The sequence below is a fragment of the Malus sylvestris genome, chromosome 1 (genome assembly GCF_916048215.2).
Source record: "Malus sylvestris chromosome 1, drMalSylv7.2, whole genome shotgun sequence".
In the NCBI taxonomy this organism is placed as follows: domain Eukaryota; kingdom Viridiplantae; phylum Streptophyta; class Magnoliopsida; order Rosales; family Rosaceae; genus Malus; species Malus sylvestris.
The window spans coordinates 1,138,699-1,282,877 of NC_062260.1; the positions used below are offsets into that span (position 1 = coordinate 1,138,699).

Consider the following 144,179-nt stretch of genomic DNA (forward strand, 5'->3'; position numbering starts at 1 on the left):
GCAAATAAAAATGTATAATACGCTACTAGTTCCATAAGAATGAGTACTCAAAAGATCAAAAGCTTGTTGGGTGTCAAAAAGTCATAGTTTTTGGACTATTTCGACATTCATGTGGTCAAGCAAGCGTGCATTTGATACTATTTGGAACTTAGCAAATAAACACATATAATACGCCACTATGATCATAAGAATGAGTACTCAAAAGAGAAAAATCTTATTGGGTGTCAAAAGTACTTGGTGTTTCCTTATGGAGTGTATTTGGACTATTTTCGGCATTCATGTGATCAAACAAGCATGCGTTTGTCACCCTTTGGAACTTAAGCAAATAAACGCATATAATATACTACTAGGATTAATCTAGGAATGTTACACCATGATTGCCTTCTTTTGTTTTTGTAATGTCTTATGAATGTAAATTCTTCATTCTGAGTATTTTTTTTTTCATTCAATGACAATGTATCAAAACATATCATCATTTCGTCATAGCACCTCCAAAAAATTTATCCCACATCCTACACTTTTGCATTAGCATTATTTTCATTCAATCATTTACCAAACATATGTAAAAGATCTTTACAGGTGCGTAGCCCTTGTGATTAAAATAAAAGGCCTTTGGCATGCGCGAGTGTTATTATTATGTAAGGTAGTGAAGTTAGGTGGTGATCCTGTTGTTGTTTGTAGCTGGTGTAGCCTTTGTTCTAATCTTTGTTGCTTTGGAATGTTTAGCTTTTCTTCTCAGGATCTCTACATTTATAGAGCTACGATTTTATTGGATTTACTGATAGGAGCATATTTATGCGACTTAATTGGCTTGTTCTCATGCATTTACATTGTGTTTCCTTAGTTATTTTAGTGTTTAAAGTCACTTTTGTGTGTTTTCAGATTCCAAAGCCGAAGTGTGCAAAATGATGTAATTTGGAGCCTTTTGGAGCAAAAGGAATGGATGAATTGAAGACTTGAAGAAATTAGGATTCCTAATCAACGAAGGATTCCTAATTGAATATGGATTTCTAATCACATGAGGATTCCTAGAAGAACAAGGATTCCTACTCCAAGAAGGATTCCTACTTGAAATAGGAAAGTTAAGCCAAGGTTTCCTACTTTGGTTTGACCTTTCCTAAATGTTCCTAAGTTTTATCAACTTTGAAGGCATCCTAAGCATTCTAGGACATCAAATACACATCCCTTGCACATTGTGAACCCTTGCCGCACCCCCTTGGTATTTCCTCTTCCTTGCCGTGAAAGGGAGAGGATTGTTTCCTGATTCCTTGCATTCAAACACTTTCCTAATCTATTTTTAACCCTTGCCGCATATACCTTGCCTTTTCCTTTAATTTTCTGATTTTGTTTCCCATTTCTAGAAGCCTTAGACTTAATTTCTGATTACCTAAATAACCTAGGGTTTTAATTCCTGAAATCCTTTAAATAAAACTCTCTTTTGCAGCCACAAAGACATCCATCTACTATCCATTCACGCCAGAAACTAGCCTCCACTCTCAACCGCACCATTCTACCACCATTCACCCTAATTTCTGCCCAGAAACATACCTAGCCGACCCCTACATTCATCCAACCCATAAACCTATCATTCTACATCATCCATAACTCCCAAAAACTCACCCCCAACCCTTGTGCCGCAGCAAAGGAGAGGAAGAAGAAATACTTGAAGGTTCTAGCTGTTCAACATCGAATCATTGGAATATTTAGGTGTTCTCTTTCTTATATTTACAATGTATAAATCTGTTTTCCTTTGTTTTGTGAACATGAGGAACTAAGCCTTTTTGGCTAGGGGGTTATTCGATACCATGATTATGCTTGCAAGATGAATTGATTACGTCTAATTGTTAATTCATGAATTGTGAATCCAATTTGCTTAACCGTTTGATTGATGACTTATTTTTGTGTGTTAATTAAGGTGGCCAACTTAGTTTTCATGCAGGAATTTGAAGCTAAAACATAAGGAAGGTTCACCTAATAGTTACAACCTTATGTTTGCAAGTAGTGGAGGTCGCTTATAAACGATCGTGTTAAGTGAATTCTTGGCAAACGTTTCATGCTTTTCATAGTAACAATTGCCTCGTCAATGCTTATAGTTTTCATGAAGCTTAATGATCTTTGATTGTACCTTTATTGTACTTTTCACGTAAGGGACTTTTAGAGAATGTTTTGAGTTGTTGCATGTTCACTAACTTTAGGAAAACTTGAAGGTTAAAAAAGTGCTATCACAGTTAACCTAGGGCGTTGAGATTCATAGTTTATTGAAAAAAGCAATTGGAAATCAAAGTTGAATGCAAGTATATCATGTGTGGAGAACAACCCTCTAGTTAGTCTATCACCCATCAATTTACTTAATTCTATCTAAAAATCTGTTTACATTGTTCTTGCTTTGTTTTATTTATTTTCGTCCAAAATCAACCCATCTTATTTCTTTGAGTCATATTAACTAGAAATTGTCTTAGAATATGTTTTTAGGTGTTTTAGGTCATTAGAAAACCAAAATTCGTCCAAGTTGTGTTAGAGTCCCAAAACTGCCCAGAAAGTGGTTTTTACAGCAATTTTGAGTGTTTGTTTGCTGTTTTGAGTCTTTTGGTTTGTTTTAGTGTTTTAGAGTTTAGTTTTGCATTCTTTGAGTCTAGTTTAGTATTTTAAACTTTGTTTTACAGATTTGAGTCAGTTTAGAGTGTTTTAGCAATCCCTCCTAATCCCCGGTTTAAGAACGATCCCTACTTATCCATACTACAATTGTCAACAAGAGGGTTAATTTGTGTGTTTAGTTATTTTACGCATCATTTACATAATCCTTGAATGATGTCCTCCTCGTTTATAAATTCTTCATTCTGAGTTTTTATTTTTTATTTTTTTTAATTCAATGACAATGTATCATAACATATCATCATTTCGTCATAGCACCTCCAAAATTTTTATCCTACGTCCTACACTTTTGCTTTAGCATTATTTTCGTTCAATCATTTACCAAACATATGTAAAAGATCTTTACGTGTGCGTAGCCCTTGTGATTAAAATAAAAAGGCCTTTGGCATGCGCGAGTGTTATTATTATTGTAAGGTAGTAAAGTTGGGTGGTGATCATTTTGTTGTTTGTAGTTAGTGTAGCCTTTGTTCTAATCTTTGTTGCTTTGGAACGTTTAGCTTTACTTCTTTAGGATCTCTACATTTATGGAGCTACGATTTTATTTGATTTACATAATCCTTGAATGATGTCTTCCTCTTTTATGGTCTTGTGCTTTTCTCTTTGGCATTTGTCGGATGCTTCTCCGATAACGAAGCTGATGAACTCGGAGATTCTTGGACGCTTCGTTTGCATCTTGTGAGATTTTTTCGTTGCCCGGAATCACATTTTTCATAATGTGACCGACATTGGCGATAGGAGCGTATTTATGCAACTTAGTTAGCTTGTTTTCTTGCATTTATGTTGTTAGTTCATAGTTATTTTAGTATTTTAAGCTATTTTCGTGTGTTTGTAGGTCCAAAGAGCTAAAGTAGCAAGAAAGTGCATTTTGGAGCATTTTGGAGCAATTTTGGGCTTGGAATGGATAGACATGCATGGAGCAAGGTGGATGGACGAAATTGAAGGCCAAAGAGGCTAGGATTATGCTGAAGTTATGAAGAAATTAATTCAAGAAAAGGAAGTAAAGGATGAAAGAAGAAAGAAGGAATGTTAGCCAAGTTACCTTATTTTGTCCTAAACTTTCCTAATCCTAATGCACCTATGTTCCAGTTGCAAATGGGTGTCCTAAATACTTTAGGACACTTAATTACATGTTTCTAGAAGACCTAATCCCTGCCACAAAGGGTGCCGCACCTTTCTTCCCTTTCCTTTTTCCCTTGCCGTGCAAGGGATCCTCCTTTCCTCTTTTCCTACCCTTGCCACATATCTTACCCTTTTTCCTTGTGGACTTAGAGTTAAAATCCTTCTAAAATAATTAAAACTTTCTTTTCTCTTTCCCTTTAATTCTGCGGCACCCTAGCTTTATTTCCCTAGGATTTTGACATACTTGGCTATTTTTATTTAAGTTCCTTGTCGCAGCCTTCCTTCAACCATTCGCTACCATTCATACTTTCAGCCATTCTCCCATACAATTCATCACTCAAACCTTCACCCATACCTTGTGTTGCAGCAAAGAAGAAGATGGAGGACCCTTGGACGTGCTTGCCATTCAAGTTGGATTACTGGAACGTTTTTAGGTGTTTCAATCTTTTGTTTTCAATGTCTAAGTTTATGTATCTTTTTTTTTTTTTTTTGATCAATAATTATGTATCTTTGTTTTGCGAACATAAGGAGCTAAACTCGTTTTAGCTAGGGGGAAATTCAAAGCCATGAACATGTTTGCAATATGAGTTGATTACTTCCAATTGTGATTCTACAAATCATGAATGCAATTTACTTAACTATTTGATTCAAAACTTATTCTTGTTTGTGGATTAAGGATGTATACTTAGTTTGCATGCATGAATTTGATGCTAGGGAGTTTCACCTAATCGTTATGAACTTATATTCATAACTAGTGGAGGTTTGCTAGTCACAATCGTGTTAAGTGAATTCTTGGCAGGAGTATCATGCTCATCATAGTTGCAAATGTTTTGTCAATGCTTATGATTTTTACAAAGCTTAATGATCTTTGATTGTATCTTTATTATGCTGTTCATGTAGGGAACTTTTGAAGAATAATTTGGGTTGCCGATGCATTATCCATCCAATTCAATGACTTAAGGAAAATCTGAGGGTTAATTAGTGTTGTTCACGGTTAATCTGGGGCATTGAGGTTCATGGTTTATTGGAAAAGCAATTGGAAATCGATTTGTATGCAAGTGTGTCATGTGTGGAGAAGAACCCTCTAGCTAGCTTATCACCCATCCATTTACCCTAATTTCGTGCCAAAATCTGTTTAAGTCTTTCGTTTACTTGTTTTACTTCAAATTCGTCCAAAACCCAATCCCCTTTACTTTGTTAAGTCAAATTAGTTAAAATCTGTCCAAACTTGTGTTCTTAAGTATTTTGAGTCAAGTAAAAGCCAAATTTCGTCCAAATAACTCCCTAGAGTCTGTTTTAAGTCTATTTGATTGTTTTGTGCTGTTTTGAGTCTTTTTAGTTTGTTTTGAGTTCTTTGAGTCTAGTTAAGTGTTTTCAAGCCTAGTTTTATATTTTTGAGTCAGTTTTAAGTAGATTAGCAATCCCTCCTAATCCCTGATGCGAAATATATAAGCACACAAATTAAACCCTCTTTTTATCAATTGTAGCAAAGTATGTAAATAGGGATCGTTCTAGGCCGGGGATTAGGAGGGATTGCCAAATCACTTGAAACTGACTCAAAACGTAAAAACAAAGTTTAAAACACTAAACTAGACTCAAAGAATGCAAAACTAAACTATAAAACACCAAAACAAACCAAAAGACTCAAAACAGCAAATAAACACTCAAAACTGCCTTAAAAACACTTTCTAGGCAATTTTGAACACCTAACACTAAATTGGACGAAATTGGGTTATGACTTGACTCAAGACACCTAAAAACACAAACTAAATTGATTTCTAACTAATCTAACACTTCAAAATAAATGGGGATTGAGTTTTGACGAAAATTGAAAACAAGAACAAACTTTGTAAATTGATCAGATTCCAAAACGAATTTGATAAAAGTGAATGGATGGAAAGCTAGCTAAGGGGTTCTTCTCCACACATGTCACACTTGCATACAAAACGATTTCCAATTGCTTCTCAATAAACCATGAATTCCCAACGCCCCAAATTAACCGTGAATTGCACTAATTAACCCTCAGATTTTCCTAAAGTTATCGAATTGGATGAATTGCATACGACAACCCAAAGCATTCCTCACAAGTTCCCTGCATGAATTGCATAACAAAGATACAAGCAAAGATCATTAAGTTCTATGAAAATCATAAGCATTGGCGAGGCACTCGTTACTATGAATTGCACAAAACTTTTGCCAAGAATTTACTTGACACGATTGTGATCAACAACCTTTACTACTTTTGAATATAAGTTCATAACGATTAGGTGAAATTCCCTTATATCCTAGCATCAAACTTATGCATGAAAATTAAGCGTGCACTCTCAACCAACACATACAAATCAGTTTTAATTCATGTAGATAAGTAAATTGAATTCACAACTTATGAAACGCAATTGAAAGTAATCAAATCATATAGCAAGCATAAACATGGTTTCGAATCCAGGGGGGGTTTAGTTCCTCATACGTACAAAAGAAAGAGTATAGAATTTAAACATTGAAATCAAAAGAAAGAAAACACCTAAACGCTCCAACGATCCTAACTTGAATGGCATGCACATCCAAGGCTTCTCCTCCTTCCTCTTTGCTGCGGCACAAGGTTTTGGGGATAGGTTTGGATGGTATTTGTATGGAGGAATGGATGGGAAATGGTATGGTGGTGTTTAGGATGGATGGGGGGTGTGGCAAAAGAGAGAAAGATGGCTGAAAATGTGTTTGTGACGTAGTGTATGAATATGTAGATGGGTTTGGCTAAAAGAATGGATGGAGAATGGGTGGTGTGGCTGATTGTGTTTTTGATGTAGTGTCCTCTGTAGTGTTCTTCCCTTCACTCCCTATTTATAGAAGCTCCAAAGCAAAGAATCACTCAAGTGGCTTCAATAAACAATACAAACAAAGACCAAAATGATGCAAAAACAGCTAGTTCACATGCTCTTTTATCATTGTGTCTTGCCTTTAACAAAAGGCAATCATTCCTCTTTTGCTAATTCAACTCCTTTGTAGCTGTCCATGTGCCTTCATTCTTCAATTTCTGATGCATTTGCCTTGTATTCCATCCCTTTTCCACATGTACTAGCTGTTAGACAACTTTCACACACATGTTTTGCATCATTTCATCTTGCAAACATCAACTTTCGGCCACTTTACACCTCTACTGCTATGCATCATTTCAGCTTGCAATTATGTTTGTAGTTGCTGAAAATGTGAATACATCTTGTAAAGCAATCCAACAAATGGCATCTTTCACTTCTTTTCTTTTCAAATTGTTCCTTAAGTGTATGTATCTGCACACTTCCACACTTCAACTTCATTATTCAGATTTTTGCATGTGTTGAAACCCTTTTTAAAACACCAAAAACGTCCATCCCACTTGCTCCATATGCATGCAATCCATTTTGGCCCAAAATTGCTCCAAATTGCACCAAAATGCACTTTCTTTCCAACTTTGTTATTAGGACCTACAAACACACGAAAATAGCTTAAAACACTCTTATAAGCAATAACTAACTAAGTAAATGCAAGAAAACATGTTAACTAAGTTGCATAAATATGCTCCTATCAAATTCCCCCACACTTAGCTTTTGCTAGTCCTCGAGCAAAACGAAACAAACAAACAAAACAAAGTAAACAAAACACATTCTAATCCTTCCAACATTTGCCTCAAGGATTTCCAATGCACATGACATGTTAAAAATCATTATTCCCACATATTTTAGTTATCTTCACACTTGAGCACATACTTAATCATAGTCACCATTTACTAGTTCTCATTTAACCAATTAAAATGATGTTTTGAATGTAGTAACATGCCTTAGAGAATTTGCTCAATTCCTTACAAGATACTCTCTATTTTCACACATTTTCTGACTACACAGTACACTAGTTATATGTGAGAAGATTGATGTAAACATGAAAACGAACACTCACATATATGTGTTACAAAGAAAGCAATTTCTGGAGTTATTAAGCATGTTTAGATATGATCTCATGAATGGAATGCTACTACTTAGATGTGAGAACCAGTGACACCATATGCTCAAACCAAATTCAAACTCCACAAATTGAAACACATAACACTCAAGATAGAAGTCAAGGGTTGTAACGAGGCTTGGGGTAATGGTTAACGAAGGAAAGATAAGGATAACAAACGTTCCTAAGGCAATAGCAAGCAAAGTAATGAAATCGAAACTTAGAATTCACTTTAGAATGCAGAAATCAACTTTTAACACAAAGGGAAGATTTGAGCAAAACTTAGGGCCGAATTCAATGTTTTGGACCCTTTCTTCTACAAACAACACTTCAGAACTCTTTTTCATACATTTTCACAACTTTTTTTTTTCCGACCCGTGCCTTATTAAGGACTTTGGCACACACACACACACAAGAATTACTTCCCCCACACTTGTTTTCTGCAATACATTAATCAAAAGGAATTCAATTTGAGTCATGTTTTACTATGCTTCAAGAACAAGGGTATGGATGGTCCTAATCTAGGCTAGGTGAGGATAGTGTGGGTTAACAAAGAACATAGGCTGAACAAGGCTCAACGGGGTTAAACTTAAACATATAATGAATGGGATAGGCTTTTTGGCTCTCGGCTCATTGATAGGAGCATATTTATGCGACTTACTTGGCTTGTTCTCGTGCATTTACGTTGTGTTTCCTTAGTTATTTTAGTGTTTAAAGTCACTTTTGTGTGTTTTCAGATTCCAAAGCCGAAGTGTGCAAAATGATGTAATTTGGAGCCTTTTGGAGCAAAAGGAATGGATGAATTGAAGACTTGAAGAAATTAGGATTCCTAATCGACGAAGGATTCCTAATCAATGAAGGATTCCTAATTGAAGATGGATTCCTAATCACATGAGGATTCCTAGAAGAACAAGGATTCCTACTCCAACAAGGATTCCTACTTGAAGTAGGAAAGTTAAGCCAAGGTTTCCTATTTTGGTTTGACCTTTCCTAATTCTAAAAGTACTCATGTTCCAGCCACTTTGAGGACTACACGTGCATTTGAGGACACAAAACAAAGGCCCTAGAACTCTTAGGGACCTTTGCCGCATCTTTCCCAATCCTCCATCCCCTTGCCGTGCAAGGGATCCACTTCCCCTTCAGTTTTAGGACATCAAACCTTTCCCTAAACCTTTCCCACATCACAGCCGCAATCCCTTGACCTTTCCTCTTCCTTGCCGTGCAAGGGAGAGTGATTCTTCCCTATTTTCTAAATTAAAACACTTTCCTTTTGTGTTTCATACCCTAGCCTACACCTTTTAGCTAATTTCCCTTAAGTTTATGATTTTGTTTCCTAATTCTAGAAGCCTTAGACTTAATTTCTGTTTGCCTAATTAACCTAGGGTTTTAATTTCCTAAATCCCTTTAAATAAACATCTTTGTGCAGCCACAAACATTCCCATTCATCCAGAAAATAACCATTCACGCCAGAAACCAATCTCCATCTTCAACCGCACCATTCTACCACCATTCACCCAATTTTCTACCACAAATCATCCCTAGCCGCACCACCCATCAACCCTAAACACTTCCATACGTCCCCCATCCATTCTACATCATTCAATAACCCAAAAACCTAGCCATAGTCCATGTGCCGCAGCAAAGGAGAGGAAGAAGAAGTACTTGAAGATTCTAGGCGTTCAACATCGAATCGTTGGAATATTTAGGTGTTCTCTTTCTTATATTTACAATGTATGAATCTGTTTTCCTTTGTTTTGTGAACATGAGGAACTAAGCCTTTTGGCTAGGGGGTTATTCAATACCATGATTATGCTTGCAAGATGAATTGATTACGTCTAATTGTTATTTCATGAATTGTGAATGCAATTTGCTTAACCGTTTGATTGATGACTTATTTTTGTGTGTTAATTAAGGTGGCCAACTTAGTTTTCATACAGGAATTTGAAGCTAAAACATAGGGAAGTTTCACCTAATAGTTACAACTTTATGTTTGCAAGTAGTGGAGGTCGTGTTGGAAATATGCCCTGAAAGTCAATCTTTGGAAGAAATCTTTCAGGACAAATGAATGGATGTATGGATGAATCTTATACATCAAATGGCAAAGACACGAATTAGGACTATCTCAATAAACGATATATGTCCTAAATAGTGTATCCATGGACAATGGATCGATTGAAGAAGCAATCTAATGATGTTAGACTACAGAGACCTTCTTCACATAACCAGATGTCCAAAAGGTTCCTGGTCATTGGATTGTCGGAGGGATACTGACAATGCGTAGACTGGTACATACTGTGTCCGCTTCAATTGGAAGGATGGAAAGTCTCATCCCATTCGTGTTGTGACACTAAGACAAGTATGTAGGTGCTCATTAAGGGAATGAGTTCACTGAACACAATCGAACGAGAGTACTTGCATGGAGGTCTACTCACATGTCAAGCAAGTAACTCTAATGGTTGGAATAATGTAAGTAGTCCTTTGACCTGAGGCATCGTCGTTGTCTTGTGCTTAAGTACTCAATCTTTGATTATGTCAAACGTCACTCTATCAGAATGTCAACGGCATAGTTGGGGTTAAGCCACTTAGTCATGAAGGCAAGTGTATGCGCAACAAGGAATCTTTAATCCTCGATAAGAGAGGAAGAATACTCTAAGATATGATTCGGGAATCTTCGGCCGAAGTATCGAGCGTAATAAAGGAAAGCGTTCCTATACGACTCAATTGAATCATATAAGAAGGAATAATCACATTAGGGGTTTGACATAATATATCCATACCCTAGTAATGTGATTGAGAGTATTGTGTTAGAAAAGGATTGAATTACATTGTAATTCCAACTGACTAGGTTCTTCGAATAAACTTCTACATTAGCTTGGGTAGCTATGACATATGGTTAGATGTCACTCATAGCTTGTGAGTTCTTCTAGATGATTAAATATAGTCGTCAAAGAAGAAAGGTGAATTAAAATGAAGTTTTAATTCACTAAGTGATTGAATTAAATATAAGCAATTGGATTGATGCCAATCACCTCACTGCCTTGCTAATTAGAACCTAAAAGATTGTTCACCAAAACAATATTGTGTGTAACTAATGGATGATGGAAACAATTAATTGGATTAATTATGTGTTGTGATTAATTTAGAAAAGTCTAAAGAAATCATAAAAGCGATAAAGATCGTTTTGGGCTTGAAGAAACGTTCGGGTTTAATTGGGCCCATTGGGCCTAAACCCATTGGGCTTTAATTCAAGCATTGGACGACTTGAAATAAATGAAAGCCCAAAGCCCAAACAACACAAAGAGGGCCGGCCATATTATGTGGGGAAGGAGAGATATTTATTCAAGTGTTGACTAGGTTTTCTTTTGTCTATATAAGGAACTTTATAGAGATAAAGTTCATAAGGGTTTTTGTGAGTTTTGAACAACAAAAGAGGCAAAAGAAAATAGCTCTCTTGAACCACAAAGGCCGGCCACCATAGGGGGTTTTTACTAACATATCTTACACCCCTTTGGTCATTCCTTCATCCTTCTCACTACACTAGTGGGTGAGGATCTTTAGAGGTTTCCTACTTTGGAAACTTGAAGAGAACCTAGGAGCACTCATTCTAACAAAGTGGAGGAGGCAAGGAGGGAAGCTAGGCTCAAGGATTTCAAGGAGCAAAGGACTTGGAGGTGGTCCATCCTTGGTCTCAAGTCTAGATCAAGAGGTATAAGACTAACCTTCACTTTGTTCTTGATTCTTTAAATTGTTTTGATGCATTATATATAAACCTATGAACCTTGAAGGGGATTTGCATGACTATAGCTTTGATAATATGTTATAAATGCTTCCGCTGCTTTCGTATATTAAATTTGATTTGAATATGCATGATAGTCATTTAGAAATCCCATACTAGAATCTCATAGTTTTCCCTTCAAGTGGTATCAGAGCCAAAGGTTTATGTATAATGTGTCCTTTTGGATTTTATGCATATGGGTATTAATGTTATGTATGACATATTATTGTTTCATTCAAAGCATGTTTATCTTTTGCTTTTCAATAGTTGAAAAATGTTAGTCAAAAGTTGAAAAAGATATGTATGCAAAAGTGTTTTGTATGCATGAATGAAAAATGAGTTTAAGACTAGTATGACATATTATTTCTTCATTTAAAAGTATGTTTATCTTTTGTTTTTCAATGGTTGAAAAATATAAATCAAGAGTTGAAAAAGATGTCCATGTAAAAGATGTTTTGTATGCATGAATGAAGAATAAGTCATGAACAAAATTTGGGGTTTTTTTTGTTCTTTGTGGTTGGCACGGTTTTGGGGGTGGTTTTGGGTTGTGTTTGTGTTTTATTGTAAACCACTCACACATCCTTTTAAAGCTAGGAAAAAGAGTTCTTGTCACTTTTGTTTTTGGGTTTGAAAAATCACCAAGAATGTACAAATCTTGAAATTATGTTCATGGTTTTGTTCTTGGTGTTCATAGTTTGGTTTTGGGTGAAAATGTTTTAGTTGGTTTTCATGCATGGTTTCATGGTTTTGGGTGATGTTCTTACCATCCATAACCATATTAAAACCTTTTAAAACCCTAGACTTGTCTAGGATATTTCCATCACTTTTTCATTAAAACCATTTAATGCTAAAACCAAGTGACAAGCAAATTTGGATTTTTCTTCTTTGCATTGAATTAAAGCTTGATGGGTGAGACTTCCCATCCCCCTTAATGTGGCCGGCCACCCTAGTGGATTTATCCACTTGGGGGGTCTTTTGTAATCTTTGAAAAGTTGATATTTTATACTTTTGAGTATTTACGTTTTTACCCCTAACTTTTCATATTTACATTTAGGCCCCTACTAACTAGAAAGTTAAAATATTTGATTTTAATTTTGTTAGTTGTTTAAACTCATAACATTATTATGCCCATATGCACTAAATCTAAATGTTTATGTTGCATTCCTTTATGATTATTTAAATGTGTTTAAGTAGTTATGAAATGGATGACTTTGGACTTATGCCTTAAACGATAATTGAGCTATATGATAAGGCGCTAAAATCAAATTGTTTGAACCTTGGGAATGCGTTTTAATTACTGTTTAATTGGACTTTGTCACGTTTGACGTTAATCTTTCTCTCCCCTTTTAGTATATGTAATTTATAGGAATTTGTACAAATCGGTTTGTAATTCTTATTACTTCTTAATCTCTATTCGTTAGTGGATTCCCTCTAGTGCTAGACTAGAGTTTCTTTAACTATTGGTAAAGGAGACATAACGAAAAGAGGGTTTTTGTCACAGCCCGTCCCAAAGTTTTACACTCGTGATTGTAAATTGACGGAATTGCCCTTAAACGTGATTAAGATATGTGAATTATATATTGGTGAAATATATGTTCCTAAGTTATTTGGAGATGGAATTTTGTGATTTGGGGTTAGGTAGGACCACACACCTCAAATCCCTCCCTATTTCCCGTACCCTGTCTCTCTCTATCCTCCCTCACAATCTCTCATTCTCTGTCTCTCTCCCTCTCCTTCGAACTCACACGGACCACCACAAAACCACCCTAAACTTCTACCAACGACGGAGTTAAGACCACCATCGAACTCCTGGAACCTCCACGATCACGTAGACACCATTTTCAGGTAAGGAATCCTTCGTTTTCGCGTTGAAAACTCGAGGTCCGAGTTTGGCACTATTCATGAACTTTTTGTTGGTTGATTTTTAGGACAATCCAAGCTCATAGTGAGCTTAGTGAGGTCCCAAGGAAGCTCGGAGTGCTTCGTTGGAAGTTTTTGGTCGAAAGAACACGGAGATCGACAAGTTCAAAGTTTGGCCGGAGCTTTCGAGGCTTTTTCCAGCGAATCCCCGGCGAGTTAGGAGTCGAGGTAGGTATCCATCTCTTCATCTCGTCAAGTACTACAACTTTCCTTTTTGTTTCACTCAATTTCGTTGAGTATTGAAGATGTTATACTCATTTGAATCTTACCCAGTTTCCGGCGACCTCCGAGGATTTCGAGGAAGTTTCCTGCCAAACCACGGCGAACTAGGTGTTGTGCAAGGTACCATTCTCTTTGTCTCTTCAAGGGCTACAACTTTCGTTTTTGAATCACTTGATTTCGTTGAGAAATGACAAAGTTATGGCAATTTGAAAAACTGCCCAGAAAACGGCCGCCGGAAAAACCAGTCCGGCGACCCAAGGAAGAAGAAGGTGCGCGTGGGGGCGCGTGGACCCGTGCCTTCCTTGGCGCGTGGGGGCGCGTGCTAGAGTAAAAAATTATTTTAAAAATATGTCGACGTCCGTGACGTCGAGTAGATCACTGTGGTATATTCATATACCCAAATTGAGCACCGTATGAGAAAGTTATTAAGGATTGTTGGTTAGGTGTTCGAATAACGTTTTATAGTTTTCGCATTAGGTGAAAATGTGAATTGACGATCCGACCGTTGGATCGTTACCAAACTTTGATACGTTGTAATACGTAATATTTGAGGATTATAGGAACTTACAGATTGGGAATCCGATTTGCGGATCTTCCGAAATTGGAGTTGTAAGTCCATAATATAGAATGTTAACCGTCACCTAGTTTTGTTAATTGACGGAGATCCGACCGTTGGATGGTAATGAAATTTTAGGAGGTTATCCTAGAGATATATTGTGGACCTCTGGAAGTTATGGATTTAAAATCTGAGTGGTGGATCTTCCGGATCGAACTACGTAGTGACGTATTTTATATAAGTTATATATTCTATCGATATGAATTCTAAGGTTGGAATTGATTATTGTTTTAGGCGCCGATCGTCATGACGCCTTGGTGTATTGTGCTAGGGAGTTGTAGGGCGAACTCCAGGTGAGTGGGCAGTTTTGTTTTCCGTATATATATACACTTGACGTTTTCCCAGAAATTGAAATTTAATAAAAGTATGCTTTAAATGCAATGTATAAAATGATATGAAAAGTATATTGAAATGTGAATTGAGATGCCATGCATAAAAGTATATGAAAAGTATATAGAAATGTGAATCGAATTGCCATGCATGAAATGATATGAAAAGTATGAATTGAGATATAATGCATATGAATGAATGGTGCGGCGGACGCACAGGTGAGTATCAGGTGAGTATTTAATTACTGTTATGATGATGTTGATGTATATTGAGCTCAAATCCTGCACCATGGTTCAGTGCTTATAGTATTCACCGCATCGCACGCTCGCCTTGGATCCAAGTAGATGCTGGTCGCACAGTCCACGCGGAGTGGGTGCGACGGGCCAGTCGAAGAGTGTTAGTGAGATTTCGACTGGTGGGTGACCTTAGATTATGTGCACAGATGATTGATGAGAGAAGCACTAGAGCGTAATATTAACCATTAAGTCGTACAGACTACATTAGGTGGTTCCGACTTATGTGCAGAAGGCCGGACAGGTCACAGAGGTGACTCCGGCAGAGTGAGAGTGATAGATTTTGAGCTCTAGGTTCAACCGTACAGGGCTATTAGAGGGCCTCCGGTTGATTTCTTTCTTGCACCTGATATGATTATTGTTGATGCATTCATACTTAACTGTTGAATTTAGACATGGCATGGCATAACTGATATGAAAAATGTTGAAAAAGTGAATTGAAGTTTTGAGATTATATATGTATATTTATATTTTACATTTCTGGGAAAGTATACAAGTTTTACGGAGAGGGGTTACAATGTTTTGAGAAAAGTTGGATTTGAAAAGATTTGTTTTACTGACCCACTCAATTTTGGTTTTGCGCCCCTCCAGGTTAAAGAATAGCTGAGGTGTGGTGGCTACGAGGAATTCAGTGGGGTTCTGACAGAATGGACCAAATTAGGACGCACCTTCGGGTGTATTAACTTTGAAGTTGTATAATTAAAGCTTCCGTACTGTACAAATGGTTACGTCACTCTCACGTGACGGCCAGCATGCCCTCCTTCGGGATGGGGTGTGTCAGTTTTGACATGAGATTAAAGACTAAAAGGGTCCAATGCCCAAATTAGCAATGAATGATTGTCTTTCATTTCTAATGGCTCAATGAAAATGGTTTTAATTGGATTGATAAGCACGTAATTAAATTGACACAACCTCCCCGAGTTTATATTCAACAATGATGGCTCGTTGTTGCAATAACCTAATAAGTCCATAGTCATCCAAGAGCCTAAGATAACTATAAAGTCCAATTTCAAAGGAATGCAAAAACCTTAGTAGTAGTAGTTACTTCCAATATTTGAAAAATTCGTTTTTCATATTGATTTGTTTTCTTCAAAACAAATAGTGGGAGTATCATACGCTACTAGACCTATAATGAATCTAATTAGTAGTTATATATATCTCCAATATTTTGAAAAATGTTTTGATATTGATTTGTTTTATGAAAACGAATAGTGGGGATATCATATGCTACTAATTTCATTAACTTTGGACAAATAGTTGTAATAGGACATTATTTATTTGATTGTGATTAAATAAATAAAATTGATGAGACCTTAAAATCCCTCAACCAAACAAATATTAAGTTGAAAGCGTAAGAGTGCTTAGAACACTTTTTCGTGGCCTTCCACCGTGGTAGGCTCTAAGCGTTTATGACTTGTACACTGATAGGAGCATATTTATGCGCCTTAGTTAGCTAGTTCTTATGCATTTCCATGTTGTTTTCTTAGTTAACGTAATCTTTTAAGCTAGTTTTATGTGTTTTCAGGTTTTAAGGCCAAAGGATGCAAGAAGATGCATTTTGGAGCTTTTTGGAGCAAAATTGGGCTTGGAATGATTATCACATAATTGGAGCCAAGGTTTGGACGAATTTGAAGACTTGAAGATGATGATTCCTACTTGAACAAGGTTTCCTAGTTGAAGTAGGAAAGTGCTTACATGAAGGAGGATTCCTAATCGACGAAGGATTCCTAATCAACGAAGGATTCCTAATTGAAGATGGATTCCTAATCACATGAGGATTCCTAGAAGAACAAGGATTCCTACTCCAACAAGGATTCCTACTTGAAGTAGGAAAGTTCAGCCAAGGTTTCCTACTTTGGTTTGATTTTTCCTAATTGTCCCTAAAAGTTCCAGCAATTATGAAGACTTTCTAAGCATTCTAGGACACAAAACAAAAGCCTAGAACCCTTTTGAACCCTTGCCGCACCCCCCCTTTGCATTTCCTCTTCCTTATTTCCTATTTTTATGCTTTAGAACACCTTCCTTTTGTGTTTTAAACCCTAGCCGAATTTCCCTTGCCCTTTCCTTTAATTTTCTGATTTATTTCCTAATTTCTGATTTCCTAATCAACCTAGGGTTTTAATTTCTGTTTTCCATTAAATAAACCTCCTTGTTGCAGCCACAAAACATTCCACACACATCCATACAACTCCATTCACGCCCAAAACCTGTCCTCACCCTTGCCGTGCCCATTCTTCACCCAAATCCATATTTTCTGAACCCAAACCCCCCTAGCCATGCCATACACCCATCCTAGACATTTTTCCACTATTCTACCTCATCCAAAACCATCCCAAACCATCTCCATACCTGGTGCCGCAACAAGAAGGAAGAAGGAGTGCTCTTGAATGTGCTTGCTAGTCTATTGCAGATTGCTGGAACTTTTAGGTGTAATCTTTCTTATGTTTTCAATGTTTCAATTCAATAAACTTTGTGTTGTGAGTATGAGGAACCAAACCCCTTAGTTGGGGGGGTGATTCGAAACCATGTACATGCTTGCAATATGATTTGATTACATTCAATTGTTATTTCATAAGTTGTGGATTTAATTCGTTCATCTACTTGATTGATAACTTATTTGTGTATGTTGATTGAGAGTGCACGCTTAGTTTTCATGCATGAATATGATGCTATATTATGAGGGAGTTTCACCTAATAGTTACAATCTTATAATCACAAGTAGTGAAGGTCGCTTGAAAACGATCGCGTTGAATGAATTCTTGGCACTAGTTTCATGCTCATCATAGTAACGAATGCCTCGTCAACACTTATAGTTCTCATTGTGCTTCATGATTCTTGATTGTATCTTTATTGTGCTCATCACGTAAGGAACCTTTGAGGAATGCTTTGAATTGTTGTATGCGTTTTCCCATCCAATTCATTAACTTAAGGAGAACTTGAAGGTTAATTTAAGCGTATCTAATTAACTTGGGGTGTTGAGTTTCATAATTTATTGGAAGAACAACTGAAAATCATTTTGTTTGCAAGTGTGACATGTGTGGAGAAGAGCCTCCTAACTAGCCTTTTATCCATCATTTTCATCCAAAAACGTTTTACAATCTGTTTTGTTTTAAAGTTTCTGTTTTGTTTTCAATTTTCGTCCAAAACAAATCCCCCTTTATTTTGAAGTCTTAGATTAGTTAGAAGGTGTTTTGATTTGTGTTTCTAAGTGTTTTGATTCAAGTTTTCACCCAAATTCGTCCAAGTTCTTGTTAGGTTTTCAAAACTGCCCAGAAAGTGGTTTTTAGGCAGTTTTGAGTCATTAGGTTGCTGTTTTGAGTTTTAGGTTTGTTTAAGTGTTTTAACCTTTAGTTTTGCATTCTTTGAGCCTAGTTTAGTGTTTTAAACTTTGTTTTTGAGTTTTTAAGTCAGTTTCCAAGTGTTTAGCAATCCCTCCTAATCCCCGGTCCAGAACGATCCCTACTTACATACTTTACTACAATTGTCAAAAGAGGGTTTAATTTGTGTGTTAGTTTATAACGCATCAAATTTTTGGCGCCGTTGCCGGGGATTAGCAATTTTGCTAATCCCTTGGATTGTTTTTGTTTCTTTTATTTTACTTTGCTTCAGATTTTGTTAAGTTTCTGACCTATTTTGTTTCTTGTTTCTTAGGTACTAGTTTATGACTAGAAGTTCTCAAAAGGTTCGTGAGAACATCTTGGACTTTGACGACGACTTTGAGAGGAATTTGAGAAGAGCTAGAAATCAACAAGAGCCCATTCCCGAACCTAACCTTGAAGAAGAAGTCCTAGAAGAGGAGGAGGAGCCCACGACACAAGTGGGTGAAGAGGATCAAGGCATGGCGGTGGACAACTGTACACTCAAAGAGCTCTCGGCCTCGGGATTGGATAATGCCGCACCCTTGTGCATCCAGTACCCCACGGCTGCCCAAGGTAAGACGGAAGAATTTGAATTAAAGTCAAGTTTGCTTCATCATATTCCTAAATACCATGGCTTGTCCATGGAAGATCCTAACAAACATTTGAAAGAATTTGAAGTAGTTTGTTCTAGTATGACTCCTGTTAACGTTGACGGAAGTATTTTGAAGATGAAGGCTTTTCCATTCTCTTTGATGGATAAAGCCAAGGATTGGTTATACGAGTTAGCTCCCGGCACTGTCACTTCTTGGGACAGTATGAAGAGAGCGTTCTTGGAGAAGTTCTTTCCAACTTCTCGCATCATCCTCCTACGCAAAAAGATAAGCGGAATTCAGCAAGAAGAAGGTGAGACTTTTCCTACATATTATGAACGATTTAAATCACTTGTTGCTTCTTGTCCACAGCATCAGATGAAGGAGGAGTTGCTTTTGCAATACTTCTACGAGGGTCTCCTACCTCTAAAACGTCAAATGATTGATGCTTCGGCGGGGGGAGCATTGGTGGACAAAACACCCATGGCTGCCAAGATCTTGATCTCTAATCGAGCATTGAACGCTCAACAATTTGAGGGAGTAGGCCAAAAGGGCCCCCACGGCACCAAGTACATGAGGTAAGTACAACTTCCAATCTTCATTCACAATTGGCTAATCTTACTTCTCTTGTGTCTCAGATAGCCGAGGGCATGAAGATGCAAGGACCAATTGTATGTGGCGTATGTTCCATCCAAGGACATGTCTTTGAAAAGTGTCCACAGTTGATTGAAAATGGTGGATGGGAAAGCGCCCATGCAATTGGGTTTCAAGGTCAAAACCAACCAAGGAACGATCCATATTCAAACACATATAATCCCGGTTGGAGAGACCACCCAAATTTCAAGTGGAGGGAGCCCCAACAACCTCAAAACCAAGGAGGCTTTAGGCAACAACCCCCAGGGTTCTTTCCCAAAACCTACGGCCCACCCCAAAATCAAGCCCAATCCGGCCCAAGTGCCTCAGGTCCGTCTCTTGACAATGATGCACTTCTTAAGATACTAACTAAGTTGTCTAATGGGCAGGAAGATCAAGCTAAGGCTATGCAAAACCAAGACAAAAGGGTGGATCAACTTGAGAAACAAATTGGGCAGATTGCAGAGTTTGTTGGGTAGTTTAGAGAACAAGGAAAGCTTCCTAGTTCAACCATTGCGAATCCAAAATAAGGCTTTGAAACCGCAAATGCAATCATGCTAAGGAATGGAAAAGAAGTTGGGGCAGGCCCTACACCACCAAAATCAGGTCCCAAAGAGGATGAAACGTTGAAATCTGAAGAGGAGACACCAAGTCCACTCACGGAAAAGGTAGCACCACCTTTGCCGCAAGCACCCATGGCCCCTAAGCCATCCAATCCGTCCACCCTAGGTAAGATGAGTCCAAGTTTGGTTAATTCTAACATTATTCCACCCAATGTGCCCTTTCCTAGCAGATTTTTGCAATTCAAGAATGAAGAGGAGGAAAAAGATGTTCTAGAAACATTTAGGAAGGTTCAAGTTAACATACCTCTCTTGGATGCAATCAAGCAAATCCCGAAGTACGCCAAGTGTTTGAAGAAGCTTTGTACAACAAAGAAACGTTTTTGGGAGAAAGAAGTGGTACAGGTAAGTGAGAATGTGTCTGCCATGATACAACGTAAACTACCTCCTAAATGCAAAGATCCAGGTAGTTTCACCATTCCTTGTGTCATTGGTAATACTAGCTTCAAATCTGCCATGTTAGACTTAGGTGCATCCATAAATGTTATGCCATATTCAATTTATGCATCTATGAACCTAGGCAAGTTAAAAAATGATGGTGTAATCATACAATTGGCCGATAGATCTAATGCTTATCCAAAGGGAGTTGTGGAAGATGTTTTGGTGCAGGTTAATCATTTGATCTTTCCGGCGGATTTTTATGTTCTTGAGATGGATGAATCGGATCATGCTCCTTCATTGCCCAATCTCCTTGGACGGCCTTTCATGAAAACGGCTCAAACCAAGATTGATGTAGCCAAAGGAGAAGTAACTATGGCATTTGGTGGTGATATGATTTGTTTTAAAATTTCTGAATCCATTGAGACTCCTAACGTTGTTCGTTCTTGTTGTGTTATTGATACAATAGAAAAGATATGGACGGATCATTCAGCCCCTAACACAAAGGTTGCTTCAAGAACCATGCAAGATAAGGGAATTGGAGTGGAGCATGAGGACCCTAGGGCCACTGCCCTTAAGATACCCAATGTGGCCGAGAATACCATGAGGAAAAAAGTTCATGTTGTTGCCACTTCATCACAATACCAAGGTAAGGCACCTAGTCCAAATCCAATTCCCATTAAAATTAAGAGGTGGTTCCCTTCTTTGGTACAGGTACCCAATCAAATCCCCGATGGTGGGCGCATGAACATGAACCTTAGGCAACACAACGCACCCATCAACAAACATCACTATCCATTTCCGTTCAAGGATGTAATGTACAAGAACTTTGTGGGGCAGGTTGTGGAGGAGATCCCACTCTATGCCGTGGGCTCCAATGGGGCATGATTGTGTTCTTCGTCCGGCTTCACAACGTTAAAGAAAGCGCTACTTGGGAGGCAACCCATGCAACTCAATAAAGGAAGACCAAGGAATCACTCCAATTCCATATTTGCGTTCCTAAACTCTTCACTTTGTTGTTTATTTCGAATCTACCCAGTTTTGTTATTTACTTGCTGTTTGTGTGTTTCTTTTTGTTTAGTGTGGTTTTATGCTTGAAACATTGAGGACAATGTTTGATTTAAGTGTGGGGGGGGTAACTAAGTGTTTTAGATGCAAAATTCGTGGGATTTTATCACCCTTAACTTGGAGACTTGTTCCTTGCTGTTTTTAAGTGTTTTTGAGCAGTTTTGGAGTGTTTTAGTGTGTTTTGATGCAAAAATCCGAAAATCACATAAAAATTTGAAAAATGTGTTTTAAAAACCCAAAAAGAGTTGTTTTAGAGTTGTTTTTGTGTGTTTGTTTGTGTCTTAGGGTACCTTCCAACACAATGATGAGGATTCGGTTTGTAATTACATGGCTGTTAAAGAGAGTGATTAACATGGATGAAAGTTTGATTTACTCTTTGTTTATGCTTGGTTGTGGTTATAACTTATGAATTCACATGCAATCATAAAAGAAAAAAAATCAGTTTTTGTAACATGCTTGAAGGAAGGAACTCAAACTAACGCTACAACCTTGTGAGACTTGAGCCTAAACGTTTATTTGGAGAGTTAAAATCTGTGCATTATTGTTTTCTAAGTCGTTGCATGATCTCATTATTCCTTGCTTGGTTACTACTTAGAAGGCGTTTCACCATTTAGTTCCAAATGCTAGAACTCATGCCCATTTCATTCAAAGCATGTTATTGATTTGCATAACACATATTCAAGATGAAGTTGTGTAGTGACCACCACCTTAGCCAAATGCCGTGTGCCCTATGTCATTATGTTTTGTAGGTTTTTAACCCCGTTGAGCCTTGTTAGCCTTCATTATTTGTTAACCCATGTTTTCCTCACCTAGCCTAGTTTAGGACCATCCATACCTTTGTTCTTAAAGCATAGTAAAGCATGATTCAAATTGAATTCCTTTTGATCTATGTTAGCAGAAAACAAGTGTGGGGGAAGTGTTTTTCATGAGGAATTGTGTGCCATAGGCACGGCAAAGAAAAGAAAAGAAAAAAAAATTTCGTGGAAAAAAGAAAAAATTGAAGAAAAAAGTATGAAAAGTATGAAAAAAGAGTTGAAAAGTTGAGAAAAAGTGTTCCAAAGTATTGTTTGTTGAAGTGAGGGTTCAAAACAATGAATTCGGCCCTAAGGAGTTGTTTAAAGTCTCCCCCTTGTGTGTTAAAGTTAATTTCTGCAATCTAAGTGAACTCTAAGTCTCAATTTCATTGCTTTGCTTACTATTGCTTGAAGAATGTTTGTTTTCCCTATCCTTTCCTTGTTAACCAACACCCCAAGCCCCATTACAACCCTTAACTTCTATCTTGAGTGTTATGTGTTTCAATTTGTGGAGTTTGAATTTGGTATGAGCATATGGTGTCACTAGTTCTCGCATCTAAGTAGTAGCATTCCATTCATGAGATCATATCTAAACATGCTTCTTAACTCTAGAAATTGTGTTCTTTGTGAAACATATATGTGAGCATTCGTTTTCATATCTACATCAATCTTCTCACATATGACTAGTGTAGGGTGTGGAGTTAGAAAATCTGAGTGAAAATAGAGTGTATATCTTGTAAGGAATTGAGGGAATTCTCTAAGGCATGTTACTACATTCAAAGCATTGTTTTAATTGATTACTTGTGAACTAGTAAGTAGTGGCTTTAATTAAGTATGTGCTTGTGTAAAGATGACTCAAATTTGTGGGGATAACAATCTTTAACATGTCATGTGCATTGGAAATCCCTGAGGCAAACGTTGGAAGGTTTAGGTTTTGTTTTGGTTAGTTTGTTTCGTTTTGTTTCCTTTCTTTTGTTTGTTTTGCTCGAGGACTAGCAAAAGCTAAGTGTGGGGGAATTTGATAGGAGCATATTTATGCGCCTTAGTTAGCTAGTTCTAATGCATTTCCATGGTGTTTTCTTAGTTAACGTAGTCATTTAAGCTAGTTTTATGTGTTTTCAGGTTTTAAGGCCAAAGGATGCAAGAAGATGCATTTTGGAGCTTTTTGGAGCAAAATTGGGCTTGGAATGATTATCACATAATTGGAGCCAAGGTTTGGACGAATTTGAAGACTTGAAGATGATGATTCCTACTTGAACAAGGTTTCCTAGTTGAAGTAGGAAAGTGCTTACATGAAGGAGGATTCCTAATCGACGAAGGATTCCTAATCAACGAAGGATTCCTAATTGAAGATGGATTCCTAATCACATGAGGATTCCTAGAAGAATAAGGATTCCTACTCCAACAAGGATTCCTACTTGAAGTAGGAAAGTTAAACCAAGGTTTCCTACTTTGGTTTGATTTTTCCTAATTGTCCCTAAAAGTTCCAGCAATTATGAAGACTTTCTAAGCATTCTAGGACACAAAACAAAAGCCTAGAACCCTTTTGAACCCTTGCCGCACCCCCCCTTTGCATTTCCTCTTCCTTATTTCCTGTTTTTATGCTTTAAAACACTTTCCTTTTGTGTTTTAAACCCTAGCGGAATTTCCCTTGCCCTTTCCTTTAATTTTCTGATTTATTTCCTAATTCTAGAATCCTTAGACTTAATTTCTGATTTCCTAATCAACCTAGGGTTTTAATTTCTGTTTTCCTTTAAATAAACCTCCTTGTTGCAGCCACAAAACATTCCACACACATCCATACAACTCCATTCACGCCCAACACCTGTCCTCACCCCTTGCCGTGCCCATTCTTCACCCAAATCCATATTTTCTGAACCCAAACCCCCCTAGCCGTGCCATACACCCATCCTAGACATTTTTCCACCATTCTACCTCATCCAAAACCATCCCAAACCATCTCCATACCTGGTGCCGCAGCAAGAAGGAAGAAGGAGTGCTCTTGAATGTGCTTGCTAGTCTATTGCAGATTGCTGGAACTTTTAGGTGTAATCTTTCTTATGTTTTCAATGTTTCAATTCAATAAACTTTGTGTTGTGAGTATGAGGAACTAAACCCCCTTAGTTGGGGGGTGATTCGAAACCATGTACATGCTTGCAATATGATTTGATTACATTCAATTGTTATTTCATAAGTTGTGGATTCAATTCGTTCATCTACTTGATTGATAACTTATTTGTGTATGTTGATTGAGAGTGCACGCTTAGTTTTCATGCATGAATATGATGCTAGATTATGAGGGAGTTTCACCTAATAGTTACAATCTTATAATCACAAGTAGTGAAGGTCGCTTGAAAACGATCGCGTTGAATGAATTCTTGGCACTTGTTTCATGCTCATCATAGTAACGAATGCCTCGTCAACACTTATAGTTCTCATTGTGCTTCATGATTCTTGATTGTATCTTTATTGTGCTCATCACGTAAGGAACCTTTGAGGAATGCTTTGAATTGTTGTATGCGATTTCCCATCCAATTCATTAACTTAAGGAGAACTTGAAGGTTAATTTAAGCGTATCTAATTAACTTGGGGTGTTGAGTTTCAAAATTTATTGGAAGAACAACTGAAAATCATTTTGTTTGCAAGTGTGACATGTGTGGAGAAGAGCCTCCTAACTAGCCTTTTATCCATCCTTTTCATCCAAAAACGTTTTACAATCTGTTTTGTTTTAAAGTTTCTGTTTTGTTTTCAATTTTCGTCCAAAACAAATCCCCCTTTATTTTGAAGTCTTAGATTAGTTAGAAGGTGTTTTGATTTTTGTTTCTAAGTGTTTTGATTCAAGTTTTCACCCAAATTCGTCCAAGTTCTTGTTAGGTTTTCAAAACTGCCCAGAAAGTGGTTTTTAGGCAGTTTTGAGTCATTAGGTTGCTGTTTTGAGTTTTAGGTTTGTTTAAGTGTTTTAACCTTTAGTTTTGCATTCTTGAGTCTAGTTTAGTGTTTTAAACTTTGTTTTTGAGTTTTTAAGTCAGTTTCCAAGTGTTTAGCAATCTCTCCTAATCCCCGGTCCAGAACGATCCCTACTTACATACTTTACTACAATTGTCAAAAGAGGGTTTAATTTGTGTGTTAGTTTATAACGCATCATACACCGCCTTCACCCTATCATGGGGAAGTGACAAAGTGCATGCTTATATTCAGGAGGAGTTTATTTAAAACATTTGATGAGGTTAAGGTAGGCAACGAGTATGGCCAACATCGTATCATCGTGAGGTCATGCTTGAACCCCTAGCTAAACCGGCATGGTGGGAAAGAACTTAACTAAGAAACATAATGCCAACATCGTATCATCGTGAGGTATTATTTTCTAGAGGCCAAAAAGATGGGTAATCACAAGAGGTTGTTGTGAATGGGTAATTGTACCCTCTCATTATTATTGTTGCTAGCCAAACATCGTATCATCGTGAGGTGGGCTTGGTAATAGTGAGCCTCCCATAACCCGCTAGGAGCTTTCTTTGAAATCTCCCGGATTCCATTGTGGGGGATATGGAATTTGCCAAAAATGGTGGGTGGTGTCATTCGGTTTAAAGACCCGAATCGTTTGACTTAAACAACAATCAATCTAATTATTTTATTTGTTTATGTATATAGATATGGTTGGAAGCACACTCGCGAAAATACTCGACAAACATTGCCTAGAGGGGCACAATTTCCCATCATGGTATCGTAATGTCAAGATTCTCCTAACATTGGAGAAGATTGTTTACGTACTAGACAAGGCTCCACCTCACATACCTCTAAGCCATGAGGCTACTGAGGATGAACGTGCTAAGTATGACAAGCACGTTGAGGATGATATACAAGCCAAGTGTTATCTGTTGGCTTCCATGAATGAGGAGCTACAGAGACAGCACGAGGGTATGGATAGTGCATTTTCCATAATACTCCATCTTACGGAGTTATATGGCGAAGAGACGCGCAACCGTCACTTTAGCACTGTCTGTGAGCTTGTAAAGACCAAGATGGTCAAGGGGGCTCCAGTACACCAACATGTACTGAAGATGATAGGATTCATTGAACAATTGGAGAACCTTGGTACTCCACTTGAAGGGGAATTGGCCCAGGACTTCGTATTGGCTTCTCTTTCTGATTCATTTGCGCAGTTCGTAATGAACTACAATATGAATAAGATGGATAGTTCTCTCTCTGAGTTACTAAATATGTTAGTGACTGCCGAGAAGACTATGAAGAAAGAGAACGTTGTAGGGACTACTGCAGTAGCCTACAATAAGCCATCCTCTTCCAAGGCCAAGTCGCAAGGCAAAGGCAAAGGGAAGGAGAAGAAGTCCCCCACTCCTAAGCCGAAAGGAGGAGTGAGGAAAAAGAAGGCAAAGGAGCCCAAAGGGACTTGCCACCACTGTGGAAAGGAGGGGCATTGGAGGAGGAATTGCAGGTTATACCTTGCAAGTCTTAAGGACAAGCCACAAGGTATGGTTTATGTTCTTATCTTCAATTCTAAATATTTATATTTGATATAAAGAGATAATCACTTGTATAATTGTATATAGGTGGAGAAGCCAAGTAGAAGATGAACAAGCAAGGAAAACGTGGTGAAGGGTTCGGCCACTATATTTTTTGCTTACTACTTAGGAAGTTTGTTAGGCATTAAAGATTGTCTTTAAACTTTCTTATTTTGTTAAGAACTTATTATGTGGCTTCATATGATGGAAAACCACTGATAGTGCCTAAATGTATAAAGGTATTTATATTAGTCTCTAAATGTATAGAGCTAATACTTTTTGTATTAAACATTATGAATGTTTGAACTATCATATTAATGTAATGTGAAGTATGCCTTTTTAATATACTATTTCCTTAAAGTAGTGTTATGAATTGAAAAATTGTCTTGTTGTATCCTAGATGAGATACAAGAGTTATATCACTTAATTGTAATGTGATAAACCAAACTATAGATTTATCAATTATGGATAGATCTCACATGTAGGACATAAAAGGATACAATGAATCTTTAGATTTGGTTCCATTTGTCTACTTATGAGTTCTATATGAATTGACAAAAGTCTAGAGAATCCTTTCTTGAAGAAAAGGAAGATCACATTACAATGATATAAGTAATAAGAAAAACGTTTCTTATATGGTTATCACTTGAAACACAATGATCAAGATCACTCTTGATTCAATTAGTAGTTTTGAACAATTAATTGGGCATTCTTAAAATTGTTTTAAAATGTCAATTGTGTTAGTGACCAAACCAAGAAAGAAGTGTCTAAATCTATAAAAGGTTTAAAGACTTTAGTCACTTAAATAACAAGACATTAAAACTTAGTGAAGATTGAAACAAATAAGCTTGAAATGTTTTAAAGCTACTACACAATGTCTTCTACCAATATAATCCACTTTTATACATTTTAAATGTATGAAATGATTTCTCATTAAAGTCATGAGAAATAGTGGGAGGTGTGAAAATGGATATAAACTTGAATGTGATTAGTTTATAGTTGTCTAAAGAATAATAGTACTTGACTATTATTAAGAGTTTGTAATTTTAATTGTTAAAAGGACTCAAGCTCTTTAAGCGTTAAAATTTTATGTTGTGTAACATTTTAAAGAATAGTCTTTGAATGTTGGTTTCGTCAACCTAGCATAAAATGGTTATATGTTAGGAGTTGTCCATAATTCTCTTTTATGAGAACAAGCTAAATAACAAAGCATATGGACAAGTTGATGAAACAAAAGGGAATAAGTTTCAAAATGAGTCACAACATATGGTTTAACAACAAGACAATCCAAATTCAACATCTCATGTAACTATATTGCTCTATGTAGTTTTGATAAAGAATTATATCAACCACCTAGAAGGAATGATTGAGTTTCTATAACCTTAGTAGGAGCCATGCTTCCACTAAGGAATTGGATAATTCTTATATGACTACATTAAAGGTCCTAGTTTGACTGAAACTTGTAGTATGGTGTATGACATCGTATAATTAAATGAATAGACTTGATAAAACAAGTCACATATTCAAAAGGAATTACTTTAGAAGGAATTCTTTTGTATGTGATTCGTTTAAATAACTTGTGTTAGCTAGGGTTGTTGATGGTCTCAAAATTGATTGAGACATCATCAATAAGCTAATGGATCTCAATGATTCTCAATGGATCCAAGACAAGTTAGGAGCAATATGCATTCAAATCAAGAAAAAGTAAGTGTTTAATTTTTGAATGAATGCTAAGTTACAACAAGGCTAGTGGGAGTGATGTTATAATTTGAGCAACATGATGTGAATAAAGTCTATTTGATAGACTTGATTAAACATAGATGTTACTCGAGAAATGACAAAACATGACATGGTCAATTTTGAAGTAAAAACTTGAAATTGGACTTGTTGATATAGCAAGGCTGTCTCAATAATGTTATATGGGAATTAAATCTCAAATGTTGTAGATTTAAGAAAGCATTTTCCTATGTGATAGGAAATCACTTTTATAACCCTTATAATGAATGTGTCATAAAATCACAAAAGGGACACATGTATAGACTTGTGAAGTAGATATCCAAAAGTGAAGAACCACATGTGCTGTCACTTTAAGATATTACTATATCCCAGAATCAGAACCAAAGCAACTGATAAAGTATTATTGCCTTTAAGAAAGAAACATCAGAGTGGGACTCTGGAAGCGTGCATTCACTTAGGTTGTTAACCAAAGTGAAAATAATCCATTTTAAACAAATGGAACTTCATATTGGATGAAGTTCTAATCATATGAATGAATTGTTAGTATTGTACTACAATGGTCTCGAGATTGGAGCAAAGTTTGAATAAAGTATACAAACGAAATATATGTCGATATATAGTTTTAGAAACTGCTTCAAAAAGTGTTTTGAATGAAAGGGGTTCTTTTAGAACCCATGATTGAATCCAAACCATAAGGTCGTTAGTAGAGTACTACGACGTAATGGGGCGATAGCTCAAGCCATGGAATCAAGGTCTCATCAAAGTATTCTAACACATTACAGAGACATCATCAAATGTCTTGGAAACATTAGATAAGTAAATCCCTCTTGAATAATAAAAGGGATTAATACATAACCAAGTTAACCTACGAGCATAAACTCTCTCAACAAGATGTATAAGATACACTAGTGATTGACTTTAGTGCAAGTGGGAGATTGTTGGAAATATGCCCTGAAAGTCAATCTTTGCAAGAAATCTTTCAGGACAAATGAATGGATGTATGGATGAATCTTATACATCAAATGGCAAAGACACGAATTAGGACTATCTCAATAAACGATATATGTCCTAAATAGTGTATCCATGGACAATGGATCGATTGAAGAAGTAATCTAATGATGTTAGACTACAGAGACCTTCTTCACATAACCAGATGTCCAAAAGGTTCCTGGTCATTGGATTGTCGGAGGGATACTGACAATGCGTAGACTGGTACATACTGTGTCCGCTTCAATTGGAAGGATGGAAAGTATCATCCCATTCGTGTTGTGACACTAAGACAAGTATGTAGGTGCTCATTAAGGGAATGAGTTCACTGAACACAATCGAACGAGAGTACTTGCATGGAGGTCTACTCACATGTCAAGCAAGTAACTCTAATGGTTGGAATAATGTAAGTAGTCCTTTGACCTGAGGCATCGTCGTTGTCTTGTGGTTAAGTACTCAATCTTTGATTATGTCAAACGTCACTCTATCAGAATGTCAACGACATAGTTGGGGTTAAGCCACTTAGTCATGAAGGCAAGTGTATGCGCAACAAGGAATCTCTAATCCTCGATAAGAGAGGAAGAATACTCTAAGATATGATTCGGGAATCTTCGGCCGAAGTATCGAGCGTAATAAAGGAAAGCGTTCCTATACGACTCAATTGAATCATATAAGAAGGAATAATCACATTAGGGGTTTGACATAATATATCCATACCCTAGTAATGTGATTGAGAGTATTGTGTTAGAGAAGGATTGAATTACATTGTAATTCCAACTGACCAGGTTCTCCGAATAAACTTCTACATTAGCTTGGGTAGCTATGACATATGGTTAGATGTCACTCATAGCTTGTGAGTTCTTCTAGATGATTAAATGTAGTCGTCAAAGAAGAAAGGTGAATTAAAATGAAGTTTTAATTCACTAAGTGATTGAATTAAATATAAGCAATTGGATTGATGCCAATCACCTCACTGCCTTGCTAATTAGAACCTAAAAGATTGTTCACCAAAACACTATTGTGATGAGTAACTAATGGATGATGGAAATAATTAATTGGATTAATTATGTGTTGTGATTAATTTAGAAAAGTCTAAAGAAATCATAAAAGCGATAAAGATCGTTTTGGGCTTGAAGAAACGTTCGGGTTTAATTGGGCCCATTAGGCCTAAACCCATTGGGCTTTTATTCAAGCATTGGATGACTTGAAATAAATGAAAGCCCAAAGCCCAAACAACACAAAGAGGGCCGGCCATATTATGTGGGGAAGGAGAGATATTTATTCAAGTGTTGACTAGGTTTTCTTTTGTCTATATAAGGAACTTTATAGAGATAAAGTTCATAAGGGTTTTTGTGAGTTTTGAACAACAAAAGAGGCAAAAGAAAATAGCTCTCTTGAACCACTAAGGCCGGCCACCATAGGGGGTTTTTACTAACATATCTTACACCCCTTTGGTTATTCCTTCATCCTTCTCACTACACTAGTGGGTGAGGATCTTTAGAGGTTTCCTACTTTGGAAACTTGAAGAGAACCTAGGAGCACTCATTCTAACAAAGTGGAGGAGGCAAGGAGGGAAGCTAGGCTCAAGGATTTCAAGGAGCAAAGGACTTGGAGGTGGTCCATCCTTGGTCTCAAGTCTAGATCAAGAGGTATAAGACTAACCTTCACTTTGTTCTTGATTCTTTAAATTGTTTTGATGCATTATATATAAACCTATGAACCTTGAAGGGGATTTGCATGACTATAGCTTTGATAATATGTTATAAATGCTTCCGCTGCTTTTGTATATTAAATTTGATTTGAATATGCATGATAGTCATTTAGAAATCCCATGTTAGAATCTCATAGTTTTCCCTTCAGGTCGCTTATAAACGATCGTGTTAAGTAAATTCTTGGCAAACGTTTCATGCTTTTCATAGTAACAATTGCCTCGTCAATGCTTATAGTTTTCATGAAGCTTAATGATCTTTGATTGTATCTTTATTGTGCTTTTCACGTAAGGAACTTTTAGAGAATGTTTTGAGTTGTTGCATGTGCATTCCCATCCAATTCAATAACGTAAGGAAGACTTGAAGGTTAAAAAAGTGCTATCACAGTTAACCTAGGGCATTGAGATTCATAGTTTATTGAAAGAAGCAATTGGAAATCAATTTGAATGCAAGTGTTTCATGTGTGGAGAAGATCCCCCTAGTTACCCCATATCTCATCAAATCACCTAATTTTGTCTAAGAATCTGTTTTCATTGTTCTTGTCTTAATTTAATTAATTTCGTCCAAAATCAACCCCACCTTATTTCTTTGAGTCATATTAACTAGAACTTGTCTTAGAATTTGTTTTTAGGTATTTTAGGTCATTAGAAAACCAAAATTCGTCCAAGTTGTGTTAGAGTCCCAAAACTGACCAGAAAGTGGTTTTTAGGCAGTTCTGAGTGTTTGGTTGCTGTTTTGAGTCTTTTGGTTTGTTTAAGTGTTTTAGAGTTTAGTTTTTCATTCTTTGAGTCTAGTTTAGTATTTTAAACTTCGTTTTACAGATTTGAGTCAGTTTAGAGTGTTTTAGCAATCCCTCCTAATCCCCGGTTTAAGAACGATCCCTACTTATCCATACTACAATTGTCAACAAGAGGGTTAATTTGTGTGTTTAGTTATTTTACGCATCACTCATTAAACAACTTCATCTTGAATATGTGTTATGCAAATCAATAACATGCTTTGAATGAAATAGGCATGAGTTCTAGCATTTGGAACTAAATGATGAAACACCTTCTAAGTAGCAACCAAGCAAAGAATAATGAGATCATGCAACGACTTTAGAAAACAATGATGCACAGTTTATTAACTCTCCAAATAAACGTTTAGGCTCAAGTCTCACAAGGTTGTAGCGTACATTTGAGTTCCTTCTTTCAAGCATGTTACAAAACTGATTTTTACTTTATGATTGCATGTGAATTCGTAAATTATAACCACAACCAAGCATACACCAAAGAGTAAATCAAATGTTCATCCATGTTTATAACTCTCTTTAACAGTCATGTAATTAAAAACCAAATCCTCATCATTGTGTTGGAAGGTACCCTAAGACACATACAAAAACAACTCTTTTTGGTTTTTTTCAAAACAATTTTTCAAATTTTTATGAGATTTTCGGATTTTTATATCAAAACACACTAAAATACTCCAAAATAGCTTAAAAACACTTAAAACAGCAAGGAACAACACTAGAAGTAATGGGTGATAAACTCATACGAATTTCATGCAAAATAACTTGGTTACCCCCTCCTCCACACTTAAATCAAACATTGTCCTCAATGTTTTAAGCATAAACTCACACAAAAACAAGCAAACAAACAATTAACGAATAAACATGACAAATATGGCAAAGTAAAAACCAGACAGAGTAGAGTTTAAGAACGCAAATCTGGTTTTGGAGATAGATGATCTTGTTGACTTTCCACAACTTTGATCTCGAACTGGTTTGGAATTCTGAGCGAGAAATATGAGAGTTCCTTGGTTTCAAATCAGACTCCTTCTGCTGGGATGATTTGATTATGCAGTCTGCATTCTTCTCTGCTTGTTTCTTCTACACGGCGGGCATGCACAAGGTAAAGGTGTTGATCTGTTTCTTTCTTCAATCTTTCCAAGTGCCCACCTCTTGCTTTCTTTCTCCTTGTCCCTAGCTGAGGATGAATTGGTAAATTGTCTCCACATGCTTCGAGGTATCATTTTCACTTTCCTTATCTATTCCCCAGGCAAATGTGGTAGACGAAGAGGAAGCATAAGATGATGAAGATGAGTACTCAAGAGCAAGGCTAGGTAAGCAATCAGGAAGGGGTTCCAGGCAGTCGGTTCTAGATCGGAAGATTGATACCAAGTGCTGGCTAATTACTCACTTTCTCCTTGTCCTAAAACAACGACAAGGAGAAGGACAGGGAGAAGGATGATATGAGATACTCTTGCTTTCAACCTTCATGATATGAAATACTTTTTCTTTGGATGGGTTGTTTGCAGAGGTACCCCAAGGAATAAGGAACACTGAGTGACTCGAGAGGGTTTGTTGGAAAGGCATTCTCGGAGATGACAGAAGGTTATGTATGTCTACCTTGCCATGGAGGGTGAAGGTCGACATTTATAGGAATAATAACCGGTACTGTTCTTTCACTCTTGTCGACAACCGTTGGATGATTAAACAGTAAACTTCACGTGCTTTCTACTTCACCAGAAATCGTCGACAGATTGCCCATGATTTCCGTAAAGCTGAGTGTGCATGTGACAGGCGCTGACACGTCTAGGAAAGCAAGTGCCTCATCGATATCTGGAATCGGCGTTTCGACAAACTGCCCGTGATTTCCGCAAAGCTGACTTTGCATGTGATAGATGTTGACACGTCTGGAAAAGCAGATGGTTGGAATCGGCGCTTCGACAAACTGCCCATGATTTCCGCAAAGCTTACTCTGCATGTGACAGATGCTGACACGTCTGGAAAAGTAGATGCCTCTCGATATCTGGAATTGACTCTTCGATCTCTGAAATCCCGTCGAGTGCAGAGGTTGCATGTGACAAGTGCGGACAAATCTGGAAAAGAAGATGGTTGGAATCGACGCTTCGACAAACTGCCCGTGATTTTCGCAAAGCTTACTCTGGATGTGACAGATGCTGACATGTCTGGAAAAGCAGATGCCTCTCCGATATCTAGAATTGCCTCTTCGATCTCTGAAATCCGGTCGAGTGCAGAGGTTGCATGTGACAAGTGTGAACAAATCTAGAAAAGAAGATTGGTCGTGGTTTCTAAGCAAGCCCAGCTTTTGAGAAAGCTAGCGCCTGTTTGATTTTTGAGTTGGCCTCTTCGATTTCTGAGCTCACCTCTTCGATCTCTATAATCCCATCACATGCTGATTTTTATAGAGGTACACAGGACGTTCAAAGCACACTTGAATTTCTGCCTATAGAAAACTCCTTTCTTGCACTTCTACGATATTGACTTATCCGACCTCTTCTTTCTTTAACACCTCTGAAAATGTCTGGCCCTTCCGACCGTCGTTTTGACTTGAACCTTGGTGAAGAGGCAGTTGATGTGCAAAATAACTTAACACACAAATTAAACCCTCTTGTTGATAATTGTAGTATATGTATAAGTAGGGATCGTTCTGGACCGGGGATTAGGAGGGCTTGCTAAAACCTCTAAACTGACTTAGATAGATAAAACTAAGCTTTAAAACACTTAACTAGACTCAAAAGACTCAAAACAAACTCAAGAGACTCAAAACAAGCTAAAAACACTCAAAACTACCTAAAAACACAAACTGGGCAGTTTTTGAACTCTAACACTAATTTGGACGAAATTGAGTTTTAATTTGAACCAAAACACTTAAAAATACAAACTAAAGTACTTTCTAACTAATAAGACTCAATAAAGTCAAGGGGGTTTTGATTTTGGACGAAATTAAACTTGCAAAACAGATTGTAAATTGAAAACAAATTCTAGACGAATTTGGATCAAACTATGGATGATGGGCTAGCTAGAGGGTTCTTCTCCACACATGACACACTTGCATACAAACCAATTTTCAGTTGTTCGTTCAATAAATCATGAAACTCAACACCCCAGGTTAATTAGGTCCGCTTAAATTAACCTTCAAGTTCTCCTTAAGTTATTGAATTGGATGGGAAATCGCATACAACAACTCAACACATTCTTCAAAAGTCCTTTACGTGAAAAGCACAATAAAGATACAATCCAAGATCATTAAGCAACATGAGAACTATAAGTATTGACGGGGCACTCGTTACTATGATGAGCATGAAACTTATGCCAAGAATTCATTTAACGCGATCGTTTATAAGCGACCTCCACTACTTGTGAATATAAGTTTGTAACTATTAGGTGAAACTCCCTTATATTCTAGCATCATATTCATGCATGAAAACTAAGCGTGCACTCTTAACAAACATACACGAATACGTTATCAATCAAGCAGTTAAACGAATTGAATTCACAACTTATGAAATCACAACCAAAAGTAATCAATTCATATTGCAAGCATGAACATGGTTTCGAATTACCCCCTAACTAAGAAGGGCTTAGTTCCTCATAAACGCAAAACAAAGATACATAAATTTAGACATTGAAAACAAAGAATGAAAACACCTAGAAACGCTCCAACAATCCAACGTCTTGAATGGCAAGCACGTCCAAGGGTCTCCTTCTTTCTTCTTTGCTGCGACACAAGGGTGTTTGGTGATGATTTGTGGTGAATTATGGTGGTGGATGGATGTAGGTAGGTTATGGTGAAGGGTGGAGTGCTTAGAATGGTCAGCAAGGACCTTTATTTATAGGGGAAGGAAGGGCTACGAATTTGAAGTGGTTTTAGGGAAGGATTTATATAGGAAAAGGAATGTGATTTTGGGTCAAAAAATAGGCAAGAAAGGTGCAGGAATTAAAGAGAAAAGGAAAGGGAAATTCGGCAGAAATTGTACTGCAAATTTAGGAATGTGTTTTGGGTCAGAAAATAGGCAAGAAAGGATGTAAGGTGCGGCATAGGGTTTTAGGGAAAAGGAAATATGTTTTAGGACATAAAATAGGAAGGAGAATCTCTCCCTTGTGCAGCAAGGGATGGAAGAAAACAGGAATGTGTTTAATTGCAAGAACTAGGAAAACAAGAAAGGGAAACAAGGAAGGTAAAGTAGGAAAAATAGGAAGGTGGGTGCGGCAAAGATTAGGGATAGGTCTAGGTCTTCTAAAAGCATTTATTTAGTGTCCTAAAATATTTAGGAAGCCTCCTTGCAGCTGGAACATAGGTGAATTAGGATTAGGAAAGTTTAGAGCCAAAGATGGAAACCATCAAGAATGGAAACCTCTAAGAATAGAAACTTCCAACTTTAGAACTTTGGTTTCCAATTTTGAACTCTTCATTCTTTATTTGTCTTGAATCCAATTCTTCACATCTTCATTCAATCCTACGCTCATTTGATCTTCAATTTCGTCCATCTTCTTAGCTCCAAGCATGTGCAATCCATTTGATGTCCAAAACTGCTCCAAAAGGCTCCAAAATGCATCTTTTTGCATACTTTGTCCTTAAAACCTGAAATTGCACAAAAATGACTTTAAACACTAAAATAACTAATGAAAACAACATAAATGCACAAGAACAAGCTAACTAAGTTGCATAAATATGCTCCTATCAGCAGTCCCGCCTTCTCCAAACAACATATGGCGCCCATCCTTCATATCCCCTACTGGTCCTCTTACCGTTGGGGATTCGATGATGAAGAATGACATGACTGTTGCGGTGGTGGCCCAGAACCTTGTCACTCTTAAAGAAAACAGACTGCTTTCCAGACGGTCTGATGAGTTGGCTGTTAAGGAGTCTCTGGCTCTTAGTGTGCAGTGTGCCTATGTCCAACATGGCCCAACACCTATTTGCTCGAACCCATCAAGTTGAATTGTTGGCGGCTGAAGTGATGAGTCTCAAACAGGAGATTAGAGGACTCAAGCATGAGAATAAACAATTGCACAAGCTCGCACACAACTATGCCATAAACATGAAGAGGAAAATTGACCAGATGCAGGAATCTGATGGTCAGATTTTACTTGATCATCGGAGGTTTGTGGGTTTGTTCCAACAGCATTTGCCTTCGACTTCTGGGGCTGTACCACATAGTGAAGCTCCAAATGATCAACCTCTGATACCTCCTCCTTTTGTGGCCCCGCCGACTACTGAGACTTCTCCTAAGCAGCCTTTGTGAAGGCTCCCTCTTGTATTTATCTGCTTAATGTTCCTTTCTTTTTTTATGAATGTAAAAAGGCCTTGCATAACTGTCAATGTTTCAAAAATAAACCCACATAAAAAACAATTAAACAAGCAACAAATAAAAATGATAATCAAGGCAAAATAAAACTGCAGAAAATGGAAGGTTTTTAGAAACGCAAAACTGATTGTGGAGCGATTCAAAAATCTTCCTCATTTGAATACATGGGTTGCCTCCCAAGAAGCGCTTGCTTTAACGTCTTCCAGCTGGATGATACCTCCATTTAAGCTTGAACAAGGCCCATGGCATGGAGGGGTACATTCTCCACGACTTGCTCCTCAAAGGCCTCATAATAGGGCTTCAAACGATGCCCATTTACCTTGAATTCTTGTTGCGTCTTCAAACTTTGTATTTGGACTGCACCATGAGAAAAAACATTAGTAACCACAAAAGGACCAATCCATTTGGAACGCAACTTACCAGGAAACAAGCGAATGAGGGAATTAAAGAGTAACACTTTTTGCCCAATGGAGAATGATTTGCCTCGAATCATCTTGTCATGGAGAGCCTTCATCTTCTCCTTGTAAATTCGGGCGTTTTCATAAGCCTCATGCCGAATCTCTTCAAGTTCATTTAATTGGAGCTTTCTATGAATTCCCGCGGCATCAAGGTCCATGTTGAATGTTTTGACGGCCCAATGCGCCTTGTGCTCCAATTCTACGGGAAGATGGCATGGTTTGCCATAGATGAGCCGAAATGGGGACATGCCAAGGGATGTTTTGTATGCCTTGCGATATGCCCACAATGCATCCTCCAAACGCGAGCTCCAATCCTTCCTTGTTGGCCCAATGGTTTTCTCTAGAATCTGTTTGATCTCCCTATTAGACACCTCGGCTTGCCCATTGGTTTGAGGATGATAAGGTGTTGAAACCTTATGGTTGACATTGTACTTCCTTAACAACGCCTCAATGGTCCGAATGCAAAAGTGAGACCCTCCATCACTAATGATTACTCGTGGCATGCCAAACCTTGCAAATATGTTGGCTCTAATGAAATCTACAACCACTTTAGAATCGTTAGTCCGGGTGGCTTTTGCTTCCACCCACTTTGACACATAATCAACTGCAAGCAAAATATACATGAAACCATTCGAGGAAGGAAAGGGACCCATAAAATCAATACCCCAAACGTAAAAAATTTCAACATTGAGGATGGAAACCTGCGGCATTTGATCCCTTGCACTTATATTTCTTGTTCTTTGGCATTTATCACATGTTAAGCAAAAAGTTCTAGCATCCTTAAAGATACTAAGCCAATAGAACCCACATTGTAACACCTTAAGTGTTGTTCTTTGTGTGCCAAAGTGACCACCACATGCATATATGTGACAAAAACTTAAAATTGAATGAAATTCAGAATCATGCACACATCGACGTACAATCTGATCCAGGCAAAATTTCCACAAATATGGATCATCCCACACATAAAACCGTGCATCATGCCTAAGTTTATCACGTTGGTGCCTAGTGAAAGTGCTTGGAATTCATTTTGACACCAAAAAGTTCACCAAATTGGCATACCAAGGCTCACTAACCTTTATGGACAGCAATTGTTCATCGGGGAATGTCTCGACAATGGGTAGGGACTCCTCATTATGCACCATTCGACTTAGGTGGTCAGCCACCACATTTTCACTTCCCTTCTTGTCACGAATCTCTATGTTGAACTCTTGTAGTAGCAACATCCAACGAATTAGTCGAGGCTTGGCCTCCTTTTTGGTGAGCAAATACTTCAACGCTCTCAAGCATTTGGTCAATGAACGGTAATGGGAAGTGATCCTTCCTTGTGGTGGCGTTTAGCTTCCTATAGTCGATGCACACCCTCCAACCGGTTTGAATGCGTTGAGGAACAAGTTCATTCTTGGCATTAGCTACCACTATCACTCTGGATTTCTTTGGTACGCATTGAACAGGCGAAACCCACCTACTATCCGAGATTGGATAGACAACTCCACAATCTAGAAGCTTTATGATCTCCTTTTTCACAACTTCCATCATAGGAGGGTTGAGACGGCGCTGAGCCTTTCGAGATGTTTTAGACCCCTCCTCCAAAAGTATGTGATGCATGCACGTAGTAGGGCTAATTCCCTTGATGTCGGCCAATGTCCATCCAATTTCCGTTTTGTACTCCTTTAGCACCCTCACTAATTTACTCTCCTCTTGTGCCGTGAGTGAGGATGAAATGATGACGGGCAATGTCTCATCCTCTCCCAAGAAAACATACCTCAAGTGACTAGGCAATGGCTTAAGTTCAAGTGTGGGTGGCTGCACAACTGAGGGAAGCATTTTATTAGCCGAAACCGAACTTAAAATAGGGTCCAAAAACTTACCAGTTTGCGATGGCAATGACTCAAGGGCAGCCACCATCTCAATGATATCTTCACTAGGGGGCATGGCAATGGAATCCTCATGCATGCCGTGGGTTTCCTTGGTGGCTGTTTCAATGTTTTTCATGTTGTCAAAATAGTCCTTCAAATTGTCAAAATAGTCCTACGCCAAAGAGTCAATTATATCAATAGCAAAACATGAATGATTTTCACTAGGAAACTTCATAGAATCAGAAAGATTGAAATTAATCACTTCCCCATCAAATTCCATCGTTAAAGTGCCATTAAGCACGTCAATCTTTGTTCGGGCCGTTTTCATGAATGGCCTTCCAAGGAAGATGGGTAATGAAGGGGTATGGTCCGATTCATCCATCTCAAGTACGTAGAAATCCACCGGAAAGATCAAATGATTAACCTGCACTAAAACATCCTCCAAAACTCCCTTTGGATAGGCATTAGATCTATCGGCCAATTGTATGATTACACCATCATTTTTTAACTCTCCTAGGTTCATAGATGCATAAATTGAATATGGCATGACATTTATAGATGCACCTAAGTCTAACATGGCAGATTCAAACCTAGTATTACCAATGACACAAGGAATCGTAAAACTACCCGGATCTTTGCATTTAGGGGGCAGTTTGCGTTGCAAGATGGCTGACACGTTCTCGCCTACTTTCACAACTTCCTTGGTCGACATTCTCTTCCTCGTGGTGCAAAGTTCCTTCAAGAACTTGGCATACCTCGGGACTTGCTTGATTGCATCCAAAAAGGGTATGTTGACTTGAACTTTCCTAAATGTTTCTAGAATGTCCTTTTCAGCTTCTTCTTTCTTTGTTTGCTTGAACCTATTTGGAAAAGGAACATTCGAAGGAAAAACATTAGTAGGAACTGGATTTGACACGTTCTTACCTCTATTGGACAGATTGGATGACTTAGGATCACATAGGGCTTGAGGCAAAGGTGTTTCCACCTTTGCCGTGGGTGGATGACTTAGGATCACATAGGGCTTGCGGCAAAGGTGTTTCCACCTTTGCCATGGGTGGTTTTTGTTCTTCCTCTTCAATAATCAACTCCTCCACCTCGTTAGAACTTGATTTGGAGTGTTGGGGTTCAGATCCTACGTGCTTCCCACTTCGCAAAGTTATAGCTTTTGCAGATTCGAATCCACCTTTTGGATTGACCACGGTTGAGCTAGGCAACTTGCCTTGCTCTCGAAACTGCCCCATAAACTCGGCAATTTGCCCCACTTGCTTCTCCAACTCGTCCATCTTCTTGTCCCTAGTTTGCATGCCCTGCGCCATAGAAGTTAGTAAATTAAAAATCTGATCATTATCAATAGAAGAACCTGATTTTTGAACGGGTTGTGCTTGGGGTTGAGTTGGTGCAAACGGCTTTTGATAGAAACCCAGGGGTTGTTGCCTAAATGTGCTTTTTTGTTGGCCTTGTTGGGGTTCTCGCCATTTGAAATTTGGATGATCACGCCAACCGGGATTGTAAGTATTAGAAAAGGGGTCATTCCTCGGTTGGTATTGGTTGCCAAATCCCACGGCATTGAGGGTCTCCCAACCTCCATTCTCTATCAATTGTGGGCACTTGTCCGTAAGGTGTCCTTGCATGGAGCATACGCCACAAGCTGCCATGTTTTGCACTTTTGGACCTTCCACCACCTGAGAAAGCAAAGTAGTAAGGTTAGCCATTTGATTTTAAAGTTCGGTTATGGCACTTACCTCATTCACTTGGTGTTGCCGTGGGTTGCTCCTTTGTCCAACACCTTCGTATTGTTGGGCATTCAACGCTCAATTGGAGATTAATGCCTTGGCTGCCGTGGGGGTCTTGTCCACCAAGGCTCCTCCCATCGAGGCATCTAGCATTTGACGTTCGATTGGTAGTAGCCCCTCGTAGAAGTATTGTAGAAGAAGTTCATTTTTCATCTGATGCTGTGGACATGAAGCAACAAGAGATTTAAAACATTCATAGTAAGTAGGAAAAGATTCACCTTCATCTTGTTGAATTCCACTTATCCTTTTTCGTAGGACGATTACTCGAGAAGTTGGGAAAAACCTCTCCAAGAAAGCCGGTTTCATGCTCTCCCAAGATGTGACCGTTTCGGGAGCTAATTCAAACAACCAATCTTTCGCCTTTTCCATGAGAGAAAAGGGAAAAGCCTTCATCTTCAATATGCTCCCGTCAACATTGATTGGAGTCATGCTTGAACACACCACCTCGAACTCTTTCAAGTGTTTCTTAGGATCCTCCATGGACAACCCATGGTACTTCGAAATGTGGTGTAGCAAACTTGACTTCAACTCGATGGACAACCCATGGTACTTCGAAATGTGGTGTAGCAAACTTGACTTCAACTCGAATTCCTCGGTCTTTCCTTGGGCAGCCGCGGGATATTGAATACATAGAGGTGCAGCATTGTCTAATCCCGAAGCTGAAAGCTCCTTGATTGTACGATTGTCTTGTGCCATGGCTTCTTCTACTTCACCCACTCTTGCCGTGGGTTCCTCTTCTTCAAACTCAACTTCGGCTTCTGAATTTGAATTTGATTCACTAGGTTTTGGATTCTTCCTTTTTCGTCTCAATTCTCGCTCAAAATCGTCGTCAAAGTCCAAGATGTGTTCACGAATCGAATGAGAACTCCGAGTCATAAACTAGTACCTAAAAACAAGAAAACAAAACAAGGTCAGAATCTGGAATTCATTAAAACAAACTGAAATAAAACAATCCAAGGGATTAGCAATGTTGCTAATCCCCGGCAATGGCGCCAAAAATTTGATGCGAAATATATAAACACACAAATTAAACCCTCTTTTTATCAATTGTAGCAAAGTACGTAAGTAGGGATCGTTCTAGGCCGGGGATTAGGAGGGATTGCCAAATCACTTGAAACTGACTCAAAACGTAAAAACAAAGTTTAAAACACTAAACTAGACTCAAAGAATGCAAAACTAAACTATAAAACACCAAAACAAACCAAAAGACTCAAAACAGCAAATAAACACTCAAAACTGCCTTAAAAACACTTTCTGGGCAGTTTTGAACACCTAACACTAAATTGGACGAAATTGGGTTATGACTTGACTCAAGACACTTAAAAACACAAACTAAATTGATTTCTAACTAATCTAACACTTCAAAATAAATGGGGATTGAGTTTTGACGAAAATTGAAAACAAGAACAAACTTTGTAAATTGAACAGATTCTAAAACGAATTTGATAAAAGTGAATGGATGGAAAGCTAGCTAAGGGGTTCTTCTCCACACATGTCACACTTGCATACAAAACGATTTCCAATTGCTTCTCAATAAACCATGAATTCCCAACGCCCCAAATTAACCGTGAATTGCACTAATTAACCCTCAGATTTTCATAAAGTTATCGAATTGGATGAATTGCATACGACAACTGATAGGAGCATATTTATGCGACTTAGTTAGCTTGTTTTCTTGCACTTTTATAATTAGTTTGTGGTTATTATAGTGTTTTAAGCAATGTTCGTGTGTTTGTAGGTCCAAATGACAAAGTATGCAAAAAGGTGCAATTTGGAGCCTTTTGGAGCAGTTTTGAGCATAAAATGGATATCACATGGTTGGAGTCAAATGGATGGACGAAATTGAAGATCAAAGGAGGCAAGAAATGAAGAAATGAACATGAAGAACAAAGAGTTAAGAATTGGAAACCAAAGTTTCTAAAGTTGGAAGTTGCTATTCTTGGAGGTTTCCATTCTTGAAAGTTTCTATTCTTGGATTGGAAGTTTCCTAATCCTCTCTCACCTATGTTCTAAGCCCAAGCCGTGCCTTTTCTAAGCCAATTACATGTGGATTCTGATTTGGCTAGCCTTATTCCTTGTGGATTTGGGTTACACAAATCCTTTTCATAAACAAAGTGGGCCAAAACCCTTTCCTTGGTGGATTAAACCCTTTTGCCGCAAACCCTAGGGCTTAAGCCTTTTATTTCTGCTAAGTTAAACCCTAATTTATCTCCCCTAGGGTTTGTGCCGCACCTAATGTTCTAGAAGCCTAAAAATCTACATAAAACCCTAGTTATTTTCTCCTTTGGATGGGCCAAGCCTTTTATCTCCAAAACCCTAACCCTTTCCCATCAGATTTTGTGAAAACCCTAGCCTATAAATACAAGTTTTCAGCCATAAATTCGTCACCACCCTTCACACCATTCAAAAACACCTTTCCGCAACCCTAATCACCATTCTACATCACAAAACACCATCCTGCATCCATATACATCTCTGCCGCACCTTTTAGAGAAGAAGGAGAGCCTTGTCGTGCATTCCATTGATGAAGGAGGACCTTGTGCGCAAGCCATCTGCATCCTTGGGAGTTTTCATAGTTCTTTCTTCCCTCGTTTCAGTTTCGATGTTTATTTCAATTTGCTTTTCAATTGCTATGAACATGTGGAACTAAATCCTTTTTAGTTAGAGGCGAATTTGAAGCCATGATCATATGTTTTATATGACTTGATTTCTTCCAATTATGATTTCATAAATCGTGAATGTGGTTTACTTATCTATTTGATTGATAACTTGTTTATGTATGTGGGTTGAGGGTCGACACTTAATTTGCATGCCTAAACTTGATGCTAGAGTATAAGGGAATTTCACCTAATCGTTATTAACTTATATTCATAAGTAGTAAAAGTCGCTAGTCACAATTGCGTTAAGTAAATTCTAGGCAAGAGTAACATGCGTATCCCATAGTTATGAATGCCTCGTCAATGCTTATGATTTCCATTGAACTTAATGATCTTTGATATGTGTCTCTATCATGCGTATTCCATAGTTAGGGTCCTTGATAAGAATAATTTGATTGTAATGCGTATTCCATTCAATTCAATGAATCTAGGGAAATCTGAGAATTAATTGGTGCAATCTAGTTAATTTGGGGCATTGTCATTCATGGTTTGTTGAAAGAGTAATTGGAGATCGAGTTGTATGCATATGTTTCATGTGTGGATAAGGAACCCTCTAACTAGTTTCTCATCATTCTATTTCATCACAATCTGTTTTGCTTTAAGTTTGTTTTCAAAGTTTAAGTTTTAAAGTTTTAAGTTCGTCAAAATCAATCCCCCATTTATTTTAAAGTGTTAGATTAGTTAGAAATCAATTTAGTTTGTGTGTTTAAGTGTCTTGAGTCAAGTTTTAGTCCAATTTCGTCCAAATTAGTGTTAGGTACTCAAAACTCCCCAGAAAGTGGTTTTAAGGCAGTTTTGAGTCTTTTAGTTGCTGTTTTGAGTTTTTGGTTGGTTTAAGTGTTTTAAACTCTTGTTTTGCATTAACTGAGTCTAGTTTAGTGTTCTACATTATGTTTTTATGTTCTTGAGTCAGTTTCACATTGATTAGCATCCCTAGTTAATCCCCAGTTTAGAACGATCCCTATTTGCTCATATACTACAATTGTCATCCATAGGGTTTAATTTGTGTGTCAAGTCAATTTTCACATCAACAACCCAAAGCATTCCTCACAAGTTCCCTGCATGAATTGCATAACAAAGATACAAGCAAAGATCATTAAGTTCTATGAAAATCATAAGCATTGGTGAGGCACTCGTTACTATGAATTGCACGAAACTTCTGCCAAGAATTTACTTAACACGATTGTGATCAACAACCTTTACTACTTTTGAATATAAGTTCATAATGATTAGGTGAAATTCCCTTATATCCTAGCATCAAACTTATGCATGAAAAGTAAGCGTGCACTCTCAACCAACACACACAAATCAGTTTTAATTCATATAGTTAAGTAAATTGAATTCACAACTTATGAAACGCAATTGAAAGTAATCCAATCATATAGCAAGCATAAACATGGTTTCGAATCCCCCCCTAGCCAAGGGGGGGTTTAGTTCCTCATACGTACAAAAGAAAGAGTATAGAATTTAAACATTGAAATCAAAAGAAAGAAAACACCTAAACGCTCCAACGATCCTAACTTGAATGGCATGCACGTCCAAGGCTTCTCCTCCTTCCTCTTTGCTGCGGCACAAGGTTTTGGGGACAGGTTTGGATGGTATTTGTATGGAGGAATGGATGGGAAATGGTATGGTGGTGTTTAGGATGGATGGGGGGTGTGGCAAAAGAGAGAAAGATGGCTGAAAATGTGTTTGTGACGTAGTGTATGAATGTGTAGATGGGTTTGGCTAAAAGAATGGATGGAGAATGGGTGGTGTGGCTGATTGTGTTTTTGATGTAGTGTCCTCTGTAGTGTTCTTCCCTTCACTCCCTATTTATAGAAGCTCCAAAGCAAAGAATCATTCAAGTGGCTTCAATAAACAATACAAACAAAGACCAAAATGATGCAAAAATAGCTAGTTTACATGCTCTTTTATCATTGTGTCTTGCCTTTAACAAAAGGCAATCATTCCTCTTTTGCTAATTCAACTCCTTTGTAGCTGTCCATGTGTCTTCATTCTTCAATTTCTGATGCATTTGCCTTGTATTCCATCCCTTTTCCCCATGTACTAGCTGTTAGACAACTTTCACATACATGTTTTGCATCATTTCATCTTGCAAACATCAACTTTCGGCCACTTTACACCTCTACACACATGCTATGCATCATTTCAGCTTGCAATTATGTTTGTAGTTGCTGAAAATGTGAATACATCTTGTAAAGCAATCCAACAAATGACATTTTCCACTTCTTTTCCTTTCAAATTGTTCCTTAAGTGTATGTATCTGCACACTTCCACACTTCAACTTCATTATTTAGATTTTTGCATGTGTTGAAACCCTTTTTAAAACACCAAAAAACGTCCATCCCACTTGCTCCATATGCATGCAATCCATTTTGGCCCAAAATTGCTCCAAATTGCACCAAAATGCACTTTCTTTCCAACTTTGTTATTAGGACCTACAAACACACGAAAATAGCTTAAAACACTCTTATAAGCAATAACTAACTAAGTAAATGCAAGAAAACATGTTAACTAAGTCGCATAAATATACTCCTATCAATCCCTGGCCTAGAACGATCCCTACTTACATCTTTACTAGAATTGTCAATAAGAGGGTTTAATTTGAGTGCTGTTTTATTTCACATCATGTGCCTCTATTACGTGGCACAATCTCATTCTCTTGGTCACTTAGTGATTAAAGATTCATAATCATCTGACTTTGAATTTAATTAAATTTGATATCAAAGATCGAGATCAAAACCTTAAAAAAGCACATCTATTTAACCTCCACTCTTGATATCAAATCCAAAAATAAGTGACTATTCAATTTTTGATGTTCAGGTGACAGAAGAACATTTATATTATGTGGCATGCCTCATCGCTACAAGGTCTTACCTCTAATTTTATTCAACGTTGTAAAATGACTCACGTCAACTCGACTACCATCTAGTTTTGGCTTGGAAATAAGACTTTAATTCAATTACAATGTATATCAAACTTACAATACTAGCTTCTAACATGCTGGCACACTCTGACCTGAAATGTCCATAAGACTCCGAATCAAGCTATGTTGGCCGACACCTAGAAGGTGACGAAGCCATAAAGTGTGATGGTGTGGAAAATTGTGAATAATTTTAAACCTAAGAATGCCTAAATACCAGAGTGCACTGGTGAGCGGGAATGGACCCACTTCACAAGTGATGTTAGAGCATAAGCAAGTACAGAAAAAAAAAATTGATATAAGAATCGTACCCTCGAAATAGTCTCCGATACTAAGAATCACCGCGAGTCTTTGGTGATAATAAAACTCAACTAATAATACCTGGAGGGTGAAAACAAGACAAGGGTGAGTGGCCATGTAAGTAAAATACTAATAGAAAACATATAACACATGTAATCCCTCGTTACAACACCTGTATAATTTCCAGAGAAATCATAATGCAACACAACACAGCATCTCATCAATAATATCAAATAATCATACGATTAATAACTCATAATAGTACGCAAGTCATAGTCACCTCTAGTGACCTATACGACATAATCATATGTCATCACATATCTCATCAATCATGGCTAGCATATAAGTCAGAGTCACCTCTAGTGACCTATACGACATAATCATATCTCATCAATCATGACTAGCATATAAGTCGGAGTCACCTCTAGTGACCTATACGACATATTCATATCTCATCACATATCTCATCAATCATGGCTAACATATAAGTCAGACTCACCTGTAGTGACCCATACAACATATTCATATCTCATCAATCATGGCTAGCATATAAGTCGGAGTCACCTCTAGTGACCTATACGACATAATCATATCTCATCACATATCTCATCAATCATGGCTAGCATATAAGTCGGAGTCACCTCTAGTGACTTATACGACATAATCATATCTCATCAATCATGGCTAGCATATAAGTCGGAGTCACCTCTAGTGACATATACGACATATTCATATCTCATCACATATCTCATCAATCATGGCTAGCATATAAGTCGAAGTCACCTCTAGTGACCTATACGACATATTCATATCTCATCACATATCTCATCAATCATCTAATACCATATACTTGCTCGAATTTATTTAAACTTACCTGAACTTACCTGAATGTCCTACGTTCACCTTCGCACTTCAGAGCGCTCACAGCAACACAATTATATATAATACATCATATACCAATTCATATACGAATTATAAACTTATATGCATGGCATTCAAGGCATAATCTCATTTAAATATATTTCTGGGAAAATACCAAGTATATAAATATATACTGAAAACCAAAAGCCCACACACATTGCTCAATTCCTTAAACAAGGCTATGGTCTCGATTATTTAATCTTATTTCTTATATGGATGCCTCTAACGTCTCGTTAGACTGCCTAAGTACCCTAAACAGGGATCAAGTCATTCGTAGTTCGCAAAGATCATTTATAGTGATACGCATATGGATAGATCACGATGAAATCTAACTCAACCATTTCATAGTATTTTATAACATATAAATATATATGTCATGGCATAAATTTCTTAGTTTTATTTAAAAACATTATTGAATTATCAATCATGAAACATATGATGAGCAAGAAAGAATCCACTCACTTGGAGTCCGTGCTACAACTTCCTAGCACAACCATCGGGGAGTCTCAAGTGATCGACGCCTGCGGCCAATTATTAACCATATCTCAGAATCCTCATCAATAGAATACGTAATTCACATAAAACACATCCTCAAGGACATTCTAAAATAGTTTGAGACACATTGACCATAAGTCAATCGTTGATCAAAGATCGACGGTAGGGTCTATAACCCTATATAACTCGATCTGGAAGATCCGCATATTATATTTTCAATCCGCAACTTCCTAAGATACACATTATGCTTTTAGAATAACATACTAAAATTTCATTGCGATCCAACGGTCGGATCTCCGCCAATTGCCAAAACCAAGTGGCGGTTAACATTTATTTTATAAACTTACACATCCAATTCGGGAAGATCCGTATGTTGGATTAATGATCTGTAAGTTTCTATAGTCCTCAAATATTATGCACTATAATGTATTAAATTTTGGTGACGATCCAATGGTCGGATTGTCGATTACTATTCTAATCAAATGGTGGACTTAATGGGACTTTCCCTGAAATCTGCAGATTTTGCAGATTTCCTGAACGATCTTTGGAACTCCATATTTCACTTGTTTTTCAACCAAATTCAACCTATAATATACCAAATCGAAGCTAGAGAAATTTAGAACAAAATTATACCATCTTGGAGTCCAAATGATGGCCGGAGGTTGTCGGAAAATGGTTTGAAAGACGGCTGTCCGCGAGAAAACTGGTAACTCGCCGGAATTTCTGGGCAACCTTTCAATGTCCATTACTTTGTCAATACTCAACGAAAACAAGTGATTCAAAAACGAAAATCATATTTCTTGACGAGACGAAGAAATTGGTACCTTACAAGATGGCTATCTCGCCGTGCTTTGGCCGAAAAATGCCTCGAAAGTGGCGGATGTCGCCGGAAACTGGGCAAACTTTAAATCGTTATAACTTTCTCATTTCTCCACCAAATCACACGATCCAAACATGAAAATTCATCTACACAACATGAGGAATCGATTTATACCTGTGACCAAGGCCAAATAGGCCGGGAAGAGCTCCAATTTCACTCAAACCCGCCGGAACCCTAAGATGGGTGTTCTTCGATTCGACTTCCTCAATGTTCAAACGACCCTACAACTGATTGGGTCTTGTTCTTAGGTTCAGGGGGAGTTGATTAAGGGTGGTTGTGGGTGAAACTCGCCGGAATTTGCTCGTGTGGGTGTGCGGGTGTACAGACGGGAGGGGAGGTTTGTTTCCTCCTTTTCTTTTCCTCTTCTTAATTGGTTGCTTTTTCCCTCCCTTTAAAAATCTGATTGGCCCTCTTTTTAATAAACTAACTTAACATTTAACTCATATGTGGGAATTAAATAATTCCCACAATCTATAGTTCACAACTTCAAACGTCCGTATCTATACCGTTATAATTCGGATTTGCAAACGGTTTTTCACTATGCGTTCGTACTAACGAATATTACACAATTACGCTAAAAGAATAAGTCATAAGTTCCTCTAGACGATGGTCAACAGAATTCAAAATCCTCGCCTTTAGAGCATATTTGTAATTTCACATTTTAAAATTTATAAATTAATAAAATTTAGGACGGGTTGTCATACATGCTCTCGTATTTTATAGTAAAACAAAAAAGGAAAGTCGAATTTTGGGCCTCCAACTTTTGTTTCCAAAAAACAAATTGTGAGCCAATAATAGTAAAAATGATCCGAATAATGCCGAGTACCAAGTCTAGCAAAAGCATTTCACAACAATAGAATCGAAATCCTCAAATATTATATATGGTGAATTGCCGATTTAGTCCCTGTATTATCTCAATGAAAATTAGGTATTTGAATTATTTTTCGGTAAAATAAGTCATTAAATTCATCAGAAATTGCTAATTTCATTTTAGAGGATATTGCCATCATTTTCTTACCTATAAGCCCTTAATAGTGCATATAGGTCACACATTTAACGTTTAATTTATCTTTCAAAGTTAATTCCATACACTATTTCTTCAAAGAAAATAAGTCCTTAAACTATGAAAGGCTACCAATATACTCTCTAAAGTGTATCACATGTAAGTCACGTGATTTGAATTGACGAAAAATTAAATAGAATAACTTCAAATCTAATATTAGGTATGTAATTGGCAGATTTTATTAGTTTGATTATTTATGAAATTACAGCATTAGTTTGACGCCCTAAGTGTACATAGTAGCATTAGTCATGAAAACTTTACCTTTTTCTACATCCTTATAATTTTTCCGAAAAAAAATTATATAATTTAAAAACCTAATTTTCACTTAGATAAATCGACATTTCACCCTATTCTATAAACCAATAGTTTAGTTTTACATGCAATTGTAACAATGTGCTCATTTTTCTTCCATCAATAACCTGTAAGGTAATGTTACAGTGAAATTCCAAACACCGACCTCTAGACAACGAAAACAAAATATTGTAACAAAAGAATTACAGAGACACTACAAGCCCCAACTAAAATGATACAAAAGGCTAATATAACATAAAGTACAGTTACCATGAATTTCGATAGCAACCAAAACAAAAAAAGAATGTGCAACTATTATATTCTCAGCAATGCCAGCAGCCACTTCCGGCCACCACGCTTAAGCGATAGCATACTGGAGTGTCTCCGACTCTTTGGGCCGCCAGATGGACTTCTTCACACAGAGCAATCCCTCCTTGTCCTTTGAATAGGTCATGCGAACCTCCCACTGCATCGACCTCACCATGTTCTCCAGCTCATTAATAGTCCCAACCTCGTCTCGCACGATAAGGGTTCCCTCAGGTCGAAGAATTCGATCAACCTCCGCAACTACAGCCACTAAATTGCACCTGCCATTCACAAGCCATTCCAAAGTCAGACGGTGTAAAAAATTGGTGTATCATATAATGAATGCTTTGCAGTGGAGAAAACAAGAAATGGAATAGTGTGCACCTCTTTTTAAGCTTGGAAAACAGATGGTCGGAATGGATAAGATCATAAGACCTTGGATACGTGCTAAATGATTCGCACCAATCATGATACATACCATATAAACCACGCTCGTAAATTATGGGTAGTGTATCTGGAGAGTCTACTGTGACCACATTCATGACCCAAATTTTCAAATCTTTCACAGCGGCAGCAAATCTGCAAGCACAACCAGAAGTCAGAAATAGAGCAATAAGCTACCTCACAGATAAAAAAAAATTATGAAGGAACCACCTCTAAGACAACAAATCTTTGGCAATGTCAAGAACAATAACAAAGATAAACGACAAAGCACAATTATAATGAAGATGGTCGATTTTTCCATGCATCAAAAGAATCCATCAAAACACACTATTCAAGATAACCAAGGAACGATTTTTCTTACCCTCCGTACACAGCTCTCATGTCCATAACATTCCGAACAGATGTCCAGTTAATCCCCATTCCATTCAGGTATGACTTTGTCACCACATGTTTCCAGTGCTCATTGTCTGCAGTGAAATCCTCAGGAGCAGGTTTTCCATAAACACCAACTTGGGAACTTAACAACCAGTAAGGTGGCTTGTCCAACCTCAACGGCCATTGTTCAGGCCATTCAGACCCACGTTCTGTTGCATCTACAGGCACTTTGTGCATGCATGCTTGTAATGGCACATTCCTGTACACAAAATTAAGATTAGGGTAGCTATAGAGCTTAGATTATAGTTATCTCAGGGTTCGCATCAGACAAATTTTGGCAAGAGTAACACCATTGCCAATTGTGAGGAGGTTTAGTTTTGCTTTTCCAAAGCATCATAATTTTTTTTTTCCATGTGGTTTTAGAACTACAGTCTACAGAGAATATCCATTTTCCTCCAAGTTCAGCAATCTCATTAAGCCAGAAACAGAACCTAGTAATTCAACCATGAATGCTTAGGCAACTATATCAAAAGTCTGGATAAAAATGTGTTTCCCTGAAAACATTAAATTAAAGATGAAGGAAAAGGATCGGCTGAATATAATGTGTACCAGGCAGCATTTGGCTCATCAGACGTAGCGCAGATAGGAGGCTCATTCTGTGATCTTTTCTCATAACACTCATTCGAAGTAGGCTTTTTGTATATAGCAATACCAACTCCATTTATTGTATCCTTACTAATTGACACCAGTTCCCAGCATATTGCTTTTGTTAGTTCCTTCATGGCTGCAGACGATTCCCACAAATTTTAGACTTGTTAGTAAGTAGTAAACAACCAACTCCAATTCAAAAGTTCCAAATATACAAGGTTAAAACTTATGTACCTTTCCATATTTCAACATCTTCAGCCAGCTTCTGATATATTGGAGTAGCAGACCACACAAAGAAACCACCAGGTCTCAACACACGATTCAGCTCCAATAGAAGCTTACCACCTGCACCATGTTTATTGGTGAAAGTCCAAATGAAAAGAAATAACCAAATAAGTCTCCTATGTCAGAAAAAACTGACTCAAACATCTAGGGCTTCTTTGATGTGTCAGTTCAGAAACAGCGTTCTATCATACAAATCCTGAAAAGCAGTGCAAAATTTTCAGCACAATTTGAAAACTGCTCAAGGAAATAAACAATCTTGAAAACGAAATGCATCATAAATTAAAAATCTGTTTCCAGTTATCAACTTAGAAGTTACAAAATAGAAAACTGAAAATTATTGTTTTCAAGTTATTAACCTAAACCCTAAACTAGGTGTGACAGTTATCGAAAACTCAGCCAAACAACCCCGGATTTCACACATTGGAAACTGCATTTTTAAACAACAATCTAAGCTTGATCTCATGTCACACTGTAAATCAATTCACAAGAACTACCTTCTATATGCCAAGGAACCCCGCAGCGGGCACAGTGAACAACATCAAAAACTTTGCCTGGGAAGGGAAGTCTCTTTGTGCCCATCACAGCAGATATGGCTGGAATTCCTCTTTCAAGTGCAAACTGAACTTGAGCTTCATGCTCATCTTTTGGGGCCAATGACATTGCAAGGACATCTCTGTCAAAGAGAAAGCCTCCAAAGCTTGCAACTCCACATCCAACATCTAATACAACACGTGAGCGTTTTCCCCAGGCAATATCAGGAACAGACTACAACAGAAGAGAACCAAGGTTAGCATAATTTTGATGAGCAGTAACACGAAAGATATATCTTATCTAGTTGTTTTCTACTGATAAATCACATCCAAAACTCTTGAAATTCATAGGTTGCCAAGACATGTCACTCTAGAGATGAAATTCCTGCTCTTAAAAACATATTCCTTAGGACTCTGCATATCCAACCAGAGCGTCAATTAAACTGTAACAAGAATCACAGAAATGCATATACTACATCATAAATGCATAGGCACTAATACAATATAGACGTAGCAAAGACTGGCATATTCTCCAAAGCATGAGCTGATTAAAAATATTAGGGAGGGGGAGAAGACAAGGATTGAATGCACACATTGAGACATCTGAAGAAATGTACGTACATATTTACAGAGAGAATAAACCAGCATGTAAAGTCATACAAGTGGAATGTATTTGAAAAATAACAAATGCATAAAAGTTTCACCTCTTGTATGAAATCTATATAATGAAGAGCACCACGCTTGAATTGTGTTCCACCGCCCGGAAAAGTAAGGTATTCACCAGTAACCTTGACCCAATTCTGATGCCCCTTAACTTGAGCAAGCTTGGCATGGGGAACATTGTAGTACCATATCTACAAAAATGCACCTTATCAACAAAGGAAAGAGGACAATTGTGGAAAAAAATGTATACATTGATTCAGTTATATACCTTTTCCCTGCTTGTTGGCCACTCAATTGAGCGTCTATATCCTTCTGGGAGAGGAAGAAGGCAGGTGGGAGCCTCTTCTGGACAGTGCCTCTCCCGGTGCTCGTAATGCTTGGTACTTCGAAGACTATTGATGGCTTGCAAATTGTCAAGGCAGGGGATGAAATCAGGCCCAGCAGTGGAATTGCAGACTTTCCAGTTGTAACTGGCCTTCTGATTAGAAGTACGCTGAGCCTCCTTCTCATTCTTTGACTCTGCCAATTGAGTTGACCACGAACCATTTTGAGTTGTAGTCTCGTTCAACAGCTCTGACTGAGCAATAGAAGGGAATACCTCATTTGAACTCTCGTTTTTGGCCTGCTCATTTTCCTTTTTCCCCCCATCTGCCTCCTTGGTATCAGTTACCTCCAGTTTCTCCTCTATCTGACCATTCACCTTTTCTGTATCGTTTATTTCTTCAGAGCTGCCTAATTTTTTATCACTGTCATCATCCGACTTCTTATCATTATCACTGGAATCAGATTTCTTCTTGCTCTCACCACCATCGCTCTTTTTTCCTGCATCTTCAGAATTCAATTCTCCATTTTCCGCCTTAGAGTCACCATCTTCAGTTTTCTCCTCACTCTTGTCTTCAGTCTTCTCCACAATCTTGTCAGTCTTGTCCTCAATCTTGTCTTCAGTCTTGTCCTCAATCTTGTCTTCAGTCTTGTCCTCAATCTTGTCTTCAGTCTTCTCCTCAGGCGTCTCCTGAGTCTTTTCCACAAATCTCTCCGCAGTAGAGTCTTCAGACTTCTCTTCTACCTTATCTTCGCCCTGAGCAGCACCATCACTGTCTCCTTTGGTTGCATCGTCAGGTAAGTCACCCGGGTTATCTTCAAATTGCCTGTCATTGGTGTCACTCACTTGTTCCTTGACACCAACGTCATTGCTGTCCTGCTCGTTGAGGTCACTCTTATTCTCCTGGGGCACATCAACATTTTGAACGGGAACTACAGAGGAGGAGGTCATCATCCAAACAGCGGCCAAGCACAAGGCCACAAACACCACAATGGTGACGGTGGAGCAGTAGCCATTGGAGGAGGGCCTCCTACTATCTACTCTAGTATATTTACCTAAGGCCATGTTTGACCCAGCACCTGAAAATTGAAACAAGATGAAAAGCGAATTACTAGGAGGAAACGAAGTAATGATGGTAGCCCAGATCTGTAGCAATTAACATATCCGGCAATGTGTCTCTAGATCCCTAGCAAGTACCAGGAAAGGAAAAGGATATAAAGCAATGAAGGTCTGAAAAATGGAAAATACGGGAAACAGATTACTAAAAACAGCAGCAGGAATCCCAATTGACGCAACAAAAATAACCTAATCTTGGTTAAGAATAACAAACAAACTAACACGGACGGAACTGTAAATTCAAATAAATTGGAGAGCAGATCAAATCTTTTGGAAGGGAGGTAAGTAAGTACCTTGTTTGTTTGATTGTGTGTTTGGGAAGATCTGATATGTGGTGCTGTTGAGGGTTATTCCTCCATTATCCGACCTTCAATAATCTCCAATCAGCAATCTCCAATGAGAAAACGAAAGAAAAGAAAAGAAAAAGAAAAGCGTAAGGATTTGGCAGAGGATGGAGGACGCGGAAGAGATTTAATAGCAAACAACTCCACTCCACGAGAGAGAGAGAAAGAATGAGAGAGGAGAGAGGACTCCCTTTCTAAATTCGAAAAATTCCTGGCCCAATTATTTTTATTTTTATTTTTATTTTATGAATTACAGTGGGAAGTTGACAGACCCGATCCTAAAATCAAAACGTGTTGGCCGTCACGTAGGCGTGACATAACTAAAGGTGCGATGACACACCCTAACCCGAAGACTAGGACGTGCTGGCCGTCACGTGAGCGTGACGTAACCATAACGCAAGCGGAAACGATTTAATAATAAAATACGAGTCAACGAAAACCACTAATTGCAGTTATTTACAACCTAGCATTCTATGTGCATAAGAGTGTACTAAACACACATAAACAGAGCATAAGCGTCTAGGTGCAGTCAAGTAGGACCATAACTAATTTACAACACCCTCGGGTGAAATCCTACATTTATTTAGTCTGTCAGAACGTCGAAATAGTCCTCGTAGGCCACCAACGCCTCAACTATCTACTAGAACCTGGAGGGGCGAAAAACAGAAAACGTGAGTGGGCGAAAATAAAGCTTTTCCAAATCATTTCATAAATCCACATTTATAACCCCTTTTTGAAAACCTGTATACTTTCCCAGAAAAATAGTATATAGCATATATATCTCAACCACCTTGATCATCAATCTTATAACAGATTCAATAAAGAATGTACCATGCCAAATTCAGCAGTTTAGTATGAATGCATTGACATAATATAAATCAGGTAAAAGAAAGTAATCAATCGGAGGCCCTCTAATGGCCCTGAACGATTGAACCTAGAGCTCAAAATCTATCACTCTCACTCTGCCGGAGTCACCTCTGTGACCTGTCCGACCTTCTGCACATAAGTCGGAACCACCTAATGTAGTCTGTACGACTTAATGGTTAATATTACGCTCTAGTGCTTTTCTCATCAATCATCTGTACACATAAATCTAAAGTCACCCACCAGTCGAAATCTCACTAACACTCTACGACTGGCCCGTCGCACCCACTCCGCGTGGACTGTGCGACCAGCATCTACTTGGATCCAAGGCGAGCGTGCGATGCGGTGAATACTATAAGCACTAAACCATGGTGCAGGATTTGAGCTCAATATATATCATTATCATCATAACAGAAATTAAATACCCACCTGATACTCACCTGTGCGTCCACAGCACCATCTTACATATATGCATCATACGACAGTTCATAATATTCATAACATTCTATGCATGGCAATCAAATCATATTTCATTTCATCTCAATATACTTTTCATTAATTTTTGATTTCTGGGGAAATCGAGTATATAGGTATATATATAAAAACAATGCCCACTCACTGGTATGTCGCCGGGTCGTAACCCCCTTGACGCCCCTGGATGTGCTCGTCCTCGTTATAAGTCCCACCTAGAAGTGAAATAACTAAAAACGTCATTTAACGCACAATTAACGCACCTAAACCAAACTAGGTAATTAATTCTTCATATGATGTTCAAATTGGGTATATGAATATACCACCGTGACCTACACAACCTCAGGATCACCCCCATATTTTTAAAATAATTTTTGGAGGTCTCACGCGCCCCCACGCGCCTGACGTGGCACGGACCTACGCACCCCCACGCGCCGCCACGTGCGTTGCACACTGACGGCTACAGTGAACGGCGTTAGGAATATTCCGAGAATATTCCGTTAAAAACCCAACGGTACCGTTAACGGCGTTAGGAATATTCCGTTAGAACTAACGGAATATTCCTGTTTCTTCTCCGATGGACCCTCGCCGGACTCCGGTCACCGGAAAACTGGGAAAATTTTCTATTTAACTATTCTCACTCGTTTTTCGTCCAATTTCTTCGCATACCAAAATGAAGCATTTAACACCTACTATCACGTTGGAAGGTTTTTAAGGTCTAAAAACAACAAGATCTTACCTTTCCAAATTTCACAAAATTCGGCCAACCTCGAAACCAGTGATCCCGACATCCATTTTGTTCAAACGAGGCACTCCGAGCCTCCTCGTGACCTCCTTAAGCTCACTGTGAGCTTGTTTTAGCCTAAAACGTAGTCATTTAGAAGGTCATGAATAGTGCCATTTCACGGGATCTTTAGAAACTAGGGTTTTTGAAATGGAACTCACCTGAATTTGGTATCCCCGAGCTCGTGAAGTCCTCAGGATCACGATGGTGGTCTTAAATGGAACGTTGGTACAAGATTGTGGTGGTTCTTGGTGGTTGTCGTGAGTTCGAGAGTAAGAGAGAGAGTGAGAGAGAGTTTTCTGAGAAGAATAAGAGAGAAGGAAAGGTTACGGGTTTTAGGGAATATTTTGAGGGTAGGAGGCCCTACCTAAGTCCAAACACAATTTAACACATACAAATATAAATCTAACCCTAGTTTAGGATCTTAGAGTAAAACAAATGTCATACATTTACACACCTTAATCCCGTTTAAGGTCACATTGGTCATTTCACGTCCTCGGAATTAAAATTCCGGGACGGGCTGTGACAATCTCCCCTTCTTATAGAATTTCGTCCCCGAAATTCCAGTCATCAACCAGAACATCAAAACTCATAGAATAGCCTCGGATACATATCCCGCATCCGTTCTTCTGTCTCCCATGTAGCTTCTTCCGCTGTATGGTTTCTCCACAATACTTTTACCAAGCTCACGGTCTTATTCCTTAGAGTCTTATCTTTCCAATCCAGTATAGTCACTGGTTCCTCATCATACGTCAAATCCGGATTAATTTCCAAAGGTTGAGGAGGAATCACATGTGAAGGATCTGAAACATAATGCCGAAGCATCGAGACATGGAACACATTATGTACTTTAGACAACTCTGGAGGTAGCTCCAACCTGTAAGCAACTTCACCAATCCTCTCAGTGATCTCATAAGGTCCAATGTACCTGGGACTGAGCTTTCCTTTCTTCCCAAATCGAACCACACCTCTCCAAGGTGATAATTTCAGAAATACATAGTCGCCCACATTATACATTCTATCCGTGGTATGTCGATCCGCTAGGCTCTTTTGCCTATCCTGGGACACTTTCAGGTTAAACTTAATTACCTGAATATTCTGAGTAGTCTCATCCACAATCTCTGGGCCCTCGAGTATTCTTTCACCAACCTCTGACCAACATAATGGCGTACGACAAGCTTTACCATAAAGTGCTTCAAATGGAGACATTCCAATACTCGAATGAAAACTATTATTGTAGGCAAACTCCATCAAATCCAAGTGATCATGCCAAGAATCGCCAAATTGCATCACAGAGGATCTCAACATATCCTCGAGTGTCTGAATAGTTCTCTCTGACTGACCATCTGTCTGTGGATGATAAGCTGTACTGTAAAGCAATCTAGTACCCAAGGCTTCTTGAAAAGCTGTCCAAAACTTAGAAGTAAATCTTGGATCTCGATCAGAAATAATATTCACTGGAACACCATGATACTTTACAACCTTCGATATGAATAACTGAGCCAACTTATTTAAAGAGTACTTCTCCCTTACTGGAATAAAATGTGCTGATTTGGTAAATCGATCTATAACCACCCAAATGCCATCAAAACCATTTTGTGTACGAGGCAGCTTATACACAAAATCCATTGTTATATTCTCCCATTTCCACTGGGGAACAGGGAGTGGTTGCAATCTCCCAAACGGCTTCTTTCTTTCAGCCTTAACCTGCTGGCAGACAATACATCTACTTACATACTCCGCAATCTCCCTCTTCATACCCGGCCAATAGTAAAATGGTCGAATGGTATGATACATTTTAGTTCCTCCTGGGTGCATAGCATAAGCCGAACAATGTGCTTCATCCAAGATTTCTTTCTTCAGTTCCTCATTATTAGGCACATACATCCTGTTCTCTTGCATAAACATACCATCTGATCCTCGGATCCTGAGATCTTTCTTCTTCCCTTCCTTTCTTAAACTGATCAATTCTTGAATTTCTTCATCCAACGATTGAGCTGCAAGCACCCGATCAATTAAAATTGGCTTGACTTGAAAATTGGCAAGAAAAGCTTCACTTTGCTCTTCCAATTCTAACTCTACTCCAGTAGATCTCAACTCTGCCAGAAGAGGAACACGACTGGCATACAAAGCATTAAGTCGCCCTTGAGGTTTCCTACTCAGAGCATCAGCTACTACATTTGCACGACCCGGATGGTACTCAATCGTGCAATCATAATCACTTAACAATTCCAACCATCTTCTCTGACGAAGATTAAGATCATGCTGAGTGAAAAGGTACTGAAGGCTTTTATGATCTGTAAAGATCTTACATTTCTCGCCATAGAGATAGTGTCTCCAGATCTTCAAAGCAAACACAATAGCTGCCAACTCAAGATCGTGAGTCGGATAGTTTCTTTCATGAGTCTTCAACTGCCGAGAAGCATAGGCAATCACTCTACTATGCTGCATCAAAACACAACCCAAACCATTCAAAGAAGCATCACTGTAGATTTCGAAGTTACCATCATCATCAGGAAGTACTAACACAGGTGCATGAGTAAGGCAATACTTCAACTGCTGGAAACTTTGCTCACAACTTTCATCCCATTCAAACTTAACATCCTTCCTGGTTAACTTCGTTAATGGCAAGGCAATCATAGAAAAGTCTTGAACAAACCGTCGATAATAACCTGCCAAGCCAAGAAAACTCCGCACCTCAGTGACTGTTCGAGGTTGTTCCCAACTTTCCACTGCTACTATCTTTTGAGGATCCACTTGAATTCCCTGAACTGATACTACATGTCCCAAAAATGCCACTTGATCCAGCCAAAATTGACATTTACTAAACTTGGCATATAACCGGTGTTCCCTCAATTTCCTTAACACCAAGTTAAGATGTCGAATATGGTCTGATTTCGACTTAGAATATACCAGGATATCATCAATAAAAACAATAACAAACCTGTCTAAATATTCCTGGAAAACTTCATTCATCAATCTCATGAAAGCTGCAGGAGCGTTTGTCAATCCAAATGGCATAACCAAAAATTCATAATGCCCATAACGAGTCCTGAAAGCCGTTTTATGAACATCCTCATCTTTAATCTTTAATTGATAATACCCAGACCTCAAATCGATCTTAGAAAACACACAGGCACCTTTGAGCTGATCAAACAAATCATCTATACGAGGCAAGGGATAACGGTTTTTAATTGTTGCCCGATTCAATTGCCTGTAATCAATACACAATCTCAAAGTTCCATCTTTCTTTCTTACAAACAACACTGGAGCTCCCCAAGGTGAAGAACTAGGCTGAATGAAACCTTTATCAATTAACTCTTGCAATTGAATTTTCAATTCTCTTAATTCCGCTGGTGCCATTCTATAAGGAGTCAAAGAGATAGGGTTCGTACCTGGAAGCAATTCAATCGAAAACTCCACATCTCTATCTGGAGGCAATCCAGGCAAATCATCTGGAAATACATCAGGATAGTGTCTGACTACTCTGACTTCCTCCACACTACCGGAATCAACATCATTCAACACCACATGTGCTAAGTATCCCTGACAACCCTTGGATAACAATTTCTTCACCCTTATGGCTGAAATAACACCATGCCTCACCCCACTTCTTTCACCCACAAAAGTAATCTCAGGTAGTCCAGGACGAAGAAAAGTAACTGATTTCCCGTAACAATCTATATAGGCGCGATTATAATGCAACCAATCCGCCCCTAAAATCACATCAAAATCCACGATGTCTAACGGGATGAGATTAGCAGGCATAATGACATTATCTACCATCACTGGACACCCAGGGTAAAAACTATCAACATAACATTTATCCCCTCTAGGCATAGCAAACTCTAAATCAAACCCTAGAGGTGAAGGATGAGGTTGTGTCATTTGAGCAAATGTATGAGAAATCACAGAGTGTGTAGCACCACAATCAATCAAAACTCTAGCAAAATGACCAAGAACATTCAACGTACCCATAATCAAGTCTGGATGGTTCTGAGCATCTTGCAGCGATATGTGGTTAACACGTCCCTGAGCTGGCTGTCGTCCTCCACGACCTCTGCCACTCTGGTTACCTCGTCCCTGATGAGTACGTCCTTGACCTGCCTGGGCAGGCGGCCTAAACGACCCTGCACTACTAGCAGCAACTCCGCTCTGTTGGGGCTGACCCCCCTGATACCACTGAGATCCGCTAGCTGGCATAGACGGATATGAAGTATAACCTCCCTGATCCTGAGAATATCCACTCTGAAAATAAGGATCCTTGGAATAGTGATACTGTCCCGGAGCATAAGAAGCAGCATCACCCTGATAGTGATAAGCACCACCACGACCACCCTGGCCATAACTGCCTGAATTAAAGTTCTGTTGAGTCGGTGCTGATGTTGGCATAACAGGCTGCTGGGGCCTCTGTTGATTCTGGGGACAATACATAGCTCTATGTCCTGTCTGACCACATGTAAAGCATGCACCACTGAGTCTCCTACATTCCCCATGATGTCGGAAATTACAACGGCGACATAACGGAGGACCCGAACTACCAGCACCACCAAAGCCTCTCTGACCAGAAAATCTAGGTCCATTACCAAACCTACCACCTCCTCTCCTCGGACCTGTGGCACTAAATCCACCACTGGAAGAACTCGAACTCATTCCACTTTTCTTGAAATTCTGCGTCTGACGAGGTCCTGGAATGGAAATACCCTTACCTTTATCATTTTTCTTCTGACCATTACCCTTATCCTCTTCATCCTCACTGTCCGGAAGATTATCAGAGTCTTCCATCTGGACCAGAATCTCAAAATACTCATGATAATCGGCACAGGGAAGTGCATTGGCAAACGTTCTGTACTTCTTCTTAGATCCTAACTTGAAACGACGAAGCATTTCTGCTTGATTACCCGCTAAATCAGAATCATAACGGGATAAATCAGTAAACTTCCTGTAGTACTCATGTGCAGACATATTTCTCTGCTTCAGCCTGGTGAATTCCTGTTTCTTGCGATCTATATATTCCGGAGGAACAAATCTCTTCATAAAATTTTCCTTAAATACCTCCCATTCGGCTGCCCTTTCAGGTGCCATGTGCCTCGACTGATTTATCCACCACGCCGCTGGCTCACGGCCCAAAAACCAGGTGGTGGTCTCCACCCATCTATTAGCTGGCAGGTTTCCCTGACTTTGCATCACTTGAAAGGTCTGCTCAATCCGATCCAACCACTTTTCTGCCCCCTCATAACCTTCATTTCCCTCAAAGGTTTCCAATTTCAGATTATACATCATCTCTACGAGCGTTCTCTGAGGAGGACGGATATTAGCCTGAAAAGCCCGAGCCATTGCTTCCCCTAACTGGTCTATATCGGGGAAATTAGGCTCAGCAGCACGGCGAGGATCTCTACGAGGCGGCATAATTCTGACAGAAAACATCAAAAATCAATCGCAGAACTCATTAGTTATACAGGACTGCAACCTATGCTCTGATACCAAACTGACACACCCTAACCCGAAGACTAGGACGTGCTGGCCGTCACGTGAGCGTGACGTAACCATAACGCAAGCGGAAACGATTTAATAATAAAATACGAGTCAACGAAAACCACTAATTGCAGTTATTTACAACCTAGCATTCTATGTGCATAAGAGTGTACTAAACACACATAAACAGAGCATAAGCGTCTAGGTGCAGTCAAGTAGGACCATAACTAATTTACAACACCCTCGGGTGAAATCCTACATTTATTTAGTCTGTCAGAACGTCGAAATAGTCCTCGTAGGCCACCAACGCCTCAACTATCTACTAGAACCTGGAGGGGCGAAAAACAGAAAACGTGAGTGGGCGAAAATAAAGCTTTTCCAAATCATTTCATAAATCCACATTTATAACCCCTTTTTGAAAACCTGTATACTTTCCCAGAAAAATAGTATATAGCATATATATCTCAACCACCTTGATCATCAATCTTATAACAGATTCAATAAAGAATGTACCATGCCAAATTCAGCAGTTTAGTATGAATGCATTGACATAATATAAATCAGGTAAAAGAAAGTAATCAATCGGAGGCCCTCTAATGGCCCTGAACGATTGAACCTAGAGCTCAAAATCTATCACTCTCACTCTGCCGGAGTCACCTCTGTGACCTGTCCGACCTTCTGCACATAAGTCGGAACCACCTAATGTAGTCTGTACGACTTAATGGTTAATATTACGCTCTAGTGCTTTTCTCATCAATCATCTGTACACATAAATCTAAAGTCACCCACCAGTCAAAATCTCACTAACACTCTACGATTGGCCCGTCGCACCCACTCCGTGTGGACTGTGCGACCAGCATCTACTTGGATCCAAGGCGAGCGTGCGATGCGGTGAATACTATAAGCACTAAACCATGGTGCAGGATTTGAGCTCAATATATATCATTATCATCCTAACAGAAATTAAATACCCACCTGATACTCACCTGTGCGTCCACAGCACCATCTTACATATATGCATCATACGACAGTTCATAATATTCATAACATTCTATGCATGGCAATCAAATCATATTTCATTTCATCTCAATATACTTTTCATTAATTTTTGATTTCTGGGGAAATCGAGTATATAGGTATATATATAAAAACAATGCCCACTCACTGGTATGTCGCCGGGTCGTAACCCCCTTGACGACCCTGGATGTGCTCGTCCTCGTTATAAGTCCCACCTAGAAGTGAAATAACTAAAAACGTCATTTAACGCACAATTAACGCACCTAAACCAAACTAGGTAATTAATTCTTCATACGATGTTCAAATTGGGTATATGAATATACCACCGTGACCTACACAACCTCAGGATCACCCCCATATTTTTAAAATAATTTTTGGAGGTCTCACGCGCCCCCACGCGCCTGACGTGGCACGGACCTACGCGCCCCCACGCGCGGCCACGTGCGTTGCACACTGACGCCTACAGTGAACGGCGTTAGGAATATTCTGAGAATATTCCGTTAAAAACCCAACGGTACCGTTAACGACGTTAGGAATATTCCGTTAGAACTAACGGAATATTCCTGTTTCTTCTCCGATGGACCCTCGCCGGACTCCGGTCACCGGAAAATTGGGAAAAATTTCTATTTAACTATTCTCACTCGTTTTTCGTCCAATTTCTTTGCATTTTATACCAAAATGAAGCATTTAACACCTACTATCACGTTGGAAGGTTTTTAAGGTCTAAAAACAACAAGATCTTACCTTTCCAAATTTCACAAAATTCGGCCAACCTCGAAACCAGTGATCCCGACATCCATTTTGTTCAAACGAGGCACTCCGAGCCTCCTCGTGACCTCCTTAAGCTCACTGTGAGCTTGTTTTAGCCTAAAACGTAGTCATTTAGAAGGTCATGAATAGTGCCATTTCACGGGATCTTTAGAAACTAGGGTTTTTGAAATGGAACTCACCTGAATTTGGTATCCCCGAGCTCGTGAAGTCCTCAGGATCACGATGGTGGTCTTAAATGGAACGTTGGTACAAGATTGTGGTGGTTCTTGGTGGTTGCCGTGAGTTCGAGAGTAAGAGAGAGAGTGAGAGAGAGTTTTCTGAGAAGAATAAGAGAGAAGGAAAGGTTACGGGTTTTAGGGAATGTTTTGAGGGTAGGAGGCCCTACCTAAGTCCAAACACAATTTAACACATACAAATATAAATCTAACCCTAGTTTAGGATCTTAGAGTAAAACAAATGTCATACATTTACACACCTTAATCCCGTTTAAGGTCACATTGGTCATTTCACGTCCTCGGAATTAAAATTCCGGGACGGGCTGTGACATGCGACGCGGAAGCAAAAAGGTAAAAGAAATACGAAGGAATAAAAACCAACTACTAGCAATAATATCCAACTAACATGCTAGAGTGAGTTTAAGTGTGAAACACACATAATCAGAACATAAGTACTAGGTGCAGTCAAGTAGGACCATTACTAAATTACAACACCTGAAGGTGAGTCCTACATGTAAGTAGTCTATCAGAACGCCATGGGAATCCTCGTGAGCCACCAACACTGCTAACTAGAACTTGGAGGGGCGTAAAACAAGATTGAGTGGGTGATGTGAAAAATATAAGCACACAAATTAAACCCTCTTTTTATCAATTGTAGTATGGAATGTAAGTAGGGATCGTTCTAGGCCGGGGATTAGGAGAGATTGCTAAATCACTTAAAACTGACTCAAAAACATAAAAACAAAGTTTAAAACACTAAACTAGACTCAAAGAATGCAAAACTAAACTCTAAAACATCAAAATAAACCAAAAGACTCAAAACAGCAAATAAACACTCCAAACTACCTTAAAAATACTTACTGGGCAGTTTTGAGCACCTAACACTAATTTGGACGAAATTAGACTATAACTTGACTCAAGACACTTAAAAACACAAACTAAATTGATTTCTAACTAATCTAACACTTTAAAATAAACGGGGAATTGATTTTGACGAAAATTAAGACAAAACAGAAACTAAGCAAACCAAACAGATTGTAAAACGAAATTAATAAAACTGAATGGATGGAAAGCTAGCTAAGGGGTTCTTCTCCACACATGTTATACTTGCATACAAAACGATTTTCAATTGCTTTTCAATAACCCACGAACACTCAATACTCCAAGTTAATTAGGTCCGCTTAAATTAACTCTCAGATTTCCCTTGTGTCATTGAATTGAATGGAAATAGCGCATCACAACCAAATTATTCTTCAAAGGTTCTTTACATGAAAGCGCATGATAAAGATACAATCCAAGATCATTACGTTCAATGGAAATCATAAGTATTGACGAGGCACTCGTAACTATGAAAGCGCATGAAACTTATGCCAAGAATTTACTTAACACAATTGTGATCAACAACCTTTACTACTTGTGAATATAAGTTCATAACGATTAGGTGAAATTCCCTTATATCCTAGCATCAAACTTATGCATGAAAATTAAGCGTGCACTCTCAACCAACATACACAAATCAGTTTTAATTCTTGTAGATAAGCAAACTGAATTCACAACTTATGAAACGCAATTAGAAGTAATCAAATCATATAGCAAGCATAAACATGGTTTCGAATCCCCCTTAGCCAAGTGGTGCGAAAATTAACTTAACACACAAACTAAACCCTCTTTTTATCAAATGTAGTAAAGTATGTAAGTAGGGATCGTTCTGAACCGGGGATTAGGAGGGATTGCTAAACACTTGAAAACTGACTTAGAAACGTAAAAACAAAGTTTAAAACACTAAACTAGACTCAAAGAATGCAAAACTAAAATTTAAAACACTAAAACAATGCAAAAGACTCAAAACAGCAACCAAAAGACTCAAAACTGCCTTAAAAACACTTTCTAGGCAGTTTAGAGCACAAACACAAATTTGGACGAAATTGGGTTACAACTTGAATCAAAACACTTAAAAACACAAACTAAATGGATTTCTAACTAATCTAACACTTTAAAATAAAGGGGGATTTGGTTTTGACGACATTGAAAACAAGACAAAACTTTGTAATTAAAACAAATTGTAGAACGGATTTGAATGAAACTTATGGATGGAAGGCTAACTAGGAGGTTCTTCTCCACGCATGTCACACTTGCATACAAAACGATCTCCAATTGCTTTTTGATAAACTATGAATACTCAACGCCCCAGATTAACCGTGAATTGCACTAATTAAACCTCAGTTTTTTTTCACAAGTTATTGAGTTGGATGATTGCATACGACAACCCAAAACATTCCCTACAAGTTCCCTACATGAATTGCATAATAGAGATACAAGCAAGAATCATTAAGTTCTATGAAAAACATAAGCATTGACGAGGCACTCGTTACTATGAATTGCATGAAACTTATGCCAAGAATTTACTTAACGCGATTGTGACTAGCAACCTTCACTACTTGCAAATATAAGTTCATAACAATTAGGTGAAACTCCCTTATATTCTAGCATCAAATTCATGCATGAATATTAAGCGTGCACTCTCAACCAACATACACAAATCAGTTTTTATACGAACGGATAAGTAAATTGAATTCATAGGTTATGAAACGCAATTAGAAGTAATCAAATCATATTGCAAGCATAAACATGGTTTCGAATTCCCCCCTAGCTAAGGGGGGTTTAGTTTCTCATACTCACAAAGCAAAGATAAACAAATTTAGACATTGAAAACAAAAGAAAGAAAACACCTAGACGCTCCAATGATCCATTTTGAACAACAAGCACGCCTATGGACTGTCCTCCTTCCTCTTTGCTGCGGCACAAGACTTGGGGACAGGTTTTGGGTGATATTTTTATGGAGGAATGGATGTGAGATGGTATGGTAGTATTTAAGATAGGTGGAGGGTGCGGCAAAGGTAAGGAATTATGGATGTATGGTGATTTGGGAGTGTAGAATGGTGTGGAATGTGGCTGGACGAATTTCTGAGATGAAAGGGGGTATTTTTCATGTCTCTAGTGTTCTTCCCTTCACTCCCTATTTATAGAAGTTCCCAAGCAAAGAATCACTCAAGTGGCTTCAATAAACAATACAAACAAAGACCAAAATGATGCAAAAACAGCTAGTTTACATGCTCTTTTATCATTGTGTCTTGCCTTTAACGAAAGGCAATCATTCCTCTCTTGCTAATTCAACTCCTTTGTAGCTGTCCATGTGCCTTCATTCTTCAATTTCTGATGCATTTGCCTTGTATTCCATCCCTTTTCCACATGTACTAGCTGTTAGACAACTTTCACACACATGTTTTGCATCATTTCATCTTGCAAACATCAACTTTTGGCCACTTTACACCTCTACACACATGCTATGCATCATTTCAGCTTGCAATTATGTTTGTAGTTGCTGAAAATGTGAATACAACTTGTAAAGCAATCCAACAAATGGCATCTTTCACTTCTTTTCCTTTCAAATTGTTCCTTAAGTGTATGTATCTGCACACTTCCATACTTCAACTTCATTATTCATATTTTTGCATGTGTTGAAACCCTTTTTAAAACACCAAAAACGTCTATCCCACTTGCTCCATATGCATGCAATCCATTTTGGCCCAAAATTGCTCCAAATTGCACCAAAATGCACTTTCTTTCCAACTTTGCTATTAGGACCTATAAACACACGAAAATAGCTTAAAACACTTTTATAAGCAATAACTAACTAAGTAAATGCAAGAAAACATGTTAACTAAGTTGCATAAATATGCTCCTATTGTTGGAAGTATGCCCACAAAGCCACTCATTTGATGTAATAGCTTTTTGGAATACTTATTGTGTTAAACTTTTATATGTTTAATGGAGGGCAAATCTTATTGTTAATCACTATTTATTGTATCATGTGTTTAAGCAATAAGGGAATCCAAGGAATGTATTTGTTCTAAGAGATAAGTGATCTAATGAGTTAGATTATCGAGACCTTTCTCTTAGATTCATTCCTAAAACGTTCCTAACCATAGGATTGCTAATTGGGCATTGACAATCCGCTAAGGCTAGTATGTGTTATGTTGACTCAATCGTGAGTATAACTAGTCTCAAGTCATTTGGTGTTGGACACTAAGACAAACACATAGGTGCTCGAAAGAGTACTCGAGTTCACTAAACTACGATCAAAAGAGAGTTCGAACATACATGTCATGTATGAACTCTAAGGTTGCAATATGCAAATTAGTCCTTTGACCTGAGGCATCATAGATGTCTAATGGTTAGGTCCTTGATCTTTGATCATGTCAACGGCATTCCGTTGGAGTGTCCACAGCATTGTTGGGGTCAAGCTATCTAGTCATGTAGGCATATGAATGCACAACAAGGGATCTCTAACCTTCCATGGTGGAGGGAGAATACTCTGAGATATGATTCTAAAGTCTTTGGCCAAAGCAAATGAATATGACTTAGGAAGTTTGTTCCAAATCATATTCAAGGGAATCATATAGGAAAGTATCACATTGGATAGTAGACATGAAACAAACTATCACTTAAACAATGTGATTAAGAGTATTGTATTAGAGAAGGACCGTATTGCATTGTAGTTGTAAATGGATAGGTTCTCCAACCAATTCTGCTTAGCTTGGGTAACCATGATATGCTGCTAGGCGTCACTCATGGTTTGTGGAAGCCCTAATGGTTAGCAAACACTAATCAACAAAAAAGGGAGAATTGAAATGTGGTTTCAATTCACAATCGATCGTTAAGAGTAACATCGCCCACTGCCTCGCTAATTGGAACCTAATGGATCGTACACCGAGTAAGGATGTATGTGAAGAAATTATATGAAATGGATAAGCAATTAAATGGTTTAATTGAAGAATGGTCAAGATTAAGTAATTAGTTAATTAATTATACGAAAGGTTCGTATTGGGCTTATATGTTGGTTTTGGGTTACTGGGCCCAAAAGCGTTTTGGTCCAAAAGGCCCATTATGTTTAAGTTGTGTGACAACTAAAACAAAATGGGCAAATTAGCCCAATAACAAAGAATGGACGGCCATTTAGGGTGAATGGGCAAGTTTGCTTAATTGCAAGTTTGCCACTCATCAAAGAAATGAAGTATAAAAGGAATTTTATAGCTTTATTTTCATTAAGGGGTTTTCTAGTTGAAATTGGGTGAAACATTTTCTCCATTTTCTTCCAAGAGGCCGGCTACTAAAGGAAGGGACATCTAGCAATCTCTTCTTCCTTAAGTCATCCATATCATCTTCACAAGATACATCCTTGGTGTAGAGACTTAGAGACATCAAGCTTTTGGTGTTTGGGAGAACAAATCCTTGTTTCCTCAAATCTTCAAAGGAGCACTAATGGGAGGAAAACACAAGGTGGATTCAAGGAGCTTGGAGGTGACTTGAAGGCCCTCCACTTGGGTGAATCCCTTGTGTAAACAAGGATGAGCTTCAAGGGTAAAGAAACTCTAAACCTTTACTTCTCTTTAATGTTGTTAAAGAGTTTATTTTGGTTCACCATATACTAGGCTTTGAAAGTCATGGGTTTTATGAATTGTTTTTTGATGCATGCCTACTTTAAAGTGTTAATAGCTTGCATGTGTATTCAAATGTTCATACTTGTTCTTAGCTAGGACAAAATTTTTCCTTCACCTATCACCAAGGGGGGGGTTTAGTTCCTCATACGCACAAAACAAAGAGTATAGAAATTAAACATTGAAATCAAAGGAAAGGAAACACCTAAAACTTCCAGCAACTCAAACTTGAATGGCATGAACGTTCCAAGGCTTCTCCTCCTCCTCCTTGCTGCGGCAAAGGGTCTAGGGACAGATTTAGGGACTTAGGTATATGGATGAATGGGTATGGAATAAGGTAGTAGTGTTTAGGGTGGATGGTTATATGGATTAAAACAATGTTTTTGATGTAGTAACATGCCTTAGAGAATTTACTCAATTCCTTACAAAGTATGCACTCAATTTTTACTCAGATTTTCTAACTACACACCCTATACTAGTCATATGTAAGAAGATTGATGTAGATATGAAAACGAACACTCACATATATGTATCACAAAGAACGCAATTTCTGGAGTTAATAAGCATGTTTAGATATGATCTCATGAATGGAATGTTACTACTTAGATGCGAGAACCAGTGACACCATATGCTCATACCAAATTCAAACTCCACAAATTGAAACACATAACACTCAAGATAGAAGTCAAGGGTTGTAATGGGGCTTGGGGTAATGGTTAACAAAGGAAAGATAGGGATAACAAACGTTCCTAAGGCAATAGCAAGCAAAGTAATGAAATCGAAACTTAGAATTCACTTTAGATTGCAGAAATCAACTTTTAGACATAAGGGAAAGATTTAAACAACTCTTAGGGTCAAATTCAACTTTTTTCTTTTTTTCTTTTTTTTCTTTGCACGAATTTTTCTTTTCTTTTCTTTCCACCCGTGCCTATGGCGCACTACTTACATGAGAAACACTTCCCCCACACTTGTTTTCTGCCAAACATTACTCAAAAGGAATTCAATTTGAATCATGCTTTACTATGCTTTAAGAACAAGGGTATGGATGGTCCTAATCTAGGCTAGGTGGAGATGATGTGATTAACAAAGAAAAACAGGCTAAACAAGGCTCAACGGGGTTTACCCTTGAACATATAATGAAGTAGTATAATGGCAATTTGGCTAAGGTGGTGGTCACTACACAACTTCTTCTTGAATATGTGTTATGCAAATCAATAGCATGTTTTGAATGAAATGGGCATGAGTTCTAGCATTTGGAACTAAATGATGAAACGCCTTCTAAGTAGTAACCAAGCAAAGAATAATGAGATCATGCAACGACTTAGAAAACAATAATGCACAGATTATCAACTCTCCAAATAACGTTTAGGCTCAAGTCTCACAAGGTTGTAGCGTTTGTTTGAGTTCCTTCCTTCAAGCATGTTACAAAAACTAATTTTTCCTTTATGATTGCATGTGAATTCATAAATTATAACCACAACCAAGCATACACCAAAGAGTAAATCAAATGTTCATCCATGTTTATAACTCTCACCCTAAGACACAAATAAACATACAAAAACAACTCTTTTTGGGTTTTTCAAAACAATTTTTTTCAAATTTTTATGAGATTTTTGGATTTTTATGTCAAAACACACTGAAACACTCCAAAACAGCTTGAAAACACTTAAAAGAGCAAGGAACAACATTAGAAGTAATGGGTGATAAACTCCTACGAATGTCATGCAAAACAATGGTTACCCCCCCCCCCCCACACTTAAATCAAACATTGTCCTCAATGTTTCAAGCATAAACTCACACAAAAACAAGCAAATAAACAAACAACGAATAAACATGACAAGTATACCAAAGTAAACAAAAAAATAGACATAGTAGAGTTTAAGAACGCAAATCTGGTTTTGGAGATAGATGATCTTGTTGACTTTCCACAGCTTTGATCTCGAACTGGTTTGGAATTCTGAGCGAGGAATATCAGAGTTCCTTGGTTTCAAATCAGACTCCTTCTGCTGGGTTGATTTGATTGTGCAGTCTGCATTCTTCTCTGCTTGTTTCTTCTGCACAGCAAGCAGACATGAGGTAGAGGTGTTGGTCTATTTCTTTCTTCAATCTTTCCAAGTGCCCACCTCTTGCTTTCTTTCTCCTTGTCCCTAGCTGAGGATGAATTGGTAAATTGTCTCCACATGCTTCGAGGTATCATTTTCACTTCCCTTATCTGTTCCCCTGGCAGATGTGGTAGACAAAGCGGAAGCACAAGATGATGAAGATGAGTACTCGAGAGCAAGGCTAGGTAAGCAATCAGGAAGGGGTTCCAGGCAGTCGGTTCTAGATCGGAAGATTGATACCAAGTGCTGGCTGATTACTCACTTTCTCCTTGTCCTAAAACAACGACAAGGAGAAGGACATGGAGAAAGCATGATATGAGATACTATTGCTTTCAACCTTCATGATATGAAATACTATTGCTTTGGATGGGTTGTTTGCAGAGGTACCCCAAGAAATAAGGAACACTAAGTGACTCGAGAAGGTTTGTTGGAAAGGCATTCTCGGAGATGACGGAAGGTTATGTATGTCTGCCTTGCCATGGAGGGTGAAGGTCGACATTTATAGGAAATAATAACCGGTACTGTTCTTTCACTCATGTCGGCAATCGTTGGATGATTGAACAGTAAACTTCACGTGTTTTCTACTTCAACAGAAATTGTCGACAGATTGCCCGTGATTTCCTCAAAGCTGACGAGGCTGAGAGAGACAGATGGTTGGAATCGGCGCTTGGACAAACTGCCCGTGATTTTCGCAAAGCTGAGTTTGCGTGTGACGGGTGCTGACGAGGCTGAGAAAGCTAACACTCTTCGATATCTGGAATCGGTGGTTTGTGAGTAAGCCCAACTTTTGAGAAAGCTGGCGCCTCTTCGATTTTTGAATTGGCCTCTTTGAATTCTGAGCTCGTCTCTTCAATCTCTGAAATCCCATCACATGTTGATTTTTATAGAGGTACACAGGACGTTCAAAGCACACTTGAATTTCAACCTGTAAAAACTCCATTCTTGCACTTCTACGATCTTGACCTGTCCGACCTCTTCTTTCTTTAACACCTCTGAAAATGTCTGGCCCTTCCGACCGTCGTTTTGACTTGAACCTTGGTGAAGAGGCAGTCCCGCCTTCTCCAGACAACATATGGCGCCCATCCTTCATATCCCCTACTGGTCCTCTTACCGTTGGGGATTCGATGATGAAGAATGACATGACCGCTGCGGTGGTGGCCCAGAACCTTGTCACTCCTAAAGATAACAGACTACTTTCAAGACGGTCTGATGAGTTGGCTGTTAAGGAGTCTCTGGCTCTTAGTGTGCAGTGTGCGGGTTCTGTGTCCAACATGGCCCAACGCCTATTTGCTCGAACCCGTCAAGTTGAATCGTTGGCGGCTGAAGTAATGAGTCTCAAACAGGAGATTAAAGGACTCAAGCATGAGCATAAACAGTTGCACAAGCTCGCACACAACTATGCCACAAACATGAAGAGGAAAATTGACCAGATGCAGGAATTTGATGGTCAGATTTTACTTGATCATCGGAGGTTTGTGGGTTTGTTCCAACAGCATTTGCCTTCGTCTTCTGAGGTTGTACCGCGTAGTGAAGCTCCAAATGATCAACCTCTGATACCTCCTCCTTCTGTGGCCCCACCGACTGTTGAGGCTCCGCCGGCTACTAAGACTTCTCCTAAGCAGCCTTTGTGAAGGCTCCCTCTTATATTTATCTGCTTAATGTTCCTTTCTTTTTTTTCTTATGAATGTAAAATTACCTTGCATAACTGTCAGTGTTTCAAAAATAAACCCACACAAAAAACAATTAAACAAGCAACAAATAAAAATGATAATCAAGGCAAAATAAAACTGCAGAAAAGGGAAGGTTTTTAGAAACGCAAAACTGATTGTGGAGCGATTCAATAATCTTCCTTATTTGAATACATGGGTTGCCTCCCAAGAAGCGCTTGCTTTAACGTCGTGCAGCCGGACGAAGAACGCAATTACTCCCCATTGGAGCCCAAGGCATGCAAGGGAATGTCCTCCACGACATGCTCCTCAAAATGCTCATAATAGGGCTTCAATTGATGCCCATTCACCTTGAATTCATGTCCCGTTTTCAAGCTTTGGATCTAGACTGCACCATGAACAAAAACATTAGTAATAACAAACGGTCCAATCCACTTAGAACGTAACTTACCGAGAAATAACCGTAGACGGGAATTGAACAATAGCACTTTCTGCCCTACGGAGAATGTTTTGCCTCGAATCATCTTATCATGGAAAACTTTGGTCTTCTCTTTGTAAATGCTAGCATTCTCGTACGCTTCATGCCTTATCTCATCAAGTTCATTTAGTTGCAACTTCCTATGACTCCCTGCGGCATTTAGGTCCATATTGAACTTCTTGACGGCCCAATGAGCTTTGTGTTCCAATTCAACAGGGAGATGGCACGGCTTGCCATAGATGAGCCAAAATAGGGACATTCCAATGGGTGTCTTGTACGCCGTACGATATGCCCAAAGTGCATCATCTAACCGTAAGCTCAAATCCTTCCTTGTAGGCCCAACGGTCTTCTCTAGAATTTGTTTGATCTCACGGTTGGAAACCTCGGCTTGGCCATTCGTTTGAGGATGGTAAGGTGTAGAAACCCTATGGTTGACATTGTATTTCCTCAATAACGCCTCTATGGTCCAGTTGCAAAAGTGCGATCCTCCATCACTTATGATGACACGTGGCATGCCAAACCTTGCAAAAATGTTAGTTCTAATAAAATCTACAACCACTTTAGAGTCATTAGTCCGGGTGGCTTTAGCTTCCACCCACTTCGACACATAATCAACCGCAAGCAAAATATACATAAAACCATACGAGGAAGGAAAGGGACCCATAAAATCAATTCCCCAAATATAAAAAATTTCAACATTAAGGATAGAAACTTGTGGCATTTGATCCCTAGCACCTATGTTACCCATTCTTTGGCATTTATCACATGTTAAGCAAAAAGTTCTAACATCCTTAAAGATACTAGGCCAATAGAACCCATATTGTAACACTTTAAGTGCTGTTCTTTGTATGCCAAAGTGACCACCACATGCATATGTGTAACAAAAACTTAAAATTGAACGAAATTCAGAATCATGCACACATCGACGTACAATCTGATCCGGGCAAAATTTCCACAAATATGGATCATCCCACACATAAAACCGTGCATCATGCCTAAGTTTATCACGTTGGTGCCTAGTGAAAGTGCTTGGAATTTGTTTTGACACCAAAGAGTTCACCAAATCAACATACCAAGGCTCACTAACCTTTATGGACAGCAATTGTTCATCGGGGAATGTCTCGACAATGGGTAGGGACTCCTCATTATGCACCATGCGTCTTAGGTGGTCAGCCACCACGTTCCCACTTCCTTTCTTGTCACGAATCTCAATATCGAACTCTTGAAGTAGCAACATCCAACGAATTAGCCGCAGTTTGGCTTCCTTTTTAGTGAGCAAGTATTTCAAAGTTGCATGGTCAGTGAAAACAATTACTTTAGTCCCAATTAAATATGATCTAAACTTATCTAAAGCAAAAACAACGGCAAGAAGTTCTTTTTCTGTAGTGGAATAGTTTAACTGCGCATCATTCAATGTCCGTGAGGCATAGTAGATGACATGCGGCCTCTTGTCCTTCCTTTGTCCCAAAACAGCTCCTAACGCATAATCAGACGCATCACACATAAGCTCGAACGGTAGGCTCCAATCCGGTGGGACAATGATTGATGCCGTAGTGAGTAGGTCCTTGAGATGGTTGAATGCTTGCTCACACACCTCGTTGAACTCAAACGACACTTCCTTTTGTAGGAGACGGCATAGAGGTTGTGCAATCTTGGAAAAGTCCTTGATACATCGTCGATAGAATCCTGCATGACCAAGAAAAGAACGAACCTCTCTCACCGAAGTAGGAGAGGGTAAGTAGCGTACAAGATCTATCTTAGACTTATCAACTTCAATTCCTTTTTCAGAGATTATATGACCCAAAATAATACCTTGTTTAACCATAAAATGGCATTTCTCCCAATTTAACACAAGGTTTGTTTCCACACAACGTTTCAAGATTAAAGTGAGATTATCTAAGCAATTATCAAATGAACTACCAAACACACTAAAATCATCCATGAATATCTCAATAATCCTTTCAACATAATCAGAAAATATGATAACCATGCACCTTTGAAATGTGGCAGGAGCATTGCACAAACCGAATGGCATGCGTCGATATGCAAACGTTCCAAAGGGACAAGTAAAAGTGGTCTTTTCTTGATCATCCGGGGCAATGACAATTTGATTATAACCAGAGTATCCATCAAGAAAACAATAAAAGGAATGACCCACTAACCTTTCAAGCATTTGATCTAGGAACGGCAATGGGAAATGATCATTCCTTGTGGTGGCGTTTAGCTTCCTATAATCAATGCATACTCGCCAACCGGTTTGGATTCGTGTGGGTACAAGCTCATTCTCCGCATTTTCAACAACCGTCACTCCAGATTTCTTGGGCACGCATTGAATAGGTGAAACCCAACGGCTATCGGAGATAGGATAGATCACTCCACAATCAAGGAGCTTGATTATCTCCTTTTTCACAACTTCCATCATTGGAGGGTTGAGACGGCGTTGAGCCTCTCTAGTTGGTTTGGCCCCCTCCTCAAGAAATATGTGATGCATGCACGTTGTAGGGCTTATACCCTTGATATCGGCCAAGGTCCATCCTAGGGCAGATTTGAACTCCTTCAAGACTCGAACTAGTTTCTCTTCTTCTTGTGCCGTGAGGAATGAGGATATGATGGCAGGTAGGGTCTCATTTTCTCCCAAGAAAATGTACTTCAAATGGCTTGGTAATGGTTTGAGTTCAAGGACAGGTGCCTGAATTATTGATGGAAGCAACTTGTTAGTTGAAATGGGAATGGAATCGAAGTTAGGAGACTTACCACTATACTTAGGTAATGACTCAAGGGCAGCAACCAACTCAATGAATTCCTCCCTATAAGCCACGACATGGAATGGTTCATGCATGCCGTGGGTTAGCATATGGTTTGCATCCATGGTTTTGAGTTCCATGCCTCTTGTAATGACTTTTTCAAACACATCGTCATTCAAATCTTCAAGATATCCCTGCGCCAAAGAGTCAATTATATCAATAGAGAAACATGAATGGTCCTCACTAGGGTACTTAATAGAATCTGAAAGATTGAAATTAACAACTTCCCCATCAAATTCCATGGACAAAGTTCCATTAAACACGTCGATTTTAGTCCGGGCCGTCTTCATGACTGGCCTTCCAAAGAGGATGGGCAATGAAGGGGTATGATCCGATTCATCCATTTTGAGAACATAGAAATCCGCCGGAAAGATTAAGTGATTTACCTGCACAAGAACATCTTCCAAAACTCCCTTTGGATAGGCGTTAGATCTATCGGCCAATTGTATGATTACACCATCATTTTCAACACTCCTAAATTCATAGATGCATAAATTGAGTATGGCATAACATTTATAGAAGCACCTAAATCTAACATGGCAGATTCAAAGCGAGTGTTTCCAATGACACAAGGAATTGTAAAACTACCCGGATCTTTGCATTTGGGGGGTAGTTTGCGTTGCAAGATGGCGGATACATTTTCACCTACCTTGACAACCTCCTTGGTCGACATCCTCTTCCTAGTGGTGCACAATTCCTTTAGAAACTTGGCATATCTCGGGACTTGCTTGATTGCATCCAAAAGGGGTATGTTGAGTTGAACTTTCCTAAATGTCTCAAGGATATCCTTTTCAGCTTCCTCCTTCTTTGTTTGCATAAACCTACTAGGAAAAGGGACATTCGAAGGAAAAACATTAGTAGGAAGTGAATTTGACACATTCTTACCCTTCTTGGCCGAATTGGATAGATTTGGGCCTATGGAAGCTTGCGGCAAGGGTGTGTCCACCTTTGCCGTGGGTGGGCTTGTGTCCTCCTCTTCTAATTGTAGTTTTTTATCTTCTTTGAGGCCTGATGTAGATGGTTTAGGATCTGCCCCAACTTCTTTTCCACTTCTCAACAATATGGCTTGTGCACTTTCAAAACCTCATTTTGGATTTGGAATGGTAGAACTAGGAAGTTGGCCTGGGTCTCGAAATTTGCCCACAAAGTTTGCAATTTGCCCAATTTGTTTCTCCAATTGATCCACCCTTTTGTCTTGGCTTTGCATAGCTTTGGTTTGATTTTCTTGCCCCTGAGACAAGTTAGTTAGTAACTTAAGGAGTGTATCATTGTCTAGAGATGTACCTGAAGCATTTGGGGCAGATTGTTGTGGAACATGTGGGGGTGCGTATGGCTTGGTGAAAAACCCCGGGGGTTGTTGCCTAAAGCCTCCTTGTTGTTGGGGTTGTTGGGCCTCCTTCCACTTGAAGTTTGGATGGTCTCTCCAACCTGGATTGTATGTATTTGAATATGGATCGTTCCTTGGTTGGTTTTGGCCTTGAAATCCAATTGCGTTAGCGCTCTCCCATCCACCATTCTCAATGAGTTGAGGGCACTTTTCCGAGGCATATCCTTGGATAGAACATACGCCACACACCATTGGCCCTTGCATCCTCATTCCTTCGGCCATCTGAGACACAATGGAAGTAAGATTAGCTAATTGTGAATGAATGTCGGATGTGGAACTTACCTCATGCACTTGTTGCCGTGGGGGTCCTCTTTGGCCAACGCCTTCGTATTGTTGAGCGTTCAATGCTCAATTAGCAATCAAGATCTTGGCAGCCATGGGTGTTTTTTCCACCAATGCTCCACCCGCCGAGGCATCGAGCATTTGACGTTCAAGTGGTAGGAGCCCCTCGTAAAAGTATTGTAGAAGTAACTCCTCCTTCATCTGATGCTGTGGACAAGAAGCAACAAGTGATTTAAAACGTTCATAATAAGTAGGAAAAGACTCACCTTCTTCTTGCTGAATACCACTAATCTTTTTACGTAGGAGAATGATTCGAGAAGTTGGGAAAAACTTCTCCAAAAACGCCCTCTTCATACTCTCCCAAGATGTGACAGTTCCGGGAGCTAACTCGTACAACCAATCTTTGGCTTTATCCATTAAAGAGAATGGAAAAGTCTTCATCTTCAAAATACTTCCGTCGACGTTAACCGGAGTCATGCTTGAACACACCACTTCAAATTCTTTTAAATGCTTGTTCGGATCCTCCATGGACAACCCATGGTATTTTGGAATGTGGTGGAGCAAACTTGACTTTAACTCGAACTCTTCGGTCTTACCTTGTGCAGCCGTGGGATATTGGATACACAAAGGTGTGGCATTATCTAATCCGGAAGCGGCGAGCTCCTTGAGTGTTCGGTTGTCCATGGCCATGTCTTGCACTACTTCTCCCACTTGTGCCGTGGGTATCTCCTCCTCTTATGAAACTTGTTCTTCAAGGTCAGGTTCCGGGCTAAATGGGTTGGACTCTTGTTGGTTCCTTCTTCGTCTCAAAGGTCTCTCAAAATCGTCGTCAAAGTCCAAAATATGCTCACGAACAGGGTGGGAACTTCGAGTCATGCACTAGTACCTTAAAAACAAAGAAACAAAACAAGGTCAGAAACTTCAACAAAATAAATGAATGAAAAGAAACAATCAAAGGGATTAGCAAAGTTGCTAAAAATTTGGTGCGAAAATTAACTTAACACACAAATTAAACCCTCTTTTTATCAAATGTAGTAAAGTATGTAAGTAGGGATTGTCTGAACCGGGGATTAGGAGGGATTGCTAAACACTTGAAAACTGACTTAGAAACGTAAAAACAAAGTTTAAAACACTAAACTAGACTCAAAGAATGCAAAACTAAAATTTAAAACACTAAAACAATGCAAAAGACTCAAAACAGCAACCAAAAGACTCAAAACTGCCTTAAAAACACTTTCTGGGCAGTTTAGAGCACAAACACAAATTTGGACGAAATTGGGTTACAACTTGAATCAAAACACTTAAAAACACAAACTAAATGGATTTCTAACTAATCTAACACTTTAAAATAAAGGGGGATTTGGTTTTGACGAAATTGAAAACAAGACAAAACTTTGTAATTAAAACAGATTGTAGAACGAATTTGAATGAAACTTATGGATGGAAGGCTAGCTAGGAGGTTCTTCTCCACACATGTCACAGTTGCATACAAAACGATCTCCAATAGCTTTTCGATAAACTATGAATACTCAACGCCCCAGATTAACCGTGAATTGCACTAATTAAACCTCAGTTTTTTTTCACAAGTTATTGAGTTGGATGATTGCATACAACAACCCAAAACATTCCCTACAAGTTCCCTACATGAATTGCATAATAGAGATACAAGCAAGAATCATTAAGTTCTATGAAAAACATAAGCATTGACGAGGCACTCGTTACTATGAATTGCATGAAACTTATGCCAAGAATTTACTTAACGCGATTGTGACTAGCAACCTTCACTACTTGTAAATATAAGTTCATAACAATTAGGTGAAACTCCCTTATATTCTAGCATCAAATTCATGCATGAAAATTAAGCGTGCACTCTCAACCAACATACACAAATCAGTTTTTATACGAACGGATAAGTAAATTGAATTCATAGGTTATGAAACGCAATTAGAAGTAATCAAATCATATTGCAAGCATAAACATGGTTTCGAATTCCCCCTAGCTAAGGGGGGTTTAGTTTCTCATACTCATAAAGCAAAGATAAACAAATTTAGACATTGAAAACAAAAGAAAGAAAACACCTAGACGCTCCAATGATCCACTTTGAACAACAAGCATGCCTATGGACTGTCCTCCTTCATCTTTGCTGCGGCACAAGAATTGGGGACAAGTTTTGGGTGATATTTTTATGGAGGAATGGATGTGAGATGGTATGGTAGTGTTTAGGATAGGTGGAGGGTGCGGCAAAGGTAAGGAATAATGGATGTATGGTGATTTAGGAGTGTAGAATGGTGTGGAATGTGGCTGGACGAATTTCGGAGATGAAAGGGGCTATTTTTCATGTCTCTAGTGTTCTTCCCTTCACTCCCTATTTATAGAAGTTCCAAAGCAAAGAATCACTCAAGTGGCTTCAATAAACAATACAAACAAAGACCAAAATGATGCAAAAACAGCTAGTTTACATGCTCTTTTATCATTGTGTCTTGCCTTTAACAAAAGGCAATCATTCCTCTCTTGCTAATTCAACTCCTTTGTAGCTGTCCATGTGCCTTCATTCTTCAATTTCTGATGCATTTGCCTTGTATTCCATCCTTTTTCCACATGTACTAGCTGTTAGACAACTTTCACACACAGGTTTTGCATCATTTCATCTTGCAAACACCAACTTTTGGCCACTTTAAACCTCTACACACATGCTATGCATCATTTCAGCTTGCAATTATGTTTGTAGTTACTGAAAATGTGAATACAACTTGTAAAGCAATCCAACAAATGGCATCTTTCACTTCTTTTCCTTTCAAATTGTTCCTTAAGTGTATGTATCTGCACACTTCCATACTTCAACTTCATTATTCAGATTTTTGCATGTGTTGAAACCCTTTTTAAAACACCAAAAACGTCCATCCCACTTGCTCCATATGCATGCAATCCATTTTGGCCCAAAATTGCTCCAAATTGCACCAAAATGCACTTTCTTTCCAACTTTGCTATTAGGACCTATAAACACACGAAAATAGCTTAAAACACTCTTATAAGCAATAACTAACTAAGTAAATGCAAGAAAACATGTTAACTAAGTCGCATAAATATGCTCCTATCACCAAGGGGGGGTTTAGTTCCTCATACGCACAAAACAAAGAGTATAGAAATTAAACATTGAAATCAAAGGAAAGGAAACACCTAAAACTTCCAGCAACTCAAACTTGAATGGCATGAACGTTCCAAGGCTTCTCCTCCTCCTCCTTGCTGCGGCAAAGGGTCTAGTATGAGAGGTGGTGATTTCGGCCAAAGGGTTTAATGAGTATATATGTAAGCACCAAAAACCCTAGCAATCAGATTAGGGTTTCTACAAACCCAAATCCACCAGACAATAGGTTAAAACAATCAGATTTTGAATGGGAAAAGGCCTAGGGTGCGGCTGGTTTAATGGGCTAAAGTTAGGGCTTCTAGAAAGCTTTGCAAGGCAAGGCAAATGGTTTCTAGAAAGCCCAGGTGCGGCACACACTTAGGGAATGTGGATAGGACTTCTAGAAAGTTCAAAACCAAGAGAGAATGAGGCCTAACCCACGACAAAGATGAGAAAATGTTCTACAACCATTCTTTGTGTCTTCCAACGCTTAGGAACCTTCTAATGTCACTGAAACTCAAGGCCATTTAGTTTTAGGAAAGATCAACCCAAAGTGGAAACTTTTAGGCTCAACTTTCCTACTTCAAGTAGGAAACCTCGTTTGAGTAGGAATCTTCGTTCTTCTCGGAATCCATCTTCAACTAGGAATCCTCAAATCTTCAAATCTTCAATTTCATCCAAACCTTGTGTTCCAAGCATGTACTTTTCAATCCAAGCTCACTTTTTGCTCCAAAAAATTCCAAATTGCCATCTTTTATGTAATATGCCCTTTAAACCTGAAAACACATGAAAGTAGCTTAAAAGACTACTTTAACGAAGAAAACATAACGAAAATGCATAAGAACTAGCTAACTAAGGCGCATAAATATGCTCCTATCAGTGGGTCCGTAAAACAAAGCTTTTCGAAAATATTTCATTTAATAACACTTCTAACCACTCGCTGTAAAACCTGTATACTTTCCCAGAAAAATAATATATATATAACCATATATAACAACAAATACTCAAATCACAAGTCTTTAACACTTTTCAGGAAAATATGTCATGCTATGCATCAAAACATAATAAGGATGCCTCAATATAACAGGTGAAATAATGAATCAATCGAAGACCCTACAGCTGTCATGTACGGTTAATTTTATAGCTCAATATCCAATCCAACCGGAGTCACCAACTGTGACCTGTACGGCACTATTCTACAAATAAATCGGAACTACCTGAAGTAGTCTATACGACAAGAATGGTGTAAGAATACGGTCTAGTGCTTCTCTCATCAATAGCTGTATAATAATCTAAAGTCACCTACAAGTCGGAACCACCTCTAATGGTCTGTACGAAATGTCGGAACCACCTCTAGTGGTCTGTACGACATGCACCTACTTGGATCCAAGGTAAGCGTGTGGTGCGGGGTGAATAATATAAGCACTAACACCAGGGGTGCAGGTTATAAGCTCTCAACACAATTCATATCATCAATAAATCACATGAACAACACAAAACTCACCTGATACTCACATGTGCGTCCATAGCACCATTTAACATATATGCATCAAATACTAATTCAAATATTTCATATAATATGTATGCATGGCATTTTAAAACATACTATCATTTAAATTTAATTTCTGGGAAAAATCAGTAGTATATAGGTATAAACAGAAAATAACTGCCCACTCACTAGTATGTGATAGGAGCATATTTATGCGACCGAGTTAGCCTGTTCTCATACATTTATGTTGTTATTTCTTAGTTAATTATGTATTTTAAGCTATTTTCTTTTGTTTGTAGGTCCATAGGCCTTATAAAGCAATAAGATGCATTTTGGTGCATTTTGGAGCAGTTTTAGGCTTGGAATGAATAGCACATGCATGGAGCAAGGTGAATGGACGAAATTGAAGACAAAAGAGGCTAGGAATGTGTTAAAGGGAAAGAAGAATTGATGTAAACAGGACAAAGAGCTCAGCCATAAAGGGGTGTCACTCCACCATTCACCTTTCCATCATTGCCGTGCACCACCATTGCACTCCCTTTGGATTCCTATGCCGTGCATCATCATCCATGTTCCCTCCATTAACTCATTTGTTGCATCATTCCATTTCCTTTTCTTTGTCTACCATGTGCACAATATCCTTTCACCTTCTTGCACTCATTTCATGCACCATTACACTCATTACACTTCATTGCCGTGCACCACCCTTGTCCCCTTCATTATTTCAGATTTCATGCATTATTACATTGAATCATTGCACTTAATTGCTACACCATTCCTTGTTCCCTCCATCATTTCAGATTCATGCATCATTACATTGAATCATTGCACTCAATTGCTACACCATTCCTTGTTCCCTCCATCATTTCAGATTTCATGCATCATTGCACTCAATTGCTACACAACTCCATGTTCCCCTCCATTGCCATGCACTTCCTCTATAAAAGGAAGTGTGTGTAACATAAATTGAGTTCATACTAGGTTAGATCATTCACTCCCATTTCAACACAACCTTCATCCAAACAGATCCATTCATCTTCACATCCATTCCTCCATACAAACAAACCTTCAAACACTCACCAACACCTTGTGCCGTAGCAAAGGAAGGGAAGGAAATTGCTTGGACGTGCTTGCTGTCCAACTTGGATCGTTGGAGCATTTAGGTGTTTTCTTTCTTTTATTTCTAATGTTTAAATTAATTTCCTTTCGTTTTGTTGTAAAGATGAGTGGCTAAACCTCTCTTGCCTAGGGGTGATTTCAAAGCCATGATTATGTGTGCAATATAATTTGATAAATTCCAGTTATGAACTCTTGAATCGTGAATGCAATTGGCTTAACTATTTGATTGATAACTTATTTGTATTTGTTAATTAAGGGTCGACACTTAATTGGCATGCATAAATCCGTTGCTAGAATATAAGGAAGTTTCACATAATCGTTACAAACTTATATTTACATGTAGTGAAGGTCGCTTATAAACGATCGCGTTAAGTTCAATTCCTAGCATGAGTGACATGATGTCATAGTTGCAAGTGCTTTGTCAATGCTTATGATTTTCATTAAACGTAATGATCTTTGATTGTATCTCTATTATGATGTCATGTAGGGAACTATAGAAGAATGTTTTGGGTTGTCGAATGATATCCAATCCAATAAAACAAGGAAAATTTGAGAGTTAACTAGTGATGTCACGGTTAATTTGGAGCATTGTCGTTCATAATTCAATGAAGTAGTAACTGGAAATCGAGTTGTTTGCATACATATCATGTGTGGAGAAAAAACTTCTAGCTATCCCATCCATTGATAGGAGCATATTTATGCGACTTAATTGGCTTGTTCTCGTGCATTTACGTTGTGTTTCCTTAGTTATTTTAGTGTTTAAAGTCACTTTTGTGTGTTTTCAGATTCCAAGGACAAAGTATGCAAGAAGTTGCATTTTGGAGCCTTTTGGAGCAAAATGGAGCTTGGAATGATTATCACATGCTCGGAGCACAAGGAATGGACGTAATTGAAGATTTGAAGAACGAAGGATTCCTAATCAACGAAGGATTCCTAATTGACGATGGATTCCTATTCACACAAGGATTCCTACTCCAAGAAGGATTCCTACTTGAAATAGGAAAGTTAAGCCAAGGTTTCCTACTTTGGTTTGACCTTTCCTAAATGTTCCTAAGTTTTATCAACTTTGAAGGCATCCTAAGCATTCTAGGACATCAAATACACACCTCTTGCACATTGTGAACCCTTGCCGCATATCCCCTTGCCTTTTCCTTTAATTTTCTGATTGTGTTTCCTATTTCTAGAAGCCTTAGACTTAATTTCTGATTACCTAAATAACAGACTTAATTTCTGATTACCTAAATAACCTAGGGTTTTAATTCCTAAAATCCCTTTAAATAAACTTCCTTTTGGCAGCCACAAAGATCCCCAATCAATCCCATTCACGCCAGAAACCAGCCACCACTCCTAGACGCGTCCATCCTTCACCATTCTCCACAGTTTCTGCCCAAAAACACTCCTAGCCGCACCATACATCCTTCCTAAACACCATTCCACCCTTCTACACCATCCATAACCCCCAAAACCCAATCCATACACTCACCCACTTGTGTGCCGCAGCAAAAAGGAAGAAGGAAGGATCATTGGATGTTCAAGCTTCATTGTTGGTGCATTCTAGGTGTAATTCGTTTCATGATTTCATTGTGTAATTTCTTTTCCTTTCGTTTTGCTATGAACATGAGTGGCTAAACCCCTATTGGTTAGGGGTGATTTCAAAGCCATGACTATGTGTGCAATTTGATTTGATAAATTCCAATTATGAGTTCTTGTATCGTGAATGCAATTGGCTTAACTATTTGATTAATAACGTATTTGTGTTTGTTAATTAGGGGTCGACACTTAATTGGCATACATAAATATGATGCTAGAGTATAAGGATGTTTCACATAATCGTTGCAAACTTATATTCATATGTAGTGAAAGTTGCTAGTCACAATCGCGTTAAGTTCAATTCCTAGCATGAGTGACATGATGTCATAGTTGCAAGTGCTTTGTCATTGCTTATGGTTTTCATTGAACGTAATGATCTTTGATCGTATCTCTATTATAATGTCATGTAGGGGACTTTTGAAGAATGTTTTGGGTTGTCGAATGATGCCATCCAATCCAATAATACAAGGAAAATCTGAGAGTTAGCTAGTGATGTCACGGTTAATTTGGGGCAATGTCGTTCATAATTCAATGAAGGAATAATTGGAAATCGAATCGTTTGCATATATGTCATGTGTGGAGAAAGAGCCTCTAACTAATCAATCATCCATTTAAACTCCCAAATTGTTTTACAATCTGTTTTAATTACAAAGTTTGTGTTTTGTTTCAATTTCGTCAAAACCAATCTCCCCTTTATTTTGAAGTCCTAGATTAGTTAGAAAGTGTTTTGGTTTGTGTTCTTAAGTGTTTTGATTCAAGTTAAAACTCAAATTCGTTCAGATTTGTGTTAGAGTTCAAAACTGCACAGAAAGTGTTTTTAAGGCAATTTTGAGTCTTTTAGTTGTTGTTTTGAGTTTTTGGTTTGTTTTAATGTTTTAAATTGTAGTTTTGCATTCCTTGAGTCTAGTTTAGTGTTTTAAACTTTGTTTTTACGTTTTTAAGTCAGTTTTCAAGTGTTTAGCAATCCCTCATAATCCTCAGTTTAGAAAGATCCCTACTTACATACTTTGCTACAATTGATAAAAAGAGGGTTTAATTTATGTGCTTATATATTTCGCATCATCCATCATCTTATTTCTCAAATTTATTTTACAATCTGTCTAATTTTTCATACTTGTTGTTTGTTTCAACTTCATCCAAATGAAAACCCCCCTTTTAGTTTCTTAATTCAAAGTGTTTCAAATCTGTTTTAGTTTGTGTTTTTAAGTGTTTTGATTCAAGTAAAAGTCAATTTATGTCCAAAGTCATTCCTAGTGTCTAGTTTAAGTTTATTTGGTTGTTTTAAGCTGTTTTGAGTATTTTAAGTTTGCTTTGAGTCTTGTGAGTCTTGTTAAGTGTTTTTAAGTTTAGTTTTACGTTTTTGAGTCAATTTAGATGTTATTAGCAAGCCCCCCTAATCACCGGTCCAGAACCATCCCTACTTATACTTGTACTACAATTGTCAAAAGAGGGTTAAATTTGTGTGTTAAGATAATTTTCGCATCAAGTTTTTGGCGCCGTTGCCGGGGATTAGCAACTTTGCTAATCCCTTGTTATTTCTTTTTGTTTATTTTCATGTCTTTTGTTTTTAGTTACTAACTTTGTTTCTGTTTGTGTTTTTTTTTTTTTTTTAATTTTGATATTTGATTTAGTTTTGTTTCCTTGATTTCAGGTACTAGAGAAGTAAGACATGGATTTTGCTACCATTCAAGCTCAATTGGCAGAACTTACTTCTCAACTGTCACAATATGCCGAAAGGACCACAATGCAAAGTGTCCCTATGAAGGATTATTTTGTGAAAACATGTTCATTTGAGCAACATCATATAGCATGCAATTAACAATTAAAGGCGGAATCATGCTTGTATGCACTCAAAAACAAAACATTACCATGAAATTCAAAGCCTAGTAGATTGGTGAACCAATAATCAACTCAAAACAAAGTGAGTTGAAATTAATACCTTTGTAGATTCCTCTTTGCATAAGCAAAGGCTAATCACCCAAAGAGATAGGGGCCTTCATTCCTTGCTTCTTAGATCCATGAATTTGGATGGAAGAATAGGTTCTCCAAGTTCCCAAAATTGAGAACCTCTAAGTCTCTTCACCAAGGTTAGATTGTAGAAGAAAAATGAGTGACCTTGGAGTAGTAGGATTGCTAGATGTACCCTCCAAGGTGTTGGCCTCTTTAGAGAGAAATGGAGAGACAAATCTCACCAATTTTCCCCCAAAATTAACCCTTAATGAATTTTAGGCTATAAAGTCATTTATATAGTCACTTCTTTAAGTGACCTAAATAACCAAAACCCTAATTCATTCCATATGGCCGGCCATTTAGGGATTTTTGGGCTATTGGGCTTTAATGAATCTTTATTCATTAAATTGTCATACAACTTAAGTTAATGGGCTTGACGTTCGAAGCCCATTGGGCCTTAAGGTCCAAAACTATCCCGAAGTCATTTAACGAACTTATTCGTTTGATTAATTAACATATTAATTAATCCTTGCCATAAATAAATGATTAAACCATTTAATCATTCTTACTCATTTCCGTTTAATCTCCAATCTCCACCTCTTATGGTGTGCGATCCATTAGGTTCCTTTTAGCGAGGTAGTGGGCGATTAAAACCATTTTACATCGATTGTGAATTGAAACAATTTTCAATTCTCCCTTTAGTGATTACACACGTTTAGGGCTTCCACAAACCGTGAGTGACACCTAGCAGCATATCATGGTTACCCAAGCTAATCAGAAGAGGTTAGAGAACCTATTCAGTTCGGGATTACAAATGCAATACGGTCTTTCTCTAATCTAATACTCTTGACCACATTGTTTGGTTTGATAGTTTATTTGCTCATGTCTACTATCCAATGTGTGTCTTGTGCTTATATGATTACCTTGAATGTGATTGGGAACGCATTCCCTAATCTCATTCATACTCTGGCCAGAGATTCAAATCATATCAGAGAGTATTCTCCCTCAAACGGTTTGAAGGTTAGAGATCCCTTGTTGCGCATTCACTTGTCTCCATAGCTAAGTGGCTTGACCCCAACGATGCCGTGGACACCCTCCTGATGGAGTGACTTTGACATAATCAAAGATCAAGGACTTAACCACAAGACAACTATGATGCCTCAGGTCAAATGACTACTTTGCATTATCCCAACCATGAGTTCTCATGTGACATGGAATATGAGAACTCTTCGTTAATCGCGTTCAGTGAACTCATTTTCTATTGAGCACCTACCGTACTTGTCTTGATGTCACACACACCAATGACTCGAGACTAATCACTCTCCCTGAGAGAAGACATAGTACGTACCGATCTTAACGGACTGTCAATGCCCAATTGGCAATCCTATGATCAGGAACATTTAGGATGTGTCTACGAAAGAATGGTCTCATGAATCTAACTTCATTAGATTACATTCTTCCAATCACATATTCCTTGGACTTTATCGTTTAAGCATATAACATTTATATGAGATGGCTCAAACAATAATCTTTGCCCTTTATATGTAAAACTAGATTAGTTTAACATGTGAAATGTCCGTAAAGTATCATCACATGATTGGCTTTAGGGCACATTTCCAACACCCTACATGTGGTGTGTCCTATGGGCAAGGATATCCAACTCAGCAATATTCTCAATTTACTGCGAATGAAGATGCTTGGGGTTATCAAGGTCATAGCCAATCATGGGACAACATGTTTTCCAACGCTTACAATTCGGATTGGAGAGATTATTTAGATTACATAGAACCTCAACAATTCCAACAAGATTGATATTGGCAACAAGAAGAGGAGTTCCATTCACGACCTATGCAGCCATCACAACCTCATATATAATTTGCTCAATCAAACTCAGGTTCGTCAATAGATTATGATTGAATTTTTGATGAAATAAATTATTTGGTGCAGGGCTCACAAAATCAAACCAAGGAGGCTCAACAAGATGGATATTGGCATCAATCTGAGGAGTTTTATTTAACACCTATGCAGCCACCACAGCTTCCCCTACAACAATTCCAATCAAATTCAAGTATGTCCACGGATAGTGATCAAAATTTTCAATTACTAACCTCTTTGGTGCAGGGGCAGCAAAATCAAAATGAAACAATGCTCAATCAAGCTAAGGAGATAAGCGAATTGAAAAATCAACTTGGATAGATTATGGAGTTCATGACACAAATTCAAGAGCAAAGTGAACTCTCCAACTCAACTATTGAAAATTTGAAGGAAGATTTTGAAATCCATGATGCTATCACTTTGGGAAGTGCTATGGAGGTTGGAGGTGAACCTAAGACATCCAAACCAAGCCAAAACATGGATGAACAGCTGATGCTCGAAGAAGAGGAGAATAACAAGGCCACGACAAGGGAAGAACCACCATTGCCGCAGCCCCATATGCCCTCTATGCTGTCCACTACAACCAAGGTAAGCCTATAAATTCAATTCGTCTTGACCCCGTTTCACCAAATGTCCTTATTCCTTGCAGGATCAAGCAATCCAAGGAAGAAGAGGGTGAGAAAGGCATCTTCGAAACCTTTCCAAAGAATCAAGAGTAAGAAGTGGATGGGGAATGTCTAGAATTCATCAAAGAAGATACACTTGAGACCAAAAATCCCAAAGAAGTTGGATTTTATGACACGGGACAAGTCATAACTCTCAAAACACCAAATCTGGCCAAGTCCCATATCCCTACAACCTTCAAATATGTGGTGTTCGTAATTGAGTTTGTGTCGGAGCAAGCAAGTAAGCCATCTTCTCCAACTTCGATTTTATTTTATACTAACTTGCTGATTTTGATGATTCAGGCACCTACACTAGAACTTAAACCATTGCCGAATCACGTCAAGTATCACCTTCCATTCAAGGATCAATTCCATGTTATGGGCCCTATCCAAGCTTAGAAGGAAGTTTCGTCCGGTTGGAAGACGTTAAAGCAAGCGCATCTTGGGAGGCAACCCATGTATTAAAAAAAAAGGAAGATCTTTGAATCGCTCCACAATCAGTTTTGCGTTTCTAAAAGCCTTCCCTTTTCTGCATTTTTATTTTTCCATGATTGTCATTTTTATTTGTTGCTTGTTTAATTGTTTTTGGTGTGGGTTTATTTTTGAAACATTGACAGATATGCAAGGTACATTTACATTAAAATTCATGGAAAATGTACAGGAGACAGAAAAATACAAGAGAGAGCCTTCACAAAGGCTGCTTAGGAGAAGTCTCAATAGCCGGCGGAGCCACAAAAGGATGAGGTATCAGAGGTTGATCATTTGGAGCTTCACTACGCGGTACATCCCCAGAAGACGAAGGCAAATGCTGTTGGAACAAACCCACAAACCTCTGATGATCAAGTAAAATCTGACCATCAGATTCCTGCATCTGGTCAATCTTCGTCTTCATGTTTATAGCATAGTTGTGTGCAAGCATGTGTAACTGTTTATTCTCATGCTTGAGCCCTCTAATCTCCTGTTGGAGACTCATCACTTCAGCCGCCAATGATTCAACTTAACGAGTTCGAGCAAATAGACGTTGGGCCATATTGGACACAGAACCTGCACACTGCACACTGAGAGCCAGAGAATCCTTAACAGCCAACTTATCAGATCGTTTGGAAAGTAGTCTGTTATCTTTGGGAGAGACAAGGTTCCGGGCCACTACAGCAGCAGTCATATCATTTTTCATCACCGAATCCCCAACGGTAAGAGGACCAGTAGGGGATATGAAGGATGGGCGCCATAAGTTGTCTAGAGAAGGCATGGATGCCTCTTCACCAAGGTTCAAGTCAAAACGACGGTCGGAGGGGCAAGACATTTTCAAAGATGTTGAAGAAAGAAGAGGTCGGACAAATCGAGATCTTAGAATTGCAATGAAGGGAGTTTCTACAGGCGGAAATTCAAGTGTGCTTTGAAACGAACTGCGCGCCTCTATAAAAATCATCACTAGACGGAATTTCAGAGATCGAAGAGGCGAGCTCAGAAATCGAAGAGGCCAATTCAAAAATTGAAGAGGCGCTAGCTTTCTCAAAAGCTGGGCTTTTATGCGAAAATTAACTTAACACACAAATTTAACCCTCTTTTGACAATTGTAGTGTAAGTATAAGTAGGGATCGTTCTGGACCGGAGATTAGGAGGGCTTGCTAATAACCTCTAAACTGACTCAAAAACATAAAACTAAACTTAAAAATACTTAACAAGACTCACAAGACTCAAAGCAAACTTAAAATACTCAAAACAGCTTAAAACAACTAAATAAACTTAAATTAGACACTAGGAATGACTTTGGACGAAAATTAACTTTTACTTGAATCAAAAGGAATGACTTTGGACAAATTAAAACAGATTCTAACTAATTAGACACACTAAAGTAAAAAGGGATTGAGTTTTGGACGAAGTTGAAACAAACAAACAAGTATGAAAAACTAGACAGATTGTAAAACAAATTTGAGAAATAAGATGATGGATGGGATAGCTAGAGGCTTTTTCTCCACACATGACATGTATGCAAATAACTCGATTTCCAGTTACTACTTCATTGAATTATGAACGACAATGCTCCAAATTAACTGTGACATCACTAATTAACTCTAAGATTTTCCTTGTTTTATTGGATTGGATGACATCATTCGACAACGCAAAACATTCTTCTAAAGTTCCCTACATGACATCATAATAGAGATACAATCAAAGATCATTATGTTTAATGAAAATCATAAGCATTGACAAAGCACTTGCAACTATGACATCATGTCACTCATGCTAGGAATTGAACTTAACGCGATCGTTTATAAGCGACCTTCACTACATGTGAATATAAGTTTGTAACGATTATGTTAAACTTCCTTATATTCTAGCAACGGATTTATGCATGCCAATTAAGTGTCGACCCTTAATTAACAAATACAAATAAGTTATCAATCAAATAGTTAAGCCAATTGCATTCACGATTCAAGAGTTCATAACTGGAATTTATCAAATTATATTGCACACGTAATCATGGCTTTGAAATCACCCCTAGCCAAGAGGGGTTTAGCCACTCATATTTAAAACAAAACGAAAGGAAATGAATTTAACATTAGAAACAAAAGAAAGAAAACACCTAAACGCTCCAACGATCCAAGTTGGACAGCAAGCACGTCCAAGCACTTTCCTTCCCTTCCTTTGCTACGGCACAAGGTGTTGGTGAATGTTTGAAGGTTTGTTTGTATGGAGGAATGGATGTGAAGATGAATGGATGTGTTTGGATGAAGGTTGTGTTGAAATGGGAGTGAATGATCTAACAAAGTATGAACTCAATTTATGTTACACACTGATGCGTAAAATAACTAAACACACAAATTAAACCCTCTTGTTGACAATTGTAGTATATGTATAAGTAGGGATCGTTCTTAAACCGGGGATTAGGAGGGATTGCTAAACACTCTAAACTGACTCAAATACGTAAAACAAAGTTTTAAAACACTTAACTAGACTCAAAAGACTCAAATCAAACTCAAAAGACTCAAAACAAGCTAAAAACACTCAAAACTGCCTAAAAACACAAACTGGGCAGTTTTGAGCTCTAAACACACTTTTGGACGAAATTTGGTTTTCTAATGGCTCAAAACACTTAAAAACATAATCTAAGACAAGTTCTAACTAATATGACTCAAAGAAATACGGTGGGGGTTGATTTTGGACAAAAATAAGTAAATTAAGACAAGAACAATGTAAACAGATTCTTAGACAAAAATTAGGTGAATTGAATGGTGATAGACTAACTAGAGGATTCTTCTCCACACATGACACACTTGCATTCAAAGTTGATTTCCAATTGCTTCTTTCAATAAACCATGAACCTCAATGCCCCAGGTTAACTGTGATAGCACTTTTTTAACCTTCAAGTCTTCCTTAAATTATTAAATTGGATGGGAATGCACATACAACAACTCAAAACATTCTCTAAAAGTCCCTTACGTGAAAAGCACAATAAAGGTACAATCAAAGATCATTAAGCTTCATGAAAACTATAAGCATTGACGAGGCAATTGTTACTATGAAAAGCATGAAACGTTTGCCAAGAATTCACTTAACACGATCGTTTATAAGTGACCTCCACTACTTGCAAATATAAGGTTGTAACTATTAGGTGAAACTTCCTTATATTTTAGCTTCAAATTCCTGCATGAAAACTAAGTTGGCCACCTTAATCAATACACAAAAAGAAGTCATCAATCAAACGGTTAAGCAAATTGAATTCACAATTCATGAAATAACAATTGGAAGTAATCAGTTCATCTTGCAAGTATAATCATGGTATTGAATAGCCCCTTAGCCAAAAAGGCTTAGTTCCTCATGTTCACAAAACAAAGGAAAACAGATTTATACATTGTAAACATAAGAAAGAGAACACCTAAATTCTCCAACGATTCAATGTTGAATAGCTAGAACCGTCAAGCACTTATTCTTCCTCTCCTTTGCTGCGGCACAAGGGTTGGTGGTGAGTTTAGGGAGTTATGGATGGTGTAGAATGATGGGTTTATGGTTAGGTTTGGTGTATGGGACGGCAAGGGATCTTTTTCACATCTTTTCAACTTTTTTTTTTCATACTTTTCACACTTTTCTTTTTTCTTTCTTTCTTTTCACGAATTTTTCTTTTCTTTTCTTTCTACCCGTGCCTATGGCACACTAACTCACATGAGAAACACTTCCCCCACACTTGTTTTCTGCCATACATTAATCAAAAGGAATTCAATTTGAATCATGCTTTATTATGCTTCAAGAACAAGGGTATGGATGGTCCTAATCTAGGCTAGGTGAGGATAGTGTGGGTTAACAAAGAATGTAGGCTAACAAGGCTCAATGGGGTTAACTTAAACATATAATGAAGTAGGATACACGGCAATTTGGCTTTGGTGGTGGTCACTACACAACTTCATCTTGAATATGTGTTATGCAAATTAATAGTATGCTTTGAATGAAATGGGCATGAGTTTTAGCATTTGGAACTAAATGATGAAACGCCTTCTAAGTAATAACCAAGCAAAGAATAATGAGATCATGCAACGACTTTAGAAAACAATAATGCATAGATTTTAACTCTCCGAATAAACGTTTAGGCTCAAGTCTCACAAGGTTGTAGCGTTAATTTGAGTTCCTTCCTTCAAGCATGTTACAAAAACTAATTTTTCCTTTATGATTACATGTGAATTCATAAGTTATAACCACAACCAAGCATAAACAAAGAGTAAATCAAACTTTCATCCATGTTAATCACTCTCTTTAACACCCATGCAATTACAAATCAAATCCTCATCATTGTGTTGGAAGGTACCCTAAGACACAAACAAGCACACAAAAACAACTATTTTTGGCTTTTTCAAAACAATTTTTCAAATTTTTATGAGATTTTCGGATTTTTAAAACAAAACAGCTTAAAAACACTTAAAAACAGCAAGGAACAACACTTGAAGTTATGGGTGATAAAATCCCACGAATTTGCATCAAAAACACTTAATTACCCCCCCACACTTAAATCAAACATTGTCCTCAATGTTTCAAGCATAAATTCACACAAAACACAAGTAAACACACAAACAGCAAATAAAGAAGTTAACATGGCAGAATAGAAACAACAACAAAGAGAAGGGTTTTAGGAACGCAAATCTGGAATTGGAGTGATTCCTAGGGCTTCCTTTGTTGTATCCATGGGTTGCCTCCCACATAGCGCTTGCTTTAATGTCATACAGCCGGATGAAGAACACCTTCACTCCTCCTTGGAACCCACGGCATGCAGAGGCATCTCTTCCACAACATGCTCCACAAAGTTCTCGTAGTATGGCTTCAATCGATGTCCATTCACCTTGAATTCTTGCCCAGTTCTTAAGCTCTTAATTTGGACTGCACCATGCACAAAAAGATTAGTAATAACAAACGGACCAACCCACTTGGAACGTAACTTACCAGGGAATAGACGAAGACGGGAGTTGAACAACAACACTTTCTGCCCTAGTGTGAAAGTCTTGCCTTGAAGCATCTTATCATGGAATGCCGTGGTCTTCTCTTTGTAAATTCTAGCATTCTCATAAGCTTCCTGCCTTATCTCATCAAGTTCACTCAATTGAAGCTTTCTATGAATTCCAACTTGGTCCACATTCAAATTGAAGGTCTTGATAGCCCAATGAGCTCTATGTTCTAATTCCACGGGGAGATGGCATGGTTTGCCATACACAAGCCGAAAAGGAGACATACCAATGGGGGTTTTGTAAGCCGTTCGATACGCCCATAGTGCATCATCCAACCGTAAGCTCCAACCTTTTCTATTTGGCCCAACGGTTTTCTCCAAAATCTGTTTGATCTCTCTATTAGACACCTCGGCTTGGCCATTAGTTTAGGGGTGATAGGGTGTGGAAACCTTATGTGTCACATGATACTTCTTGAGTAATGCCTCAATGGTACGATTGCAAAAATGAGACCCCCCATCACTTATTAGCACCCTAGGCATCCCAAATCTAGAAAAGATATTAGTTTTCACAAAATCTGCCATAACTTTATAATCGTTAGTACGAGTGGCTTTCGCTTCCACCCACTTTGAAACATAATCAACTGCAAGTAATATGTAATTGAAACCAAAAATGAAGGAAAAGGACCTATAAAATCAATACCCCAAACATCAAAAATTTCAACAACAAAGATGGGTACCTACGGCATTTGATCTCTTTGGCCTATATTACCTGTCCTTTGGCAGCAATCACACGTTAAACAAAAGGTTCTAGCATCTTTAAACAAAGTAGGCCAATAAAAACCACATTCAAGAACCTTAAAAGCTGTCATTTGGGTGCCAAAATGACCCCCATATGCATATGTGTGACAAAAACTTAAAATTGAGTGAAAATCTGATTCATGCACACATCTTCTTATAATCTGATCTGAGCAATATTTCCACAAGTATGGGTCATCCCAAACATAAAATCTAGCATCCTTCTTAAGTTTATCACGTTGGAATTTGTTTAGGGTGCTAGGAACTTGTTTAGTCACCAAATAGTTCACCAAATCTGCGTACCAAGGCTCACTTACCTTAATGGACAAGAGTTGTTCATCTGGAAACGTTTCAAAGATGGGAAGAGCCTCTTCTTCACGCAGCAACTTGCTTAGATGGTCTGCAACTACATTGTCACTCCCCTTTTTGTCCTTAATTTCGATATCAAACTCTTGAAGTAGAAGCATCCAACAAATGAGTCTAGGTTTAGCTTCTTTCTTTGTGAACAAGTACTTCAAGGCTGCATGGTCAGTGAAAACAATGACTTTAGTGCCAATTAAATATGATCTAAACTTATCTAATGCAAAGACAACAACCAAGAGCTTTTTCTCAGTTGTGGAATAATTTAATTGTGCATCATTTAAGGTACGAGAAGCATAATAAATAACATGTGGCAGCTTGTTCTTCCTTTGACCCAAAACAGCTCCAAGTGCATAATCCGATGCATCACACATTAGCTCAAAGGGAATGGACCAATTTGGTGGAGTGATGATTGGTGCCGTGGTGAGTAAGTCCTTGAGATGGTTGAATGCTTGCTCACACGCCTCGTTGAACTCAAAAGACACTTCCTTTTGTAGGAGACGGCATAGGTGCTGTGCAATCTTGGAAAAGTCCTTGATAAATCATCGATAGAATCCTGCATGACCAAGAAAAGAACGAACCTCTCTCACCGAAGTAGGAGAGGGTAAGTAGCGTACAAGATCTATTTTAGACTTATCAACCTCAATTCCTTTTTCAGAGATTATATGACCCAAAACAATACCTTGTTTAACCATAAAATGGCATTTCTCCCAATTTAACACAAGGTTTGTTTCAACACAACGTTTCAAGATTAAAGTGAGATTATCCAAGCAATTATCAAATGAATTACCAAACACACTAAAATCATCTATGAATATCTCGATAATCCTTTCAACATAATCAGAAAATATGCTAACCATACACCTTTGAAACGTGGCAGGAGCATTGCACAAACCGAATGTCATGCGTCGATATGCAGACGTTAGAAGGAATGACAATTTGATTATAACCAGAATAACCATCAAGAAAACAATAGAAGGAATGACCTGCTAACCTCTCAAGCATTTGATCTAGGAACGGCAATGGGAAGTGATCCTTCCTTGTGGTGGCGTTGAGCTTCCTATAATTAATGCACACTCGCCAACCGGTTTGAATTTGGGTGGGCACAAGCTCATTCTCCGCATTTTCTACAGCCGTCACTCCAGATTTCTTGGGCACACATTGGATAGGTGAAACCCAACGGCTATCGGAGATGGGATAAATCACTCCACAATCAAAGAGCTTGATTATCTCCTTTTTCACAACTTCCATCATCGGAGGGTTGAGACGGCGTTGAGCCTCTCTAGTTGGTTTGGCCCCCTCCTCAAGAAATATGTGATGCATACATGTTGTAGGGCTTATACCCTTGATATCGGCCAAGGTCCAACCTAGGGCAGATTTGAACTCCTTCAAAACACGCACTAGTTTCTCTTCTTCTTGTGCCGTGAGGGATGAGGAAATAATGGCAGGTAAGGTCTCGTTTTCCCCCAAGAAAATGTACTTCAAATGGCTTGGTAAGGGTTTGAGATCAAGGATGGGTGCCTGAATTATGGATGGAAGCAACTTGTTAGTCGAAATGGGAATTGAATCGAAGTTAGGAGACATACCACCATGCTTAGGTAATGACTCAAGGGCAGCAACCAACTCAATGAATTCCTCACTAAGAGGCACGGCATGGAGTGGTTTATGTATGCTGTGGGTTGATGCGAAATATATAAGCACACAAATTAAACCCTCTTTTTATCAATTGTAGCAAAATACGTAAGTAAGGATCGTTCTAGGCCGGGGATTAGGAGGGATTGCAAAATCACTTGGAATTGACTCAAAAACGTAAAAAACAAGTTTAAAACACTAACTAGACTCAAAGAATGTAAAACTATAACTTAAAATACCAAAACAAACCAAAAGACTCAAAATAACACAAAAACACTCAAAACTGCCTTAAAACCACTTTCTGGGCAGTTTTGAACTCTAAACAAGATTTTGACGAAAATAGGTTTTAACTTGACTCAAAACACTTAAAAACACAAACTAACACACTTTCTAACTAATTTGACACTTGAAAACAAAGGGGGATTTGGTTTTTACGAAATTGAAAACAAAATATAAACTTGTAAATCAAAACAAATTTTAAAACGAATTTGGTTTAAATGAATGGATGGAAAGCTAGCTAAGGGGTTCATCTCCACACATGTTATACTTGCATTCAAAACGATTTCCAATTGCTTTCCAATAACCCATGAATTCTCAACGCCCCAAGTTAATTAGGTCCACTTATATTAACCTTCAGATTTTCCTAACGTTATTGAATTGGATGATTGCATACGACAACCCAAAGCATTCCCCACAAGTCCCCTACATGATTGCATAATAGAGATACAAGCAAGAATCATTAAGTTCTATGAAAACCATAAGCATTGACGAAGCACTTGTTACTATGATTGCATGAAACTTATGCCAAGAATTTACTTAACGCGATTGAGATCATCAACCTTTACTACTTGTGAATATAAGTCCATAACAATTAGGTGAAATTTCCTTATATCCTAGCATTCAATTTATGCATGATAATTAAGCGTGCACTCTCAACCAACACACACAAATCAATGTAATTCACATAGATAAGTAAATTGAATTCACAACTTATGAAACGCAATTAGAAGTAATCAAATCATATCGCAAGCATAAACATGTATTTCGAATCCCCCCCTAGCCAAGGGGGGGTTTAGTTCCTCATACACACAAAACAAAGAGAATTGAATTTAAACATTGAAATCAAAGGAAAAGAAACACCTAGAAATTCCAGCGACGCGAACTTGAATTGCATGAACTTCCAAGCTTCCTTCTCCTCCTCCTTGGTGCGGCAAAGGGTCTAGGGACAGGTTTAGGGCCTTAGGTGTATGTATGAATGGTTATGGAAGGATGTAGTAGTGTTTAGGGGAAGGGAATGGTGCGGCAAGAACTTAAAAACTAGGGAGAAGGGTGTTTGGTGGCTGCGGCAAAGGTGTGGAGAGGTTTGGGCGGATTTTTGATTTTGTGGAGTGAATTATGAATGTGAGAGGTGGTGAATTCGGCCAAGGGGGTTTATGAGTATTTATAGGCACTTAAAACCCTAGGTAAATCAGATATGGACTTGAATAACCCAAATCCACAAGGAAAGAGGCCTAAAAATTAGAATTAAAAGGGGAAAAGACCTCCTAGGTGCGGCAGGTTTAGATAAGGTAAGATAAGGCTTCTAGAAAGCCTTGCAAGGCAAGGAATTAGGGCATCTAGAAGGCTAGGGTGCGGCACCAATGTAGGGATTAGGGATAGGGCTTCTAGAAAGCCCCAAAACTGATAGGAAATGTAGGAAACTCACGGCAAGGAGGGGAACACTCTAGAAACTTCTCATTTGTGTCCTACAACACTTAGGAGTCCTTCTAGCATTAGGAAAACATGTCTCAATCCTCCCTTGACTTGGAATTTTTCTCCTTCTTCATCTTGGAAACCTTTCCTTCTTGGACTTGGAAATCTTTTCCTTGTAGCTGCAACTTGATGCCATTTGGGGTTTACATTTCCTACTCCAAGTAGGAAACCTTGTTTGAGTAGGAAACTTCATTCGTCTAGGAATCCATCTTCAACTAGGAATCCTTGATTGATTAGGACACCTTCTTGGACTAGGATTTCATCTTGAATTTGGCTCTTTCCTACTTCAACTAGGAATCCTTGCTCAAGTAGGAATCATCATCTTCAAATCTTCATTTTCGTCCAAACCCTTGGATCCAAATATGTGATATCCAATCCAAGCTCCATTTTGCTCCAAAAGGCTCCAAAATGCTTCTTTTTATGTACTATGCCTTTAAAACCTGAAAACACATAAAACTAGCTTAAAAGACTACTTTACTAAGGAAAAACACTATAAATGCACAAGAACAAGCTAAACTAAGGCGCATAAATATGCTCCTATCATGGGTTAGCATATGTTCTGCCCCCTTGATTTTGAGTTTCATGCCTCTTGTAATGACCTTTTCAAGTGCATCGTTATTCAAATCTTCAAGATATCCCTACGCCAAAGAGTCAATTATATCAATAGAGAAACATGAATGATCCTCACTAGGATACTTAATAGAATCAGAAAGATTGAAATTAACAACTTCCCCATCAAATTCCATGGACAAAGTTCCATTAAACACATCAATCTTAGTACACGTAGTTTTCATAAATGGCCTTCCAAGGAGGATGGGCAACGAAGGGGCATGGTCCGATTCATCCATTTCGAGGACATAGAAATCCGCCGGAAAGATTAAATGATCAACCTGCACTAAAACATCTTCCAAAACTCCCTTTGGATAAGCATTAGATCTATCGGCCAATTGTATGATTACACCATCATGTTTCAACTCACCCAAGTTCATAGATACATAAATTGAATATGGCATAACATTTATAGATGCTCCTAAGTCTAACATGGCAGATTTAAAACGGGTATTACCAATGACACAAGGAATTTTAAAACTACCCGGATCCTTGCATTTAGGAGGCAACTTACGTTGTAAGATGGTTGAGACATTTTCACTTACCTTCACCACTTCCTTGCTCGAAATTCTTTTCCTAGTTGTGCAAAGTTCTTTCAAAAACTTGGCATACCTTGGCACTTGCTTGATTGCATCAAGGAGTGGAATGTTGACTTGAACTTTCCTAAATGTATCTAGAATATCCTTTTCAGATTCCTCCTTCTTTGTTTACATGAACCTACGAGGAAAAGGTATATTCGAAGGAATAACTTTAGTAGAACCCGAATTGGACACATTCTTACCTTTGTTGGACAGATTGGGTGGTGTTGGGGCTATTGGAACTTGCGGCAAGGATGCTTCTATCCTTGCCGTGGGTTGACTTGATTCCTCCTCTTCCATTTGCAACATTTCATCCTCTTTGTGACCTGTTTTTGATGAAGAACCTGCCCCAACCTCCTTGCCACTTCTTAGGGTGATTGCTTTGGCTGATTCAAACCCTCCATTTGGATTTGCAATGGTGGAACTAGGGAGTCTTCCTTGGTCTTGAAACTGCCCTACAAATTTAGCAATCTGCCTAATTTGTTTCTCTAGTTAATCCACCCTCTTGTCTTGGCTTTGCATTGCTTTGGTTTGATTTTCTTGCCCTTGAGACAAATTGGTTAGTAACTTAAGAAATGTATCATTATCCAAAGTGTTACCTGAAGTGTTTGGAGCAGATTGTGGATAAGCTTGTGTAGGTGCGTATGGCTTGGTGTAGAAGCCCGGGGGTTGTTGCCTAAAGCCTCCTAGTGGTTGCGGTGGTTGTGGCTCCCTCCACTTGAAATTTGGGTAGTCTCTCCAACTGGGATTGTAGGTATTGGAATATGGATCGTTCCTTGGTTGATTTTGAAAATCCAATTGCATTAGCGATCTCCCATCCACCATTCTCAATGAGTTGAGGACACTTTTCAGAGGCATGTCCTTGGATAGAACATACGCCAGACACCATTGGTCCTTGAATTTTCATTCTTTCGGCCATCTAAGAAACAATGGAAGTAAGATTAGCTAATTGAGATTGAATGTCGGATGTGGAACTTACCTCATGAACTTGTTGCCATGGGGTATCCCTTTGCCCAATGCCTTCGTATTGTTGTGCATTCAATGCACAGTTTGCAATGAGTGTTTTGGCTGCCATGGGTGTCTTATCTACCAAAGCTCTTCCTGCCGAGGCATCTAGCATTTTACGTTCGATTGGTAGAACGCCTTCATAGAAGTATTGGAGTAGCAATGATGCGAAATATATAAGCACACAAATTAAACCCTCTTTTTATCAATTGTAGCAAAATATGTAAGTATGGATCGTTCTAGGCGGGGGATTAGGAGAGATTGCTAAATCACTTGAAAACTAACTTAAAACGTAAAACAAAGTTTAAAACACTAAACTAGACTCAAAGAATGCAAAACTAAACTCTAAAACACTAAAACAAACCAAAAGACTCAAAACAGCCCAGAAACACTCAAAACTGCCTTAAAAACACTTTCTGGGCAGTTTTGAACACAAAACACAATTTGGATGAAAATAGGTTGTAACTTGACTCAAGACACTTAAAAACACAAACTAAATTGATTTCTAACTAATCTAACACTTCAAAATAAATGGGGATTTGGGTTTGACGAAAATTGAAAACAAACAGAAACTTTGTAAACTAAACAGATTTTAAAAACAAATTTGGTTAAAGTGAAAGGATGGAAAGCTAGCTAAAGGGTTCTTCTCCACACATGTCACACTTGCTTACGAAACGATTTCCAATTGCTCTTCAATAGATTATGAATTCTCAATGCCCCAGATTAACCGTGAATTGCACTAATTAACCCTCAGATTTTCCTAAAGTTATTGAATTGGATGATTGCATACAACAACCCAAAGCATTCCCCACAAGTTCCCCACATGAATTGCATAATAGAGATACAAGCAAGAATCATAAAGTTCTATGAAAACCATAAGCATTGCCGAGGCACTTGTTACTATGAATTGCATGAAACTTATGCCAATAATTTACTTAACACGATTGTGATCAACAACCTTTACTACTTGTGAATATAAGTTCATAACGATTAGGTGAAACTCCCTTATATCCTAGCATCAAACTTATGCATGAAAATTAAGCGTGCACTATCAACCAACACACACAAATCAGTTTTAATTCATATAGATAAGTAAATTGAATTCACAACTTATGAAACGCAATTAGAAGTAATCAAATCATATAGCAAGCATAAACATGGTTTCGAATCCCCCCTAGCCAAGCGGGGTTTAGTTCCTCATACGCACAAAGCAAAGATAAATAAGTCTAAACATTGAAATCCAAGGAAAGAAAACACCTAGATACTCCAACTTGGACAGCAAGTGCATCCACGAAGTTCCTCCTTCCTCCTTGCTGCGGCAGAGAGTTTGTGGACAGGTTTTAGGTTATTAAATGGTGTAGAATGGATGGGGGAGAGTGTGGTAGTGGTTAGGGTTGATGGTTGGTGCGACAAGGGATGATTTTTGGCTGGAATTAGAGAGAATGGTGGTGGAAAGTTGTGGCAAAGAGTGGGTGTATGTTTCTGGCATGAATGATGTATATGGGAGGTGGTAATTCAGCCAAAGGGTGAATGAGAGTATATATAGGCACTTAAATCCCTAGGGTAATCAAATATGGACTTGGATAACCCAAATCCACAAGGAAAAAGGCTTAGAAATCAGAATTAAAAGGGGAAAAGGTCCAATAGTTATGGTAGCAAAGGGAAACAATGGATAAGGCTTCTAGAAAGCCTTGCAAGGCAAGGAAAATAGATCTCCTTGCTAAAATTGGTGCGGCACTCCTCTAGGATAAGGCTAAGGTGTCCTAAAGTGTTTAGGACTCCTCTTTGTAGCTGAAACCTTTGCACATTAGGAATAGGAAAACTTGTCTTGATCAATCCTTCTTCTTTTTAGATTCCTTTTCCTTCTTTGACTCTGAAAACTTATTTGTTGCTGAAACTCAAGGCCAATTAGGTTTAACTTTCCTACTTCAAGTAGGAAACCTTGTTTGAGTAGGAATTTTCATTCTTCTAGGAATCCATCTTCAACTAGGAATCCTTCGTCGCTTAGGAATCCTTCTTCATGTAAGCACTTTCCTACTTCAACTAGGAAACCTTGTTCAAGTAGGAATCATCATCTTCAAGCCTTCAAATTCGTCCAAACCTTTGGCTCCAAATATGTGACATTCATTCCAAGCTCCATTTTGCTCCAAAAGGCTCCAAAATGCATCTTTTTATATGCTTTGCCCTTAAAACCTGAAAACACATAAAACTAGCTTAAAAGACTACTTAAACTAAGAAAACATAACGAAAATGCATAAGAACTAGCTAACTACGGCACATAAATATGCTTCTATCAAGCAACTCTTCCTTCATTTGATGATGCGGGCAAGAAGCAACAAGCGTTTTAAAACGTTCATAATAAGATGGAAAAGACTCACCTTGGTTTTGTTGGATGCCACTTATCCTTTTCCTCAAGAGAATGACTCTTGAAGTAGGGAAAAATTTCTCCAAGAACGCTCGTTTCATACTTTCCCAAGACATAACCGTACCAGGTGCTAGCTCATATAACCAATCTTTAGCTTTATCCATTAGAGAGAATAGAAAAGCCTTCATCTTCAAGATGCTGCCATCAACATTGACAGGGGTCATGCTCCAACAAACCACTTCAAATTCCTTCAAGTGCTTGTTAGGGTCCTCCATGGATATCCCATGGAACTTTGGGATGTGGTGCAGCAAGCTAGACTTCAATTCGAACTCCTCGGTCTTGCCTTGAGCTGCCATGGGATATTGAATGCATAAAGGTGCGGCATTGTCCAATCCAGAAGCCGAAAGCTCCTTGATTGTTCGATTGTCGGCTGCCATGATTGGTGCTTCCTAAAAAATCTTGAAGGATTATTTTGTGAAAACATGTTCATTTGAGCAACATCATATAGCATGCAATTAACAATTAAAGGCGGAATCATGCTTGCATGCACTCAAAAACAAAACATTACCCATGAAATTCAAAGCCTAGTAGATTGGTGAACCAATAATCAACTCAAAACAAAGTGAGTTGAAATTAATACCTTTGTAGATTCCTCTTTGCATAAGCAAAGGCTAATCACCCAAAGAGATAGGGCCTTCATTCCTTGCTTCTTAGATCCATGGATTTGGATGGAAGAATAGGTTCTCCAAGTTCCCAAAATTGAGAACTTCTAAGTCTCTTCACCAAGGTTAGATTGTAGAAGAAATGAGTGACCTTGGAGTAGTAGGATTGCTAGATGTACCCTCCAAGGTGTTGGCCTCTTTAGAGAGAAATGGAGAGACAATTCTCACCAATTTTCCCCAAAATTAACCCTTAATGAATTTTGGCTATAAAGTCTTTTATATAGTCACTTCTTTAAGTGACCTGAAGAACCAAAACCCTAATTCACACACCATGGCCGGCCATATTGGGATTTTGGGCTTTTGGGCCTTTGTGAATCTTTATTCATTAAATTGTCATACAACTTAAGTTAATGGGCTTGACGTTCGAAGCCCATTGGGCCTTATGGTCCAAAACTATCCCGAGGTCTTTAACGAACTTATTCGTTTGATTAATTAACATATTAATTAATCCTTGCCATAAATAAATGATTAAACCATTTAATCATTCTTACTCATTTCCGTTTAATCTCCAATCTCCACCTCTTATGGTGTGCGATCCATTAGGTTCCTTTTAGCGAGGTAGTGGGCGATTAAAACCATTTTACATCGATTGTGAATTGAAACAATTTTCAATTCTCCCTTTAGTGATTACACACGTTTAGGGCTTCCACAAACCATGAGTGACACCTTGCAGCATATCATGGTTACCCAAGCTAATCAGAAGAGGTTAGAGAACCTATTCAGTTCGGGATTACAAATGCAATACGGTCTTTCTCTAATCTAATACTCTTGACCACATTGTTTGGTTTGATAGTTTATTTGCTCATGTCTACTATCCAATGTGTGTCTTGTGCTTATATGATTACCTTGAATATGATTCAGAACGCATTCCCAAATCTCATTCATACTCTGGCCAGAGATTCAAATCATATCAGAGAGTATTCTCCCTCAAACGGTTTGAAGGTTAGAGATCCCTTGTTGCGCATTCACTTGTCTCCATAGATAAGTGGCTTAACCCCAACGATGCCGTGGACACCCTCCTGATGAAGTGACTTTGACATAATCAAAGATCAAGGACTTAACCACAAGACAACTATGATGCCTCAGGTCAAAGGACTACTTTGCATAATCCCAACCATGAGTTCTCATGTGACATGGAATATGAGAACTCTTCGTTGATCGCGTTCAGTGAACTCATTTTCTATTGAGCACCTACCGTACTTGTCTTGATGTCACACACACCAATGACTCGAGACTAATCACTCTCCCTGAGAGAAGACATAGTACGTACTGATCTTAACGGACTGTCAATGCCCAATTGGCAATCCTATGATCAGGAACGTTTAGGATATGTCTACGAAAGAATGGTCTCATGAATCTAACTTCATTAGATTACATTCTCCCAATCACATATTCCTTGGACTTTATCGTTTAAGCATATAACATTTATATGAGACGGCTCAAACAATAATTTATGCCCTTTATATGTTAAACTAGATTAGTTTAACATGTGAAATGTTCGTAAAGTATCATCACATGATTGGCTTTAGGGCACATTTCCAACAATCTCCCACTTGCACTAGAGCCAATCAGCTTGGTCATCAATGATGATACCTTTTCTATAGTCATTTCATAAATGGCTGAATAGTAGGCCTAGACAGTGGACATCTATATGTGTTATCCACAGAAGCAACCTTGAGAATAACGACGTTACCATTATACATGATTCTCAATCATGTGGTTCAGTCTCTCATTTGTGTTCGGATCTTGATGAGACCTTGATTCCCAGGCTTGAGCTATCGCCCCATTAGTGTCAAACACTTTCTGGTTGGAACGGAATAGAGAGTTCATAAATGAACTTTCCCATCCAAACAACATTGTTGTAAACTTCTATATGGCAATATATCTTGCATTCATAATGGAACACACTAAAGTCATTACTTTAATGTTTCCATCCAAATATCTCTTTAGTCATAATAAAGAGATATTCGTTTATCTCTTCATTCATAATGAAAAAACATCCAATGATGGATTAGATTCATAATCTAATACATTTACGCTTCCATTACGTTACTTTGATTCTTCCTCGATCTTCGAGGAATTTATCCTTTAGTATTTCTTAAATACTTAAGGACTCACTTGACAGTTGCCATGGTTCTGATCCTGGGCTTGCATTGATATCGTCTTGTACCGTTCTAGGTACAACTCATATCAATGTTTTTCATACAATATGAAATACATAAATCACCTTTGTGCGTATGCATAAAGGATTCTATTTACGCATTATTTCTTTGGGAGTCAAAGGGGCACGTTCCCTTTGAGAAGGGCAACTTGCTAGTCTCACTAGAATCGTCCTTCTATTTGAAGTTTATCATCATATGAGAAACTTCCTAGCATCCATTGTCTATTATTAGGGATTGATATAATCCAATTATATCATGAAATATATCATTATAGATTTCCATCCCATGTATATAGACTATATCTCCCATATACATTCTATCTGCATATAATGTATTAAAGTCATAACTTTAACGAAGAAGCTTTCTTTTCATTTCCAAAATTAATATATCATATATACTTAAATTTTAGGAACATGATTAACTCCCACTAATCTTTTGTAAACCTAGTAAACAAAAGATTCATTTACATCTTTATGAGAAATCAAACGATTTGATCCTTTTTCTCATAAAATGCAAATAGCTCCCACTAACTTGCTAAGATCCATGATGGATGGATCTCTACAACTTACATGTCTTGTGATTCATAGTTTTAGACATATATTATCAAGACTATCTTAATAATGTCCAAACATTGAATCACCATTTAGTTGTAGCTAGCAATCTTCGAATTAATTGAAACCAAGACTATCTTAAAGATGGTTTCTTCAAAGTCAACCATTCTCTTTGATTGTAGTCACCTTAAGCTACCAATTAGCTATGAAGGTTTCATTATTTCGAGTCAAATGGTACTTTACCATTTCCTTGAGTATATATCGTATATGCACTCAATGTAGTCATAAGGATTTTCATCTTTATTTCTTTCGAATTAAGAGGTGCAACTCTATGACATAGTCATAAAGTTCAAAACCATTCAACTGAGACAGTTTATAAATCCTTATCGACTACCTTGGAGCTTGTGGTATAGGAACTAGGTTGTTATATTTGTTGATTACTATCTTGTCTCTCAAAGAACCCATTCTTTGAGTTCTATCTCTCGTTCATTTGCTCTTTGGCAAATCACATTGTAGAATTACAATGAACTACCCAACAAAACAACATTTGTTAGTTGGTTTATAGAAGCGATATCCAAAAGTTAATTTAAGGATATCCCACAAGATTATTATCAAACAAATATTGCTTGTTTGCACACAACCCCAAATCTTTAACATGCTTAAGATTTGTCTTTCTTTCCAACTACATCTTATGGAGTTATGAAAATTTTGGAAGATCTTCTAATTGACAATCATATTGTTTTTAGAAGTATATATCCTATATATGGGTAATAGATAACATCTAACGAACTAAAACTTATTCGAGTTCGTTCTTCTCCTAATGGAGAAATACATTATCTTATGATGCTATTTTCCTTGATATCTTTCAAGGAAACTTATCTAAAGTGTTACCTTTCCTTGGATCAAATCTAAGGAGGTAAATACTTTAGATGTCTTACTCATCAACTTACATTTCTTGAATTCTTTGAAACATTTTGCAAAGTATTCGGACTTGTGTTTATTCAAAATAAACTATAGTCCAACCGAGAGTGATCTTCGGTGAATGTTATTCAACATGAGTAATATTATGTTTGTGGACAAGTGCCACTAACATTTAAGTGAATTAACCTCAACAACTTTGTGATTCTTTCTTCTTTCCAAAAGAATAAAGATTCGAACATTTCGCCTCTATACAATTTTAACAAGAAGGTATTGGATCCGGATCTAACGATCCAAAGCGTCCATTTATGACCAACTCGTAATTTATGTTTTAGAGGTATCACAACTTTAGTTGGGATTAGTCACTACCTTGCAACCTTTTGGGTTTTAAGCATCATTATTTTCTAAACAGCTAACACTACCATATTATCTCTACTATAGAGATAATTAATTAGATTATCATAATCCAATCATTGATTAATAAAGAACATTGTTTTGTCAAACAAAACATTTATCCATTTCACATAGTGACGGAATTTAGTTCCTTAAAATTGGAATATAAAGACAATCTATGTTTTTCCAATTTCTTTGGTAGTTCATATGAGGAAGTAAGTACCATCTGCTTTCGCAGAGATCTATATTTGATTCACGTTTCGAATGTGAAGTACTTTCTCTTCTCTCATTAATCTTCTACTTCTTATTAGCCACACTTTTACAACGATTGTAAAACATAGTCACTAATACGGAATCATGCATTCAAGTAGAAGAACCAACTGTTTTGAACTATTCAAGAACAATTTACAACACCTTCGAAAGGTGTGTCCTTGACACTTGCAAGACATTTCTTGTAAATACCCCTTCCAATGTCCATCCTTTCATAAAGAAAGTTTGTTCCCTTGGAGTTATTTATCTTCTTTATTTGACTTTCACCTTTGACTACATTAGTCATGGTCCCTAAACTCCCACTATCTCTCTTGAAACCTTTTTCAATTGTGTTATACACATCAAACATTTTTGGAGAGCATGTGGTTATTTTTCACTACATAGTTTACAATAAACTTAGTGAACGATTAGGATAGGGAAACAAAGGTGAAGTCCTTGCCTAGTTTCTGTCTCGTTAAGTGGTTTATCACTTCAACATTCAATGATTCAAAATCATCATAAGTCCATGTTAATGGACTATTTTTGTCAACCAACCATTATGTTCTAAACATAATTACAAACCTTCAAGAGTTGTACAAGGCAACTCTCATTTCTTCATACAACAATTGTAAATGAAGAATCATGGCACATTAAGTATCCATGCCTTTGTGCTTTCTTCTCAAGTTCTTTGTTCATTTAACAAAGAAACAAGCACTAGTGTTTGCATTGACTAAGGGTTGTTCAAAGCAACTATTATTTCTTCATACAACGATTTGTAAGTGAAGAACTAATAACACTAAAAGTGTCCTTGTCATTATGCTAATCTTCGTAAGTTCCTTTGTTCATTTAACAAAGGATTAAGCATTGGTTGTTTGTGTTGTCCTCTTCATGATAGACTTTTCTAACATGTTCTTCCAATGATACATTATCATTAGGAAGATTGTGAGGATGAGACTACTTAGATACATATGCAATCCTTTTAAGACATTCTTTGGGATTGTGGTACTAAGTCCGGAAACTAAAACATTCGGTTTTTATTTGTCAAGTGTTGGATAGCGTTTGCAAATATATTGGTAAACAAATACATAACGAATATAAATTGATTGATTTTAAGCCATTTGATTCGGGTCTTTAAATCAAAATAGCACCACCCACTATTTTTGGCAAATTCCATATCCCTCAAAGGAATTCGAGAGTTTTGGATGAAACTCCTAGTAGGTTATGGGAGGCTCACTATTACCAAGCCCACCTCACGATGATACGATGTTTGGCTAGCAACAATAATAATGAGAGAGTACGCTTACTCATTTGCAACTAATGCAAGTACCCATCTTATTTGGCCTCTAGAGAATGTAACCTCACAATGATATGATGTTGGCTCCATTGCACTTAGTTAAGTCATTCCCACCATGCTTAGTGCGTGAAGGGGTTCAAGAATAGCCTCACGATGATACGATGTCGGCCATCCTCGTTGCCTACACTCACCTCATCATATGTGTATGGATTCCTCCTGAGTATAAGCATGCACTTTGTACTCCCCCATGATAGGGTGAAGCCGGTGTACAAGTCATAAACGATTGGATCCCACCACGGTGGAAGGCCACAAAAGAGTGTTCTAAGCACTCTCCGCTTATCAACTTAATATTGGTTTGGTTGAGGGTTTTAGGTCTCATCACATATAAACATACATTTTAATCTCTATTAAAACTATTTTGGTCCTATTACAACTATTGGTCCATCTCATTGTTTTAGTTGTACATAATACTCCCACTATGCTTTTAAAACGATTTTTAAAGCAAGAGTATATGATACTACTAACATAAACTTTGCATTCATTTGATGGACTATATAGTTGCCTTAGGGCCTTAGGATGATTATGAACCTTTGTTTAGATTCAACACGAGCCTTGTGTTGAATCTCGGTCTAGGAATGGTGATTGATTTTAGTTACGCGTTTAATCACATTAAGGCGTGTTGTCTTAGGGGCGTTGGACCCAACTACTTCATTTTCATGCATATCGTATAAAGCAAGAAAGAAGTACTTCAAAGTAAAGGTGAGCTTATGCTCATTACAACATTTGCATATAACAAATTACTTTAAAGTAAAGAAGAGCTTAAGCCCTTTTACAACATTTGATCAAATCAAATTACAACCAAAATCTAATCTACACATTCCCATTGTTCAAACAAATTTGAAACGGCCTTTCACATAGCTCAATTATATTAGGCTTAGGTTCATAATCACCCTTTAATTAATTAACACTTTAACTAATTAAATTGAATGCAACATTTTCATTTGGTTTTTGTATCCATAAAATTGATTTAAATGGAGCTAAACAAAATGAAAATCCAATTCTCATTTAAAGAGACAAAACAATTTTGTTCTCATCCTATTTGGGCCATCATGCAATTAACCTCAACTTTTGGGCCATATTGCAATAACAAAAACTTTTGGGGTCACTTTGTACAATACACAAAAGTCACTACTTCATGTAAATACAACTAGAACCCAAACTTTTAAAAATGCAAAAACTTCATTAAAGGAACAAAACAATTTGTCCTTTAGCGTTTTTGGACCTAAACGTAAAAACGTAAACTTTTGGGCCAAAGTGCAAATACATAAAAGTATCAAAACTTTATGTAATTGCATAAAAGCCCCAAAAGTACTCCCTTTGAGGGAGTGGCCGGTTTTGGGGAGGGATAAGGTTGGTGTGTGTGTTGATTTGTGAGTTTTGTCAAAATTAATCATGCAAGTGTATGTAAGATAAGTTTATGAAATAATTCAATCATTATTATTTCAATCATCATTTATACAAATATCTAACACTTTAAATACATGATAAATCATTTAAAAACATATCACATAAACTTTATGAAATAAATCAAAACTTTGAATCAAAACACCAAACTTTTGTGTTCTTGGCAAAAATGTCAAGAACAATGAAGAACATTCATGAAAAACCCAAATTTTTTCATGAATTTTTTTCACCCAAAAACATTCCAAAACCATTCTTACTTAAGGGAAATAACATCTAACCAAACTAGGGTACTTAGGGGTTCCAAAGAACACATTAAAACACTTTTAACAAGTCAAACAAGAACCCAAAAATCCACCCTTTGGATTTGGCCGAATTTTCCCAAAAGCATGGCACCAAATTTTAGCTCCAATATTCATGCTCATATGAACAACATCTACAACATTTGAGATGGCAAATTTTCCAACAAAATTTACATTCAAAGAAGCAAGAATAAAGCTTGTAACAATTACAACTTTTAGATCACATACTATGAACTACAAAACCCAAAAGGATTCACCAACTACTAGACCTAGGCTCTGATACCACTTGAAGGATTATTTTGTGAAAACATGTTCATTAGAGCAACATCATATAGCATGCAATTAACAATTAAAGACGGAATCATGCTTGCATGCACTCAAAAACAAAACATTACCCATGAAATTCAAAGCCTAGTAGATTGGTGAACCAATAATCAACTCAAAACAAAGTGAGTTGAAATTAATACCTTTGTAGATTCCTCTTTGCATAAGCAAAGGCTAATCACCCAAAGAGATAGGGCCTTCATTCCTTGCTTCTTAGATCCATGGATTTGGATGGAAGAATAGGTTCTCCAAGTTCCCAAAATTGAGAACCTCTAAGTCTCTTCACCAAGGTTAGATTGTAGAAGAAATGAGTGACCTTGGAGTAGTAGGATTGCTAGATGTACCCTCCAAGGTGTTGGCCTCTTTAGAGAGAAATGGAGAGACAATTCTCACCAATTTTCCCCAAAATTAACCCTTAATGAATTTTGGCTTTAAAGTCCTTTATATAGTCACTTCTTTAAGTGACCTAAAGAACCAAAACCCTAATTCACACACCATGGCCGGCCATATTGGGATTTTGGGCTTTTGGGCCTTTGTGAATCTTTATTCATTAAATTGTCATACAACTTAAGTTAATGGGCTTGACGTTCGAAGCCCATTGGGCCTTAAGGTCCAAAACTATCCCGAGGTCTTTAACGAACTTATTCGTTTGATTAATTAACATATTAATTAATCCTTGCCATAAATAAATGATTAAACCATTTAATCATTCTTACTCATTTCCGTTTAATCTCCAATCTCCACCTCTTATGTTGTGCGATCCATTAGGTTCCTTTTAGCGAGGTAGTGGGCGATTAAAACCATTTTACATCGATTGTGAATTGAAACAATTTTCAATTCTCCCTTTAGTGATTACACACGTTTAGGGCTTCCACAAACCATGAGTGACACCTAGCAGCATATCATGGTTACCCAAGCTAATCAGAATAGGTTAGAGAACCTATTCAGTTCGGGATTACAAATGCAATACGGTCTTTCTCTAATCTAATACTCTTGACCACATTGTTTGGTTTGATAGTTTATTTGCTCATGTCTACTATCCAATGTGTGTCTTGTGCTTATATGATTACCTTGAATGTGATTCGGAACGCATTCCCAAATCTCATTCATACTCTGGCCAGAGATTCAAATCATATCAGAGAGTATTCTCCCTCAAACGGTTTGAAGGTTAGAGATCCCTTGTTGCGCATTCACTTGTCTCCATAGATAAGTGGCTTAACCCCAACGATGCCGTGGACACCCTCATGATGGAGTGACTTTGACATAATCAAAGATCAAGGACTTAACCACAAGACAACTATGATGCCTCAGGTCAAAGGACTACTTTGCATTATCCCAACCATGAGTTCTCATGTGACATGGAATATGAGAACTCTTCGTTGATCGCGTTCAGTGAACTCATTCTCTATTGAGCACCTACCGTACTTGTCTTGATGTCACACACACCAATGACTCGAGACTAATCACTCTCCCTGAGAGAAGACATAGTACGTACTGATCTTAACGGACTGTCAATGCCCAATTGGCAATCCTATGATCAGGAACGTTTAGGATATGTCTACGAAAGAATGGTCTCATGAATCTAACTTCATTAGATTACATTCTCCCAATCACATATTCCTTGGACTTTATCGTTTAAGCATATAACATTTATATGAGACGGCTCAAACAATAATTTATGCCCTTTATATGTTAAACTAGATTAGTTTAACATGTGAAATGTCCGTAAAGTATCATCACATGATTGGCTTTAGGGCACATTTCCAACGAATCCCAGCCGTGCCCCTCTTCTTCTTCTAAAACTTGTTCTTCAAGGTCAGGTTCAGGGCTAGGTAGGTTAGACTCTTGTTGGTTCCTCCTTCTTCTCAAAGTTCTCTCAAAATAGTCGTCAAAGTCCAAAATATGCTCACGCATAGGTTTGGAACTTTGAGTCATACACTAGTACCTAAAAACAAAGAAACCAAACAAGTCAGCATCTAAAGTAGAAAACACACGAAAATAAAATAAAAAGAAACAACGAGTGATTAGCAAAGTTGCTAATCCCCGGCAACGGCGCCAAAATTTGATGCGTAAAATAACTAAACACACAAATTAAACCCTCTTGTTGACAATTGTAGTATATGTATAAGTAGGGATCGTTCTTAAACCGGGGATTAGGAGGGATTGCTAAACACTCTAAACTGACTTAAATACGGAAAACAAAGTTTTAAAACACTTAACTAGACTCAAAAGACTCAAATCAAACTCAAAAGACTCAAAACAAGCTAAAAACACTCAAAACTGCCTAAAAACACAAACTGGGCAGTTTTGAGCTCTAAACACACTTTTGGACAAAATTTGGTTTTCTAATGGCTCAAAACACTTGAAAACATAATCTAAGACAAGTTCTAACTAATATGACTCAAAGAAATACGGTGGGGTTGATTTTGGACAAAAATAAGTAAATTAAGACAAGAACAATGTAAACAGATTCTTAGACAAAATTAAGTGAATTGATGGGTGATAGACTAACTAGAGGATTCTTCTCCACACATGACACACTTGCATTCAAAGTTGATTTCCAATTGCTTCTTCAATAAACCATGAACCTCAATGCCCCAGGTTAACTGTGATAGCACTTTTTTAACCTTCAAGTCTTCCTTAAGTTATTAAATTGGATGGGAATGCACATACAACAACTCAAAACATTCTCTAAAAGTCCCTTAAGTGAAAAGCACAATAAAGGTACAATCAAAGATCATTAAGCTTCATGAAAGCATTGATGAGGCAATTGTTACTATGAAAAACATGAAACGTTTGCCAAGAATTCACTTAACACGATCGTTTATAAGCGACCTCCACTACTTGCAAATATAAGGTTGTAACCATTAGGTAAAACTTCCTTATATTTTAGCTTCAAAATCCTGTATGAAAACTAAGTTGGCCACCTTAATCAACACACAAAAATAAGTCATCAATCAAACGGTTAAGCAAATTGAATTCACAATTCATGAAATAACAATTGGAAGTAATCAGTTCATCTTGCAAGTATAATCATGGTATTGAATAGCCCCCTAGCCAAAAAGGCTTAGTTCTTCATGTTCACAAAACAAAGGAAAACAGATTTATACATTGTAAACATAAGAAAGAGAATACCTAAATTCTCCAACGATTCAATGTTGAACAGCTAGAACCTTCAAGCACTTATTCTTCCTCTCCTTTGCTGCGACAGAAGGATTGGTGGTGAGTTTAGGGAGTTATGGATGGTGTAGAATGATGGGTTTATGGTTAGGTTTGGTGTATGGGACGACAAGGGATGTTTTTGTGTAGAAACTAGGGTGAATGGTGAAGGAAGGGTGCGACAGAGTGTATGGAATGATTTCTGGCGTGAATGGGTGAGTGAATGGATGGTTTGTGGCTGCAAAAAGGAGGTTTATTTAAAGGATTTCAGGAATTAAAACCCTAGGGTATTTAGGTAAACAGAAATTAAGTTATAAGCTTCTAGAAATAGGAAATCAAATCAGAAACTTAAAGGAGATTGACTAAAAGGTGCGGCAAGGGTATCAAACACAAAAGGAATGTGTTTTAATGCAAGGAAATAGGAAAGAACCCTCTCCCTTGCACGGCAAGGAAGATGAAAGGTCAAGGGAGGTGCGGCAAAGGTCCATAAGGGTTCTAGGGCCTTTGTTTTCTGTCCTAGAATGCATATGAAATCTTCAAAGTGGCTGGAACATAAGAACTTTTTAGAATTAGGAAAGGTCAAACTAAAATAGGAAACCTTAGCTTAACTTTCCTACTTCAAGTAGGAATCCTTGTTGGAGTAGGAATCCTCATGTGAGTAGGAATCATTCGTTGGTTAGGAATCCTTCGTTGCTTGGGAATCCAAACTTCTTCAAATCTTCAATTACGTCCATTCCTTTTGCTCCAAGCTTGTGATAATCATTCCAAGCCCAATTTTCTCCAAAAGGCACCAAATTGTGTAAATGCACGAGAACAAGCCAATTAAGTCGAATAAATATGCTCCTATCACACACACTTCCTTTTATAGAGGAAGTGCATGGCAATGGAGGGGAACATGGAGTGGTGTAGCAATTAAGTGCAATGATGCATGAAATATGAAATGATGGAGGGAACAAGGAATGGTGTAGCAATTGAGTGCAATGATTCAATGTAATGATGCATGAATTTGAAATGATGGAGGGAACAAGGAATGGTGTAGCAATTGAGTGCAATGAGTGGTGTTTGAAATGATTCAAAGGTGAAAGTGAAGTGATGATGCAAAGCATGGGGGTAAAATGGAGTGATGTTGCAGCTAAAGAACATGAATGATTGTGCACATGATAGAGAAAGGAAGGGGAGGTGGAATGATGCAACAAATGGGTCAATGGAGGGAACATGGATGATGATGCACGGCATAGGAATCCAAAGGGAGTGCAATGGTGGTGCACGGCAATGATGGAAAGGTGAATGGTGGAGTGACACCCCTTTGTGGCTAAGCTCTTTGTCCATTTTATATTAATTCTTCTTTCTCTTTAACACATTTTTAGCCTCTTTAGTCTTCAATTTTGTCCATCCACCTTGCTCCATGCATGTGCTATTCATTTCAAGCCCAAAATTGTTCCAAAATGCACCAAAATGCATCTTATTGCTTCATAAGGCCTATGGACCTACAAACATACGAAAATAGCTTAAAATACATAATTAACTAAGAAATAACAACATAAATGCATGAGAACAAGCTAACTCAGTCGCATAAATATGCTCCTATCAAATTCCCCCCACACTTAGCTTTTGCTAGTCCTCGAGCAAAACAAAACAAATGAAACAAACAAAACACAACCTAGACCTTCCAACATTTGCCTAAGGGATTTTTAATGAAACATGACATGTTAAAAATTATCATTCCCACAGATTTTGGTCATCTTTACACTTGAGCACATACTTAATCACAGTCACCACTTACTAGTTCACAATTAACCAATTAAAATGATGTTTTGAATGTAATAACATGCCTTAGAGAATTTGCTCAATTTCTTACAAGATACTCTCTATTTTCACACACATTTTCTGACTACACACCCTACACTAGTATATGTGAGAAGATTAATGTAAACACGAAAGACTAGAACTCACATATGTTTAGATATGATCTCATGAATGGAATGCTACTACTTAGATGCGAGAACCAGCGACACCATATGCTCATACCAATTTCGAACTCCAAAAATTGAAACACACAACACTCAAGATTGAAGTCAAGGGTTGTAACAGGGCTTGAGGGTAATGGCTAATAATGAAAGGACAGGAATAACAAACGTTCTTAAAGTGATAGCAAGCAAAGCAATGAAATAGACACTTGAAATTCACTTTAGAATGCATAATCAACTATAAAATACAAAGGGAAGATTCATGCAACACTTAGGGCCGAACAAGGGTATGGATGGTCCTAAAACTAGGAGTTCATTTTAAGTCATGCTTTACGATGCTTCAAGAACAAGGGTATAGATGGTCCTAAAAGTAGGCTAGGTAAGGATAGTGTGGATTAACAAAGAACATAGACTTAACAAGGCTCAACGGAGTTAAACTTAAACACATAATGAAATAGGGGCACGGCAATTTGGCTTTGGTGGTCACTACACAACTTCATCTTGAATATGTGTTATGCAAATCAATAGTATGCTTTGAATGAAATAGGCATGTGTTCTAGCATTTGGACCTAAATGATGAAACGCAAAGAATACTGAGATCATGAAACGACTTTAGAAAACAATGATGCACAAATTTTAACTCCCCAAATAAATGTTTAGGCTCAAGTCTCACAAGGTTGTAGCGTTCATTTGAGTTCCTTCCTTCAAGCATGTTACAAAAACTGATTTTTCCTTTATGATTGCATGTGAATTCATAAATTATAACCACAACCAAGCATACACCAAAGAGTAAATCAAATTTTCATCCATGTTTATAACTCTTTTTAACAATCATGTAATTAAAAACCAAATCCTCATCATTGTGTTGGAAGGTACCCTAAGACACAAATAAACACACAAAAACGACTCGCTTTGGGTTTTTCAAAACAATTTTTCAAATTTTTATGAGATTATCGGATTTTTATGTCAAAACACAATAAAACACTCCAAAACAGCTTAAAAACACTTAAAACAGCAAGGAACAACACTAGAAGTAATGGGTGATAAACTCCAACGAATTTCATGCAAATCAATTTGGTTACCCCCCACACTTAAATCAAACATTTTCCTCAATGTTTCAAGCATAAACTCACACAAAAACAAGCAAACAAACAAACAACGAATAAACATGACAAGTATAGCAAAGTAAAAACTGATGCGTAAAATAACTAAACACACAAATTAAACCCTCTTGTTGACAATTGTAGTATGAATAAGTAGGGATCGTTCTTAAACCGGGGATTAGGAGGGATTGTTAAAACACTCTAAACTGACTCAAATATGTAAAACAAAGTTTAAAACACTAAACTAGACTCAAAGAATGCAAAACTAAACTCTAAAACATTAAAACAAACCAAAAGACTCAAAACAGCACAAAAACACTCAAAACTGCCTTAAAAACACTTTATGGGCAGTTTTGGACTCTAACACAAACTTTGACGAAATTTGGTTTTCTAATGACTTAAAACACTTAAAAACATAATCTAAGACAAGTTCTAACTAATATGACTCAAAGAAATAAGGTGGGGTTGATTTTGGACGAAAATAAATAAATTAAAACAAGAACAATGTAAACAGATTCTTAGACAAAATTAGGTGAATTGATGGGTGATGGTTTAACTAGGGAGTTCTTCTCCACACATGACACACTTGCATTCAAATTGATTTCCAATTGCTTCTCTCAATAAGTCATGAAACTCAATACTCCAGGTTAACTGTGACAGCACTTTTTTAACCTTCAAGTTCTCCTTAAGTTAATGAATTGGATGGGGAAGCACATACAACAACTCAAAGCATTCTCTAAAAGTCCCAACGTGAAAAGCACAATAAAGGTACAATCAAAGATCATTAAGTTTCATGAAAATTATAAGCATTGACGAGGCAATTGTTACTATGAAAAGCATGAAACTTTTGCCAAGAATTCACTTAACACGATCGTTTATAAGCGACCTCCACTACTTGCAAATATAAGTTTGTAACTATTAGGTGAAACTCCCTTATATTTTAGCTTCAAATCCTTGCATGAAAACTAAGTGTGCACTCTTAATAAACATACAAGAATAAGTTATCAATCAAACAATTAAGCAAATTGAATTCACAACTTATGAAATAACAACTGAAGGTAATCAATTCATAATGCAAATATAATCATGGTTTTGAATAGCCCCCTAGCCAAGAAGGGCTTAGTTCCTCATGTCCACAAAACAAAGATACATAAATTTAGACATTAAAAACAAAGAATGAAAACACCTAGAAACGCTCCAACAATCCAACGTCTTGAATGGCAAGCACGTCCAAGGGTCTCCTTCCTTCTTCTTTGTTGCGGCACAAGGGATGGGTGAAGGTTTTTGTGATGGTTTGTGGTGGTGGATGGATATAGGTTGGTTATGGTGAAGGGTGGAGTGTGGAATGGCTGATTAGAGCCCCCAGAACTTGCGACAAAGGGTAGTATATATAGGCTAAGGCAAGGTTTTGATGTGTTTTAGGGAAAGAAATAACTTAGCTATCTTGTCCAATAATTAAAAGTCAGAAATCAATGGAAAATAGGCAAGAAAGGTGCAGGAATTAAAGAGAATAGGAAAGGGAAATTCGGCAGAAATTGTAGGCAGATTTTAGGAATGTGTTTTAGGTCAGAAAATAGGCAAGAAAGGATATAAGGTGCGGCATAGGTTAAGGGAGAAAGGGAAATGAGATTTGGGACACAAAATAGGGAAGAAAACAATCCCCTTACACGGCAAAGCATTGGACAAAAATAGGAATGTGTTTAATTGCAGGAACTAGGAAAACAAGAAAGGGAAATAAGGAAGGTAAAGTAGGAAAATAGGAAGGTGGGTGCGGCAAAGATTAGGGATAGGTCTAGGTCTTCTAGAAGCATTTATTTAGTGTCCTAAAATATTTAGGAAGCCTCCTTGCAGCTGGAACATAGGTGAATTAGGATTAAGAAAGTTTAGAGCCAAAGATGGAAACCTTTACAAATGGAAACCTCCAAGAATAGAAACTTCCAACTTTAGAAACTTTGGCTTCCAATTCTGAACTCTTTGTTCTTCATTTGTCTTAAATCCAATTCTTCACATCATCATTCAATCCTATGCTCATTTGATCTTCAATTTCGTCCATCTTCTTACCTCCAAGCATATGCAATCCATTTGATGCCCAAAACTGCTCCAAAGGGCTTCAAAATGCACATGTTTGCATACTTTGGCCTTAGAATCTGAAAACACACAAAAGTGACATTAAACACTAAAATAACTAAAGAAACACAACGTAAAAGCACGAGAATAAGCCAATTAAGTTGCATAAATATGCTCCTATAAAAAACCAGACAGAGTAGAGTTTAAGAATGCAAATCTGGTTTTGGAGATAGATGATCTTGTTGTCTTTCCACAGCTTTGATCTCGAACTGGTATGGAATTCTGAGCGAGGAATATGAGAGTTCCTTGGTTTCAATTCAGACTCCTTCTGCTGGGTTGATTTGATTGTGCAGTCTGCATTCTTCTCTGCTTGTTTCTTCTGCACGACAAGCAAGCACGAGGTAGAGGTGTTGGTCTGTTTCTTTCTTCAATCTTTCTAAGTGCCCACCTCTTGCTTTCTTTCTCCTTGTCCCTAGCTGAGGATGAATTGCCAAATTGTGTCCACATGCTTCGAGGTTTCATTTTCACTTCCTTTATCTGTTCCCCAGGCAGATGTGGTAGACGAAGAGGAAGCATAAAATGATGAAGATGAGTACTCGAAAGCAAGGCTAGGTAAGCAATCAGGAAGGGGTTCCAGGTAGTCGGTTCCAGATTGGAAGATTGATACCAAGTGTTGGCTGATTGCTCTCTTTCTCCTTGTCCCAAAACAACGATAAGGAGAAGGACAGGGAGAAAGCATGATATGAGATACTCTTGCTTTCAACCTTCATGATATGAAATACTTTTACTTTGGATGAGTTGTTTGCAGAAGTACCCCAAGGAATAAGGAACACTGAGTGACTCGAGAGGGTTTGTTGGAAAGGCATTCTCGAAGAAGAAGAAGGGTTATGTATGTCTGCCTTGCAATGGAGGGTGAAGGGTGACATTTATAGGAATTAATAACCGGTACTATTCTTTCACTCTTGTCAGAAACCGTTGGATGATTTAATAGTAAACTTCACGTGTTTTCTACTTCACAAGAAATCTTCGATAGATTGCCCGTAATTTCCGCAAGGCTAAGTGTGCATGTGACAGGCGTTGACACGTTTGGAAAAGCAAGTGCCACTTCGATATCTGGAATCGGTGCTTCGAAAAACTGCATGTGATTTCTACAAAGCTGACTCTGCATGTGACAGATGCTGACACGTCTGGAAAAGTAGATGCCTCTCCGATATCTGGAATCAGTGCTTCGATAAACTGCCCGTGATTTTCGCAAAGCTGACTCTGCATGTGACAGATGCTGACATGTCTGGAAAAGCAGATGCCTCTTTGATATCTGGAATCGGTGCTTCGACAAACTGCCTGTGATTTCCGCAAGCTGACTTTGCATGTGACAGATGCTGACACGTCTGGAAAAGCAGATGCCTCTTCGATCTCTGACATCCCGTAAAGTGCTGATTTTTATAGAGGATAAGTAGTTCGTTTCTAAGCACACTTGAATTTCTGCCATAGAAACTCTCTTCATTGCGCTTCTTAAGATCTCGATTTGTTCGACCTCTTTTTTCTTCAACACCTTTGAAAATGTCTGACCCCTCCGACCGTCGTTTTGACTTGAACCTTGGTGAAGAGGCATCCATGCCTTCTTCAGACAACATATGGTGCCCATCCTTTATATCCCCTACTGGTCCTCTTACCGTTGGGGATTCGGTGATGAAGAATGATATGACCGCTGCAATGGTGGCCTATAACCTTGTCACTCCCAAAGATAACAAACTACTTTCCAAACGGTCTGATGAGTTGGCTGTTAAGGATTCTCTGGCTCTCAGTATGCAGTGTGCTGGTTCTGTGTCTAATATGGCCCAACGTCTATTTGCTCGAACCCGTCAAGTTTAATCATTGGCGGCTGAAGTGATGTGTCTCAAACATGAGATTAGATGGCTCAAGCATGAGAATAAACAGTTGCACAAGCTTGCATATAACTATGCTACAAACATGAAGATGAAGATTGACCAGATGCAAGAATCTGATGGTCAGATTTTACTTGATCATCAGAGGTTTGTGGGTTTGTTCCAACAACATTTGCCTTCGTCTTCTAGGGCTGTACCGTGTAGTGAATCTCCAAATGATCAACCTTCGATACCTCCTCCTTCTATGGCTCTGCCGACTATTGAGACTTCTCCTAAGCTGAAGGCTCCCTCTTGTATTTTTCTGCCTCCTGTTCATTTTCAACGAATTTTAATGTAAAATACCTTGCATATCTGTCAATGTTTCAAAAATAAACCCACAACAAAAACAATTAAACAAGCAACAAATAAAAATGACAATCATGGCAAAATAAAATTGCAGAAAAGGGAAGGGTTTTAGGAACGCAAAACATGGGTTGCCTCCCAAGAAGCGCTTGCTTTAACGTCTTGCAACCGGACGAAACTTCCTTCTAAGCTTGGATAGGGCCCACGACACTGAGTGGGATTTCTTTCACAATCTGCTCCACATCACTCTCATAGTATAGCTTCAGGCGATGCCCGTTCACTTTGAATTTGTCGCCGATCCTTAAGCTTTTAACTTGGACTGCACCATGGGGAAAAACATTAGTGACAACAAATGGCCTAATCCACTTAGACCATAACTTACTAGGGAACAATCGTAGACGGGAATTGAATAGTAGCACTTTCTGTCCAATTGAGAATGTTTTCCTCGAATCATTTTGTCATGAAACACCTTTATTTTCTCCTTGTAAATTCGTGCATTCTCATAGGCTTCATTCCGTATCTCCTCAAGTTCATTCAGTTGGAGCTTCCTATTCATTCCAACAACATCTAAGTCCAAATTGAATGTTTTCACAACCCAGTGCGCTTTGTGCTCCAGTTCCATAGGTAGGTGACCTGGCTGTCAGTAGATTAGTCGAAATGGAGACATCCCCAAAGGTGTTTTGTAGGCAGTGCGATATGCCCACAATGCATCATCTAAACGCAAGCTCCAATCCTTCCAGTTTGGCCCCTTCTCCAAGATTTGCTTGATTTCTCTATTCGAGATTTCGGCTTGGCCACTTGTTTGAGGGTGGTATGGCGTGGAAACCCGATGCTTCACATTGTACTTTTTAAACAGCGCCTCAATGGTGCGATTGCAAAAGTGGGAGCCTCCATCGCTTATGAACACCCTCGGCATGCCAAATTTGGAAAATATGTTAGCCTTGATAAAATCTGCCACCACTCTAGAATCGTTAGTATGGGTGGCTTTGGCTTCCACCCATTTCGACACATAACCAACGGCTAGCAAAATATAAGTAAAACCATATGAGGGCGGAAAAGGTCCCATGAAATCCATACCTCATACATCAAAGATCTCCACATTAAAGATGGGGGTTTGCGGCATTTGGTCTTTGGCACCGATTGTACCTGTTCTTTGGCATCTATCACAAGTTATACAAAATGTTCTAGCATCCTTAAACAATGTAGGCCAATAGAAACCACTCTCTAAAACCTTAAGGGCTGTCCGATGGGTGCCAAAATGACCCCCACATGCATAACTATGGCAAAATGCAAGAATTGAATTAAACTCGGAATTGTGCACACATCTACGAATAATCTGGTCAGGACAATACTTCCACAAATATGGATCATCCCACACATAAAATCATGCATCATTTCTGAGTTTATCACGCTTGTATTTATCTAGAGTGCTAGAACTTGTTTTGTGACTAAATAATTGACCAAATCAGCATACCAGGGCTCACTTACCTCTAGGGACTGCAATTGCTCATCATGGAAGGTCTCTAGAATGGGTAAGGAGTCCTCCTCGTGCACCAAACGGCTGAGGTGGTCAGCCACCACGTTTTCACTCCCCTTCTTGTCTCTTATTTCAATGTTGAACTCTTGAAGTAGGAGCATCCAATGAATCAGCCTTGGTTTGGCCTCCTTCTTGATGAGGAGGTACTTCAACGCTGCATGGTCAGAATATACAATCACTTTAGTGCCAAGTAAGTATGAACGAAATTTATCTAAAGCAAATACAACTGCAAGAAGTTGTTTCTCAATGGTAGAATAATTCAATTGAGCATCATTTAGTGTCCGGGAAGCATAGTGGATGACGTGGGGCTGTTTGTTCCTCATTTGGCCTAAAACATCACCAATGACATAATCAAATGCATCACACATTAGCTCAAATGGAAGGCTCCAATCTGGTGGCATGATGATGGGGGCCGACGTCAACATGTCCTTGAGGGTTTTGAAAGCGGTCTCACGCTTCTTGTTGAACTCGAAGGCTACTTCCTTTTGGAGTAAACGGTAAAGGGGTTGGGTGATTTTTGAGAAATCCTTGATGAATCTCCTATAAAATCCTGCATGGCCAAGAAAAGAACGAACCTCCCTCACCGAAGTGGGAGACGGTAAGTGACGTACAAGATCTATTTTAGATTTATCAACCTCAATCCCTTTTTCTGATATGATAGGCCCCAAAACTATACCTTGTTTTACCATAAAATGGCACTTTTCCCAATTCAAGACAAGATTAGTTTCGATGCATTGTTGTAAGATCAGAGTAAGATTATTCAAGCATGCATCAAATGAGTCACCAAAGACACTAAAGTCATCCATAAACACTTCAATGATCTTTTCCATAAATTCTGAGAAAATACTTACCATACACCTTTGGAATGTGGCTGGTGCGTTACATAGCCCAAATGGCATGCGTCAGTAAGCAAAGGTACCAAAGGGACATGTGAAGGTAGTCTTTTCTTGGTCATCGGGAGCTATCACAATCTGATTATAACCCGAATAGCCATCAAGAAAACAATAAAATGAATGACCGGCTAACCTTTCCAGCATTTGATCAATAAAGGACAGCGGGAAATGATCTTTTCTTGTCGTAGCGTTGAGCTTCCGATAGTCAATACAAACTCTCCATCCGGTTTGGATTCAGGTGGGCACAAGCTCATTATCTTCATTTTTTACCACAGTGACTTCAGACTTCTTAGGAATAACTTGGACCGGCGAGACCCAATGGCTATCAGAAATTGGGTAAATCACTCCACAATCTAGTAGCTTGATGATTTCCTTCTTCACAACGTCCATCATGGGTGGATTGAGCCGACGTTGTGCTTCTCTAGATGGTTTGGCTCCTTCTTCCAAGAGTATTTGATGCATACAAGTGGTAGGGCTAATTCCCTTGATATCGGCCAATGTCCACCCAATGGCAGTTCTGTATTCTCGAAGCACCCTCACCAACTTCTTCTCCTCTTGTGTAGTGAGTGAAGAAGAGATGATGATGGGCAACATCTCTTGCTCTCCCAAAAACACATATTTCAAATGGCTAGGCAATGGTTTAAACTCTAGGGAAGGGGGCTGGATTACAAAAGGAAGAACCTTGTTAGTCGAAATGGGAATTGAAATTAGGTTAGGAGACTTACCAATATGCCTTGGATTTGACTCTAGGGCAGCAACCATTTCCACAAATTCTTCTTGAATAGGCACGGCAAGATGTTCCTTGTTGTTGTCGTGTGCATGCCTAAGTGCTAACCCTTCGTTTTTGAGTCCAATGCTTGTTGGAAATGTGCCCTAAAGCCAATCATGTGATGATACTTTACGGACATTTCCCATGTTAAACTAATCTAGTTTAACATATAAAGGGCATAGATTATTGTTTGAGCCGTCTCATATAAATGTTATATGCTTAAACGATAAAGTCCAAGGAATATGTGATTGGGAGAATGTAATCTAATGAAGTTAGATTCATGAGACCATTCTTTCGTAGACACATCCTAAACGTTCCTGATCATAGGATTGCCAATTGGGCATTGACAGTCCGTTAAGATCAGTACGTACTATGTCTTCTCTCAGGGAGAGTGATTAGTCTCGAGTCATTGGTGTGTGTGACATCAAGACAAGTACGGTAGGTGCTCAATAGAGAATGAGTTCACTGAACGCGATCAACGAAGAGTTCTCATATTCCATGTCACATGAGAACTCATGGTTGGGATAATGCAAAGTAGTCCTTTGACCTGAGGCATCATAGTTGTCTTGTGGTTAAGTCCTTGATCTTTGATTATGTCAAAGTCACTTCATCAGGAGTGTGTCCACGGCATTGTTGGGGTCAAGCCACTTAGCTATAGAGACAAGTGAATGCGCAACTAGGGATCTCTAACCTTCAAACCGTTTGAGGGAGAATACTCTATGATATGATTTGAATCTCTGGCCAGAGTATGAATGAGATTTGGGAATGCGTTCCGACTCACATTCAAGGTAATCATATAAGCACAAGACACACATTGGATAGTAGACATGAGCAAATAAACTATCAAACCAAACAATGTGGTCAAGAGTATTATATTAGAGAAAGACCGTATTGCATTTGTAATCCCGAACTGAATAGGTTCTCTAACCTCTTCTGATTAGCTTAGGTAACCATGATATGCTGCTAGGTGTCACTCATGGTTTGTGGAAGCCCTAAATGTGTGTAATCACTAAAGGGAGAATTGAAAATTGTTTCAATTCACAATCGATGTAAAATGGTTTTAATCGCCCACTACCTCGCTAAAAGGAACCTAATGGATCGCACACCATAAAAGGTGGAGATTGAAGATTAAACGGAGATGAGTAAGAATGATTAAATGGTTTAATTATTTATTTATGGCAAGGATTAATTAATATGTTAATTAATCAAACGAATAAGTTCGTTAAAGACCTCGGGATAGTTTTGAACCTTAAGGCCCAATGGGCTTCGAACGTCAAGCCCATTGACTTAAGTTGTATGACAATTTAATGAATAAAGATTCACAAAGGCCCAAAAGCCCAAAAATCCCAATATGGCCGGCCATGAAGTGATGAATTAGGGTATTGGTTATTTAGGTCACTTAAAGAAGTGACTATATAAATGACTTTATAGCTAAAATTCAAAAAGGCTTCTTTTTGGAGAAAATTGGTGAGAATATGTCTCTCCTTTTCTCTCTAGGAGGAAGATCACCTTGGAGGGTACATCTAGCAATCCTACTTCTCCAAGGTCACTCATTTCTTCTACAATCTAACCTTGGTGAAGAGACTTAGAGGTTCTCAATTTTGGGAACTTGGAGAACCATATTCTTCCATCCAAATCCATGGATCTAAGAAGCAAGGAATGAAGGCCCTATCTCTTTGGGTGATTAGCCTTTGCTTATGCAAAGAGGAATCTACAAAGGTATATTTATCAACTCACTTTGTTTTTGAGTTGATTCTTGGTTCACCAATCTACTAGGCTTTGAATTTCATGGGTAATGTTTTGTTTTTGAGTGCATGCAAGCATGATTCCTCCTTTAATTGTTAATTGCATGCTATATGATGTTGCTCAAATGAACATGTTTTCACAAAATAATCCTTCAATGCTTTGCGTGAGAGTCTTTTCAATTGCATCCTTATTCAAATCATCAAGGACCTGCGCCCAAAAGTCAATCACATCAATAAAGAAACAAGAGCGACCATCATGAGGATATCTCATAGCATCAGAAATATTGAAATCAATAACTTCCCCATCAAATTCCATGGTCAATGTTCCCTTGAATACATCTATCTTTGTACGGGTAGTCTTCATGAATGGTTGGCCAAGTAATATTGGTAATTGAGAGGAATGGTTTGAGTCTTCCATTTCAAGCACGTAGAAGTCCGCTGGAAAGACTAGGTGATTCACCTGCACTAAAACATCATCCAAAACACCTTTTGGATACGCATTAGATCTATCGGCCAGTTGAATGATCACTCCATCATTTTGTAATTCTCCCAAGTTCACAGATGCATATATTGAATAAGGCATGACATTTATTGATGCACCTAGATCTAACATGACAGATTCTGATGTGAAATTATATAAGCACACAAATTAAACCCTCTTTTTATCAATTGTAGCGAAGTATGTAAGTAGGGATCGTTCTAGGCCGGGGATTAGGAGGGATTGCTAAATCACTTGAAAACTGACTCAAAAATGTAAAAACAAAGTTTAAAACACTAAACTAGACTCAAAGAATGCAAAACTAAACTCTAAAACACTAAAACAAACTGAAAGACTCAAAACAGCCCATAAACCCTCAAAACTGCCTTAAAAACACAATCTGGGCAGTTTTGAACACAAAACACAATTTGGACGAAAATAGGTTTTAACTTGACTCAAGACACTTAAAAACACAAACTAAATTGATTTCAAACTAATCTAACACTTCAAAATAAATGGGGATTGAGTTTTGACGAAAATTGAAAACAAAAACAAAACTTTGTAAATTGAACAGATTCTAAAACGAATTTGATAAAAGTGAATGGATGGAAACCTAGCTAAGGGGTTCTTCTCCACACATGTCACACTTGCATACAAAACGATTTCCAATTGCTTTTCAATAAACCATGAATTCCCAATGCCCCAGATTAACCGTGAATTGCACTAATTAACCCTCAGATTTTCCTAAAGTTATCGAATTGGATGAATTGCATACGACAACCCAAAGCATTCCTCACAAGTTCCCTGCATGAATTGCATAACAAAGATACAAGCAAAGATCATTAAGTTCTTTGAAAATCATAAGCATTGGCGAGGCACTTGTTACTATGAATTGCATGAAACTTATGCCAAGAATTTACTTAACACGATTGTGATCAACAACCTTTACTACTTTTGAATATAAGTTCGTAACGATTAGGTGAAATTCCCTTATATCCTAGCATCAAACTTATGCATAAAAATTAAGCGTGCACTCTCAACTAACACACACAAATCAATTTTAATTCATATAGATAAGTAAATTGAATTCACAACTTATGAAACGCAATTAGAAATAATCAAATCATATAGCAAGCATAAACATGGTTTCAAATCCCCCCTAGCCAAGGGGGGGTTTAGTTCCTCATACGCACAAAGCAAAGATAAATAAGTCTAAACATTGAAATCCAAGGAAAGAAAACACCTAGATACTCCAACTTCGCAGCAGGTGCATCCACGATTCCTCCTTCCTCCTTGCTACGGCACAGAGACTTTGGACAAGTTTTTGGGTTATTAAATGGTGTAGAATGGATGGGGGATGTATGGTGGTGTTTAGGATGGATGGGTGGTGCGGCAAGGGGTGATTTTTGGTAGAAATTTGGAAGAATCGTGGTGGAAGGCTGCGGCAAAGGTAGGGGATGAATTTCTGGCGTGAATTGTTGTGTATGAGAGGTGGTAATTCAGCCAAGGGGTGAATGAGAGTATATATAGGCACTTAAAACCCTAGGGTAATCAGATATGGACTTGGATAACCCAAATCCACAAGGAAAAAGGCTTAGAAATCAGAATTAAAAGGGGAAAAGGTCCAATAGTTGCGGCAACAAAGGGAAACAATGGATAAGGCTTCTAGAAAGCCTTGCAAGGCAAGGAAAATAGATCTCCTTGCTGAAATTGGTGCGGCACTCCTCTAGGATAAGGCTAAGGTGTCCTAAAGTGTTTAGGACTCCTCTTTGTAGCTGAAACCTTTGCCCATTAGGAATAGGGAAACTTGTCTTGATCACTCTTTCTTCTTTTTGGATTACTTTTCCTTCTTTGACTTGGAATACTTCTTTGTTGCTTAAACTCAAGGCGAATTAGGTTTAACTTTCCTACTTCAAGAAGGAAACCTTGTTTGAGTAGGAATCTTCATTCTTCTAGGAATCCTTCGTCGATTAGGAATCCTTCTTCATGTAAGCAGTTTCCTACTTCAACTAGGAAACCTTGTTCAAGTAGGAATCATCATCTTCAAGTCTTCAAATTCGTCCAAACCCTTGGCTCCAAATATGTGACATTCATTCCAAGCACCATTTTGCTCCAAAAGGCTCCAAAATGCATCTTTTTATATGCTTTGCCCTTAAAACCTGAAAACACGTAAAACTAGCTTAAAAGACTACTTTAACTAAGAAAACACCATGGAAATGCATAAGAACTAGCTAACTAAGGCGCATAAATATGCTCCTATCAAATTCCCCCACACTTAGCTTTTGGTAGTCCTCGAGCAAAACAAAGAAACAAAAGAAAAACAAAACGAAACAAAACAAATAAACAAAACCTAACCCTTCCAACATTGCCTCAGGGATTTCCAATACACATGACATTGATATGATATTAACTAGCACTCAAATTAACCCTCTTTTTATCAATTGTAGCAAAGTATGTAAGTAGGGATCGTTCTAGGCCGGGGATTAGGAGGGATTGCTAAATCACTTGAAACCTGACTCAAATACGTAAAAACAAGTTTAAAACACTAAACTAGACTCAAAGAATGCAAAACTAAACTTTAAAACACCAAAACAAACCAAAAGACTCAAAACAGCAAACAAACACTCAAAACTGCCTTAAAAACACTTTCTGGGCAGTTTTGAACACTAAACACAAATTTGGACGAAAATTGGTTTTAATTTGACTCAAGACTCTTAAAAACACAAACTAAATCAATTTCTAACTAATATGACTCAACAAAATAAAGGGGGATTGATTTTGACGAAAATTGAAAACGAAAATAAAACTTTGTAAATTTGAACAGATTCTAAAACGAATTTGATGGATGGAAAGATAGCTAAGGGGTTCTTCTCCACACATGTCACACTTGCATACAAAACGATTTCCAATTGCTTTTCAATAAACCATGAATTCTCAACGCCCCAAGTTAATTAGGTCCGCTTAAATTAACCCTCAGATTTTCCTTAAGTTATTGAATTGGATGAATTGCATACGACAACCCAAAGCATTCCCCACAAGTTCCCTACATGAAAGCGCATTATAGAGATTCAAGCAAGGATCATTAAGTTCTATGAAAATCATAAGCATTGACGAGGCATTCGTAACTATGAAAGCGCATGATACTTATGCCAAGAATTTACTTAACGCGATTGTGATCAACAACCTTTACTACTTGTGAATATAAGTTCATAACAATTAATTGAAATTCCCTTATATCCTAGCATCAAATTCATGCATGCAACTAAGCGGACCCTCTTAACCAACATACACAAACCAGTTTAATTCATATAGATAAGTAAATTGAATTCACAACTTATGAAACGCAATTAGAAGTAATCAAATCATATAGCAAGCATAAACATGGTTTTGAATCCCCCCTAGCCAAGGGGGGTTTAGTTCCTCATATGCACAAAGCAAAGATAAATAAGTTTAAACATTGAAATCCAAAGAAAGAAAACACCTAGATACTCCAACTTGGACAGCAAGTGCATCCACGAAGTTCCTCCATTTCTCCTTGCTGCGGCACAAAGGTTGTGGACAGGTTTTGGGGTTATGAATGGTGTAGAATGGATGGGGGATGTATGGTGGTGTCTACGGTTGATGGGTGGTGCGGCTAGGGATGATTTTGGGAAGAAATTATGGAATATGGTGGTGGAAGGGTGCGGCAGAGATCAAGGGATGATTTCTGGCGTGAATTGATGTGTATGAGAGGTGGTAATTTAGCCAAAGGGTTAATATGAGTATATATAGGCACTTAAAACCCTAGGGGAATCATATATGGACTTGTAGAATCCAAATCCACAAGGAAAAAGGCTTAGAAATCAGAATTACAAGGGGAACGGGCAAGGAAGTGCGGCTGGATAGGGAATGAAGGATAAGGCTTCTAGAAAGCCTTGCAAGGCAAGGAAAATAGGTCATCTAGAAGGAATTAGTGCGGCACCTTATGGGGAGTGTTCTAGAACCTTCTTTTGTCTCCAAAAATGCTTAGGAAACCTTCAAAATATCTGGAACTTAAGGCCATCTAGGTTTAGGAAAGTTCAACCCAAAATAGGAAACTTTTAGGCTTAACTTTCCTACTTCAAGTAGGAAACCTTGTTTGAGTAGGAATCTTCATTCTTCTAGGAATCCATCTTCAACTAGGAATCCCTCGTTGATTAGGAATCCTTCTTCAATTAGAACTCCTTCGTTGACTAGGATTACATCTTCAATTAGGCACTTTCCTACTTTAATTAGGAAACCTTGTTCAAGTAGGAATTATCATCTTCAAATCTTCAATTTCGTCCATTCTTTTGGCTCCAAGTATGTGATGTCTAATCCAAGCTCAATTGTGCTCCAAAAGGCTCCAAAATGCATCTTTTTGTATAATATGACCTTAAAACCTGAAAACACATAAAACTAGCTTAAAAGACTACTTTAACTAAGGAAAAACAATGTAAATGCACAAGAACAAGCTAACTAAGGTGCATAAATATGCCCCTATCAGACATATTAAAAATCATCATTCCCACAGATTTTAGTCATCTTCACACTTAAGCACATACTTAATCATAGTCACCACATACTGATAGGAGCATATTTATGCGACTTAGTTAACATGTTTTCTTGCATTTACTTACTTAGTTATTGCTTATAAGAGTGTTTTAAGCTATTTTCGTGTGTTTGTAGGTCCTAATAACAAAGTTGGAAAGAAAGTGCATTTTGGTGCAATTTGGAGCAATTTTGGGCCAAAATGGATTGCATGCATATGGAGCAAGTGGGATGGACGTTTTTGGTGTTTTAAAAAGGGTTTCAACACATGCAAAAATCTGAATAATGAAGTTGAAGTGTGGAAGTGTGCAGATACATACACTTAAGGAACAATTTGAAAGGAAAAGAAGTGAAAGATGCCATTTGTTGGATTGCTTTACAAGTTGTATTCACATTTTCAGCAACTACAAACATAATTGCAAGATGAAATGATGCAAAACATGTGTGTGAAAGTTGTCTAACAGCTAGTACATGTGGAAAAGGGATGGAATACAAGGCAAATGCATCAGAAATTAAAGAATGAAGGCACATGGACTGCTACAAAGGAGTTGAATTAGCAAGAGAGGAATGATTGCCTTTTGTTAAAGGCAAGACACAATGATAAAAGAGCATGTAAACTAGCTGTTTTTGCATCATTTTGGTCTTTGTTTGTATTGTTTATTGAAGCCACTTGAGTGATTCTTTGCTTTGGAGCTTCTATAAATAGGGAGTGAAGGGAAGAACATAGGGGGACATAAAAAAAATACAATCAGACACACCACCCATTCTCCATCCATTCTTTTAGCCAAACCCATCTACACATTCATACACTACATCACAAACACATTTTCAGTCATCTTTCTCTCTTTTGCCACACCCCCCATCCATCCTAAACACCACCATACCATATCCCATCCATTCCTCCATACAAATACCATCCAAACCTGTCCCCAAAACCTTATGCTGCAGCAATGAGGAACTAAACCCCCCTTTGGCTAGGGGGGAATTCGAAACCATGTTTATGCTTGCAATATGATTTGATTACTTCTAATTGCGTTCCATAAGCTGTGAATTCAATTTACTTATCCGTTCGTATAAAAACTGATTTGTGTATGTTGGTTGAGAGTGCACGCTTAATTTTCGTGCATGAATTTGATGCTAGAATATAAGGGAGTTTCACCTAACCGTTATGAACTTATATTCGCAAGTAGTGAAGGTTGCTAGTCACAATCGCGTTAAGTAAATTCTTGGCAAAAATTTCATGCAATTCATAGTAACGAGTGCCTCGTCAATGCTTATGTTTTCATAGAACTTAATGATTCTTGCTTGTATCTCTATTATGCAATTCATGTAGGGAACTTGTAGGGAATGTTTTGGGTTGTCGTATGCAATCATCCAACTCAATAACTTGTGAAAAAACTGAGGGTTAATTAGTGCAATTCACGGTTAATCTGGGGCGTTGAGTATTTATAGTTTATCGAAAAGCAATTGGAGATCGTTTTGTATGCAAGTGTGACATGTGTGGAGAAGAACCTCCTAGCTAGCCTTCCATCCATAAGCTTCATTCAAATTCGTTCTACAATCTGTTTTAACTACAAAGTTTTGTCTTGTTTTCAATTTCGTCAAAACCAAATCCCCCTTTATTTTAAAGTGTTATATTAGTTAGAAATCCATTTAGTTTGTGTTTTAAAGTGTTTTGATTCAAGTTGTAACCCAATTTCGTCCAAATTTGTGTTTGTGTTCAATACTGCCCAGAAAGTGTTTTTAAGGCAGTTTTGAGTGTTTGTTTGCTGTTTTGAGGCTTTTGGTTTGTTTCAATGTTTCAAAATTTAGTTTTACATTCTTTGAGTCTAGTTTAGTGTTTTAAACTTTGTTTTTACGTTTCTAAGTCAGTTTTCAAGTGTTTAGCAATCCCTCCTAATCCCCAGTCCAGAACAATCCCTACTTACATACTTTACTACATTTGATAAAAAAAAGGGTTTAATTTGTGTGTTTATATATTTCGCATCACATACTAGTTCACATTTAACCAATTAAAATGATGTTTTGAATGTAGTAACATGCCTTAGAGAATTTGCTCAATTCCTTACAATGTATGCACTCAATTTTCACTCAGATTTTCTAACTACACACCTTATACTAGTTATATGTGAGAAGATTGATGTAAACATGAAAACGAATGCTCACATATATGTATAACAAAGAAAGCAATTTCTGGAGTTAATAAGCATTTAGATATGATCTCATGAATGGAATGCTACTACTTAGATGCGAGAACCAGTGACACCATATGCTCATACCAATTCTAAACTCCACAAATTGAAACACACAACACTCAAGATTAAAGTCAAGGGTTGTAACGGGGCTTGGGGTATTGGCTAACAAAGAACGGATAGGGATAACAAAGGTTCTTTAAGCAATAGCAAGCAAAGCAATGAAATCGAACTTAGAATTCACTTTAGAGCGCAGAAATCAATTTTTAAACACAAGGGAAGATTCATGCAATACTTAGGGTCGAATTCAATGTTTTGGACCCTTTCTTCAACAATCAACACTTAAGAACTCATTTTCACATCTTTTTCAACTCTTTTTCATATTTTTCACAACTTTTCTTTTTTTTTTCCTTCTTTGCTTCACGAATTTTCTTTTTTTTTCTTTTCTAACCCGTGCCACATGAAAGACTTAGGCACTCACATACATCACTTTCCCCACACTTGTTTTCTGCAATATATTGATCAAAAGGAATTCATCTTGAGTCATGCTTTACTATGCTTCAAGAACAAGGGTATGGATGGTCCTAATCTAGGCTAGGTGAGGATAATATGGGTTAACAAACAATATAGGCTAAACAAGGCTCAACAGGGTTAAAACCTACAAAACATATGAACATAGGGGACATGGCAATTTGGCTTAAATGGTGGTCACTACACAACTTCATCTTGAATATGTGTTATGCAAATCAATAGCATGCTTTGAATGAAATGGGCATGAGTTTTAGTGTTTGGAACTAAATGATGAAACGCCCTCTAAGTAGTAACCAAGCAAAGAATAATGAGATCATGCAACGACTTTAGAAAACAACAATGCACAGATTATTAACTCTCCAAATAAACGTTTAGGCTCAAGTCTCACAAGGTTGTAGCGTTAGTTTGAGTTCCTTCCTTCAAGCATGTTACAAAAACTAATTTTTTTTTTTCTTTATGATTACATGTGACTTCATAAGTTATAACCACAACCAAGCATAAACCAAAGAGTAAATCAAACTTTCATCCATGTTTACAACTCTCTTTAACAGTCATGCAATTAAAAACCGAATCCTCATCATTGTGTTGGAAAGTACCCTAAGACACAAACAAACACACAAAACAACTTTAAAACGACTATTTTTGGTTTTTTCAAAACATTTTTTTCAATTTTTTTCTGGGATTTTCGGACTTTTATGTAAAGCACACTAAAATGCATCAAAATAGCCTAAAAACACCTAAAAACAGCAAGGAACAACATTGGAAATTATGGGTGATACAACCCTACGAATTTGCATCAAAACACTTTGGTTACCCCCCCCACACTTAAATCAAACATTGTCCTCAATGTTTCAAGCATAAACTAACACAAATAACAAGTAAACAAACAAACAGCAACTAACATAATAAACATGGCAGAAACGAAGTAACAACAAAGAGAAGTGTTTTAGGAACGCAAATCTGGAATTGGAGTGCTTCCTTGGTCTTCCTTTGTTGAACGCATGGGTTGCCTCCCAAGAAGCGCTTGCTTTAACGTCGTGCAGCCGGACGATACTCCTTTGAGGCTTCATTGGACCCCACGGCATTGATGGGTGCTTCCTTTACAACCTGTCCTATGAACCACTGCATGCTTGATGTGATAAAAGTTAAGCACACAAATTAAACCCTCTTTTTGTCAGTTGTAGCAAAGTATGTAAGTAGGGATCGTTCTAGGCCGGGGATTAGGAGGGATTACTAAATCACTTGAAAACTGACTCAACACGTAAAAACAAAGTTTAAAACACTAAACTATACTCAAAGAATGCAAAACTAAACTCTAAAACACTAAAACAAACCAAAAGACACAAAACTGCCCAGAAACACTCAAAACTGCCTTAAAAACACTTTCTGGGCAGTTTTGAACACTAAACACAAATTTGGACGAAAATTGGTTTTAATTTGACTCAAGACTCTTAAAAACACAAACTAAATCAATTTCTAACTAATATGACTCAACAAAATAAAGGGGGATTGATTTTGACGAAAATTGAAAACGAAAATAAAACTTTGTAAATTTGAACAGATTCTAAAACGAATTTGATGGATGGAAAGCTAGCTAAGGGGTTCTTCTCCACACATGTCACACTTGCATACAAAACGATTTCCAATTGCTTTTCAATAAACCATGAATTCTCAACGCCCCAAGTTAATTAGGTCCGCTTAAATTAACCCTCAGATTTTCCAATTGCTTTCTGGGCAGTTTTGAACACAAAACACAATTTGGACGAAAATAGTTTGTAACTTGACTCAAGACACTTAAAAACACAAACTAAATTGAATTCTAACTAAGATGACTCAACAAAATAAAGGGGGATTGATTTTAGACGAATATAAAAACAAAACAGAAACTTTGTAACTTGAACAGATTTTAAAACGAATTTGGCTAAAGTTAATGGATGGAAAGCTAGCTAAGGGGTTCTTCTCCACACATGTCACACTTGTATACAAAACAATTTCCAATTCTGATTTGGGGCAGATTGTGGAAGAAATACCACTCAGTGTCGTGGCCCCTATCCAAGCTTAGCAGGAAGTTTCGTCTGGCTGCAAGACGTTAAAGTATGCACTTCTTGGGAGGCAACCCATGTTTTGCGTTCCTAAAAACCTTCCCTTTTCTGCAATTTTATTTTTCCATGATTGTCATTTTTAATTATTGCTTGTTTAATTGTTTTTGGTGTGGGTTTATTTTTGAAACATTGACAGATATGCAAGGTATTTTACATTAAAATTCGTTGAAAATGAACAGGAGGCAGAAAAATACAAGAGGGAGCCTTCACAAAGGTTGCTTAGGAGAAGTCTCAGTAGTCGGCGAAGCCTCAGCAGTCGGCGAAGCCACAGAAGGAGGAGGTATCGGAGGTTGATCATTTGGAGCTTCACTACGCGGTACAGCCCCAGAAGAAGAAGGCAAATGTTGTTGGAACAAACCCACAAACCTCTGATGATATGTAAAATCTGACCATCAGATTCCTGCTTCTGGTCAATCTTCCTCTTCATGTTTGTAGCATAGTTATGTGCAAGCTTGTGCAACTGTTTATTCTCATGCTTGAGCCCTCTAATCTCCTGTTTGAGAGTCATCACTTCAGCCGCCAATGATTCAACTTGACGGGTTTGAGCAAATAGACGTTGGGCCATATTAGACACAGAACCTGCACACTGCACACTGAGAGCCAGAGAATCCTTAACAGCCAACTCATCAGATCGTTTGAAAATAAGTTTGTTATCTTTGGGAGTGACAAGGTTCCTGGCCACCACCACAGCAGTCATATCATTTTTCATCACCGAATCCCCAACAGTAAGATGACCAGTAGGGGATATGAAGGATGGGCGCCAAATGTTGTCTGGAGAAGGCATGGATGCCTCTTCACCAAGGTTCAAGTCAAAACGACAGTCGGATGGGCTAGACATTTTCAAAGGTGTTGAAGAAAGAAGAGGTAGGACAAATCAGGATCTTAGAAGTGCAAAAAGGGAGTTTCTACAAGCGGAACTTCAAGTGTACTTTGAAACGAACTGTGCGCCTCTATAAAAATCAGCACTCGATGGGATTTAGAGATTGAAGAGGCGAGCTCAAAAATCGAAGAGGCTAATTGAAAAATCGAAGAGGCAAGCTCATAAATTGAAGAGGCAAGCTCAGAAATCGGAGAGGCGTTTCCTTTTCCAGACGTGTCAGCATTTGTCACATGCACACTCAGCTTGCGAAAATTACGAGCAATCTGTCGAAGATTTCTGGTGACGTAGAAAGCACGCAAAGATTACTATTCAATCATCCAACGGTTGCCGACAAGAGTGAAAGAATAGTACCGGTTATTAATTCATATAAATGTCGACTTTCACCCTCCATTGCAAGGCAGACATACATAGCCCTTCTTCTCTGAGAATGCCTTCCCAACAAAGCCTCTTGAGTCACTCAGTGTTCCTTATTCCCTGGGATACCTCTGCAAACAACCCATCAAAAGCAAAAGTATTTCATATCATGAAGGTTGAAAGCAAGAGTATCTCATATCATGCTTTCTCCCTGTTCTTCTCCTTGTCGTTGTTTTTTCACGTGCTGGACAAGGAGAAAGAGAGCGATCAGCCAGCACTTGGTATCAATCTTCAACATCTTATGCTTCTTTTTCGTCTACCGCATCTGCCTGGGGAACAGATAAGGGAAGTGAAAATGATACCTCGAAACATGAGGAGATAATGTGCTAATTCATCCTCAGCTAGGGACAAGGAGCAAGAAAGCAAATGGTCGGCACTTGGAAAGATTGAAGAAAGAAACAGACCATCACCTCTACCTCGTGCCTGCCTGCCCTGCAGAAGAAACAAGCAAAGAAGAATGCAGATTGCACAACCAAGGAACTCTAATATCCCTCGCTCAGAATTCCAAACCAGTTCGAGATCAAAGCTATGGAAAGTCAACAAGATCATCTAACTCCAAAACCAGATTTGCGTTCTTAAACTCTACTCCGTCTGGTTTTTACTTTGCTATACTTGTCATGTTTATTCGTTGTTTGTTTGTTTGCTTGTTTTCGTGTGAGTTTATGCTTGAAACATTGAGGACAATGTTTGATTTAAGTGTGGGGGGGGGGGGGGGGTAACCAAGTTGTTTTGCATAAAATTCGTAGGAGTTTATCACCCATTACTTCTAGTGTTGTTTATTGCTGTTTTTATGTGTTTTTAAGCTGTTTTGGAGTGTTTTGACATAAAAATCCGAAAATCTCATAAAATTTGAAAAATTATTTTGAAAAACCCAAAAATAGTTGTTTTTGTGTGTTTATTTGTGTCTTAGGGTACCTTCTAACACAATGATGAGGATTTGGTTTTTAATTACATGGCTATTAAAGAGAGTTATAAACATGGATGAAAATTTGATTTACTCTTTGGTGTATGCTTGGTTGTGGTTATAATTTATGAATTCACATGCAATCATAAAGGAAAAATCAGGATTTGTAACATGCTTAAAGGAAGGAACTCAAATGAACACTACAACCTTGTGAGACTTGAGCCTAAACGTTTATTTGGAGAGTTAATAATCTATGCACCATTGTTTTGTAAAGCCGTTGCATGATCTCATTATTCTTTGCTTGGTTGCTACTTAGAAGGCGTTTCATCATTTAGTTCCAAATGCTAGAACTCATGCCTATTTCATTCAAAGCATGCTATTGATTTGCATAACACATACTCAAGATGAAGTTGTGTAGTGACCACCAAAGCCAAATTGCCGTGCCCCTATTTCATTATGTGTTTAAGTTTAACCCCGTTGAACCTTGTTAAGCCTATGTTCTTTGTTAACCCACACTATCCTTACCTAGCCTAGTTTTAGGACCATCCATACCCTTATTCTTGAAGCATAGTAAAGCATGACTTAAAATGAACTCCTTTTTTATCAATGTATTACAGAAAGCAAGTGTGGGGGAAGCGATTCTTGTGTGTGTGTGCCAAAGTCCTTAATAAGGCACGGGTACAAAAGAAAAAAAAAGAGTGAAAAGAAAAAAAAGAATTGAAAAGAGTTTGAAAAAGAGCCCTAAGTGTTGCATGAATCTTCCCTTTGTATTTAGAAGTTGATTCTGCATTCTGAAGTGAATTCCAAGTGTCTATTTCATTGCTTTGCTTGCTATCACTTTAAGAACGTTTGCTATTCCTATCCTTTCTTTATTAGCCATTACCCCCAAGCCCTGTTACAACCCTTGACTTCAATCTTGAGTGTTGTGTCTTTCAATTTGTGGAGTTCGAAATTGGTATGAGCATATGGTGTCACTGGTTCTCGCATCTAAGTAGTAGCATTCCATTCATGAGATCATATCTAAACATGCTTAATAACTCCAGAAAATTGCTTTCTTTGTTATAACATATGTGAGTCCTAGTCTTTCGTGTTTACATCAATCTTTTCACATATACTAGTGTAGGTTGTGTAGTCAGAAAATGTGTGTGAAAATAGAGAGTATCTTGTAAGGAATTGAGCAAATTCTCTAAGGCATGTTACTACATTCACAACATTGTTTTAATTGGTTAATTGTGAACTAGTAAGTGGTGACTGTGATTAAGTATGTGCTCAAGTGTAAAGATGGCCAAAATTTGTGGGAATGATGATTTTTAACATGTTATGTTTCATTAAAAATCCCTGAGGCAAATGTTGGAAGATCTAGGTTGTGTTTTGTTTGTTTCGTTTGTTTTGTTTTGCTCGAGGACTAGCAAAAGCTAAGTGTGGGGGAATTTGATAGGAGCATATTTATGCGACTGAGTTAGCTTGTTGTCATGCATTTATGTTGTTATTTCTTAGTTAATTATGTATTTTAAGCTATTTTGTGTGTTTGTAGGTTCATAGGCCTTATAAAGTAATAAGATGCATTTTGGTGCATTTTGGAGTAGTTTTGGGCTTGGAATGAATAGCACATGCATGGAGCAAGGTGGATGGACGAAATTGAAGACTAAAGAGGCTAGGAATGTGTTAAAGAGAAAGAAGAATTAATGTAAAAAGGACAAAAAGCTCAACCACAAAGGGGTGTCACTCCACCATTCACCTTTCCATCATTGTCGTGCACCACCATTGCACTCCCTTTGGATTCCTATGCCGTGCATCATCATCCATGTTCCCTCCATTGACTCATTTGTTGCATCATTCCACTTCCTTTCCTTTGTCTACCATGTGCACAATATCCTTTCACCTCCTTGCACTCATTGATTCACCACTTACTCACCTTTCCACCCATGCCATGCATAATCACCCTTGTCCCCTTCATTATTTCAGATTTCATGCATCATTACATTGAATCATTGCACTCAATTGCTACACCATCCCTTGTTCCCTCCATCATTTCAGATTCATGCATCATTACATTGAATCATTGCACTCAATTG

At 38.1% G+C, this 144,179-nt stretch overlaps 2 protein-coding genes and 2 long non-coding RNA genes across 7 annotated transcripts; 1 reads left to right on the plus strand and 3 right to left on the minus strand.

Annotated features, from left to right (window-relative positions):
• Positions 1 to 6,387: 6,387 nt before the first annotated feature.
• Positions 6,388 to 50,056, minus strand: LOC126621225 (uncharacterized). 3 transcript variants are annotated; one of them, XR_007622855.1, is made up of 7 exons: positions 49,785 to 50,056; positions 49,615 to 49,683; positions 49,424 to 49,522; positions 48,758 to 48,816; positions 47,386 to 47,455; positions 47,136 to 47,169; positions 45,498 to 46,589 (listed from the first exon to the last, which is right to left on the minus strand). It is a non-coding gene; the product is annotated as an uncharacterized LOC126621225 (long non-coding RNA). The 3 variants fall into 3 exon arrangements; XR_007622854.1 differs by lacking the exons at positions 45,498 to 46,589; positions 47,136 to 47,169 and adding an exon at positions 6,388 to 7,229; XR_007622853.1 differs by lacking the exon at positions 47,136 to 47,169.
• On the plus strand, positions 13,014 to 15,694 carry LOC126621218 (uncharacterized). The gene is made up of 4 exons (XR_007622852.1): positions 13,014 to 13,360; positions 13,444 to 13,603; positions 13,709 to 14,566; positions 15,488 to 15,694. It is a non-coding gene; the product is annotated as an uncharacterized LOC126621218 (long non-coding RNA).
• A 1,060-nt stretch (positions 50,057 to 51,116) lies between the features above and the next one.
• LOC126621088 (probable methyltransferase PMT26) lies at positions 51,117 to 56,231 on the minus strand. The gene is made up of 9 exons (XM_050289487.1): positions 56,007 to 56,231; positions 54,544 to 55,676; positions 54,317 to 54,466; positions 53,577 to 53,847; positions 53,032 to 53,142; positions 52,759 to 52,933; positions 52,136 to 52,408; positions 51,715 to 51,909; positions 51,117 to 51,611 (listed from the first exon to the last, which is right to left on the minus strand). The coding sequence occupies exons 2-9, from the start codon at positions 55,660 to 55,662 to the stop codon at positions 51,383 to 51,385; spliced, it is 2,523 nt and encodes an 840-aa protein (XP_050145444.1). The 5' UTR covers positions 55,663 to 55,676; positions 56,007 to 56,231; the 3' UTR covers positions 51,117 to 51,382.
• Positions 56,232 to 56,394: 163 nt separating this feature from the next.
• On the minus strand, positions 56,395 to 62,435 carry LOC126621129 (uncharacterized). 2 transcript variants are annotated; one of them, XM_050289518.1, is made up of 3 exons: positions 62,151 to 62,435; positions 57,541 to 57,607; positions 56,395 to 56,704 (listed from the first exon to the last, which is right to left on the minus strand). In XM_050289518.1, exons 1-3 carry the CDS (start codon positions 62,377 to 62,379, stop codon positions 56,698 to 56,700), a joined length of 303 nt encoding a protein of 100 aa, XP_050145475.1. In that variant the 5' UTR covers positions 62,380 to 62,435; the 3' UTR covers positions 56,395 to 56,697. The 2 variants fall into 2 exon arrangements, with proteins under 2 accessions (XP_050145475.1, XP_050145481.1); XM_050289524.1 differs by lacking the exon at positions 57,541 to 57,607.
• Between the last annotated feature and the right edge of the window lie 81,744 nt (positions 62,436 to 144,179).

Excerpts from the sequence above, each read along its gene's own strand:
- LOC126621088 (XM_050289487.1), bottom strand. The coding sequence starts at position 55,662 with ATGGCCTTAGGTAAATATACTAGAGTAGATAGTAGGAGGCCCTCCTCC. Across the intron at positions 53,143-53,576 it reads GGTTCCTTGGCATATAGAAG|GTGGTAAGCTTCTATTGGAG; the intron begins GTAGTTCTTGTG and ends AACATGGTGCAG. Across the intron at positions 51,612-51,714 it reads TTTTCCAAGCTTAAAAAGAG|GTGCAATTTAGTGGCTGTAG; the intron begins GTGCACACTATT and ends TGTGAATGGCAG.
- LOC126621129 (XM_050289518.1), bottom strand. The coding sequence starts at position 62,379 with ATGCCAGCTAGCGGATCTCAGTGGTATCAGGGGGGTCAGCCCCAACAG. Across the intron at positions 57,608-62,150 it reads CCATCCAGACTTGATTATGG|GTGGGACTTATAACGAGGAC; the intron begins GTACGTTGAATG and ends TTTCACTTCTAG.